Source organism: Giraffa tippelskirchi, chromosome 1 (assembly GCF_054371585.1).
Source record: "Giraffa tippelskirchi isolate mGirTip1 chromosome 1, T2T-mGirTip1v1.2.pri, whole genome shotgun sequence".
In the NCBI taxonomy this organism is placed as follows: Eukaryota; Metazoa; Chordata; class Mammalia; order Artiodactyla; family Giraffidae; genus Giraffa; species Giraffa tippelskirchi.
The window spans coordinates 117,369,876-117,512,439 of NC_137275.1; the positions used below are offsets into that span (position 1 = coordinate 117,369,876).

Here is a 142,564-nt window from a genome sequence, read left to right on the forward strand (position 1 = left end):
TGGATCATATGGTAGTTCTATTTTTAATTTTTCAGGGAATCTCCATGCTGTTTTCTATGGTAGCTGTACCAATCTGCATTCCCAGCAACAGTGTCTAAGGGTTCCCTTTCCTCCACATCCACACCAGCATTTCTTATCTCTTATCTTTTTGATAATGGCATTCTAATAGGTAATATCTCACTGCGATTTTAATTTGCATTTCTCTAATGATTAGTGCTATTGAGCATCTTTCTAGGTTCTGTTGGCCTTTCATATATATTCTTTGAAGAAATGTCTATTCGGTCCTTTGCCCATTTTTTAATTGCATTATTTGCTTTTTTGCTATTGAGTTCTTTATAGATTTTGAATAGTAACCCCTCATCAGATACATAGTTTGCAAATATTTCTTCCCATTCGTAATGTTGTCTTTTCACTTTGTTGATGGTTTCTTTTTCTCTGCAGAAGCTTTTTAGTTTGATATAATCCCACTTGTTTATTTTTTTTACATTTTATTACCTGTGCTTTAGGTGTTATATCCAGAAAACCATTACCAAGAGCCATGTTAAGAAGTTTTTTTTTTGTTTTTTTTTCTTTTTATAAATTTATTTATTTTAGTTGGGGGCTAATTACTTTACAATATTGTAATAGTTTTTGCCATACATTGACATGAATCAGCCATGGGTTTACATGTGTTCCCCCTCCTGGACCCCCCACCCACCTCCCTCCCCATCCCATCCTTCTGGATCATCCCATTGCCCCGGCCCTGAGCCCTTGTCTCATGCATCGAACATGGAATGGTGTTCTGTTTCACATATGATAATATACATGTTTCAATGCTATTCTCCCAGAACGTCCCACCCTCACCTTCTCCCTCAGAGTCCATAAAATTGTTCCATGCATCTGTGTCTCTTATTCTGTCTCGCAGAAGCTTTATGTCTTTATCTTCCAAGAGTTTTATGGTCTCAAGTCTTAGATTTAAGTCAACACATTTTGAGTTAATTTTTTTGAGTATAAGATATGGGTCCAGCTTCATTCTTTTTCATGTGAATATACAACTATCCCAGCACTACTTATTATATTCTTGGCTCCCTTGTCAACTATTTCCCATGTATGCTTGGATTTCTTTCTGGGCTTTTAATTTTGTTCCATTAAAATATTTGTCTGTTTTTACTCCAATAATTGTTTTCATGACTATAGCTTTACAGTATAGCTTGATATCATGAATGGCGTTGAATTTTGTCAAAAAGCTTTTTCTCTGTCTATTGAGATGATTGTATGATTTTTATCTTTCATTCTATTAATGTGCTATATTGATTTGTATATATCAAACCATCTTTATAGGCCAGGGATATCATACATTAAGTTTTGATTTAATCTTATATGTACAAATACAAAAGCAGTTCACTCACTATGTATTTCACTTATAAAATAGAAACTCATTTTCCAGTTCTAAAACTAGACTAAAATTAATTAATCTAAATTAAATTAAACTAAATTAATGTACTGTGAGATGGTGGGCCAGTGTGTTATATATTGGTAAGCGACGACACTGTTGATGTTTGGCATAAATGGCAGAAGTCAAACCGAAGTCAGCCCCTACACATAACTTCACTGGAAAATTCAAGACAGTGTGAGCCCTTGACTCCAATGTCAGAATGGTTACATAGTCTTTATTTGTTCAGCCATCCAATTACCCCTCCACTTGTTGATCAATATTTATCAAATTCCCTAATATACCTTTTTTAGTACCTGATGCTTCCCAAGTCTTTATTTTTAGTACACTGTCATGCCTTTCTAATTTGATTCCCAAATGTTCTACTTTTTAAACAGAAAAAAATTCTATAATTTCCCGCTGCCTACAGACAACAAATTGAACTCCAACCCCATTGGTCTGATGCGGTAGCTTTCCTCAGTGCAGCTCCACCTTTTGAGGTTTATCACCTATTATTCCACCTATTTGACATTTCACTCAGATCTTATTTGGTCTCCATTCCCTAAATATCACCTTCACTTCCTTTTGCTTAAACTACTCTCCTGTAATGTAATGGCCTATGCCTCTGAGTTCCCACATACTTCCAGGTTTATCTCAGATTTTACCTCCTTTATGAGATTCTACTCCATCCCAAGTCAGAAACAACCTTTCCATTCAGTAAGCTACCATTTTTGGCCTTTTATTTCTAACTCTCTCATGTCATCTATCACTTTCTACTTAATAACAGAATTATTAGCATATGTTTTATCTCCCTCTTTCAAACCGAGGCAGGGCTGGGGTCCTGACACATTCATCTTGGCATCTTGAAAGCTCCTATCACACTACCTCTCATTACCCATCCTGAGACTGGCTGGACTAGCATCCCTGCATCCCCCCAATCTTCAGAGGGCCTGCTTCTTCCTTTGAAAAGCTAATGCTTCCACCAGTATCTCACACCCTCCTTCCCACCTCCTTAAGAATCTCCTGCCACTCCTTCTTTACTGAATTCCCCCCATCTGCATATAAACATGCTTAAGTCTCTTCTAAAACCTTTTCAGGCTTTTTCCGACTGGATGCTCAGAACCTGAGGCCAACGCCACCAAGACTGTGGAGGGGTGGGGGGGGCAGTGGGGGCTCTCCTTTCACTTTTCAATAAAGCTGTTGATTTAAAAAAATAAATAAAAATAAAACCTTTTCAACCCAATTCAGTTTCAACTAGCACACTATTGCTCTTCTCCCTTAACAGTCACACTTCTCGAAAACATTTTCTCCACGTGCTGTCACCATGTCCACAGTTCCTACTCATTTCTGAGCCCTATGTGATCTGACTTTCATCCCCTTCCCTCAGATGAAACTGTTATCACGAGGCACACTGATGACCTTCTGGTTGCTAATCCAATGGGTACGTCTCAAAACTCCTGGGAGGGCAGTGTTCTCTACATCACCTAACACTATGGACCATTCAGTACTCTTTGGAGTGCCTCTTCCCTTGAGTTTCTGTGACCTGGTTTCTTCCTGAGTTTCAGCCATCTCCTAACATGTGGACTTTGACCGTGCTCTGGCCTTGGCCCTCCTCTCAGATTCTAAGTCTACACACTTCCCTGAATGTCCATCTAATCCAGTTTCAGATGCCTTTAGGCTAATGACTTTTGTATTTCTCTTTTACCTCCAGCCTAGACTTCTCTTCTAAACTACCTACATAAAGCCTTCTAGACTTTTCTATTTGGCAGCAGGAGTTCTGGATTCTGCCATTCTCCTTGGACTTGGAGAGAGAGTTGGTTATATGGCAAAGCATTATTTTAGCATTATGTGTGTTTCAGTAGTGTTTATTTTTTTAACCACAATCAAGCATTGAATAATTACTACAATAAGATAATACTGTAATTCAGATCTCATCCAAAATGAGAGAAAATTGAGAGTAAGAGGTTCTCATGCTTTCTTGCCTTGCCATCGTACATGCATTCATTCAACACTTTAAAAAATTGTTTATTTATCTATTTTTGGTACTATTTTCCCTGGATGGGCTTTGGTCACCAGCAGCTCAGTTAGTGATCCTACAACTTAGAGACCTGTCCTAGGGGAGCCAACAGACAGATTTTCTATTAATATAATTTATGTTACAAATACCAGCTAATCCTTTCAACATTCGCACATTCCATCTGCCTTGTTTTGCTTGCTTCCCATTCATAACTCCTAGCCTACTTCATATTTCAGCTCCTAGTAATTGCTCAATGTTTATTTCACCCTTGCTCTCTCAGGAATGAAGACATGTCTAACTCACCTGAAGATTAAGTTTGCTTGTTCCTTTAAACCCTTATGGCATTGGCTCAGGCCTCTTTTATAATACTTAGATTCATCAGTTTTGGACTTTTCACAGTACTGGTCTCCTCTCTGCCCAGTCATCTGCTCCTCTCCACACCCCACAATGCACACTTCTGATTCTGAGATACCAGCTTTCTTACTTACCTATGTGTCCATCGGACAAACTAGCCCAATGCCTTTAAAAATTGAATGGGCTTTGGGAAAGATAAACTGAAGACAAATCCTTGCCTTATAATTTTTTAAATTAATGTGTCGGTTAGGTAACTTTTATGCATCTCAATTTCCCCATCTGCAAAATGGGGAGAATACCTATTTATAATCTTTTGGTTAAGATTGCATATAATACTGAAGAAGGAAATGGCAACCCACTCCAGTATTTTTGCCTAGAGAATCCCGTGGACAGAGCAGCCTGGTGGGCTGCTGTCCATGGGGTCGCACAGAGTCAGACATGACTAAAGCGACTTAGCATACATGCATACCTTGGAGAAGGAAATGGCAACTCACTCCAGTATTCTTTCCTGGAGAATCCCGTGGACAGAGGAGCCTGGTGGGTTGCTGTCCATGGGGTCGCACAGAGTCAGACATGACTAAAGCGACTTAGCATACATGCATACCTTGGAGAAGGAAATGGCAACCCACTCCAGTAATCTAAGCTTTAATTGTTTGTATTATACTGAGGAAGTCAGACATTTATACCCTCAGGTTTTCATGCATAAAATGAGAAGAACCCTGCCATTTTGCCTCACAGGCTTTCAGTGAGAAGTATAGAGAATTTCAGAAGTGAGAGCTATTTGGAAACTGTAAAGGGAAATACAAATATGAATTAAACATTTAATTGGCTTCTTAAAACTTTTGAATAGTTATTATATAAACTTTTTACACAGTTTTAAAAATATAAATGGGTAGACAGTGAAAGGCAAGTCTTTCTCCCCTTCCTGTCCCCCAGCCACGTAGCTCTCCACAGTGGAAGCACAGATGTTATCATTTTTGTTTATCTTTTCAATATAGTCATATGCAATGTATTATGCAACTTTCTATTAAACTCTCTAACAGCCCCCGTACTTTCTTCCAGCTTAAGGTTCCACTTCACACTTTTAAAGCCAGCAGCACCCAGAGCTGACACTTATAGTTGATCAACTTGCACTGCTGACTGTATTTACTATTAAGAGGTGCTCAGTCATTGAGAAAGATTCTAAGCCTGAAAAAGCCATCATTCTCAGCACACAATCCCTCTGCAGGGAGCAGAGGGCGCAGTGAAGTCCAAAGTTGCTAAGTCTTCTGCTCAGAACCACAATAACTAAAGGGTCACTCTTTTCACACATCCCATCTGAAGCCCCAGGCCATGGAGAATCAATTGTTTTTCTTTTTTCTCCTACATGCCTTTGCTCAACTTGGATACAAATGAAATGACTTATTTGGATTTTCCCCTATATTTGCTTGAAATAGTTGTTTGTATACTTGAAACAATCTTAATTTTTGACTGACTTTTATGCAATATTTACATCCTATCCCATCCACAAGATTACTATGCAGATTAACTAAAAGTGTCATCAAACTCTTCCAAATTTTTAGGTGAAAAGTCTGCTTATCTTATGTGTGTGGCTTTAATACCAGACAACTTCTTTAATATAAACTACTTCAAATGAGGGTTGTAAACCCTGAAACTTAAACACTGTATTGTTTAAAGTCTTCTGGTAGGTATATCCTAAATTTTGAAGATCACACTGAAAATGATCAAGATTAATGTTTTAACTGATTATTTGTGTTACTTTTTGGTCACTTATTCAGTCAGGGTCCAATCAGAAGACAGAAACTCTGTTCTTTAAATCGAGAGGACTTAATATAACCATGAATTAGAAAACTAAAAAGGACAAGCTAGGAGCAAAAAGGGAACTTGGAGGTCTCCCAGAGGTAGCAACTGAGAAAACAGAGGTTTCTGCTGAGCACAGAGAGGTGGAACTGTTAAAACTTACAAGCCTGGAGTCAGAAGCATAAAGGAGCCCAATGCAGTTGGAACTCAGATCCCTGAGGATGAGAGGCAAACTCACGCTGCTGTGTTAGACCCATGACCTGTGACCCGGACCTCTGAGGACAGGACGCCAGTATCCCTGATAGGATGTGATGAGGCTGACTCTGCAGGCTGGGAAAACCGCGAAGGAGCATCAATTGCTGCTACTGCAAAATACCACCACAGGCAAGTGGGGAAGACTGGCCCACGAAGCCGAAGCCGCAGCGGGAGTGAAACAGGAAGCACTCAGGAAGGAAGTGCTCCTTCTCCCTCCTCCAGCCTTGCACTCTCTCCATCATCCATGCAGAGCCAAGCCCGAAGCTGATAGCAAACCCAACCACGACACTACAAAGTGGGGAAGAGGAAGAAGGTGGGGAATGGGGTGGAGTGAAAAGAGCTTAGTATCAGGCATGCTGTGCTGTGCTTAGTTGCTCTGTCGTGTCCGACTCTTCGCGACCCCATGGACTGCAGCCCCACCAGGTTCCTCTGTCCATGAGATTCTCCAGGCAAGAATACCAGAGTGGGTTTCCATGTTCTCCTCCAGAGGATCTCCCCGACCCAGGGGTCGAACCTACGTCTCTTAGGTCTCATGCATTGGCAGGCGGGTTCCTTACCACTAGCGCCACCTGGGAAGCCCAGTATCAGGCACAAGATGTTATCTGTTCAAAGGGGAACCTCATACAAGGTAAGACTTCGAAAAGAAAATCATTCCTAAACCCTAGTAATGAGGTGAAAAATGAAAAGTCCATCATCATTTTAGGAAGACCTGTGAACTTTCTACAGCTTCTCAAACATTGGTTAGTAGAATTTATAAATTATTCTCTTCTATGTTTTTGAGATAACAAAAATCTATTTAAAGGGTCTGATAAAACACCATAATATTACTCCTAGTTAAGTATTAATTAGGTGGAATATAAATCCTCTCTCCACCTCCACTCTGAAGCAGACTATTCCTCTACCCTAAATGAATATCTGTCTCTGAGGTACCCAAATTAGGTGTTCCACCCACTGAGGGATACCATAGAAAAATAAGTCATTTTGTGTTTACTTTTGCTTAAATAAATTAAGTTGGCCTTTAATTTCGTTCTTCCCATTCATATTATAAAACTGATTTTCCAGTTCACTTGAGCAAAGATAGTGCAAGAAACCAATAATAGACCTGGAGGTGTGTGTGTATTTCTGTGTGTGTGTACGATCTACAAGAATTGGCATCCCAAAATAAAAGTGAGAGTTGAATAAAACTGTGGCTATATTCTTCTCCTATCTGACCTAATTTGGTAAAACTTAACCCCAAATATTTAATAGCTTCAAAAGAACACAAAAATAACATTCCAAATTAATATCACTCTTTTGAATTATGTTGATGATTCTCTGTTGAGTTTTTGAGCCTGTGATTATATGAGTTGAGGTAGATTAAAAATGGCCACAAACTCTTTACAGATTCTTACATTAAGAAGTGGAGTCTACTTACTTGCCTCTTGACTCTGGGCTAGCTTATGAGTGGCTTTGATCAAAAGAATGAGGCAGAAGTAACACTGTGTGACCTCCATGACATCTCAAGGGGCTATTTCCTCCTCTCTGCCCCCTTTCTTTCAGGCCTTGGGGGCTCACTGCCCATTGCTCTCCTATATTTCCTGCCTTGTTAGGGTCTTTCAAGGAGATCCAACCTGTCAATCCTAAAGGAAATCAGTCCTGAATATTCATTGGAAGGACTGATGCTGAAGCTTAAGCTCCATTATTTTGGCCACCTGATACGAAGAACTGACTCATTGGAAAAGACCCTGATGCTGGAAAAGACTGAAGGCTCTTGCCTTCAATAGAAGATTGAAGGGGACGACAGAGGATGAGATGGTTGGATGGCATCACCAACTTGATAGACTTGAGTTTGAGTAAGCTCTGAGAGTTGGTGATGGACAGGGAAGCCTGGCATGCTGCAGTCCATAGGGTCACAAAGAGTCGGACATGACTGAGCGACTGAACTGAACTGAATTAGGGTCTTTCAGGAGCTTCCCACTGCTGTAGATAGGACAAGAGTCCCTCCTGCCTTCCCCGCAGACTAGGACTATCTCACTTTCCAAGAATGCAAAGCAGCAATGGCATGAGATATTATTTTAAGTGGTTCCATAGCAATTATTTTGTTTATTTTAATGTGTGTGAGAAAAAACTATAACTAGCATGTGAAACAGATATTACTGTTCAGGTTGTTAATGTTCTTTTGAAATAAGCTATTTTTTAAAAAAAAACAAAAAAATCAAATAAACAAAAACGAAGGACTACAGTTTAAACAAATCCAGTAAGTAATAGTAAAGACTGTGTTGAAATATGGCAAACTTTTTGGAAATTCTGGTTTAAGGCATATTGGCTCAAATTCTACTTGGTGTAAATACACAAAGCAATTTACTTTCTCTCCTTTTACCAAGACAACCCCTTTAATTTCAAAGTCATCCTCACTTCAGGTTTCTATCGTCCTTCCTTTCACTCAAATTGTCCATGAACTTCAAGCAACTCTTGGAAGCTTTTCTCACTGGTAGTGAGATGGAAATTCTTGAAATGTGTTACTCTGCCTCCCAGTAAATGTTGTTTTATCTTGTTATTTTCTCATTACATGAATACTGACTTTGTGATGTTACCTCTAGACTTGGGGCTAATCACACATCATCCCTTATCTTTTGGGCTTCTCAGCTTCTCTGACACACTTGCTCCTCTGTATTTCCTGCCTCATTCTTGTTTCAAATCCTCTGCATGCCCACTCCTCACTATCCTTAACCCTAATTATCTTACTACCTGTCTTTATTTTCCATCGACCTTTAATTTCTTAACTACTATCTTTTCTTCTCTTCATTCTTTTCTCTCCTGTTTATCCCTATCTCCCATTGCCTTTACTCATTTTTTTTTCTTCCCTGACATGTGTTTCTCCAGACTTGCCTTGAAACACAGAGGAAGAAAAAGTGGGGAGTTTGGAAATATGTAAAGATGAACAGAATCAGACTTTTTAACACTTCTAAAATTTTTTTTTTTTTGCACTTAAATCTGCTTGATTTGTATCACCTATTCCCTCAAGAACATTCTCACTCAAAATAAATTACAAAAATTCTGGTCTAGAATTGATCAGATGTAAGATTATCTTTAGTTCTTGAATGAGACTTTGTGTTCAACGCCAATTACATATTCCTCATAGGTGGGTGTGAAATTCCCCACATAGATAAGGTCTTCAAAAACTTCTTTCAAAATCAGAATGATTTTTCTATGTTTTGACAGATGTACAAATGAATTCTTTGGAGTTTAGTGTTTCAGATGACCACTGAGTTTCCAAGCAGTTTGAATTTTCATGATGTTTGTCTCTTCAAATTGCAGGAAAATGTCCAAACCCTAAGTTTTCACTCCCTTCCTCTGAGAATTCCCTTAGATTTTGACTGAGAAGTTTAGGGTTTGGGGATTGGAAGTGATATGATACCAGTATGATTATCACATTAATAGAAATTTATGGGCTTGGAAATATAGATAGTTATTGATAAAATGCTTGGAAAGCAAAAGAGAAAAATTCAAAGTTGTAAAGTGGTAATATTTTATGGTGAGAATATGTCATATAAGTATTAATCTGAAGAAATGAAGTTGATTTAGACTAGATAATCTAAATTTACATTAGTGAAAATAAAATTTTTCTTTTATAACACCTAGAATTTTCAAAGTTACATCAGACTCTATCAGAATAAAAGTTGCTTTCCAAAAATAATTTCAGTGGTTCATTTACAATTTATTATCTAGAAAAATGGCTTTACTTCTTTTAAATGACTTGAAATACCACAATTTTTCCCTTCAGTTGAACATATGAGAGCTGAGCAGTTATGCTCAGGACACGAGCACCAAAGCTGTTTATCATTACCCTGCACATATAGATTTTGAATTTTTTGGGTAATGATTCATATTTGATTTAGCTTTATAATAGAATCTGATTTGGCACAATGCAGTAAATATTAATACATGTGTTTCCTAGATGTGGTATTTAAAAGTAGAAATGTGACAAAATTTTCATTTGTTAAGTGGTCTAATCCAATAAAGAATTTAATATGTTTGAGTCTGTTAATGCACACCAAGAAACCTAACAGAATTTTGACATAGTGCTATTCTATTCAAGAAAAGTTTTATTTTTTCAAAGGAAAGTTTTTTAGTAAGCCACACTACTTTGTTTTTAGTTGCCAAGTCATGTCAAGAAATAGTTAAAATGGGTGTTGATGGGGCTGGACTTGGTTTACTCTTAAATTCTTCAGTTCATTCTCCACATTTTTGAGGGAACTACCTTGAATCCATCCCCAAAGGGATGCCATAACCAAAAGCACTGCCTGGGTTCACATTTCTTGTTGGCAAGAAATAGGACAAGCTCTGACAGTCTCAGTAGCCTCCTCTCTGAAGCGGGCATCATGTTGAAACCTACTAAGGATGGCTCTTGGGGGGACTAGAAAGCAGTAACAATAGCAGGCACATGGAAACCACCCAATTAACAACAGGAATTTGACTGTCAAAAGGTTAATGCAGGATGTCCTTTAAGTAATAGCATTCTAGGGTTAACAAGTTCCTTGTAATGGAAACTGGTTGAATCGAAGGTATATATTGTCATATGTGTGCTTTCTATGAGTTGCACATGTGAAGGTTTTGAAAAATTATGTTAGCCTTCCTAGCCATGCTGTTTTTCATGGGCAAGCCATTGTCAAGGACCATTAGGGAGGACCCATACTGTGTCAACTGCATGGAGCTTAAATGGTTTTCAAGTAAAAGACTCAGGCAGCTAAATCAGGTTGGACCATGCTACTTCTCTCTGGTTTAATCTTCCAGACTTGTGACTGCAGAAGTCTGTGGCTAGAACTGATGAATTGGTACACTTTGTGAAAACAGAACTTGTGGTTAAATTTGCTCTTATAGAATACCAAGGAGCCACCAATTCAAATTCTGTGGTAAAATCTTTTTTTATGTAATTGTTATTACCTATTAACATGACAGAACCAAAAAGAGAAATGAATATGTGAAAATAGTTGATAGAAAGGTTCCAAGTAATGTACCTGGACAGCCGGGGGAGCTGGTTAAAGAGCAGAGGGCTTCAGAGTCAGACAGAGTGAGGTTCAGGTCACTTGTGTCTCTAAACTTCAGTGTCCTCATTTGTGAATTGTGGAAAATCATATTTTTCAGACTTTGTTTTAAGGAATAAACTAGCTAAAATTTGTAAAGGGAAGAGTATCATACATAGCACATGTTCATCCTAATAACCAGGTTCTGAATGATTCCATTCATTTCTTTTTTTTTTCACTTATAAATGGTTTTCTGATTAGGCCAGGGCAAATATTTTGCACATTTTAAGGCAAGATGAATCCAGAGAATAAGAAAGGGCAATTATTTAGTGTCGATTTATGTATCCAGCACTTGACATATTCAAAACAGTGTAATTCTGACAATAAAATTCCTCTCCGGAAAATTTTATTATTCCCGTTTTACAGATGATAAAACAGAGCTTGAGAGAGATTAAATACTTTTTCAAGTCACACAGTCTCCAAGTTGTTAAGGGGCAATGTAAGAAACTGTGCACAAGATCTCTGATTCAGAAGCCTGTCTTCTTTCCGTTCTGTCTGATGCCACTCAGCTTCACAACATTTAAAAAATAACTGGACTTTGTGTCTGAGTGGCCTCAAGGCAGTATGCTATCACTGGCATATAGCTATCAGGTGTTTGGGTCAAATGTCTTGCATGAAAGAATTTCCTTTTTAGCTGTTTCTAAACAAGTCATGAGAAGTAGAAAATAAAGCAATTTTTAAATGATCCCAAATTATAGGAATGTATTAATCACATAATACTGGACTCCTTGTTATATCTAAGAACACCATCCCACTCCTGTTTCTTTCAGTCCTTTTTCTACTCAAGACTGGCCCTGTGTTTTTTGCATTTTTGGTATGTGTGTGTGTGTGTATGCACACAACAGCTTGAGAACCCTCACAACAGTGCTGCTAGCTTGGCTTGCATGGTCTGCCATCAATATGTAATTGCCACAGTGCAGGCAACTGAAAACAGATTCACGCTGATCTGGTCAGCAAGCCTGGACCAAATAATAGTGGTGGAATATCACTGGCTGAGACTCAGTGTCACCAGTGGATACTCTTTTGTAGGACATAGGATGCACTCAGGAAATGTTTTTCTAGATCAACATTAAAAAATAATTTAGCTTTTAGTAGATCAACTATATTTCAATAAAAAATGTTTAATAAATAGTTTTTCTATCGCATAACTGATAAAGTATAATATATCAATTATTAAAAGCATTCAGAAGCATATACATACAGTTGACCTCTGAACAACATGAGTTTGAAGTATGCAGGCCCACTTATATGCAGATTTTGGATCTTTTTTTCAATAAATTCTATGGTACTATATGAACCTGGATTGATTGAATCAACTGGTGAGGAACCACGGATACAAAAAGCCGACCATGGGGACTGAGCATCGGAGGATTTCAATACTCACAGTGGATCCTGGAAAGGATCCCCCAAGATAGTCAGGAAGACTGTACTTTGAAGTAAAACAAATAAGGGATTTTATGTAAGAGGGACCTATTTACTATAGTCAAAAGAATGCTTCTTTTACAAACCAGGAGTGTCCTTCTTAAGTGTGGCAAACAATGCTTGCTTTAATATTTTGTTTAGGTCCTACTCCTTGCCAAGAGGATTGAAGCCCAAACCTCATCTTATAACTTGGTCACTGCAATCTACCCAACCTACATATGCAATTTCTTTTTCTATATTAATTCCACAACCAAACCTATCCCGGCTAAACTATCCTGTTTTCTACCTCTTAGTGCATCTTGGTATTTCCTTCCTCTGAAGTTTTCCCAAGGATATTTCTGTGACTTTGATTCTCTCACTCTTCTCTCCATCCGTTCAAACCTTTCTCACTAGTGAAAAAGTTATATCCTGCAACTTTAGCTGTTCCCTTGGCAACTACCTCTTGGTGTCTGACGCTGTGACCAGTATTTGAAAGCCAGCTGACCTGTCACTGTTGTGCTTATGCTCTCTGCGGGCAGGAGCAGCATCTGTCTGTTTCATAATACATCCTCAGGATCTGTCAGGTAATAGGCATTCAATAAATACTGATTGAATGTCTGAAGGAAGGAAAGAAAATATGTCTGAACTCATCCTACAGACTTTTCCTAGGCAAACACTATGCTTTAGATTTGTGTGTGTGTGTATCTCTTTAGCATTGAGTTCAGTGCTGTGAACAAAGTAAGAATAAAAAAAAGTTCTTTTTCAAGGTACTAATCTTGGAAAGCCATGCAAAAATGTGTTTGAGGTTTCTAATAAAACCTTTAATCTTTTTATAATCCAGTGATTCTTTTGTACAATAATGGTTTAAATTAAATGTATTTAAATGTACCATAATGGTTTTTAAATATCCAGCTTACTTTTCAAACAAACTAAAACTCTAGAAAAATAGGTTGATTTTATCTACACCTTTACAATTAAGATAATTTCCTATAGTAGTGTGTTTTATGGTAATACTTTCCGAATACGTCAAAGTCTATGCTGTTCCCGCTTTCTTCAAACCCTCATTAACTCCACACCCCCATCCTTTAACCCAAGATGACTGATCCATCTTTTGTGTCTCTCTTTAGATGTTACTTTTTCGAGGAATCTTCCCTTGACAGTCAACTCCCAGCTTTCTCATGGATTTGAAGCATCCCACTACTTCTTTATTATATCACATAGTAATTTAATTTTCCACTGGACTAGATTCCTGAGAGCAGGAGCTCTACTTATTCTTTTCTTCCCAGCAGCTAGCATAGTGCCAGCATAGAGTAGGTGCTCAACATGTATCTATTAAATGAATCAATGCCCTCGGGAAGAATGAAGGGTGCCTTAGTGTTTCCACTCAACATTGGTTCCGTGTGTAAGAGTTATCAAATTAGAGGTAATCATTAATTTTTGAATGGAATTTAGAGAACTACTTCAAGAATTGTGTAACAACCTTTGCCACGGAGAAGGTGGGGTAGGAAAAGGATTGAAACTGAGCCAACTAACAAAAGAATGCCTGGCACTGGTTCAGTAGAATGCCCAGGCATGATACTGTTTTATCCAAACTTCAAGATTTATGTGATTGTTTCCACCAGTGCATTGGTTCCAGTCCCCAGTGTAGAAATGTCTACTACAGCACTCTACAGAGTTTAGTATATAAATTTGTTGTTGTTGTTGTTGTTCAGTGGCTAAGTCATGTCTGACTCTTTTGCAGCCCTATGGGCTGTAGCCTGCCAGGCTCTTCTGTCCATGGGATTTCCCAGGCAAGAATACTGGAGTGGGTAGCCATTTCCTTCTCCAGGAATCTTCTTGACCCAGGGATCAAACTCACGTCTCCTGTCATTGGCAGGCGGATTCTACACCATTTTACATTTGGGTTAAGTAGAAATATGTTGGACAAATAAATGCACTTGAGGTGGTGGCCAATCATTAGGCAAAATACTATGATAGGCCTTTGATGATCTTTCAATCTATTTTCATGATTAGGCCTGTTCCATAAGGCAGTGGTTCTCAGGAACCACTTAAAATCACTGAGGATCTTAGAATTATTGAGGATCCCAAGCAGTTTTTATGTGGGTTATTTCTGTCAGTATTCAATATATGAGGAATCAAAATGGAAATTTTAAAAAGTTTATTAATTTGTTTTAAAACAACTATAAATAACTTCTACATTAACATAAATAACATCATTTTTATGAAAATAGCTATACTTTCCAAAGAAAATAATTCAGTGAGAAAAATGGCATTGTTTTACATTTTTGCAAGTCTCTTTACTGTTTGACTTGGTAGAAGAGAGCTGGATTCTCCTATCACTTCTATATTTAACCTGTTTCAATATAATGTTCGGAGAAGGCAATGGCACCCCACTCCAGTACTCTTGCCTGGAAAATCCCATGGAGGGAGGAGCCTGGTAGGCTACCGTCCATGGGGTCGCTAAGAGTCGGACACGACTGAGCGACTTCACTTTCACTTTTCCCTTTCATGCACTGGAGAAGGAAATGGCAACCCACTCCAGTATTCTTGCCTGGAGAATCCCAGGGATGGCGGAGCCTGGTAGGCTGCTGTCTATGGGGTCGCACAGAGTCGGACACGACTGAAGCGACTTAGCAGCAGCAGCAGCAGCAGCAGAAATATAATGTTTGAAGTAAAGCTGGTTTCACACAGATATGTAGTTGGAAAATGAGGTAACAGCTTAATAACTTTTTCAAATAATTCTGTATATTTTTTCTTTGGTAATACACCAAAACTCAACAAGGGGTAGTCTCTTAAACTTTATAATTGCAATATGAAATATGAAATCATACAAGCATACTGTTCATATTATCATATTCAAATTCACCAGTCTATCTTGTGTTTTGAATAGATCTTTAACTCATGCCTGATTTTAGAACACCATGAATTATTGATCGTTGGAAAATACTGTTTCACTGCATTATGCAGATCTTCCAAATGACAACACATTTCATGGTATAATATCAAAAAATCACATTAACTAAAAAGACCACAATCCTATTATCAAAATAGTTTATGTATTGGAAAGCTGTCAAGTTCATGGTGGCAGATACAAGTTTTCTAAATTCTATACTAATTGAAACCTCAAATTTTTCACTGAAAATACGTACTGCCAGTTGTTTACCTTGAAGTGATGAGCTCACATAATTTAAAAAAAAAGTCTGCCAAATATCCAAGTGTGAATAACTATAGTTTGTCTGTGAGTTGTTCTCTCAAGAAAAAACATGTTTCGTGGGGAAAAATTAAAAAATAAAAATAAAAATAAACCAGCTAGTTTAGCTCACAACTCAATTACACAGGAGTTTTAATTGAGAACAAATACTGTACTTTGGTAAGTGGCAGAAAAGGTTTATGTGTGCCTCCCACTTCACTATTGTTTGGTCACTAAGTCATGTCAAACTCTTTGAGACTCTATGGACTGTAACTTCTCTGTCCTCCACTGTCTCCTAGAGTTTGCTCAAAGTCATGTCCATTGAGTCCTTGATGATATCTAACCATCTCATCCTCTGTCACCCCCTTCTCCTTTCGCCTTTAATCTTTCCTACCATTAGGGTCTTTCCCAGTGAGTCGGCTATTTGTATTAGGTGGCCAAAGTATTGGAACTTCAGCATCAGTCCTTCCAATGAATATTCAGGGTTGATTTCCTTTAGGATTGATTGGTTTGATCTCCTTGCAATCCAAGGAACTCTCAAGAATCTTCTCCAGCACCGCAATTCAAAAGCATCAATTCTTCGGCACTCAGCCTTCTTTATGGTCCAACTCTCAAGTCCATACATGACTATTGGAAAAACCCTAATTTTGACTATACAGACCTTTGTCAGCAAAGCGATGCCTCTGCTTTTTGGTATGCTGTCTAGATGTGTCATAGCTTTCCTTCCAGGGAGTAAGAATCTTTTAATTTCATGGCTGCAGTCACAATCTGCATTGATTTTGGAGACCAAGAAAAGAAAATCTGCCACTACTTCCACTTTTTCCCCTTCTGTTTGCCATGAAGTGGATGCCATGATCTTAGTTTTTTGAATGCTGAGTTTTAACCCAGCTTTTACACTCCTTTCACCCTCAAGAACCTCTTTAGTTCCTCTTCACTTTCTGCCATTAGAGTGGTTGGTATCATCTGAATATCTGAGGTTATTGATATTTCTTCTCCCTGACAATCTTGATTCCAGCTTGTGAGTCATCTAGCCTGGCATTTCGCATGATGTATTCTGCACACAAGTTAAAGAAGCAGGGTGACAATATACAGCCTTGACACACTCCTTGCCCAATTTGGAACCAGTCTGTTGTTCCATGTCTGGTTCTAACTGTTGCTTCTTGACCTGCATACAGATTTCTCAGGAGGCAGGTCAGGTGGTCTGGTATTCCCATCTCTTCAAGAGTTTTCCAGAGTCTGTTGTGATGCACACAGTCAAAGGCTTTAGCATAGTCAATGAAGCAGAAGTAGATGTTTTTCTGGAATTGCCTTGCTTTTTCTATGATCCAAGGGATGTTGGCAATTTGATCTCCAGGTCCTCTGCCTTTACTAAATCCAGCTTGCACATCAGGAAGCTCTCAATTCAAGTACTATTGAAGCTTAGCTTGAAAGATTTTGAGCATTACCTTGCTAGTCTGTGAAATGAGTGCAACTGTACAGTAGTTTGAACATTCTCTGGCATTTCCCTTCTTTGGAATTGGAATGAAAACTAACCTTTTCCAGTCCTGTGGCCACTGCTGAGTTTTCCAAATTTGCTCACATATTGAGTGCAGCACCTTAACAGCATTATCTTTTAGGATTTTAAATAGCTCAGCTGGAATTCAGTCACCTGCACTAGCTTTGCTATATAGAATGTTAAAAAGACAGGGTCAAGGGTTAAATTTAATAAAATGAATAATTTTCACTGCTTCATTGAAGACACTCTTAAGTGATACTGACATTTGTGATGATGGGTTTGACAGTAACTCCTAGGACATCTTGGTGTCACTGCCTTGATTCATGCTAAGGTGCTAGCAGCTTTACTCACCATTGCTTTGGTACTATTAATGGAAACGTCAACACAGCAAAAAAAAGAAAAAGGCAAATTACCATCTTAGAGTTAATATGATAATAGCTTTGGCCTTACAGACCTCCCTGAGAGGCTCTCATGCCCCTACCAGGGGTCTGCGGACCACACTTTGAGAACTGCTGCCTTAAGACATGGGCTTGGACTAGGATGTCTCTTAAATAAGTCTTTAATTACACGTTTAAGTTTATAGAGTTTTGGACTTTCAATTTTTTCCCAATGACTGAATATTTATGAATTTCATATTTAAAAGTAAGTTGAAATATAATCAAATATCTTTGAAATACTTGAATACAGTCTACCACCTAATCCTCACAAAACATTTGTAAGTCAGCTATAATTTGTTCCATTTTTATATTTGAATAAAATAAACACTGAAGCTCAGTGAGATTAACCTTGTCCCACAGCAAATAATTACTAGGGTTTAGAATTAAATACAAGTCTGTCTGACTAAATAATGCATGTTCTAACTACCATACCCAAATGTCTCAAAACACACTGAGGAAATGTACATATATAAACATAAACATATACAATGCCATTGGATTTGCCAATAGCATATATTTAAGACAGCTATATTGTTATGCAAATCCTGATGTTCAAAATCAGAGATATTTGGGGGAACTTTCATAAAAAATATCTTGCACCAAGTTCTTATAGAACTTTCCCTAGAGACTCGGTCATTAATTGGCTGATTCAATGACAAGTCACTTTAATGTCTTTTGGACTCAGTTCCTTCCCAATGGCAATGTAAAAGCACTATCTCAAGGCCCGGTTTATCTGACCTTCACCAACACTGTGAGATTCACAGGACATGTACTGTTGCCACCACCATACTGATGCAGGGACTGAACCTCAGAGAAACTCACAGACTTTCCCTCTCCACCTGCTTCTCCCTCAGCATTGTGAAATTAAGAACAGGTGTCTCACAAGGAAAACAAACAAAAGTACAACTAGAAAAATACTGTTTTCATCATCCATTTCTCTCCTTCCCTCCAGGGCCAAAGTACTACAGAAGTGAGCTTCACCCTCTGTCCTCATAATTGCAGCTTCTCTCCCTGTTATTATCTGGATCCACTGCACAGATACAACAGAAACAATTCCTTGGGTCCAGATCTCAGACTTGCTGACGAGAGCACCAGTCTCTTCTCAGCCTGGTTGCACCGTCCCCCTGCCGCCTCTCCCCCTCGAATGCCCTTCCCTTTCTCTGCTTCATTGGCGCTGCCCCCTCCTGGGTCTCCTCTTCCCTCTCGGGTCTCCCATCTGTTTCTTCTGAAGGCTGCTCCTACGCCATCCAGCCCTAGGCCAGCAGTGTTCTGCTCTGCTCCTTCCCCAGTCTCCCTCCCTGGCCGCGTCCGCTTCTCCCTGGCTTCAAAAGGCACCTGAAGCTGCCGACTCCTCATGGATGCATCCAGCATGGACCGTCTGTGCTAGGAGCGTTGTTTCTGGCTGCTTATGCAGTGCTGCATCCAGACGTCCCCGAGGCCTCCCGAGCTCAACAAGTTTAAGACAACACATCCCATCCCTCCTCGGACTGCTCCTCTCTACACACTGTGTCTCTTGGGAAAGGGTGTCACCACCTGCCCATGTGCCCCCACCGGAAATCTGGGAGGCAGTCTAGCCTCCTCCTCCTTTCCACGACACTCCATGTCCAATCAATCACTACAATTTCCTACACATCTCCTGATCTGTCCTAATATTCCAACTGGTGCTTTCACTGCCTTAGTTAGGGCCTAATTTTTTCTCTGGAAATAAACCTCTTCACTGCTATCTACTTGTCTTCCACAGTGATTCCAGCAGTAACTTTTCAAAACTCAGATTTGATGACATTTGAAAACCTTAAAATCTGTCCTTGCTTAAAACCCTTAGTGGTTTCCCCAACCATGTGCCACCTACAGAAAGTTTTGGCTCTTTGGGCCTAAAGAGCGTGGTCTGGCCTGGCCTTGCTTGCTTCAGCCATGCCTAACTTCTCCCACTTTCCAGGACAAGCCATGTACTTGGACACTTTTCTGACTTTTTCACTTGCTCCTCTCAGTTTGTGGGAACTCTCTCCTTCTGCATCCTTGTTGGCCTGGCATTCTCTTCCTCGTCCTTCAGAACTCTACACTAAAATCTCTACTAAGAGAAACTTTTAAAAGGGAGTCAGCTGCTTCTTTTTCCACGTTCCTACAGAAACAGGCACAAACATACCTTATAGAACTAATCACATTTTCACTGATGCTTCTGCCCCCCCACCAGGCTGTGAACTTCTTAAAGGCCAGCATTATGTCCGACCTTGATATCAGCACCAAGACATATATGGTACACAGTAGGCACTTAGTGGTGGCTTTCCTGGTGACTCAGTGGTCAAGAATCTACCTGTCAGTGCAGGAGATGAAAGAGTTTGATCCCTGTGTTAGGAAGATCCCCTGGAGAAGGAAATGGCAACACACTCCTGTATTCTTGCCTGGAGAATTCCATGGACGGAGCAGCCTGGCAGGCCCCGGTCTATGGGGTCGCAATAGTCGGACTTGACTTAGCAGCTAAACCATCACCAACAGGCACTTAATAAAGGTTTGTTACTGAGTTCTCCAGTAACCTGTTTGGGACCATATCTCATAAGTGCAGAAGTCATTCTTGCAGATCTTCTGAGCAGAGATCCACTTTCTCCATTGTCTCATCTGCTAAAAATATATGTACAATGATCTCAGCATCCCTTCGCTTAAAAATTCTAAGGCTTTTATAAAGTGATTTTGTGAAGTAAATCAGTTTAATAAACCCACCTACTGCACTGTTCTTATCCGGGAGACACAAAACTTAAGGAGTTGGATTGGACTGCTCTCTCTGGTGACCAGGTATTTAAGAACAATATGATCTGGGTAAGGCTGATTTTCATCTTATCTTTGTTTTTCCGTGGCAATGAGAAGCGGGCAGGTATTTTTCATGGTTTCATTACTGACACTATATCTTAACAAACTGTATGTGCTGAGAACTTAAAATCCAAGGGGCTAAAAACTAGGTTTGCTGAAAACTAGGCTCGCAGTTGCGAAAGTGAGATCACTAAATCACCCAGGTTTTTTGCACACCACCCCGCTCGCTTCCCCTATGTTTTCCTATGCCCAGGCCAGGTTGCTAATTAGGTAACTTCTTATCATAATTGCCTAGTCAGCCTTAATGGCTTCACACACTGCTCCGTCTCTCACTGGTCCCGTAGGGCCGCTTTTCAATTGTTAAAACAGCTGCTGAGTTTCCAACCGGAGGAGGCTCGGAGCGCGCCGAGGGGGAAGCGCTGCCCGGCTGAAGACTGTGGTAGGCAGGCGGCCGGGGGAAAAGTGGGACATGAATGCACAGTTTGCACGCTCTGCTCTCCGCCTCCAACCTCGATTTTAGCTGGTCTCCCCCGCCCCGCCCCCAAATCAACACTAGTTCCCCGTCATTGTGCACCCGGGTCTCCCTGACAGTGCGCTGCCCTTGGACGCGTCTCTCTGGGTTTCGTAGCTCTGACCGGGTCTCTGCGGGCCTCCTTCTGCTGCTCTGCTGCTGGCTGGGAGGTCAGGAGGGAAGTACGTCTCCCGCGATGCCGCCCGCGAGGGTCTCCGTTTGAGGAGCGCTGGGTCGCCGGGTGTGTGTGTGCGTGTGTGTTGTGTGTGTGTGTGTGCGAGCGCGCGCGCGCGATGGCGCGCAGCGGGAGGGAGGGGAGGAACTGAGCGGGAGACGGTGGGCAGCGGCGGGAGGGGCGGGCGGGCAGCGGCTCCGGGCTTCAGCAGTGACGCTCGGGAGAGATCAGCACTCCTGGCTCAGCGGCGCGAGAGAGCGGAGCCAGCACAGCCGCGCCCCCGCCGCCGCCGCCGGTTGCGCCCGACCCTCCCCGCGCCGCGCTCCAGCCTGGCGCCGGCGTCCCGAGCGGCCGTCCGCCGAGCCCGCAGCCGCTCCCAGCTCCGCGGCAGCCTCCTCCGGCCGCCCGGCGCCCCGCACGCCCCCGGCCTTTTAAAAGAACCTCCCGCCGCTCGCGCGCTCTGCCCCGGGGTTTGCCCCGGCCCCGTGCTTCGCCGCGCTCTACTTCTCAGCAACTTCGGCGACCGCGCGCCGCCGGTTGTCGCCCGCCTTTGAAGTTTGCAGCGCTGGCCGCAAAGTTGGGACACTTAGGGTGATTTCTCCCCCCCCCCCCCTTTTATCTGCCTCCTCCTCCAAGTCCTTGTGATTCCTGAGTACCGGTGTTCAGCATCTTGGCCGGAGCAGCTGGGGACGTGGACTTGTTCGCACACCACACCTCAGGGAGGGATCTTTCCTCTTCCCCTCAGAAAAACATGCATTTTGTAAGGTAAGTAGCGAGGAGGAAAAAAAAAAAAAAACCGCCGAAGTCCCGCCGCTTCGCCCCGCCGCCGAGACCTGGGGCGAGGAGCGCTCACCCCGCGGGCTGGTCGGGGAGAGGGCGAGGCGAGTCTGCCGGCCCCGCCGGGCGCTCGGGCCCCGCGGGCGAGGGCGCCGGCTCCCGAGGAGCTGAGGGCAGCAGGCGCGTGGAGCAGGTCCCCGCGGGTCCCCCAGGCTGGCTTCGCAGCTGGGCGGCCGCGGAGATGCAGGGAGCGGGTGCGCAGGCCCGGGACGCGCTGCCGGGTGCCCGGGTTGCGGCGGCGTCCTGGGAGCCGCGGAGCCTTTACCCACTACTTGGCCTGGACGCGCTCTGTGCCCCCCCCCCCCCCGCCGGGAGCGAAGCTGCCGCCCGCCCCGGCTTCGTGCCCTCCGCCCGCCGCTGCAGGAAGCCTGCGGGACCCGGGGTCTCGCAGGGCGCGTCGAAAAGCGAGGCTAGTGTGAGGGGCGGGCTCCTGGCGGACCGTCCCTGGGTCTCTGCCCGGCCTTGTCCTGGAGGACCTCCCACCGCTCCGGCTCCTCAGGCGTCCTTGGCTGGTTAAGGCGAGCATCGTTAGAGAAACTTCCTCAAGCCGAGCGGGGTGGCCCGGTGACCCGACCCTACTTTTGCCGGGAAAGCAAAACTGCCACCGAGGGCACGCTTCTTCCCGCCGCAGAAGGAGCGCCCCAATCCCGTCGATGCGGGAGTCGGGGTTCGCTCTAGTCCGCCCTCCCTTCGGGGCTGCAGGCGGGGCGGCCCCGACCCTTTGGAATCCGAACGGGCGGCTCCAGGTCCCAGCTGTTCTCTTGGAGGGGGGGAACTTCGCAAACTGCTGATCTGAGGGTACGGTTTCGGTACACTCTGCTCCCTCGGTGCCCCCTTCCTCACCACACACCTCCCCCCGCGGAGGTCGAGGCGGGAGGATTCCCCGCAGCCCCCGCGCCCGCTGCCCGCGGGTCCCCGAGGCTCGTGGAGCTCAGCGCGGGCACCTCTGCGGTCGGCTAAGCTGGCCCTCGGGCGGGTCGCGGGTCCTCTCCCGGTCCCCTTCGGGGCGCTGCCCACCTCCCGCTCCTGGGTACAAATCGGTCCCAGAAACCGAGACCTTTAGCGGGAAATGAACCTGAGAAAATGTTGCTGGGTGTGTTTATTAATTGGTCTAACAGAATTCTTTTTAGCAACTTAGTTGGGTTGGAAGGTTTTTTTACTTCTCATCTTTCGATCCTGCTAAATCCCACAAAATACACGTGTATGTATTTTCGTTTCTGACCTCTCCGAACACACGAAGCTCTCTTTCCCCGCTCCTCCCCTCCTCCTCCCGCCTTGCTTCCTGAACCTTTTTTTCTTTTCTGAAGGAGGGAATCTCCGCACCTCCTCCTCCTCTCCTCCCACCCGATCCCTGAGCGCCTGTGAGAACCAGGGGAGTCGTCTATGGAAATAAATAGGACCCCGCTCCATTCTCCGCCCCCTTCAAACAAGTAAAATCCTCCCCGGGCTCGCAGAAGTAGAGATAAAACATCCCTCCCTAGGGAGCGCTTGTCGGGATTTGATGGGATTGAATTGTTTTATTATCCTGAAAGATGTGACGGATGGATGCAGGAGCAAAGATGCGTACAGACCAGAGTGTACTAAGGGCGATCGGGATTTATTACTCATTATTGTTTATTAAAAGTGATAATAAGGCTCGTAACCTTAGCTGAAAACTGTGTTTATAGTTAGTTTTGATTCGATGTCAGTCTCTTATTACAGTGGTTTCAGAAAGTGAAAACACCAAAAGGGTATTAATTCCTCACACTCATTCTGCATATGGAATTAATCAAATGTCAAAAAGGTTCTGTCAATTTACCAAAGTTTTAACCCATGAACTTTTGTAAGGTTGCAGTCATGTAAATGTTCTCATTTGCCTCAATTTGTCTTCTTAAAGTTCAAAAAACTTGGCAACATAATTAATTATGGTCCCAATTCCCATTTTCAATCTAAACCTATATTCAGGATTATATTAAAATATCCCATCATTTATCCTTTAAAAGTGACTCTGAAGAGTTTAAATTCTTGAAGGGGTGGAGGTGGCTGTGGGGAGCTGGGAATGAGGGACCCAGAAATTTTGAGAAATACTATTTCATATTTCTCTCAAAAGCCCTTCACTTCTTCCTTAAAAAAAGAAATAAGTTTTTTCCTTTGCACAGTTCTTAACTTCAGTGAATCGACTTAATCTTTACCACACACTTGAAACACAACAGCTAGCAGCTTTGTCCATACTATTGTTTTCCTTTTTTATGCCAGGACATTTTATTCATTAAACCTGTATGTTGAAGTTGAAGTCACAGGCTCAATGTGGCAATAGCACTTTTTTCATTAGTAACTATCATAAAAAAGAAGCTAGAACTCTGTAATGGGCCTAAATTGCTATGAATTATGTGTGGTTTAAATTACACATTTACTTCAGCAGAGATGAAACCATGAATACAAAACATCTTTTAATCACTTGCAGATACAGCTTTTATCTCTTTAAAATGTAACAAATTATATAATTGAAAAATACCTTTCTCTGAATGAGAGAAGCCCCCTTCCTCAGTTTATTTGTCCTGAGTTTATTGAACATTCAGGTAGTAAAGTAGGAATGTTAAAGAGTTAGGAAGAAGGGCATGCTAAGGGAACGCTACATTTGAGATAGCCACAGTGGGTCAGATAACTTAATGTTGCAACTTTTTCAATTGGCTTCATGAGCCTGGTGATTCAGATTTTCATTTTCTCACTTGGATTTACTGACCAGCCTGTGGATAGTGGGGGAGATGTGTTGTAAACCTCCATGATCTGAAACAAAGGTGGGGAAAGATAGAAATAATGTATCTGTGTTATCTTCCAATGTTCCTTTTTCTATTCAGTCAGTCTACACATTAGAATTTTTATTTTAAAGCCATTGTGTTTTTGTTGTCATTTTTACGACAGAACTTATTTTTCATTTTGCTATGACAGATGAGGAGATAGTAGAAATGGAACAGTTATGTCTGAATTAACAGATAGTATGAGTAGTATGATTTCACATAATTTGCCTTGATTTAAATTATTTTAATCCCTCTTCCTTAGCCTTCCCTATGATTAGGTGGTTGACTATAGTAACCAGGTTGTGCTCTCTGAAACTTATTTGCTCCCTGTCTTCTTGTCAGGTGTTGCTTTGGGGACCAGTGCATTCATAGTACCAGCCTGGTAATACATGAAACTTGCCAATGTCAGTAGCCATTAGGTAGACACCAGAAAGAGAGCATGCTCTATGATCTTCTGTACTGGATTAAAGGCAAGCATAACCTGCAAAGATCATTCAGATTATTCATTTGACCTTGAAACAGTATCTGATACCTCTAAATATTTGTTTTGGAATGATTATTCTGAAAAATGTAATTTATTCTTCCTCATTGGTTCACAATTATTTAATAGAAGCAACAGCTTAAAAAGTTTTAGTTGGATAGTCAGTCACACCAAATCTGTGTTGAAACAGATTTTAAAATTCAAGTCCTCCAACATTTAAATACTCCATTTAAAAATACTTTGCAATTTAAATCCTGAATTAGGCTAAATTCTGCTTTATTTTTCCTCTGTATTGCTCCATTTAGAAATACTTTGCAATTTAAATCCTGAATTTAGGCTAAGTTCTGCTTTATTTTTCCTCTGTATTGCAATGCAAATCGATACCTAAGATGCATGCAGTTGTGCTTCCACACGTTAATTTTTACCTAGGGAGAAAAGTAAATACTGCTGTTGTTGTCATTGTGGTTAAAGGAAAAAAAAAAGAATCATATAGTATGACATGGAAAAACAGAATTGCTAATATTTTATTGAGTCACACAATAGTATACTGACCATAAATTCAGTTTATATTGCTTGGGAAACCAGCACCATTTTAGTGTGAAATCTGTGTTTATTTGGATGTGTGTGTATGTATCTGTTGCCACTTCTGAGTTGACAACTGAAAATTTGTTGTTCTGTATCCCACTGATGCCTAAGCCAGTATCAGAAGCAGGTGGTTTCTTGGCTGCTTACTTCCTAAACACACTTTTTAAACTCAAAGATGCTATATCTGTATCTGCCCCCTCCATTTTGATTTTTTTTACCAAAAACTGCAAACCAACACATCCACACATTTTAGTCTTTTGAAATATTTGGAGCACATGAAATATATAATATTAATTCACCCAAAATAAAAAAGGCATTGCTTGTTTTACATTTTAAAAAGTAAGAGTAAGGCATTTCATCAGTATGGAATAAAAGCAAACTAGCAGTATGTTTCTGCAGACTTTTCCCTTTGGGATGAAGTAACAGATTTGACCACAGAACAGCTGGATATTGGGTCCCATTACAATGCCAATTTTTTTAAAGAACTCACCAAGCTAAATTTGATTTAAACTTTGCTTTAAAGTCTGCAGACTTCAAGTTTGTAAGTATAGAAACTTCCAAGATTACATGTTATTTCTTCAGTAAGTTCCGGATCCTTTGGAAACTGATTTATTTTAGTAAGTTGGTGAATAGATTTTGGCTTTCATTTGTTAATTTTTCTTTGTAGCAAATTTGGAAATGACACATATTTAATGTTTCATATATTTCTCTGGAGTATTTATTTTCAGTTTCACTTATAAAAATTCTGAAATGACTCTTGAGAAAGAAAAATGTGGCAGAATGTATATAGTTAAATTATCAAATGTCTCTTTAAATTATTCTTTTGAAAGAATTTGCTGCCTTTTGCATAGTTATGAGAAAGAAAAAATATTTTTAGGAATAATGGGGTTATAGAAGGTTTGGAAGGATCATTACAAAAATATGATTATAGAGGATTGAAAATCAACTCATTTGAGTGGAACTCATATGACATGCTCACTCGTGTCTGACTCTTTGTGACCCCATGGACCGTATCCTGCCAGGCTCCTTTGTCCATGGGATTCTCCAGGCAAGAATGCTGAAGTGGGTAACCATTTCCTTCTCCAGGGATCTTCCCAATCCAGGGATTGAACCTGGATCTCCTGCACTGCATGCAGATTCTTTCCCTTCTGAGCCACTAGGGAAGTCCAACGTTTTCTCTTAGACACTGCCTCTGCAGTGTGGAGATCTCATATATAATAACCAAATAACAAAAATCAAGTTAGCAGTATGCACTCATAGCTGTTTTCTAGCTGAAATGATTTCAACCAATAGTCTGAATGGTTTCAGCCAGTACTAAAGGAACTAGTGACTGTTTAAGTTTTTGTCTGTCAGTCTTTCGTCTCCCTAACATGAAATCGAGGTCAAAGCCCTCTTATTCCAGCTGTACACTCAAACAGCAATATATTCCACAATCAAAAGATATAGCCAAAATACATGGGTTATATTCAAATGGGTGTTTTACCAACAACAAAATATTTCATAGCTACCTCTTGCTCTCTGTGGCAACATCCATATATGTATATAGATCTAGATAAAATATGAAAGTTTATCATTTTCTAAAATAAGTAGTAAAAACTGAATCCATAATTAGAAAGATTTGTGAGGCATAATACCTTCTTTTGGAAATCACCATGATTATTTTTAAAGTTATAGAAACTATGAACAAGTGTTTGTATGCAAAGATAGGTAATACCGTATCTCGACAGTTGACAAAATGACAAATGCTGTGGTTCTTACATGGAAATATTATGTTTAAAAGGGGAAAATCTAATGTAAAAGAGCTTGATTTATTTAGGGTTAATTTCTCCAAGGTAGGTGCCTCTTTGAGTAGATAGATGGTTACAATTCATAGCACCTCACAGTGAGAAATAAACCCTAGCAATGCATGTGAACCTAGGAGATGGCTTTCATTATTTTCTTTTGCTCAAGTCATATGTACTCTAAGCCCATGGGCATTGCCGAGTGTAACATTATGCATTTTATTCCAGTAATAAGATGTGTTTCTGATTAAATTATCAGTCATACCAAACACATACCCATGAGCATCAATGTACTTGATCCTTCTTAGTTATCATGTTTAAAATACATTTAAAGGTAAATAGTAAATACTAGTATATATATCATGGTTTAAATCTAAATGTTGTTCATATGTTGATAGTACTCAGTAAATGTTATAATGTCACATTAAATTATAACATTCACTAAAATTCCCTGATATTATCAAAAGCTTCAAATCGGGTTCATTCAGAAGTAACTAGATCCTGTAATTGAAGAGATATTTGTCGCCCACAGTGGTGACAGATATCAGAAACAGCAGTGCTGGCTAAAACACCTGGCAAATGGAGAAGACGCAGCGGTCACTTGACTCTTGGCCGCTCCGAGTCTCGGTTGGAGAGCGTCTCAGTTCTAGCGCTGATCCTTCAAAGTTTGCTAAAATTGCTATGAAAATATATTACTTTCTGTGGAAAAGTAAAATTGCCTCTTTAATAAGAGATACAAATTTAACACTCTAACAATTGCTGTAGCAGAATTAACTGTACTCGTAGATAAACTAACAGACGGGTCCGCCAAGATGTGGCCTGAGAGGTATTGGGACCCTGCCTCAACGAGGTCTCTCATGGTACTAAAGCACCACCTGAAAAAATTTGATTTTTCCTTTTTAAAGAAATTTTGTTTTTCACTGTCCCCTATAAATATGAAAATATCCCTGGGATAGGAAACAGGGTAAGCAGCAATTGGCTAATATCTTCCAAAGACGTTAATAGCTAGATAAAGCCAGATTGGAATGAGGGTAGTTTAAGACAGAATTTTGGAGAGGGTATGTCTTGGGCTCTCTCAGCCTCTCCTTCTTTAGACAGCCTACCTTTATTATATGCCTCTTCTATGTTCTCTTCCTCTGGTGATCGATGCTCAAGTTCTCATACTCAACAGGGCCAGCTTCTTGGGCTGCATTTAGGAGAACCCCAGTGCTCAGTTGAATGCTCTGCCATTGTCGAAATTCTGTTGTTGAAATCTTGAAATTCTTTATTTATGAATAAGAGATCTTATATTGGGTCCCACAAACTGTGTAACTCACTTTCGTCCTACCTTGGTGGGAATTTAAGACAGAATCTTGATGTTAAGGAATTGGAAAGGACATTTGATACTGTGTTTACAAGGTTAGATCCAGTGAATATTTAATTTAAAAACACATCAATATTTGATTTTAAAATATTTTAACTAAAAGATACAGGATACTCTTTTAAACAATTGAGGCAGAGGTTTCCCATTGCCTCTAAAATTATACTGATTAGTTATCCAGTTTCTAACAGTGTCAGTCTTGTAGAGCAGCATTCCCTAAAAGTGTTCTTTTCTCCTTTTTACAGAAACACAATGTCTCATTATGATGAAAGAAGAAAATAGCAGATGCTTTTTTGTATTTACTTTTATGTATAAAGAAGGAAAATAAGTTTTGTTAATATTGTTTAATATATCTATTGAAAAAGACAGTGTAACTCACCATATCATATGGTTGTTGAACAATTTAAAAAATGGCCAAGGTGATAGCTTCTATGAAGTAAAAATAATATGAAGTGAAAATGACATTCTTATCATCCTTTACAAGAAGTAAGCTCTGCCCACAAATTAACTGGAAAAAAAATTAAAATATACAATTGCATCCACTATAATTAATTAGGATATTTATCTCAGTATGGAATGGCTTAAGTTATTTTATATACATGAAATATAAATATATTTTAATCACAACTCTAGGAGATTTGGAGACAACACATTATGAAGCCACAGATACTGAAAGGAGGTGAACAGGTAGTTGAAAAAGCCTCAGTTAAATTAGTCATCATAATCTTCAAAAGTATCCTTAATTATTTATGCAAACATCTCATAATTCCTGTTATCAATAATTAGATATTGTACTCCATTATGTTCTGAATATTTCAGTATTTTAAGAGTTAAAAAAGTCTCATCTTTGTGCTCATAAAAACATATATTGTGTTACATTCTGAAATTTTTTAAAATTTTATTGTTTTACAGTGTAGTCAGTTATAAATGTGTTAAAGCTGTTTCTGTGCTTTGGATTTCACAATGTGAATGGAAAAGATTCTATTTATTAATATTATCATAGCCCTTGACTGTTTGTAAGGTATTCCCACATCTATCATTTTCCTTAATCTTCACAGGAACCCAGTGAGGAAGTTATTATATCCTCCTACTGAGAAATCTGAGACTCAAGTTTCAGACAAACTGAGATAAACTTATCCGAACTTACAAACTTTTAAAATGAAGTGAAAGCTTGCCAGTCCAGGTTCAATGCATGGTATAGGGTGCTCCGGGCTGGTGCACCGGGATGACCCAGAGGGATGGGATGGGGAGGGAGGTAGGAGGGGGGTTCTGGAAGTGGAATACATGTACAGCCATGGCAGATTCATGTCAATGTACGGCAAAACCAATACAATATTGTAAAGTAAAAAATAGATAATATTGTAAAGTAAAAAATAGATAAATAAATTTAAATTAAAAATAAAAAAATAAAGTGAAAGCTCTTTGCTTTCAGAAGTAAAATTGATAGAAATATCTTAATTTTTAAAATTTAGATTAATTGGCAAATTAATTTGCAAGGGCACAATCTGCTTAGTTTTTTAAAATAATTTAATGATAAAAAAATACCATTATTATTGGATAAGTCCAAAATACTTTAATCATAGGCTGCCTATGTGCTACATGTTTCTTAGTTTTGATAGTAGTTTAATTTATTAGGAAATTTTTTAGGGGAAAATGATTACATTTTCCACTTTAAAATCTGTGTTTAAGGTCATGCTAAACAACTTTTCTTTGAGAGTAAACACATTCAATTTAAAATAACACAAAACTTAAGCAAGAAGTAGAAAAATAACGCCCCACACCTGTCTTTGAGAAGGCTAAAGGCTTTTTTTCAATAAGGAGAATTTTTGAAAGTGAAATGGGGTAAAGATTTCTGACTGTATGTAAGGTCTGATGTAAACCTCTCCTGTCTCCCCACATCCCCAAACACTACACAGATTCTACCCCAATCACAAAAGGCAAACTAGTTAATCACTTTTCTTTATTAAGTCTACACATAGCTATGGAATCAATTCTTGTAGGCGAATCTCTTTTCCTTTCTTGAGCCCTCCTCTTAATTAGTTACACTGACCAGCCATCCAAACTTAGGTGTTAAAATGCCCTAAGGTACACTATTTGTTGTGTCTGATGTATATATGTGTATGTAACAGACAAAGCTTTTAACATATTTGAGAAACAAGTTGTCTGGAAAAAGAAACAATAAAAGATTTTCCTCACAAAGTGGAGTCTAATGAGAAAATTAAAGATTAAAAAATGAGTTATAAGTGTATTAGAGACATATACCCTCTAATTTTGAAACATATTCCAAGTATATATGGTAGGTTTAGTACTGAAAAATCAGAAAGTTACCGAGTCTGTTGTAACATCAGTAGTCAGTCAGTTCAGTGGCTCAGTTGTGTCCAACTCTTTGTGACCCCATGGACTGCAGCACACCAGGCCTCCCTGTCCATCACCAACTCCCGGAGCCTACTCAAACTCATGTCCATCACGTCGGTGCTGCCATCCAACCATCTCATCCTCTGTCATCCCCTTCTCCTCCCACCTTCAATTTTTCCCAGCATCAGGGTCTTTTCAAATGAGTCAGTTCTTCGCATCAGATGGCCAGAGTATTGGAGTTTCAGCTTCAACATCAGTCCTTCCAATGAATATTCGGGACTGATTTCCTGTAGGATGGACTGGTTGGATCTCCTTGCTGTCCAAGGGACTCTTGAGAGTCTTCTCCAACACCACAGTTCAAAAGCATCAATTCTTTGGCACTCAGCTTTCTTTATAGTCCAACTCTCACATCCATACATGACTACTGGAAAAACCATAGCTTTGACTAGATGGACCTTTGTTGGTAAAGTAATGTCTCTGCTTTTGAATATGCTGTCTACATTGGTCATAGCTTTTCTTCCAAGGAGCAAGCATCTTTTAATTTCATGGCTGCAGTCACCATCTGCAGTGATTTTGGAGCCCCCCAAAAATAAAGGCTCTCACTGTTTCCATTGTTTCCCCATCTATTTGCCATGAAGTGATGGAACCAGGTGCCATGATCTTAGTTTTCTGAATGGTGAGTTTTAAGACAACTTTTTCACTCTCTTTCAGTTTCATCAAGAGGCTCTTTAGTTCTTCTTCACTTTCTGCCATCTGCATATCTGAGGTTATTGATATTTCTCCCAGCAATCTTGATTTGGGGCTCAGTGGTAAAGAATTTGCCTGTGAATGCAGGAGATGCAGGAGACCCTGGTTTGATCCCTGGGTCGGGAAGATCCCATGGAGAAGGGAATGGCAGCCCATTCCAGTATTCCTGCCTAGAAAATTCCATGGACAGAGTAGCTTGTTGGGCTACAGTCCATGGGGTCACAAAGACTCAGACACAACTGAGCGACTCAGCATGGAAAAACAAATAGTAATTCTGTACTACAGTTATTTTATTATTTCACTAATAATGTGACATTTTTGAGAGGTAAGACTTGAAGTTAGTTCAATTTTAAGATTTTTTTAAAACAGTGATTTCTAAAAAAGTTGGATGGAATTGGACATTTCAGTGGAGTAATGAAAGCTATTATAGACATGTATACCACATATTCCAAATATCCTAAAAGTTTAAAGCCCTTTAAAACACAGTGAGGAGTAAGTAAATTCAAATAATGAAAATATTTATATACACACACCCATATTAATACTTCAGCCACCAAATTCAGTCTTATAATTGAAAAAACTCTACGTTTAAAGTTTATTCACACTTACAGAAGCAAGGACCACAAAGAGCCAGTTTGGAAGCATCTTTGGCAGGGTGTATCTTGTAATGAGCGCTGAACACCCTTGACCCCCAAGGCTCACCAGCTGCAGCTTTTCCTCAGTGTCTCCCTTAAAAAGATTTTAATAAGAATAAAAACCACACCTAACTACATCTCTTACTTTTGAGGTGGGGAGGAAGGAATGAAATAGTTGTGGGTGTGAATTCCCACGCTGGGTCAATATTTTGTAGTTTGTCATCTTTCTAATGGTTCTAGGTGTATATGTTTGTATTATTTCATCATAATTTGCTATGAACTCTTCATTAAAAGTGACCGTGAGGCCTCTCTGCATCGTCTGCCTTTTGAGTGTCCTGTTCTTCAGTCATCTCTTAATCCAGAAATAATAATGCAGAACATCCCGGGAACTGAGCCTAATCCTCAACTCCCTAATCTCAACACGTGCCTCCTAAAGCCTTTGCTGGATCTGGTGCCTAAAAAGCCTGCATACACTCACCTTTGAATCAGTTATAATCCACATTTTTTTATTAAACATTATTGATGTCTTCAGATAAGGCATATCAAGCAAGGGTAACAAAGGGAATAGTAACAGTTTCCTACTGTCTGCGTGATTATTGTTAAAAACTTAACATCTCACCCTTTCCTCTGTGTTTCTAGTCAGTCTCTTATTAAATAGGAACCTAACCTTTTACCTGTTCGATTAGGTAAATAAAGATAGAATAATCTGATGCTGAAACTCTTCTCGTAACTCTGTTTTAAGAGCAAGTCAAAACATGTGTCTTTTGCTGTTGAATAAAATTTTGCAACTAGCTAGGAAGCTGGCTTATATTATTTGTTAATGAACAGAACCTTCTTTACTTTTAAAAGGGCACTCATGTCTACTATTTTTAATCTTATTATAATCCTGGGAATGATTGTCTTCATTTTGTAGACGAGGGAACTGAAACTCAAAGAGATTAATTAAGAGGTTTGCACTTTTGCTCAAAGTACAAAAGCCAATAATTGTTCAGTCTGAACTTCTGCAACTCTGATCCTTTTCCTCTAAGTCCGGTGATTATTTTCTGTTTTAAGCAGCTTTGTTAACAGTCCCCAAATGTGAATGAATAAATGAATACATACATAAAAATTGCATGACAGGGGAGAATGGAAGAGAGTAGAAAAACAAACCAAACTTAAATTCAAGTTTTTGTAGAAATGTATAATCCTGAATTGATAGAAGCAAGAGACAGGAGAATGAGACAGCGAAAGATGAGCGTCTCTAAACTACTAGACTGTCAGGAACCAGACGCTGATTCGATCTCTGGGTCAGGAAGATCTCCTGGAGCAGGAAATGGCAACCCCCTCCAGTATTCTTGCCTGGAGAATTCCAGGCACAGAGGAGCCTGGTGGGCTACCATCCACGGGGTCGCAAAGAGTTGGACATGACCGAGCACGCACACATACAGTGTCCTTGAAGAATGTTACCTCGTCTCTCCGCAGGCTTGGCTCTAAGCGTATAGTTTGTTTTGGGCCTTGGATTTGAAGGCCAAAGGGTTTAAATACTTTAACTTCCTTCTTTTTACCAGAACAACATACTCGTGAGGCCCCTTTTTTCTGGAAATAAGGCTAATCTAGCATTTAACCATGCTCATGTCCCTGGTATATCTGTCTCACCTACCTATCATTGCATTATAGTATCATGAGTACAGTTTTTTTACATTACTGTTTTGATTTTGTCCTGGGCTTTGGCATGGAAGCCAAATCCTCTTTGGTAGCAAGCAGGCTTTAATGCTGTCGTATCAAAACAGCTGCTGGCAGGGAGGAAGGAGTAAAGCTTCAGGATCATCAGATACTGGGGAAAATAAAATTGTCAAAGCATTCATAACTTGTGTCCTATTTAGCGTTTATTATCACTCGTGAAACAGATTCCATAAAGCAGCAACAACTGTCCGTGTTGTTACTGTCATTTTTCCGTGACACACCCGTGAAACATCACCACCTCTGCTTGAAGCTAGGTTCTGTGTCACCACTGCAGAGGGGGCGCGTGGCCATGCCACCCTGGGGGGGGGTGTCTCAAGAATACGCACAAACGGAATGCAAAATAGTTTGCAGTAGAAGTATGAGCACAGAGAAGTGCACAACTTTATTTCTCTGTGGTTGCAGACGCTGGAGTCATGAAGAGTGCGTGGTAGTTTGCCGCCAGAGAGGGGGTGGCGGCGGCCCAGCCGCAGAGGTGGCAGGTCCTCCTGGCTCTATGAATGTGAGCCGCGTGCTAGGAGGGTGCAGGAAGCGTGTCTGCATGAACACAGGGGCTGTGACCCGAAGGGTCTCGCGGGCATGGCCTTCAGACTCTGCTTCATGGGAAGCATCTGACTTTTGTTTTAAGCAGAAAAATGAAATAGATTTCGTTTGTCACGGGGACAAAGAAGTGCTGTGTAGAAGGACTGAGGAGAGATCCAGGGGACACGGGTGTGAGAGCAGGCAGGGGAGGGTCAGTAAGTGGACAGTGAGGTGCTGGCCATCTGGGTAGAGAAGAGAGAGCGACTTTGAGAGAAGATGTAGCAGGGAGAGGGGCAGGATTTGATGGGTCATGCAACGTGGGGATCAAAAAGTCAGATGATGTTGAGGTTCCTGATTTAGCAGCTGGCAGGATGAGTGTTGCTGAAGTAATACCAGTGTGTACCGATTTCAAGGTAGCCCTTCAGCAGTCTCACTGGGTTTGTTGTCTGAAATGGCACAGTGTCTCCAATACTGTGCCATTTCAGAGAGCAAACTTGGAAACCAAGGTTCAGAGTGGTTCCACATATTTAATCTGCCCACAGTGGAATGGTGTGGAAGGGTTCCCAGGAACAGAGCCCAGATTCAGGTTGGCCACTTCACACCTTGAGGGTTAGATGCCTGGGAAAGGAAGGAAAATGGGTCTGGGGCTAGCAATCAGCCTGGAGCAAGTGGCCAACAACCATCCCCAGTGGCCTTGCACGGCCCAGAACTTTTAGGGATCTTTCTAATGGGAGACATTTCAAATTACCTTCAGTTCAGTTCAGTCGCTCAGTCGTGTCTGATTCTTAGCCACCCCATGGACCGCAGCACGCAAGACCTCCCTGTCCATCACCAACTCCTGGAGTTTACTCAAACTCAAGTCCATCACGTTGGTGCTGCCATCCAACCATCTCATCCTCTGTCATCCCCTTCTCCTCCCACCTTCAATCTTTCCCAGCATCTGGGACTTTTCAAACGAGTAAGCTCTTCGCATCAGGTGGCCAAAGTACTGGAGTTTCAGCTTCAACATCAGTCCTTCCAACGAATACTCAGGACTGATCTCCTTTAGGATGGACTGGTTGGATCTCCTTGCAGTCCAAGGGACTCTTGAGAGTCTTCTCCAACACCACAGTTCAAAAGCGTCAATTCTTCTGTGCTCAGCTTTCTTTATAGTCCAACTCTCACATCCATACATGACTACTGGAAAAACCGTGGCCTTGACTAGATGGACCTTTGTTGGCAAAGTAATGTCTCTGCTTTTTAATATACTGTCTAGGTTGGTCATAACTTTCCTTCGAAGGAGTAGGCGTCTTTTAATTTCATGGCTGCAGTCACCATCTGCAGTGTTCTTGGAGCCCAGAAAAATAAAGTCAGCCACTGTTTCCACTGTTTCCCCATCTATCTGCCATGAAGTGATGGGACCGGATGCCATGATCTTAGTTTTCTGAATGTTGAGCTTTAAGCCAACGTTTTCACTTTCCTCTTTCACTTTCATCAAGAGGCTCTTTAGTTCTTCTTCACTTTCTGCCATAAGGGTGGTGTCATCTGCATATCTGAGGTTATTTACCTTACTTCCAGCTACAAGCTTCTCGAAAGCAGTAAAATTAAGCAAATATTTATTTAGTGCCTACTTTGTGCAAGAACTAAAAAAGTCTACATAGAGGATATAAAGAGTAAAAAAGTAATTTCTGTCTAAGGGGTACGTTCTTGGGTAAACTCATGTTATATAAGCCTCATGAAGAGCTTTTTTTAGGGACAAGATAAAAAACAAAAATAGCTATAATTCAAGTGAGATAAGAAAGTACAGAAGAACCAAAGTCTCTGGTTTTTACAGGAGAACTGTGGTTCTGCCTTATCTGCCTTCAAAGTCCCCAGGGAACTCACAATAGGCACTTAATAAACACTAGCTCACTTACTGACAGTGTTCAGAAAGAGCTCAGATAACAAGCCATCTAAGTAAACACCACACTGGTGCAATCCTATTAGGAATCTCCCTAGGGAAAGTCAGGCAGCATCCTTTCTCTGTCGGAACACCTCCTACTTTTTAAACTGCTCTGTTCAGTTTCACGGCTTTATCAGAGAAGTATTTCACCACGTTCCAGCCTCCTTCCCTGTCATGCCCTGCCAGCCCCTGGACTAGCTGGGCTAGCCACAGGGCTTCTAATCCTTCTTTCATGTGATAATGGACCTTAAAAAAATGTGGTGTCACCCCTCCTAGCACCCCCCCACCTCGGGGTTAACACTGGTCAGTTGTTCCCCACCTGATGTGATTGTCACTGTGGTCCCCAAGGCTTGCCAGTGTGGGCGCAAGCCTTTGGGAGGCTGAGTGTTTTACTCTGTGCCACCCCATGGACTGTGGCCCACCGGGCTCCTCTGTCCATGGAATTTTCTGTGGCAAGAATACTGGAGTGAGTTGCCATGCCCTTCTCCAGGGGATCTTCCCAATCCAGGGATCAAACCCCAGTGTCCTGAACTGCAGCCAGATTCTTTACCACTGAGCCACCAAGGTAGCCCAGTGCATGCAGGCAAATTCCTGAATGTGAAGCCCGGGAGATGAAGCAAGTCCTTCCTCTCTGCCTTCCTCAGTTTCCTCATCTGTGAAAGGTCCCTTCTAGGCTTGACCGATATTCGGTGGTTCTCTGGGGCTTAGTCTCTCCATGCACGTCCCTGCTGAAATAACACTTTCTCAGAGAGGTCTTCCCTGACAACTCATGTAGCTTTGTTCCCTCTAGCCTTCCCCTCTCCGTGGCTTCCCCTCCAGCCTCATCACCAGTCTCATTTGCGTCACAGTGCTCCTGCTCTCTGGAATCATTATGTGGAGCCTCTCTTAAACCCAACAAAGTGTAAGTTTTGCAAGCCTGAGAACCTCAGGGGAGCATCTTGTTCACTGCTACATTTCCAGACATCAAGGAGTGCCTAGCACAAAGTGCCCAATAACTGTGGAATCAGCCAGTGAGCTCTGCAATTCCACCATGCTTGCTCTCCTAAAAAGGTTTCTGTTGTCACTGCCTTGTGGATGAATATCACTATTTATTACATCACTAGAAGCTCGGGTATAAAACATTTCTTTGATCACAGCCTATGGAAAATGCAGCCCATGTGTTCAGCAGACAGAGCTGGCAGAATTATCAAAGCAAGTTTTAAAACCAGGTTTGTCCTGAGAACAGGAATATCTCTGAACTCGGATAATTGAAGTACCTGGTTTTGTTAGTATGATGAGTAGAACTAAAAAAACCTTTTAGATTTTGAAGTTGAGAAGGTAGTATGTCTGCTCTGAGATAGATGGAAAGGACAGAAAGTGTCAAGGTTGCTGCTGATGCAAGAGTGAAGAGATGGATGGAATTTTAGAATCCTGCTACAGTATTTTACTTTCATCTTTTGGTTTTTATGCTTGCTGTCACTAACACACAAAACCAGTAACAAAGGCCTTCCCTTGTGGTCCAGTGGTTAAAAATCTGCTTGTCAATGCAGGGGATATGGGTTCGATTCCTGGTTGGGGAAGATCCCACAAATGGTAGAGCAATTCAGCCTGCAGACCGCAACTACTGAGCCTGCTCACCCTAGAGCCTGTGTTCCACAGCAAGGGAAGCAACCCCAAAGAGAAGCCCGTGCTCCACAACCCAGAGTAGCCCCGCTCGCCACAACTAAAGGAAGCCCGGGGGAAGCAACGGAGACCCAGCACAGACCAAACAAATGGTGAAATTTGGTCCATTGGTCAGTCAGTACTTGGTGAATGCTTAATATATGAATTACAGGGTATCTGAAAAGATGGCTAATTTTTCTCCCTCGGACTGTTATACCTCAGAGCTTGGCATCTGTCCCAGTGACCTGCTGGAGTCACACCATTGCTTTCTCCACTGCCTCTTCCTGCCTGTCAGTGAGCTCACAGCCTGCCTCTCTCTTGCCCACACCTGTGGAGTCCACCTCATCTTATCCCTCTGTCTTGGAATTCCTCTACTGTTCCTGTACTGTTCGCCAGAAAAGTGCCTGGTAGCATCCATTAGGTGACATTTGGCAGATGTGGGTTCATTAGAGAGTTCAAAGTTTTGTTTGTTTATGCATTTGGACATAGCTTGTGAAGAGGTCTGGTCATATATGCCAAATTGCAGTGTTTTCTTGTCAAATATTCTTCATAACTTCTATACCTGTCTTTCTTAGTTTCCTGCTCACTTACTGAAAACAACCCCTTACCAGAACTTTTGACAAAGTAGTCAGCCTCAAGTATCATTCATCCTTTCATTTGAAATATAAGTTCAAAGAAACAACTACTGATGTGTGGGTGTGTGTGTGGGGTGTGTGTGTGGGTGTGGGTGTGTGTTGCCTCTCCCCAGAATGTCTTACCACCGTTTCCCAACCTGACAACTGAAATCAACCCACACATCTTGCTACTTCTGACCACAGTCTGTGTATCTTTATGTTTCTCCTTTTTCTAATACTTTATGCACTATAAAAATTAGCTCTTAAAAACTGTATCTAAGGCAGCCAACACCTCAAAAATTATTTGATGCCACCTTGAAATTCTGCTTGACTAATCTCCTTTCTCTCTGATTTCTTTCATCTCTCCATTACTTATGTTTTGTCCGCTTCTTGTGTCTGGGTTCCTATAATCAAGGTGTTGTCTTTGATTCCTCACTCCCTACCTCCAGCTCACCTGCACATTCTGTTGACCCCACCTATTAAACATATCCTGAGTCTCCCCACTCCTTTCCACCTCTGCCATGAGGTTTAAGCCATCAACATGTCTACCGTGAACAACTGTAATAGCTTTCCCTTCATCGATTCTTTTTGCTTTTACAGAGATGAGTTTGGTTTTTGCTTTAACAATGATCCCTTCCCCCAAATCCATTTTCTATGCAATAGACAGAGTTTTTCCTAAAACCATGAACCAGATCATGGTTCCTGGCCTGCTTAAAGGGCTTTCCATCACACTTGGGATAGAATCCTAACTTCCTTATATGGTTTGCAAGGCTCTGCGTGGTGTTCCCTTTGCCTTCAGCTTTCCCCGTCACCCACTCTGTTCTGCATGGACATCTTTTCCTCTCAGCGGTACCCCATGGCTGTGCCACCTTAGGGCCTTTGCACCTGCTGTTTCTGAGCCAGGAATGCTGTTTCCCCGGACATTTGTTTTACTGGCTTCCTTTCCTTTATATCTCACATTAAATGCCATTTCCTCCAAGAAACCTTCTCTAAATATAGTATCTAGAGGACTTCCCTGGTGGTCCAGTGGTTAAGACTCTGTGCTTCCAGTGCAGGGGACACGGGTTTGATCACTGGTCAGAGAAGATTTCACATACCACATGGCACAGCCAGAAAAATCGTATGTAAATAAATGTACATTTAGAGTAGGCATCACCACACTATCTTTCCCACAGGCCTCTCTTAACTCTCTGCATGGCAATGAAAACCAGTCAATAGTGTTTTCTTATTTATGCATCTGTATATTGCTATCACCCACACTGGAACATAGATTCACAAGGTCACCCGTGTCCTCAGAAAAGTGCCAGGCATGCAGCAAGGGCTCATTGCATATATGTTGAGGAACAAGACAGTGAATGAGTGATACGGACATAACTGGACTCTGGTGTCTGGGTATGTAACTTTTGTCTTCATAAGTAGATTATATATTCCTAGGATATTTCTTTTGAATCCTCATATTATTAACCTGGTGACTCAGACAGTAAAGAATCTGCCTGCAGTGCAGAAGACTTGGGTTCGATCCCCGGATCGGGAAGATCCCCTGGAGAAGGGAGTGGCTACCCACTCCGGTATTCTTGCCTGGGAAATCCCATGGACAGAGGAGCCTGGCGGGCTACAGGCCATGGTGTCCCAAAGAGTTGGATATGGCTGGGCCACTAACAGTTTGACTTTCACATTACCCACTTTAGTTTGGAATATGGAGTCAGAATTTAGAAAATTCTTATTCTTTTGAGTTTCAGCTCTTTTGACCATATTTTGGTTTTGGTATCCTAAGAAATCTATGGAGTATCTTACTGAAAAGTTTCTTTCCTGGAACTTTTACAGGAATTTATTTTACAGGCTAAAATATTTTACAGGCTAAAATAACTGTAAAAATATCAAATTTGTAGCTGATATACTATAGTCCCAACCTCCAGTGAGTCTACAGCAACCCACCTCTAGTGTGTTAATGATCATTTCCAAGAAAGGAGAATTGGGTTGACTTGCCAGTAGACTTTCACACTGATATTCTTCTATGCTATTACTGTGGTTGTGGAAACTCTTTCTCAAGGGTAACCTACAACAGTAACCATTCAGTTCATGAAATGAATGCCCATGTTTCCATAAAAGCAGGTTGGTTGTCCTTCACTTCTGTCTATAGCCTGTTCTTTCTTGTCTTAGAATTAGATACAGAGGAACCCAGGTTGCAGTGTGTCTTATTTCTGCCCTGTGCTGCCAGCTTTTGTAAGAGATAGGATGGACTAACCCTAGATGGACTCAAAGCTGCAGGGTACCTTGAGAACAAGCCATCATCAAGGATAGTTCTCCTGCCCACAGGGGATGTGTCTTAACTCTCAGTCTGTGGTTTTTCCACAGACTGGAAACCATGCTTCCTGACCTTGAGGATGGCAGGGGACAGAGATTTTGTGTGGAAAAGAGAATAGTGATTTTTGAAAAAGTAGCCTGTCTTGAAGAAATACTTGTCCTTGCCTCTGGGGTCTTTCTCCATGGTCTCAGGCACATGCGGTGACATTTTAAGGACCCTCTTCAGAACTCAGCCCGGGAATTTCAGTAATTGCTAAGAAACATAGGTTGTAAACCACGGGACTTTATAGTCTTTTAGCTAAGTTTTCACATCCTGTAGAAAGGTGCATTTTGCTTTTACAGATCTTTGCTATTAGTTCCCTACTGATCTCTCTTCACCTCTGCAGAAGAAGCTTTCTTCCTCACTTCTTGCTAGACTGTAAATAACTCAAGAAGAGAGGAAGTCTTGCACAAGTGGCATATCATTCAGTGTCCAGCACATGCAGGGGCTCAGCTGACCTTTGTTTAGCTCTCCCTGATGCGGCTCTCCGTCGAATCAGCTCCCTGCCCTCCCTGCCTCCCTCTCCCTTTCCTGAGTCTAGTTCATTCTCCTCTTCCTTCCACTCTGAGTCCTATTCTGTCCTCACCAGTTCTTGGGGATTTTTCACTCCAGCTCTAATAAGTGCTTATATATAGTCTCAACCACCCTTTCTCTCTTGGTAGGTGTTCACTTACTGTTATGCATAATTAACATCAGCTCAACTCAGTGGTCAACAGTGGACCGGTATGGGTGGGTATTCAGGGTCATTATACTTTCAGTGTATTTTTAGCGTGTTTCACACAGCAGGGACTCTGCTGACCATGACAGTTCATATCCCATCTTCAAGGCTGATATGTGATGCTGCTAGGTGCTGTTGGCACATTGCCATGCTCCATTAGCTGAATTTCGGTCGAGGATGGCCTGTGCCGTTTATGAACAACTTTGGGGAACATTGCACAGGAAGTCATTTCCATTTTGTTGCAGATCAACAGGAAATAAGGCTTAGCTGCCAAACTAAAGAAAGAAAAGCAACCGAGCATATTATTCCTCCCTTAGGAGCTTTCATTATTCCAGGAATCATTAGCTTCTAAGATAGTGAAAATGAGCCCAGCTATCACAGTTGTAACTACAGAGGAAATTCTGATTGGAGGAGGATATTTAGAATCTTGTTTCAGTTTTACTTTGCATTATCTTCTAAATTGCTTTTGAATTTATCATACCTTTTAACCACCTATCAGATGTATTTTAGGAGATTTACCCCTTCCTTTGGTAAAATGAATTTGGCTTCTTAAATCTAAGACTGCTCTCTATCTGTAGTACATTTATTTTGGCCATTTCTATTGTTCATTATTCTATTGGCATTAATGGTGCTGGAATACAAGGTTACTTCCTTTAAAACCTGATCCTCTTCCAAGCTATTCTTATTATGTAGGCTTGGCTATCTTTTAAAATTAAAGTGCCCCAGCCTTGGCCCTGCTATGAACTGCATACCATGAAGATCAGAGGGGAGGGGATGACAGAATGGAAACTTTATTCAGATCTTTGGCATGTTTTAATTTTACATTGCTTTTTCATACTAATTTAATTTCCTTCCAGAATGAAAGTTGGCAATCATTTAGAGACGTGGTAGAGGAGGTTGGAATCATTGCCATTGAAATGCCTGTGAAGGTCCCTAATCCATAGATTATTGACATAATGAACTCTAAAACCCTTAATAATCATTCCACTCTGTAATGACAGCCTGCATTTAGAGAGCTTTAGCCTATGAATTCTGTGCCCAAGCCTGACTCTGCTCTTAGGGCCTTAGGAGTTAGAAATGTTGCAGCTGCATTTGAGGTTATCAGGGAACAAGAGCTTACCCAGCCAGGGCAGAGGGCCACTCAGTGCTGACTGGGAGGCCTGGACTTCTACTTGCTTCTTTCACCCTTATCAAATATGGAAACATACCAAACCACAATATGCTCTGTTTCCCTCAAATTTTCAACCATAGCAGAGGCTATCTATATTTATAGGGACAACCAATTAATTTCAGTTAATATTCTCATTGTTTACAAAAGACAGGAGAGCAAAACAGCTTCTGGGAATTCAGGATTTTTTTCCCTTTATTTTTCTGCCTTGAGGGAATCTGTTGGTCCAGGATGGGCATTTTACTTTGTCAAAGTACCCACCGGCACAACCCCACCGACACCACCACCCCCCCGCCCCCACCACAACCCACCCCTCCTTGCTCACAGAGCAGACCCTAGCAGACATGGGGGGCCATTCCCCTGACCAAAGCTACATTTTTTTCTTTACAGCTAGATCAGATGCTTCAGATTTATTATGAGATGTGGCATGGATGATTCAAACAAAAACAAATGCCCTCGAGTTTAAAAATAGAAGTTTAAAGACTAAATGTTTGCACTTAAAAAGGAAAAGAAAATAACAGAAATCTCTGCGGCAGACCTTTCCTTAAAATTATCCTCACTAAATTATAATCATGCACTTCCAGTCTCTGTAATTAAACATTAGATTTTATTTATTCCAGATGCGTTTGTCTCTAGTAAATTCAGAATGCCCATCCTTCTTTTTGGTCATTGTAAATTTATTTCATGTTTGTGGCAGAAACACAATTGGGCTCATTGGATAGTTTTTAAGTGAATCTTAATGACTCGATGAATTTTCTAATTGTGTACTTCGTGTGGCCTATTTATCCTGATGAATCTGATCTTATTAAGTTTTATACCATGTAATGTCTATAAGAGCTTGATGACATTTTTTACAAATATGTTCACATGTCCTACAGGGAATTTGCAGGACCTTGGTTGGTGGGAAGGTGAATTTGCTTTGATCATGTTTCTCCTAGACAAGCAGAGCTGTCGCTGCTGTTCTAAGGAATCCACGAAAATGAGAAAGGTCACGATGCCTTAATTTATATGACATCTTCTATTCAGAAAGCCTTGGACAGTTCCATGAAAACCTGAAAGAACTTTTTATTTACCAGACTTGCAAATTTGTTACATTAGTAAGATAATGTAACTAAACAGCAGTCTATAAATATTAAAAGCAAGCTTTTTAGTGGTTTGAAATTTCTCTTTACTTCTAAGACAAGATTCTCAATTAGGATTTGTGGTTAAGTGCATTTAATACATATTTCAAAGAAGTAAAAATAATTAACCAGATTTATTTACTTATTATCCTGTTTACACCATTTCCAATAATACATTTTTATTTTCACTAAGTGAATCAGTAGATTAACCAAGTTGACTATGTTATTGGAGATAAATTTTGCAAAATGACAGTGGGGGAGCTGCTACTGACTCCCTGGGGAACATTTGATTTGCTTTTAGGCCTATTGTGGTTTTTTTGTGGTGACCGGGGTCATCCTGGCTTTTTAGTCAGTACATTGATAAATTGTTCAAGGTCCCTTTAATTTTTTTTCTTGCTTACCATATGACCATTTTATAGTCCTCAAGGTGTGTGGGAAAAGGATATGCCAGGTCAGTTTGACTATTTCTTTTAACTATACTGAAAGCTCCATAGAATAAAAAATTTATGTTAATGCCAAAAATAAAGTCTTAGGATTATTTCTGTGTCTTCAGTTACCCATCAGCTGCTCCACTCCTTACCTCTTTTGGAATAATACAAATGCTTCCTATCTCTTCACTGGCATTTTCTTTAAAACTAGTCCTCAGTTCATCTGCTATGGTCCACACTCCACTTTCCCTCTCTAGGGCCAGCAAGAGAGAGCCCAGCAGAGAAGGTGGAAGAGCAAGTGGGAGAAGCAGGCCCGATCATCACGTCCTCAGACATTTAAAGCGGTCCCTCTCCATCCTCCCAGAGTAGTGCTCACTCACGTTCCAGAGAGGGGGCAGCAAATATAGAAATAAAATGGTGTATATAAAAGGTGCTTCTTGTAGAACCTCTGCTTGTTTCCTCTAACATCAACTTTGATGGTAAAGAACCCATGTGTCAATGCAGGAGAGGGAGAGGTAAGAGACGCAGCTTGATCCCTGGGTGGGGAAGATCCCCTGGAAGGGGACATGACAACCCACTCCAGTATTCTTGCCTGGAGAGTCCCATGGAAAAAGGAGCCTGGCGGGCTGTGGTCCATAGGATCACAAAGAATTGGACACAACTGAAGTGACTTAGCACGCACACACACGCACACACACACACACAGACACACACAGCATCAACTAATGGGATTCATATAATGTGTCTGAATTGTTTACCTTAAATCTGTGTGTGTGTGTATCCTGTAAACTAATAACATTTAAAGTTATTTACTTACCTTTCTATGTATTTCTAAGTATAGAATACATGATACATCTCTTTGAACAATTATATTTCAAAAATAATTTCTTCTTTGACTCTAGGATGCATTGGCACTCCAAAGGATAAAACTGTTTCTCATCTCCAATAATCTAAATTACAATAATCTAGGTTAGAGATTGAGGTATATAAAATCATTAGGTCATTTTTCTTTTTTCACCTCAGCCTAGGTGAGATAGGAAGGAGTGTGCCAAATATGGAGAAAGCCTCTGACCAAACGAACAATCTCAGAGTTTTGGATTAACATCCACGTACCTGATTCATCAGAACTTTACAACTGAAACAGTTGAAGCCAGTCTTCTCAGTTTAATAGTATAATGCTACTGCTACTGCTAAGTCGCTTCAGTCATGTCCGACTCTGTGCGACCCCACAGACGGCAGCCCACCAGGCTCCGCCGTCCCTGGGATTCTCCAAGCAAGAATACTGGAGTGGGTTGCCATTTCCTTCTCCAGTCCATGAAAGTGAAAAGTGAAAGCAAAGTCGCTCAGTCGTGTCCGACTCTTAGCGACCCCATGGACTGTAGCCTACCAGGCTCCTCCGTCCATGGGATTTTCCAGGCAAGAGTACTGGAGTGGGGTGCCATTGCCTTCTCCGTAATAGTATAATACCACTTAGTTTTTCTGGGCTGAGAATCATTGTGCAACAAAGTTGATCAATCTGTCTAGCAAAATAAAAACATTTGCAACTATCTTAGCAACGTTCTACTTCTGTTGGAACTAGACCTTTGATCGTAGAAACACAGCAAGATTTCTTGATGTGCAGACACATTTCCTAGATTACCCACCAGATACCCATTACAGAAGTAATAATTCTGAAAGAGAAATTCTGAGAAATATTATTTACATTAAACTTTAAACCTAGATGAGCTCTAGGTACCTAGAAGGAACAAAAAGAAATGAAAAGTTATGCCATTAGAGGGCACTTTTGTAATCTTATAAGAAAAGTCTGTTATAGACTGGCTTACCCACAGCTTATTCCTAAGAAGGTATTTTCCCTTGCTTATTTAAAGTGACTAATTCTTAAGTCGATTGTTTAAGAACTTTTGGTAGAGAAAAAAATTCTATAAAATTTCATCCTTTAAACAATACTTACGTAAAGCTTTAAACTTGAATCAATGAATATAAATTGTAAAACTATGCGTAATATGTCTGCATAATAGTTTTTTGGTTAACTATATTCAATGCTTCTTTTAAATACATTTTGTTAGAAAAATTCTGCCCATAACCTGATCAAATTGAACCAATTATTAGGTTTCCCTAATAACTGAGTATGTTTTTTTCCCCAGCAGTAGACAAATGTTGTTAGATAACATTCTGAAAGCAATAATCCTATAGATATAAATTCCTGTTTGGAGGATCATTCTAACTTTTTTCCAGTTTTGTTGAAAAATGATTGACATACATCACTGTATAAGTTTAAGGCATACAGCACAATGGTTTGATTTACATACATTGTGAAATGATAACCACAATAGTTAACACCCATCTTCTCCTGTAAATACAATAAAAATAAAAGGAAGCATACTAATTTTAAACACTTTTCTGAAAAGTGTTTGTTTTGCCCATAACTGGTGTACCAATTAAAATGGTTAAAACTGTTTCAGAAACAAAAAGTGTGGCCTGACAAAATTTAAGCTGTGGAAATATATTTGTATAAAAGAAAGCAAAAGATAAAGTTGAGTCTACTCTCTGCTGGTGGTTATCTAAATAAAAATGTCTGTCTGAGCTAGTGAAGTCAGCAAGCCAGTAAAGTAATGTAACAAGAACAAGCTTGGTGTCAGGAACTGTAGAGTGTTTGAGATTCTACCCTCCTCGCAAGCTATCAAGTTAGCCTGTCATAGTTTCATGGATGCTAGGTGGCATGAGACTCCTGGGTCAGTGAAAAAGGACTTTATTACTCAGAACAATAGCAGGATCCACAGATCCACAGCAGTATCATTTTCTGCCACTCGCTCCCTGACCCCCAGATCACACAGGATGATGCAAAGGGGACCTGTTGGCACCAGTACATATAGTGGGGATTATTACAAGAGAGCAGCCCTGAGCTTAGGGAACTCAGGTTTTCATAATGGGTAATAATCACGCCTGCTGTTTGCTCCAGAAGCATTATCTTCAAGGCTATGAACAAACAAACATCCTTGAAAAGCTGATAATCTGGAACAAAGACAGTCAATTCTTCTGCTTCCCACCTATGCACAGACAAGTACAGAGTCCCATGGAGAACTGTCTTTTAACACTTGAATAAGCCTGTCACCTGAGGTTGTTCGCTTTACCTAACATTGCATTGCTAAGTAGCTGATGCTGAGGAATATATAATAATCATATTTACCACACTTTTAAAGTCACTCCTGAGACTCTATATTCCTCATATCGTGTTGTAATCACTATGTGATCTTACTCGTCCAAGCCTCAATTTGATTATTTTTGAGGAGAGATAAAATAATATTGCCTTCACCATATGGCTGTTGCAAACAGTATATGAGATAATAGATATAAAGCACTTAGAAGAGTGCCTGGCACGCATCACATACACAGCAAAATTTATTAATATTGTTCTTATTAATTTAAAATTTATCTCTTAAAATTAGCTGATTTAGTAAGAGAAAGTTCCTCCCATGGGCAGCTGAGGTTGCTGGAAAAAGTCCCACCAGTCATAACTAGCTAGCCCTCTAACCCTGGGGCTGACCCAAATATCCCAAATATCCTGGGGCATTGGGCACCTTGTCCTGTTCAGTTGTGTGCAGTTGACAGCTTTCAGGGCAAATACAGGGCTAATGAGGGAAGGCTGCCCTTGAGTGGTTCTAGGGCAAATGTACCTGAGTATCTCACACACAAGTGCTTCCCTGGCATGTTGGCTCTAAGTTCCTAATAAATATGGAAAGTCAAACTCTAACCATTTCTAAAGAGATGTGTTTTGTTATCTGGACTCCTCTGCTAAAGATTCAGAGATGCCACTACAAAGTAAACTGAATGTTACTTTGTTTTTAATATGTTGAAATACTGAGTATTTCTTTACACCGTGTGTGCTAAGTCACTTCAGTCGTGTCCAACTCTTTGTGACCCTGTGGACTGTAGGCCACCAGGCTCCTCTGATAATGGGATTCTCCAGGCAAGAATATTGGAGTGGGTTGCCAGACCCTCCTCCAGGGTATCTTGCTGACCCAGGGATCGAACCCGCGTCCCTTATGTCTTCTTCATTGGCAGGGGGATTCTTTATCTTTGCCACCTCTTTTATAGGAGCAGTGTATCAAATCCCATTTGAATTTTACATTTCTGTTATCTACAGGTCAAAGGGCATCGGAAGGGGAGGGATTAGGTGTCACGACTGGAGGTTCCATTCAGTTTTCTCCACCATGTCCCTACTTATTTGAAATAGGTTCACTGAGTTTTGATTTTGATCCGCCAAGCCATCTTTCATAGATATAATGTGTGTCTAGGAAAGTCACGCAAGCTCCCATTAACACCCCCAGCCCTCCTTGGGCTCCCCTCCTTGACAATCAGCTGGGTATCTGAGGGACAGATTATTTAATGAAACTTAAAGAGGGCTGGTTTTATTCCTAAAGTGAAAGGGAAAAGGGAAAGTGAAATCTCTCAGTTGTGTCCGATTCTTTGTGACCCATGGACTGTAGTTGGCCAGGCTACCTCCGTCCATGGGATTTTTCCAGGCAAGAATACTGGAATGGGTTGCCATTTCCTTCTCCAGGGGATCTTCCTGACCCAGGGATCGAACCCAGGTCTCCCACATTACAGGCAGACTCTTTACCATCTGAGCCACCAGGGAATCAGCTAGCTGTTTGGGAAGAGGATTTTAGTGCTCAGTCATGGTTCATTTTCAGATTTTAGAAAAACCTTCCATCCAAACCATTCATAAAATTGAGGTCCAGAATGTGAAGTGAATTGCCTAAGATTACACTTCTAATTAGGAGCCAAAACTAAAAAGCCAACTTTCTTAACATTCGGTCATTCAATGGCATTGAATATTCATTCGATCTCAATACAATTGAGAAATAAGATGGGAAATAAGAACCTCTATTGCTTTCTTGAGAGAGATTATAGAGGATAAATGTTTGGGCTTTGCAGTCAGATTCTCCTGGGTTTATATCCTTTCTCTGCTTATGTTAAAGGAGGTTTATTCTTGTTATAAGAACAGGAGATACTTCATAAGGTTACTGTGAAGATTAAATGCAATACCGCAGCTAATGAACTTAGCACTGGGTTTTGCGCATGCATGCGGGTGTGCTCAGTCACTGTCATATCTGACCAACTCTTTGTGACCCTGTGAACTGCAGCCTGCAAGGCTCATCTGTCCATAGGATTTTCCAGGCAAGAATATTGGAGTGGTTTGCCATTTCCTTCTCCAGGGAATCTCCCCGACCCAGGAATCAAACCCACATCTTCTGCATTGCAGGCGAATTCTTTACCTCTGAGCCACCAGGGATGCCTGCGTATTTTGCACACAATAACTCTTAAATACTGCAGATATTTTATATGGAAAATTGCAGAGCAATGATAGATAACGACTTTTGAAAAAGCAAGTTACATGAACCTTCTGAGCAAGCAAGCTCACTGGGAAAAATTACTTCTCAAACTCTCATTAAAAAAAAGAAAGAAAAGCATATTCCCTTCAATAATATGTTCAATTTTATGAATATATTTTTGGTAGCACTCAAAGAAGGATAAAGTTAAAGTCAAGTGATGGTTTAAGTAGAAGTGACCTCATAGCTACAGCAATGAAAGATAAAATTAAAGTCAAGTGATGGTTTAAGTAGAAGTGACCTCATAGCTATAGCAATGGCCTTTTAGAAACAAAACGCATTCAAATCATCTCAAATTATTGCAAATATTTGCATTTGACTCTGCACTATTTAAAGTACTTCACTTTAAAAGCAATATATTTCCCTAATGCTTGAATTCCCTGATGTATGTCGTCAAAGAGATAAGGGAAAACAACTCCTTTCAGAAATTTTTTCCGAGGAAAACCGGCACCAAATCCTTAAAGCAAGCAAAGCCTTTCACAAGCGCTTGATGTGGAAAGAAACTCACCTACCTGACGCTTCCTATAGGGAGAAGGACGCGTGCAGAAGGAGGTGTCCTTGAAAACATCCCTCCAGCAAGGTGCCCTAGAGGATGGTCCATGACTGTTTATGTTTTTTAATGAAAAGTCAGTGATTAATGCCAAAATGTAACTTAATGAAAACACTAGACTGGGGTGGTAAATACATAACTGCTGGAGACTAAGGCAAATGGCCTAACTATAGAACTTTCCAATGGTCTTTCTTGATTTGAAGTGGGAATCCAAGCCTGCTTTTTAATATGGTGAAGGTTTATATATAAATGTTGTGTTTAAGAGTCTGGTAAATCTGTAATACTAGACACTGGCAAATAGCTCCCCTTGTGATTTTGGACAAATTGTTTCACCTGTAAGAAAATTAAACTTAAAATGTCTTAAAATCTCTGATTTATGAAAAATCGATTTGCAGACTAAGAATATTTCTATATATGTAGGATCCTTAGTCAAATTTTAAGGAAGAATATAAATAACCGTGCAGTGGTCATTTTCTGGCTCTCAATGGGTCTCTGTGATTTATGTCAAGTTTCAAGCTTTGAGACAGCTGTATGGAGATATCTATAATGACCTCTTCTGCCATACTGAAGGGGAGATTTTCTGTCTCAATACCCAATGAAGTTAATGCACCAAGGGTTCTTTTGCTTCAAAATCTATTTAGTGTCTGAAATTCTGGTGAATTCATCATCAACTCGATGAAATACTTTGAAAAACAAACCAGCAAAGTTGCCCTCAAGCTCATGTGTATGTATCCAAAATACATAATGTGGTTCTTGCTGTCGAAACCAAAATAGTGTTAACCATTAGAAAGTTTGCAAATTGCCCAAGTGTTTTGCCTGTAGAATTAACATAAGCAATTATTTTTGTTGTCCCAGGATGGTGCCTCTCCACTGGTGTATGCTGTGGCTGCTGTTACCACTCAGCTCGAGGACCCAGAAGTTGCCCACTCGAGATGAGGAACTCTTTCAGATGCAAATTCGAGACAAGGCATTTTTTCATGATTCGTCAGTAATTCCAGATGGAGCTGAAATTAGCAGTTATCTCTTTAGAGACACACCTAAAAGGTATTCTCCCTGCAGTACTTCCTTTATCAATAAACTCAGAAAGGTTGTCTCTAAAATAGAAAGTAAACTTTTAGACTTACTTAGTTTATATGATTTGCAATCAATCTCTGAATGAAAGTGAATGTGTTAGTCGCTCAGTCATGTCCGACTCTTTGAGACCCCATGGACTGTAGCCTGCCAGGCTCCTCTGTCCATGGAATTTTTCCAGGCAAGAATCCTGGAGTGGGTTGCCATTTCCCTCTCCAGGGAATCTTCCTGACCCAGAGATCAAACCTGGGTCTCCTGTATTGCAGGCAGATTCTTTACCATCTGAGCCACCAGGGAAGCCCAGTCTCTGAATAGCATTGTGTATTTTTCTCTAAGTAAGAAAAAAAAAATGGTAGTGCCACTTCTAGTCACCAGATAGCTCTTTGATTCTCACTGATTGTGATCTTTCGGGGAGAGAGCAGATTTTCTTTTCTTCTGGGTGGTAGGAAATTTCTAAGTATGACTCTGGAGGATAAATGAAATTATTTAATACATGTGATTCTTCAAGGGTTTACATTGTCTTGTAAGGATATTTCTTTGATCTATATGATTGGGTTTTGAACGCATCAAACCAAACAGTGATGAGAAGTGATTGCTCATTTATCTTCATGCCAACATCAACAAATTGAGTTCATATAATGCTTCTAAATATTTTGACCTTTAAAAATTACATATACATCATACAAATAGATATATATATATCATATAAACTACATATATTTAAAGTTACTTATTTTGCAGTGCCCAAACTCCTCTTTATCATATTTCAAGAACAATTTCTCCTTTTAACTTGGGGCATCTTGGTATTCCAAAGGATAATACTATGTGTCATCATCAACAATTCCTTTTCCAAAGATGGAGGTATAGCAAATCATTAGGTCATTTTTCTCTTGTCACTTCAGTTTTGATTGACGCTAAGAATGGAAGGTGGTTCTCCCCTTCCACTGAGTGGCAAAGTCATGTTGCCATCTGGACAGTCTGAATGAGAGTAAATAATAAGTTTTCATATTGTGACTCTTGTGACCTGTTGGTTGGGCATCATTTCAGCACCACCTGAATGAAATTATTCATTTTAATGAAGGTAATAGATTAGGAACTGATTTGTCAGGAATACATAAAATAATTATGGCTCTTTCAAGGACATTCATAAGAATAAATAAAGGCACAAAATGCAAGGATAAGTGCACTGAAGGAACTTGGTGTCTTAGTATTTACAGGGATTTAGTCTGTGAAAAGAGGGGAGGGCAGGGAAGGCAGTTTTAATGATTCAAATTAGTCTTAAATATCAGCTGAATTCATGCCAAACCATTTTGCTTTTTATATCCTTTTGTCTCTTGAAATTTTTGAGTGAATCCAAATTTTTCTTTAACGATTTCTTTGATTTCCCATATGGACTTGTACACTGCTTTGCAGCATTCTTGAAAAGACAGCATTCTTTATTGTGCAATGATATCACTTAATCAAATAAATAGTTTATCCTTGATCTTCCAGTCTCTTAAAAATTAAATAAGTTTTGGTTTTAAGACCCATCTTAAAATTACATTTTTTTCCTTTCAAGTAACATGTTTTTATTATAAGACGTTTCAGAACAACACATGCTCCTTTCCTCCCTGTGTTTTCAGTCTTTTTATTTGTTCATTCTTTTGGTCTTTTCTTCCCCACAAATAATGATTGGAGACTTTGATATCTACATTTGGATGTAATGTTAACTTATACTAGTTAAAGAGTTGAAGCCACAGTCATTTCTAGAGCTAAAATATGTGACAGGAGATACGTATAGGCATTGTTGATATTACAGCTAAAGATGAAATTCCAGATAAAGTTTGACAGCAGAGAACAGCAAAAGAAAACAAATTCATTAATTATTCTTATGTTTATACATAAATTCCAGAGTCTAAATGGTTCATGGAGTGTTTATCCCTCAGCTCCAGCATTATAATTTGGAGCATATTTATCACATTTCTGTCTCTCTCACTAGCCAGTGAATACCTGAAGCTCGTAAATCATATCCTATTATCTCTGATTGCAGCTCCCTTCCACAAGTGTGCTGTGCATGGTAGACCATACATGTTTGTCAAATTGCTAAAGTTTATTCAGATTATCTTTTATCCCTAAATCATAAGTGTTTCCATATGAAAATGTTGACTTAGAGGGACTCCCTGATGTTTTATATGTATAATGATTACCTTGTGGAATGCAAGCATTGTTTTCTTTGTTATTGGTTGCTTATGGCCTGTATTCAAGTTACTAAGACACAGTTGCTTACTTTGGGAAATAAACTACTTTCTTGACTGAAATGAGAAGAGAAGATAATAAATGAAGTTACACATGGATTTCAGCATGGGTTAGCTCTGCTACCCACGTAAAAACCAAAAACAAAAGCAGAAAATTTTGAATACCTTTTATATTACATGATGCTAAAGAAATTATTTTGTCTTACCTCATTCTTTGTAATGTAGATAGGTTCAGTCGTGTTTATGTGGTTAGTATCACCTATGCAACCTGGCCAAGGGAACAAAACTCTACTGTCCAAATCTGACTGAATTGAAAATTAAACCATTTGACACCCATCTTTATGGATGCTTAAGGTACATAAAATTTCCATACTATGAACAATTCAGTCATCTAGTTATTTTGTCTGGATGATTGTCTATCTTTATTCTGAATAAGTCGTTTTTACTTTTATACGGGCTTCACTTGATTTGTCCTTCTACAGCCCTAACTGCACCCTCCCATTCCTAATTCATCTTTGAATAGGGGTGGGGGGGCAACATAGTTTTCCATTCAGATTTTGTATCTTCAGGTAGATTCTAAGCATAGGTATCCTCAGGCTAGAATAAGGTGGGTGTTATGATTCTTCTGTTCTATTTATTCATTTAGTAATTCATTCATTAAAAATGTTTATCAAGACCTTCTGCATGCAGAAGTCTCTGCTAAATGCTAGGAATAAACTGACGTGGAAAATGAACCCTAAATGGGCCTTTGTGGGGGAAATGACATAAATCAAATAATAATATAAATGTATACTTATTCATTACCCAAATTCAATAGGTGCCCCAAGTGAAAAGTGTAGGACACTCAGAGTATGTGCGAGAACCTGAACCACACGCATAAGAGAAAGTGAAGTGAAGAAGTGACATATAGTAAGGGCATGTACCTTAACTATATTTCAATTAAAATTATTTATTTTTTCATATATATATTAATAAGGACTAAAGGGTGTGTTTCAGGCAGAGAAAACATCCTAATGACTCAAAGATGGGGTTGAGTCTGGAAAACAAAAGAAGCCCTGTGTGGTTCAAGCAAAAGGGATAATGACATGACAGTGACATTGGCAGAGGTCCCACCACTGAGGAATTTTCGGGCTCTCTGACCAATTAAGCACTTTTTTCTGAAAGCAAAAAGCTAAACCTATTCATTAGTTAATTCAACAAATATTTATGAAGAATTATTTTGTTCCCTAAGTGTTGAACCAAATGTTCTGCCCTGTTGTAGTTTGCATTCTAGTCAGAAGAGGTGGAAAATAAAAAAAATAAACACAGGCATATGTAATACATCAGGTAGTGATATAAGTGCTTTGAAGAAAAATGAAGCGTAGAAGAACTTCATGAGTAGGAAGGTAATATCTTCTATAAAGAGTCAGAGTAGGTCTGTGGCAAGATGGTGCGATGCAGTGACTGAGCAAGTAAGGTCAACAGCTTGAGGATGAGCATCTCAGGTGGTTGTTATTCAGTTGCTGAGTGCAGTCCTACTTTTTGTGACCCCATGGACTGCAGCACACCAGGCTTCCCTGTCCCTCACTACCTCCCAGAGTTTGCTCAAACTCATGTCCATCAAGTTGGTGATGCCATCCAACCATCTCAAGCTCTGTTGTCCCCATTGCCTCCTGCCCTCAATCTTTCCCAGCATCAGGGTCTTTTCCAATGAGTCGGTTCTTCACATCAGGTGGCCAAAGTATTGGAGTTTCATCTTCAGCATTGGTCCGTCCAGTGAATATTCAGAGTTAGTTTCCTTTAGAATTGACTGCTTTGATCTCTTTTAGTCCAAAGGACTCTCAAGAGTCTTCTCCAACACCACAGTTCAAAAGCAGCAATTCTTCAGTGCTCAGCTTTCTTTATGGATCAACTCACACATCTCAAGTGGAGGAATAGCAAGTAAGAGGCCCTGAGGCAACAGTGTGCCATAAATACTCCAAAGAGAGCAAGGAGCTGAGTAAAGAAGGGAATGGATGGAGGAGACAAGTTTAGAGGCTTGGTTGGGGACCCAGATCATGGCAAGTTCTGCGGCTTTTACTCGGAGTGAAACAGGAAGCTCTTGAGGGTTTGTGGCAAGCATGTTCAGATTTAGGCTTACAAGGATATCGCCTTCTGGAAGGAGGTAAATAAACTAAGGAGGTCAAAGTGGAAATAAGACCATTCAGAAGGCTACTACAATGCTCAAGAAAGAAAAAATGATGACTTGGATCTGATGTTAACAGAGAAAGTGGAACAAAGTGATGGAGTCGGTATGCTTTCAAGACGAAGCCAAGAAACGTCTGCTGATCCAGTGTATGTGGAGTGGAAGAGAAAGAAAATATCAAGAATGACTGTAAAATGTTTGTCCTGAGCAACTGGAAGGTTAGGGTTGTCATTTACTGAGAAGATACAGAGAGGCTGATTGGGGGAGAGAATAAGTTTAGATTAGACACCCTGAGTTTGAAACTTTCAGTAATATCTAAGGGAAAATAGCAAGAAGATTTGGTTTGGTCACTAGGTTGTGTCCTATTCTTTGCAACCTCATGGACTGTAGCACACCAGGCTCCTCTGTCCATGGAATTCTCCAGGCAAGGATACTGGAGCAGGTTGCTGTTTCCTTCTCCAGGGGACCTTCCTGACCCAGGGATAGAACTTGGGTCTCCTGCATTGCAGGTGGATTCTTTACCAGCTGAGCCACCAGTCAACCCAGCAAGAAAACAGTTATTTCTAAAACTTAGTTAAGAATTCAGGCTGCGGCTTCCCTGGTGGCTCAGCGGCAAAGAACCTGCCTGCCAATGCAGGAGACAGGTGTTTGATCTCTTATCCAGGAAGATCCCACGTGCCATGAAGCAACTAAGGTCGTATGCCACAAGCACTGAGCCATCACTTTAGAGCCTGGGAGCTGCAACTGCTAAAGCCCGAGTGAGCTAAAGCTCAAGGCCATGCTCTGCAACAGGAGACTCGACCTCAGTGAGAAGCCTGTGCTCCGCAACAGAGTGTGCTGCAACTAGAGAAAGACCACACACAGCAGCAAAGACCCAGAGCAGCCATAAACACATTAATTCACTTATATGAAAAAAAAAAAAGAATTCAGGCAGATGATTTAAACTTGGGAACCATTAACATACAAGAGGTTAAAGCTGTGAGCCTGGGTGAGCTCACACAGGGCATGAGCATGGGTAGAAAAGAGCGTTCTGGCACAGGGCCTTGGTTCACCTGGTGGGTTAGAGATCAGGGAGGGGAGAGGAACAACAAAGGAGACCGACAGAGCAGATGGACATGGTGGTCAGGTTGGAGAGGGTGTCAGGGTGGATGTGGAGAGAATCAAAGGCAAGAGATACTGAGGAGGTACAATCTCTAGGAGGTGAAGCTTATCTTTTGCCATGAAAACAGTGAGGAAACCACTGTTTCCTCCCTTGCAAGATTATGGGCTTTGAAAGATAAACGTAATCATCTAAATTATTCAGAGTAAGAAGATATAGCATTATTATACATAGGCAATATTTTTTATTCTCCCTAAAAAGTTCTTTTGAGACCATCATTTTAAAAATCTAATGAGAATGTGTAGAGCAGAATGCTTTAATCTTTTAAAATGTTGTTTTAAAATCACTCAACTCTTACGACACACTCAGTCATGTCTAACTCTTTGTGACCCCATGGACTGGAGTCCCCAGGCTTCTCTTGTCCATGGGACTCTCCAGGCAAGAATAATGGAGTGGATAGCCATTCCTCTATCTAGAGAATCTTCCCAACCCAGAGATTATAACCCGGGTCTCCTGCACTGCAGGCAGATTCTTTACCATCTGAGTTACCAGGGAAGTCCAACTTTTAAAATCACTAGGTTATTTACATTAACAGAAAATCTTAGTGATAGAGAAATGTGTCTTTCCACTGACTAACAGTAATCTTTACCTTTTAAAAATATTTCTCAAATGGTGATTAGATACCTCTCTCCAAAAAGATATGGAATAGTAAAGCTGTGAATAAAAGTCACTAATGTAAAAACCTGATAAGCTGGCTTATTGGAAAAGACCTTGATGCTGGGAAAGATTGAGGGCAAAAGATGGGGGCAGCAGTGAATGAGATGGTTAGCTAGCATCACTGACTCAATGGACATGAATTTGAGCAAACTCCGGGAGACGGTAAAGGACGGGAGTCTGGCATGCTGCAGTCCATGGGGTCACAAAGAGTCTCACACGACTGATCAACTAAGCAACTGAACAACATCAACAATGTAAAAACATGAAGACTGTTATTTTGCTAGAGATCAACATGCATTCTAGAAGAACATTGCCGTAAAAATGATCTTTTGGAATAGTTAGTGCCTTAGAATGCCCTCAGTATCTTATAAATTTATCACTAAATTTATGGAAAATACAGTACCTGTAGGGTAATGTACCTGGAAATTCCTTTGTTGCACAGGCGGGGCCTGGGCTAAATAACACCCCCAAACTGGGTTAAGTGTTTATTCTTAACCCCAGTAATACCCAATCAACACATTTTGGTTCAACATCTAATTATTTCATACCATGTTGATGGTAAATCTGGTTGCAGAACTTTGGACTATCGACTTCCACAAATTAATGCTGAAAGTATCCTGATTTGTGTCAAACAGCCAGTTTGATTTTCTGTTAAATGAACACAAATTAAACCAAGTGATTTTCCCAGTAATCTTGGTGGTTCGGTGTTAGGATAAGTTGTCTCCGTCTGAAGTGGTCCACTTTCACACAGGTATTTCTTTGTGGTTGAAGAAGACAACACTCCACTGTCAGTCACAGTGACTCCCTGTGATGCGCCCTTAGAGTGGAAGCTGAGCCTCCAGGAACTGCCAGAGGAGGCAAGCGGGGAAGGCTCGGGTGAGTACCACGACAGATCTGGTCCCAGACCTCTGGATGGATGGATGGCTGAAAGACTTATGAGACATATAGCCTTTTCTTCCTAAGACAGAACAGCATGGATGCATAGGAGAAGTTGGACATTGAGGAAAGAGATATGGGAAATGGGGATGACATCAGATGACCATGATTTGGTAAAAAAAAAAAAAAAAAGTTAAGAGAGACAGGTGTGGGGACTGAAGGAGCAGGGAAGGGCAAGAGGTTCAGATTAGCTTCCCTGGCTGTGGTTTGCAGTCCTGCCTGAACCTTGGAATCACCAGTGGGGCTTTAGATGCTGGATCCTGCCTCAGAGCTTGTGATTTAAATGCCTTGGTGTGTGATCTGGACATTGGTGTGTTAAAAGCCCCTATAGGTGATTCTAATATGCAACCAGGATGAGAGTATCTGATCTCTAGGGAGTAAAGCGTAGATAGGAATAGAGAACAGAAGGGCATTTAGCACTGCCTGAAAGTCCAGGATGAAAAGAAAGTCAGAAGGAGGAGTAGGTTAGGCATTTAAAGAAGATTCAGAAGATGGAAAGCAAATAATGAGATACAAAGAAATGAGTAGAGTCTGTCTGAGGCCCTGGGTTGATGCTGCCCACTGCCCCCTGCCCCCCGCACTTAAGGGGCAAAGGCATCCTAGCTTTAAGTAAGGCTTGAGATTGATGATGTGACAAGATGTTAGCAAGCTGGATATTTACAGTGATGGGGGAACTGTAATTAGGAACATATTGAAAGAGCATATGAGGAGTGATGAGACAGATAGAGGAAAGGAATAGTCATGTGATGATTGTGTTCATCACATGGTTTAGGACTATGAAATTCTACATACCTCACACTCAACCTGCGGTGCTCAGTTGGAAAAGATCTACTTTGCTCTGGCTATGCAGTCATTTTCTGGGTCCTCTGACTTATGTGCACACTGATATCTGTGTGATATCTGATATTAACAGTGGCAAAAATAAAGGAAAACATTTTAGTTTCAACGCTTTCCCTTCATTCCTCCTGGGCAAGTGTTCTACACACTGAAAATTATATCCTCTTACGGGTGCTTTATAACCTATATTCTAATGAGACTGTCCGGTCCTACAAACAAAAGTGAAATTAGTGAAATGGCTAGCCATCCAAGCGCGAACTGGTAGAATCTTTTTGGTAAGCAGATTGACAGTAGGGATTAGTCTCTAAGAGGTTTGCAGCCTCTGACCTAAAAATTCCACTAATTGGAGTCTAGTCTGAAGAAACCATTTAAAATCAGAAAGCCTTACATATATAAGAGCATTATTATAATGCTCAAAATTAACCAACTATTATTTCTATGATATAATAGTAAATGAGAAAAAGGAAGATTTCTCTAGGTATGTATATACATGATAATAAATGTTATAAAGTTACACAGAAAAATACAATAGTATCAATTGCATGAAACATGTAGAAGAAAACCTGATAGAAATCAAACAATTAATAAAGGACTGTCTCTGGATCATATACTAATGGATAGTCTTTTTATCTTTTTGTATCTCCCAATTTTCTACAGGAACATGTATTCTTTTTATAATGGATAAAAACCAAATTAAATTGTTTTAAAAGCACCATTTAAGTTTGTACACATGTCCTAACGTGTAGCCTGTGCCTCTTCTGTGTCTTTCAGGTGATCTAGAGCCTCTCGAGCAGCAGAAGCAGCAGATCATTAATGAGGAAGGCACAGAGCTTTTCTCCTACAGAGGCAACGACGTGGAGTACTTCGTATCTTCTAGTTCTCCATCTGGTTTATATCAGTTGGAGCTTCTTTCAACAGAGAAAGACACGCATTTCAAAGTCTATGCCACCACAACTCCAGAGTCTGACCAGCCCTACCCTGAACTGCCTTATGACCCGCGAGTTGATGTCACCTCCCTGGGACGCACCACTGTCACGTTGGCTTGGAAGCCGAGCCCCACCGCCTCTCTGCTGAAACAGCCCATTCAGTACTGCGTGGTCATCAACAGGGAGCACAACTTTAAAAGCCTCTGCGCCGTGGAGGCCAAGCTGAGTGCAGACGATGCTTTCATGATGGCCCCCAAACCCGGTCTGGACTTCAGCCCTTTTGACTTTGCCCACTTCGGGTTTGCTTCTGAGAACTCAGCTAAAGAGCGCAGCTTCCTGACAAAGCCTTCCCCCAAATTAGGCCGGCACGCTTCCTCGAGGCCCAAGGCGGACATTCAGAAGGTCTGCATAGGGAACAAGAACATCTTCACAGTCTCGGATCTGAAACCCGACACGCAGTACTACTTCGACGTCTTCGTGGCCAACAGCAACAGCAACACGAGCACAGCTTACCTGGGCACCTTTGCCAGGACCAAGGAGGAAGCCAAGCAGAAGACAGTGGAGCTGAAGGACGGGAAAGTCACGGATGTGTTCATTAAGAGGAAGGGTGCCAAGCTTCTACGGTTTGCCCCAGTCTCTTCTCACCAAAAGGTCACCTTCTTCATTCACTCTTGCCTGGACGCCGTCCAAATCCAAGTGAGAAGAGATGGGAAGCTCCTTTTGTCTCAGAATGTGGAAGGCATTCGGCAGTTTCAGCTGAGAGGAAAACCAAAAGCCAAATATCTCATCCGACTGAAAGGAAACAAGAAGGGAGCGTCTGTGTTGAAAATACTAGCCGCCACCCGGCCGAGTAAGCAGTCATTTCCCTCTCTTCCCGAAGACAGACGCATCAAAGCTTTCGACAAGCTCCGCACCTGTGCTTCAGTCACAGTGGCTTGGCTGGGCACCCAGGAAAGGAACAAGTTCTGCATCTACAGAAAGGAAGTGGATGATAATTACAATGAAGACCAGAAGAAAAGAGAGCAAAACCAATGCCTGGGCCCAGATACGAGGAAGAAATCAGAGAAGGTCCTCTGCAAATATTTCCACAGTCAGAACCTGCAAAAAGCAGTGACCACAGAAACAATTAGAGGTCTTCAGCCTGGAAAATCTTACCTGCTGGATGTTTATGTCACGGGACATGGAGGGCACTCGGTGAAGTATCAGAGTAAAGTCGTGAAAACCAGGAAGTTCTGTTAGTCACCTCGTATGGAGAGGTATCACGTAGAACTTCAGGAGAGACAGAATCACATTAAGTAGAAAGTGACTACTGCTCCCCCAGCTAAGAGAAGTTGTGACCTATACTTGTACTATGGAAGGAAGGGTATCAGCTGGTGTATATTGGTGTTTATGTAACTAGTCGCTGGAGGAAACGTGTTCTAGTGTGCCCCAGTGGTACCGCGTGTGTGTCTGATGTCCACTGACGTCAGAGAGAGAGGATGTCTTGAAGGAACTGCCATCCCTTGCTTTGACCACTGCATGAACTGCTTCTAAATTATTTTATTACCTAAAAATTTAAAATATGCCATTCATTGCACACAGCCACAAATGAAAATCATTCCTCTCAATAGATGCTAGGAGATATATATATATATATATATATAAATTATTTTATAAAGTCTTGTTTTAAATGTCAGTGTTTTTATGATTGTAAACTATTAAATTCTTTTCCTGTTAAAGTACAGATCTAAGTTTATTAAGTGGACAGCTCTTTAGTCAGTTATATTGTTATTGTAAATTCTTATCTGTTGAGTAAAATGTTTAAATACTATATCTCATGTACAAAGTTGACATACATTATATTCATGTATATAAAATTAAAGATATTAGATTATATACTGATCATTTTCTCAAGTAGCAACCTTGGTGTATTCAATTTCTGTTCTGTCCCCAAAACTGCGCCTTTATGTAATTTGGCACCAGATTTGACCCTTTTCTAACAGAAGGCATGCTGCATCTCTCTAAAGTTACCGTAGCGTTAGAGAGTTACTGCAACTTGTATTTTGATTTTGAATAGGAGCTAGCTGTTGAGACCTGAAAGCACGCCAATGGACTTAAAAGAAAAGGACAAGCCCCGAATACTGTAGCCAGATAAGTATTCCTTAATGACCTAAAATGCATTGCCTCTATTTTAAAAACAAGCATCTCTTTTAAGTACAAAAACTGGGATATGATGAAATTTTCCAACTGCTTGAATGTTAGCAAAGTAACTTTTGATTTCTAGTGGAAGCAGCAGAGCAAACATCAATTAGGACTATTATGAGAAAATTGGAAGCTACTGTTTTGTAACATCAATAGTCTCATACTTTTAGCTTTGATCATTCACGAATCTTTAAGAAGTAATTTAGATATAAGGTAAAATGTAGGCAAATCATAATAGAAAACATTTATCAAAAATTCTGCACAAGGGGCAGTTTTAGATAGTTTCACTCTCCACAGGTTCTACACATGAGGTGTCGTGAGAACTTTGAAGGATTCACAAGAGTCTGGGATTTAAGTCAACTAGGCTATGTGGCTTCAGGTAAACCTGTTACCTCCCATTGTCCCTCTGTCCTATTTATAAAATTAGGTGTGGTAAATTTGGATAAGATGATGTTATAGGATACCTTCTATCATATGTCGTTGTCTTTTGTAGAATTCTGTGATTCTGAATTACAAAATGTTTCTGTAACTACAAGTGGGGCAGGTGTAATTCCTTAACCACAACCTTTCACCTACGTGCTGACACTACCTTTCGTATGGTGGGCATGCATGAACAGCATTCCTCTGGAGTACAGAATCACTATGGCTTGGGGAGTAGAAGTGGTGGTTTTTATGAAAAGACCACCTTAGTGGAAAATATCCCCCCTAAAAATGTGTCATCTAGTTCATGAGTGTTAAGGTATCAAAACGACATGTACCATATTTGTATGAAACAGTTTGACACCTGAAATAACTTTTGAAAAGGAAGAAAGAACATGTGCCCAATGGCTATGTAACTAACCAGCTTGAGAGAACTTTAAAACTGACACTGTCTCAGAGGTGTTCTATCCTAAGTTATAAATTCAGTGCCTTTGGAAGGAGAATCAACTTTCTCATATTATTCACAAATATGTTATTATAGAGCAATGTGCTAAATGGGACTACAGTGAATCAAAGAGTTATTGCAGCTTCTGAAGGTGATGGACTTGACTCTCAGATATTGCTAAAGGCCTGGAAACCAAGCCAAGTCAATTTAACCAAGCCTTTACTTTTCAGCCAGCTGGAATGGTGGTTTCTATATAGTCTGGATATATCAGAAAATTCTTTCATGGTCCCAGTGAAATTTGCCTTTTAAAAATTATAGGAAAATTAAATACACATTGTGAAAATTCTATCACTCATAAAGGAAGAGAGAAACCTATTAAAAATAAAGCTCTCTTATTCCTGCTGTGTTTAGATTTTAGGAGCATTCAGGTAAACTGAGGACAAGAAAGGAAAATTTGTTCTTAATTAATAAAAGAACTAGAACATAGCTAATATGAAAGCATCATCTTTTCTCCATTAAGCTCCAGAATAGCTATATTGAAAACAGGGCATTTAGAATCCCAAGGACAGCCATAGTATCATGGAGGAGAAGGGATCTTTGAGGACATTTCATTCAAGTTCAGTATCTTTATTTTTTAGGTTCAAAAATAAATTGAAGACCAGAGAAATGAAAATAAATTTCTCATAGTCAAAACAAGTAAGTAGTGGAATTGCTTCAATTCCAAAATGCTTACTAGAATATAAATCACCAATTCTTGGGGGGAAAAGTAATTTAAAGATCATTTTCCAAAAGGAAATAAAAATTTTTTCGTATTTATGATTTCAAAGCAACTCGTTCTTACAGACCATTTCAAATTTCCGTAAGAATGTGTGTGTAACCTTAACTGACAACTTCAAACTTGTAAGAAAAAAAATACTGTTATTTTTAGAGACAGAAAGTATTCTAATCTAGGTTTGCATGTGCACACAAACGGAGGCTGTAACATCATTAGTCAACTGTTTTAACCTAAAACTATTTAGAATCTATTTTTAAAAAGTGTATAGCGGGTGATTTTCCTAGTTAAAATAATTTATAATCAATGTTTAGATTAATTTTTAAAACATGCATCAAAGGATTACTGCTGGAAAGGACATATGCATTGCTCATTTTAGTGACTAAGAATAAACTTGATAAAGTTATGATTTTTATATCCTGAAAAGCCAAATGAAGAGTGACTTCAAATAAAAAATTACTTAGAGGAACTTTAGAGTTTGAAACCAGTTTTAATTGTTCTGAATAGTTCATCTTCAATGAAAACACATACACACAAGTTTTGAATACAATTCAAGGGCTTTGTTTGACCTGAAACAAATTGGGATCTCTTCCAAACCTTTACCAACACCTCTTAGAGATCATCTGGTTCAACTCTCATTTTACAGATGAGGGCGATGAGGCCCAACCAAGACTAGACCCCAGATTCCTGTACTCTCTGTTTAATAATCACCCAGCTCATTGTAAGCACATCTTCACTTCACAAGGCATGCAACAGCTTACCCAGACTACGCGCCTTTGCCTCTCTTCACTGACTGACTTCAGAATAAAACTAGCATCTAATTTGAGGAGCAAGGCCCTTTGGAGCATCTCCATACACTTCCGTCCCCACTTAGATGTAGTGCAGTAGAGGTAAAGTCAGCTGGGAAGTCGCTTTGGGTCCTCCCCCCAGGACCAAGCAAGTGACCGTGGCCAGATTTCAGCTGTCCTTTGTTTGAAGTTGTCTGTGGGACCTGGGAGACATCAGGGCACACTCATCATTGTGTTTCTCCCAGAGAGTTCTGGCCAGAAAAATATGCAATGGCTTGGGATTTGGGTATCTGTTATTGTTTTGAAGGTGGGAAATGGGAGAGATGAGAGCAGAGAGAGGAAATGGAGTGTGAAGGGAAGTATGTTGTTGTTTAGTTGCTAAGTCATGTTTGACTTTTTTGTGACTCATGGACTGAAGCCTGCCAGGCTCCTCTGTCCATGGAATTTTCCAGGCAACAATACTGGAGTGGGTTGCCATGCCCTCCTCCAAGGGATCCTCCCAACCCAGGGATCAAACCCACATCTGCATCTCCTGCATTAGCTGGTGGGTTCTTTACCAGTGAGCCACCAGGGAAGCCTTCCAGAAGAAAGTATAATTTTTCTGTACTTTTCTTTCTCTAACTGGCCTGAGATATCAAGGAAAGTGAGAGAGCTAACATAGCTTAATTTTATTAAGAATTTGGATTCTGTCCAACACAGAACCTGACACTATAAAATTTGACTTAGATCACCATCCACTCTATTAAATCTCATCACACTATTTGCTATGAATGATTGATCATGTATCTGGGTAAGATGTCCTTCATTTCTATTTATTTGACTTCCTCTTCCTCCATCTTTGAGAACTGAGTTTAGTAATCAAAGTTTAGAGATGAAGTTCCTTAGAATGACTTTTCATATCCACCCTGATACCTCTTTCAGATATTTTCTAATATTCTGTTAAAGTATAAAAGAAATTGAAGGCTATCAGTCACCATCACGGGAAAATGGTTTGTTCCAAGATTGAACAGTGCAAGGCCTGAGTTACGTTTCTTTATTGTCTTTATTCAAATACTAATGAAGATCATGTGGCATCAAGTGTTAGAGGGGAGGAGAGTTGTACAAGGTGAGACACTTGAGTCCTTGGAAAGAATTCCTTCGAAAGCAGAAACAAGAATGAATGTAACTCCTCATCCCATTGCCCTACAGGAGAGAATTTTCAGAAAGTGTATGGTTTTCTGGAAACTTTTAGAAACTTACAGGCTAGAAATTTCGAAGCAGAAACACATTGAGCGGCCTCCCATGATGTGGACATGTCCCAAGACTTCAGAATTTGAAATAATTTTATAAATTGAGACTAGTGTGACAGAGAAGTCACAGCTTATGGGTTCTTGTTATGGGTGATGAGATCCAGCTAGAACAGTAAAAAAAAAAAAAAGCCATCTTACAACTATTAATAAGAGAATCAATGAATGCACTGTTTTGTTTTGGAGTCCAGTATTACTGTCAGAAACTGGTGAGCTTTAGGAAGCGAAATGTTTCCAGTCTCTCTCTTCTTGTGTGAATAATGCCAAGATTCATAGCCAATCAAATGACCATAATTTGGAAAGGAACAAATGTTCATTTCTTGTCTATAGTTAGCCCTTGGGGTAATCTTCCTACACGGCGTAAATACGGCAGCGCAGAATAACAAAAGCAGTTATTTTAAGATACACTTGACAAGACCCCCAAATGTGCATGTTTAGTTATAACTCGGACAGGATTTTGCTTCTGAGAAAAATTATTTGTGATAAACAGCACCAAGTGTATTAATACATAGCAGGGTTAGAGGTTTCACTGTTCAGTCTTGTCTCTTCCTATAAAATGAACTTAGACCTATTAAAGAAAGTTAACATATGGCTACTTTTACCATGCAGGCTGGAATAGTTCCCCAATGCCAAAAACAAGCAGTTTTTGGAAGCTGTTTGTTACCCTCAAAAGCCACAGCGATGTCTCATAGCTCTCTGCATTTATTTGACCAATTTTGTGCCCTTCTGTAGATCCATATGACTAAAATAATGGATTGTGGCTGAACCATTTAATAAGAGTCATAAGAACCGACATAGTTTTCTGTGTTAGCAATCTGCTGAGAGCAACTGGCGTAGTCAAAAATACAGCCTATTTCCAGTGGTTGTGTTTCCATGTATCACAGCAGCCACAAGGGGCCTTAGTGACGTTGAAGGTTTCCTGGTGCTTCTGAACAGAGTAAGAACTTGACTTGAGACTGGTAAAGAGGTGACTGAAACAACTGAGAGAGACAAATTAATATACATTTTTTTTTAATAAAATTCAACCAATTTTACTATGGTAATATGTTATTTTAAAAACATGTTTTTAAAGAAATAACAGACTCTTGTAGCTATTTCTAATGGTAGTATTGAATATCTCCTTCCTGCTGAATAAAGCTTGCCATTCTTCCTTAAATGAAGAGGCCAAGAGCTAAATTACAGGTTGCCCAATTTTGCCTTTTTTCCAATCATACACATGATCATGGGTTCTCTTGGTTTGTCCATGGGTGATCTTCAGGTTTGGAAAAAGATGACAAAGATATGAAAGCAGGGTAAGATCCCAACACTTAAATTACTTGCATTTTGACTAATGGAAGAGAGCTGGACTTCAAATACAGCTGTGTGCTGTGCAAACTTGACTGCTCTGAATACTGAACTCTGGTTCCTTTGCCAATTCCATGGGCAAGAATTCCAGAGGCCTGAGTTGAAATGTGCAGATAAATACTCAGTGCTGGGGTTCTTGGTGCCAAAGCACACAGAATACTTATGCCTGCTATGGAAATCTTGGAAGAACAGAACTTCTGTTTTTAATATCTCTGAGGATTTAGAACAGTTCTTAGACGACTTATTACCTTTCATAAAACTGACTCCTACTTTAAAAGTCTCTTGGTGGCTTACCTATATTAAAAAGAGGAAAAGAATACTTTTTGATTCCACTGAGTTTTCTCTTCTCTATTGAATTTAAACAAGCTAATAAGAGAAAGGACAGCAATGGAAAGAGTGTAGAAATGGGACTTAGGATGTGTGGGTTTTTTAAACTTCTGTGGTCTTAAGGTTTCTCATTTGTCAAATGAGAAGGGTGATGATCTCTAAAATTCCTTTTGGAAAAAGCAGGGAAACTAACAACCTTTAAGCTCATACTGAGTGCCAGGCATGTGAAATACAATTACTTAATTCCCATAACAACCCTGAGATGAAGACATTGTATTCTCCTTGAACAAAGAACAAAGAAATTACATAATGTGCTCAAGGTCACGAAGAATAAAAACTGGATACACCTCTAGCTCCAAATGTATGCATCTTTCTCTTTCCCTCTGTGCGGTGTGAGCTCTAGCACACAGTGAACTTATATTATTAGTGAACTTATAGAATAGAATACAAGGAGGAGAAAATTCATAAAAATGGGGAAAGCTAAAACATATTCAAAGGCTGACCTGGACATTTATCAACAAATTATCTTTGACATGGATACATATGAAGAGCTAGAGACAGAAGAGAAATAACATACAAGGATCACTAAGTTCCTCTTACTGTGTAGAATTTCTCCATTTAATGATGTTTTACATTATATCACAGCCTTTCTTGTTTGTTTCTGTATCTCATTATACAGAACTTGCTGTAATGCTTACATATGATAAAATGTGTCTGTAATGTGAGGACAATAAACCCTTATTTAATACTTTTGTGTTTTAGCATATAGATTTGTCTGTGGTTGTTTGGGGTTTTGTTTTGTACATATTCTCTTTCTTTTGTTACGGGTTTTCTTTAAAAAAAATTTTAATTGGAGGATAATTACTTTACAATGCTGTATTGGTTTCTTTGGTACAACAACGTGAATTAGCTATAAGTATACACTCATTCCATCCCTCTTGAGCCTCTCTCCCACCCCCACCCCCATCTCACCCTTCTAGGTCATTTTAGAGCTCCAGGCTGAGCTCCTTGTGTTATACAGCAACTTCCCACTAGCTATCTATTCTACAATTGTAATGTATATATTTCAGTGCTCTGCTCGTAGGAGATATTTCAGTTCAGTCGCTCAGTCATGTCCGACTCTTTGCAACTCCATGAACTGCAGCACGCCAGGCCTCCCTGTGCATCACCAACTCGCGGAGCCCACCCAAACCCATGTCCATTGAGTGAGTGATGCCATCCAACCGTCTCATCCTCTGTCGTCCCCTTCTTCTCCTGCCCTCAATCTTTCCCAGCATCAGGGTCTTTTCAAATGAGTCAGCTCTTCACATCAGGTGGCCAGAGTATTGGAGTTTCAGCTTCAACATCAGTCCTACCAGTGAACACCCAGGCCTGATCTCCTTTAGGATGGACTGCTTGGATCTCGTTGCTGTCCAGGGGACTCTCAAGAGTCTTCTCCAACACCACAGTTCAAAAGCAGCAATTCTTCAGCGCTCAGCTTGCTTTATAGTCTAACTCTCACATCCATACATGACCACTGGAAAAACCATAGCCTTGACTAGACGGACCTTTGTTGACAAAGGAATGTCTCTGCTTTTTAATATTCTGTCTAGACTGGTCATAACTTTCTTTCCAAGGAGTAAGCGTCTTTTAATTTCATGGCTGCAGTCACCATCAGCAGTGATTCTGGAGCCCAGAAAAATAAAGTCAGCCACTGTTTCCCCATCTATTTGCCGTGAAGTGATGGGACCAGATGCCATGATCTTAGTTTTCTGAATGTTGAGCTTTAAGCCAACTTTTTCACTCTCCTCTTTCACTTTCATCAAGAGGCTCTTTAGTTCTTCTTCACTTTCTGCCATAAGGGTGGTGTCATCTCCATATCTGAGGTTATTGATATTTCTCCTGGCAATCTTGATTCCAGCTTGTGCTTCCTCCAGCCCAGCGTTTCTCATGATGTACCTGCATATAAGTTAAATAAGCAGGGTGACAATATACAGCCTCGACGTACTCCTTTTCCTATTTGGAACCAGTCTGTTGTTCCATGTCCAGTTCTAACTGTTGCCAAATAAGACGGTAGGCACTGAGAGAGGGCATCAGAGGGCAGACAGACAGAAGCCACAGTCACAGGCAACTAGCCAATCTGATCACACAGACCACAGCCTTGTCTAACTCTATGAAACTAAGCCATGCCTTATGGGGCCACCCAAGACAGACAGGTCATGGTGCGGAGGTCTGCCAGAATGTGGTCCACTGGAGAAGGGAATGGCAAACCACTTCAATATTCTTGCCTTGAGAACTCCATGAACAGCATGAAAAGGCAAAAAATAGAACACTGAAAGATGAACTCCCCAGGTCGGTAGGTGCCCAATAGGCTACTGGTGATCAGTGGAGAAATAACTCCAGAAAGAATGAAGGGATGCAGCCAAAGCAAAAATAACACCCAGTTGTGGATGGGACTGGTGATAGAAGCAAGGTTCGATGCCGTGAAGAGAAATATTGCATAGGAACCTGGAATGTTAGGTCCATGAATCAAGGCAAATTGGAAGTGGTCAAACAGGAGATAGCAAGAGTGAACATCGACATTCTAGGAATCAGTGAACTAAGATGGACTGGAATGGGGGAATTTAATTCAGATGACCATTATATCCACTATTGTGGGCAGGAATCCCTTAGAAGAAATGGAGTAGCCATCATAGTCAACAAAAGAGTCCAAAATGCAGTACATGGATGCAATCTCAAGAACGACAGAATGATCTCTGTTTGTTTCCTAGGCAAACCATTCAATATCACAGTAATCCAAGTCTATGCCCTGACCAGTAACGCTAAAGAGGCTGAAGTTGAACAGTTCTATGAAGATCTACACGACCTTTTAGAATTAACACCCCAAAAAAGATGTCCTTTTCATTATAGGGGACTGGAATGCAAAAGTAGGAAGTCAAGAAACACCTGGTGTAACAGGCAAATTTGGCCTTGGAATACAGAATGAAGCAGGGCAAAGGCTAATAGAGTTCTGCCAAGAGAACTCACTGGTCATAGCAAACACCCTCTTCCAACAACACAAGAAGATATTTACTGGGCCTTTATTATGTGCCAGGCCCTGAGCTGAGTCATAATGTGATAATCCACACAACAATCTTTTGAGGTAGATATTTTCCATGTTTAACTGATGAAGAAACCAAGTGTCAGAGAGGTTAAGTAACTTCCCTGATATTACATGGCTAATAAGGAGCACAACCCACTATCAAATCCAGGGCTCTAAATAAAGCCAATACTAGAAGGGGAGATTCTCACTTCCTGCCTTTGGGAAAGCACTTCTTTCTGATTGTGTTTTGCAAGGAATCCACTGGCACAAATTACTTTTAAAGTTTGCTGGACTTGTGCCCATTCTACTAAGGACTTGCTTTATTGGCACATGTCGTATTTGCTACTGATTCTCCTGATTCACTTCTTTATGCCTTCGTTCCCATATAAATTTTTCCTATGTACTTGGCATTTAAGAAGCTCACACAGCCACCACTTCAGTCTCAGTTTGGAAGCTGGTGAACTCTGTGTCCTGCCTGGGGAAACAGCAGCTGATGAGAAGATTCCAGCATCCCCTGTGGGGTCAGTGAGTTAGCCGATATGGCTTCTTTGGTTGAACTCTTTCCTAGACAGTGCCAGGAAGACATGAGGGCTCTGTTGCCCCTTTAGCCCCTCCCTCATTTAAAAATATTTTTTTTTCTAATTGTTAAGGTAGGGTTTGTTATAAAAAATAAAACATAACCTAAAAAATTTCTAAAACATAAAACTTGAAACTTCACTCTAATTCTATTCCCCAAAGAAAACTATTTTTAACAATTCTTAGTTTACATTGATTTACATTCCAATACTTTTTCCTTGCCTGTATATAAACTAATATTATTACCATTAATTTTTATCAAATATGGAATTGTACGAAACTGACAGTTTTGCACCTGGCTTTTTTCATTGAACTTGGTGTTTGGGCCACATTCTGTGTCAGCTTGAGCTCATGCTTGGTTGTTGTTTTTTTTTAAGTTTTAGTCATATTTTTATTCATTTCAACATACCAAAAATATTATCATTTCTAGTATAATTAATTTTTACAATTGAAATGCTGTACACTCTTTATGTCATACCCAGCTGGGAAATTCAGCGTGTCTGTTACTCTTACAGCACACCTCAATAGCCATCTGCACCAATCTCCATCATATTTGCACAGAACCACACCTCTCCTGCAACACGCATGTAGCGCATCTGCAACTACATCTACAGTTTCTCTGCCAAACCTTCCATATCATCTGCAAACACACCCACAGGTCAGGGACCCACCCTTATTGATTTCATTCTTTTCTTGAATTGGAGTATAGTTGCTTTACAATGCTGTGTTGGTTTCTGTTGTACAACAAAGTGGATCAGCTCAATGCCTACATATATCCCCTTTCTCTTGGACCCCCCTCCCTCCCCCACCAGTCTCACTCACCCCTCTAAGTCATCACAGAGCACCAGGCTGAGCTCCCTGTGCTCTACAGCAGCTTCCCACTAGCTCTCTATTTTACATGTAGTAGTATACATAGGGGAGATTCCCTGTTGGCTCAGATGGTAAAGCATCTGCCTGCAATGCTAGACCTGGTTTCTATCCCTGGGTCAGAAAGATCCCCTGGAGAAGGAAATGGCAACCCACTCCAGTACTCTTGCTGGAAAATTCCAGGGATGGAGGAGCCTGCTAGGCTACAGTCCACGGGAATGCAAAGAGTCAGACACAACTGAGCAACTTCACTTCACTCACATGTGGGGCTTCCCTGGTGGCTCAGCGGTAAAGAATCTGTCTGCATTGAAGGAGATTCAGGTTCGATCCCTGGGCCAGGAAGATCCCCTGGAGAAGTAAATGGCAGCCCACTCCAATAGTCTTGCCTGGGAAATCCCACGGACAGAGGAGCCTGCAGGGCTATAGTTCATGGGGTCTCAAAGGGTTGGACACAACTTAGTGATTAAACCAACACTACCACGTATGCCAATGCTACTCTCCCAGCTCATCCCACCCTCCCCTTCCGTCCCTGTGTCCATATATCTGTTCTCTACACCTGCGTCTCTATTCCTCCCTGTGGTTGGACCTAGAGTTTGTCATACAGAGTGAAGCAAGTCAGAAAGAGAAACAGAAATATCATATATTAATGCTGTATGTAGAATCTAGAAAAATGATATTGATCTCATTCTTTTTTAAACATTGGTTCTTCCCATTCTCCTCAGATGTGTAAAATGTGTATCAATATGAACACACAATGATGGTCTCTGTCAGTTACATATTAAACCATCCTCAAATTCAGGCCTGAACCATCACTGACCTCTCCTGTGTTCTTTATCGCATATAGGCATCCTCTCCCAAGTGACAAGCTCTCTCTTTGACCTCTCATTAGGCTTATCTGAGCTGCCTAGGCCTGGATATTCTGTTTCCATCCCATGAGGGCCTGCATAGCCCAGTTTTAGTGAGAATCCTGGTAAGTCAATTTAGCAGGAATCCCTCATGTTAGAATCAGAAGACTCGGGTCAAACTTCTCATCCTTTTAGTTAGTTAGTCACTCAGTCATGTCCAACTCTTTGCGATCCCAAGGCCTGTAGCTTCTGCAATCCGGCTCCTCTGTCCATAGAATTCCCCAGACAAGAATACTAGAGTGGGTTGCCATTTCCTTCTCCAGGGGATCTTCCCGACCCAGGGATCAAACTCTGGTCTCCTACAGTGCCGGCAGATTCTTTACCGACTGAGCTACTAGGGCAGCCTCTCATCCCTTACCACCCCCCAGATAATAACTTACCACCCCAGCCTGCTTTCAACAAGAATCTCAGTAGGTCAGTTTAGCAAGAATCACCATGCATGTATGCTAAATTGCTTCAGTTGTGTCTGACTCTGTAGCCCGCCAGGTTCCTGCGTCCATGGGTTCTCCAGGCATGAATACTCAAGTGGGTTGCCATGCCCTTCTCCATGCCCTTCCTGACCCAGGGATGGAACCCGCATCCTGTATTCTTTACCACTATTGCCACCTGGGAAGCCTAAGAATCACCATCCTCTCATCATACTTTTTCCTCCCCTGACCCTTCCACCCACCCTGCTCTTCAACTGTCCATCCCCACTTGTCCTTGTTGTATCTGCAGTTAAGCCCAATCTCTCTGTGCTGCACCCCCCACCCCTTGCAGAAGTCCCTACATCTACTGCAATAGTCCTGAAAACAATCTACCTACTATTTGAACAAGTATCAGAATAAATTTTTTTAACACTTATAACTACTTTCAGACCTTGCCTATTCTGTAGCCTCATCAGTATCTCTGTGGGCGTGCTCACCACAGTGTGGAATACTGCTGAGGGCTTCACGCACACATGATGCTGACAATTGGGCAACTATATTCAATTCTAATTTCAAAGGAAATGTTTCTAAAGCCCAGTTTAAGTGATTTTTATATTCACATTTATATTTAACACTCTTTGGGAGGATCTCTGTTCCTGCTCCATACCAATCAAATTGACATTAGCAAGGAAAGCTGAGATTCCATGTAGAAATTGTCCCTGAGTCCACGTGACATGGAGGTTGGGTTAAAAGCAGATCATCGCCTGCCTTCTCTTTTGTGATCACCCTCATAAACCGCCACCCTCCACCCACTTAAAACAATGAGAGCAAGGAACCAAGTCATTTCAAAGCAGTGCTTCAGTCTACATGTGTCTTGAATTGTAATCAGTTTTGTGTGAGGGGTAAGAATAGTGAAGAAAATGTCTCTTATGTATTCACCCAGCGCTCACAAACAATTCTGTCAGGGGGGAAAACAACAAACATCTTTAAGCCACCTTGAGACTTTCTCCTCCACAGGCAGCTCTTTGGAGTGTTCAGGTAGGGGAATGAACTGCGGGCATCAGTGAGGGCAGAGACTGGTCTAGCGAGGGCAGGATATGGATCCTCTCAGGATTAAATGTCATGACTCTCTTCTCTGTTGGGAGCTTGAGCAAATACCTTTAGAAATCCCATTTCATGCTCATTATAAATTCTGGTTAAATGAAGTAACCATAAAAATTAAATTGAAACTACTCTCAAGGGATCCATAGAAGACTGAACTAAGAATTGGAGAGTATTTTTAAAGACTATATAATAAAAATGATTATTGAATCTGCATTTTGGGTAAGATAAAATATAAACTTATGCCAACATCTGGTTTCTTTTACAAGTCCTGATTTTATATATATATTTGCAAAAAAACTCTGTTTATCTATATAAATACACAGAGGATGTAAAGTTATTTACAAAACCATATATGGAATATAAACAAAAAAATATTTGTCTTGGATTTATGCTTTCATGTTCCAGAATGAGAATGTTTTTGCCTTTGTTTGATTTTCTTATAATGATTTTCTTTGCTTCACAAAATTAATCAGAGAGCTTTCCTTCTCTCTATATCCTCAGAAACAATTTGTATACTATAAGGAGTTATTGGTTCCTTGGAAAAACACACTGGTGAACCATCTGGTTCTATTATCCTTTGGAGCAATGTGATTATTTATTCTATTTACTGATAGTATTCACTTAGGTTTTCTATTTTATCTTGAAGCAAAATTTAATTTGTAATTTCTTTAAAATTTGTCATTTTACTTAAATTTCCAAATGCATTGTTTCAAATTTGTTCATAGTATTATGTTCTTTAAATATTTTATATCTTTATTGTTTTGTGTCTTTTCTTCCCAAGAGCTTGTCAAGTGTTTTATTCTCCCCACAAAAGCAGTTTTTAATTTTGTTACTCTTTTAAATTGTTTCTTTATGTTTTGTTAATTTCTAATGTTATCTCTATTGCTTTCTTCCTTCTGCTTTCTTTGCATTTAATTGCAGAGTTGATCACTTAGCTTATTTATTTTTACTTTTTTCATTTTGTAACACTACAGTTTAATGTATGCAAATTTTAAGAAATCATTTATCATGGGATCCCAGAAGGGAATACAGATTTTGGCCAAAGGATCTAACTGTATTACAAATGTATGTGAAACAACACCATGGAAGGGGCAGGTTGCTAATCTAAGTAACTTTGCAAATGAATGGAGTTTGTAAAACTAACAGCAGAAGAAATATACATGAGCACTATAGTCCAGCTGGTAGAGTTGCTTCCCATGGGGATAAGTATTAACAATTCGGATACTGCTGTAAATAAATACTAGAATCGGACAATAGGATAAATGTATTGCAGATGGGGGAAGCAGAATTCTCACTGTTGGAATGGGAGTTTACGGATAAACAAGGAGAGGAGGCTGGAATGATCCATATGATGGTGCTGAAATAGAGCTGGAGCATAAACTCATGTTTAGAAAAATATAGATATGGTTGGTCATATACAGAAAAATGTATCAATATGTGTAAATATGTGGATCAGTACTGTTGTTCAGTCGTTCATTTGTGTCTGACAGTTTGACACTTGGACTGCAGCACTCCAGGCTTCCCTGTCCTTCACTATCTCCCAGGGGTTACTCAAACTCGTGTCCATTGAGTTGGTGATGCCATCCAATCATCTCATCCTCTGTCGTCCCCTTCTCATGCCTTCAGTCTTTCCCAGCATCTGGGTCTTTTCCAGTGAGTCAGCTCTTCGCATCAGGTGGCCAAAGTATTGGAGCTTCAGCTTCAGCTTCAGTCCAGTATACACACATATATTTCTATACTCTGTCAGTGAGCAAGCATAGAAGAAATGTCACCTCTGTAGCAATAAGCATGACTCTCACCCAGATCTTGGTTTCTGTCTTAGTTAAATGGAATGGGACTCTGTGACCCTTACTCCCCATGTTCTCAGCCTGCCTTTTGTCTGTGGAAAAACATAAACCAAAGCATAAGTTTAATCAGAGAAGTGAGAAGATGCAGGAACAAAGGAGAAAAATCCAACAAGATTAATAATAATAGTTTGGTCATTAAGCATAGTCAGGGGGCTTTAGTTCCTGTTTAAGGGCCATAGACAATATTCTGAGCCTTATCCTTAGAACTATATCATAAATCAGTGGCCCCCAACCTTTTGGGCACCAGGGACTGATTTCGTGGAGGACAGTTTTTCCACAGACCAGAGGTGAGGGGGATGGTTTCAGGATGATTCAAGCGCATTGCATGTATTGTACACTTCATTTCTAGTCTAAGGCTACCACTGATTGTACCGGAGGTACTGGTCTGCAGTCCAGAGGTTAGGGACCCCTGTTACAGATACCGAAACCCCACTAGGTGGACAAAGTTAACCACATAATGACCAGACTGTAGCCATGACTTGAGCTGCCATAATTCCCCTGACTGTCAGAGCTGACTGTGCTGTTTTCTGCATGTAGCCCACTCCCGCTGTCTATAAAAGCTCTTGCAGGCATTTAAAGTAAAGCAAACTTTCCTTCAAAGCAACCTTGCCTCTTTATTGGATCCCACTTTTGGGAACAGCTTGGAGCCCACAGGGGCGACTGTGCTCTCGCGACATTTGGCTGCCCTGGTTTCCCCGGGTGAGCCACAGCCACAACACCATGTCAGGAGGGCTGTGAAGAGCCGGCTGCCTCATGGCTAGCTGGCCCTGAGAGGGAATTCGGGGGGTAGTTCCTAGCAGCTGCCGAAATCATTCGTTTCCGGGATCCTCCCTATTTCTCATCTGCTCTGCTTGGCACTGGTTACCAACTCATGATTTTCCCTGGTGGAAGAGAAACATGACCTGGACAAGCTGATGAGCATCGACACCAAGTTAAGCTCGCCAGTGTGCACCCAGGCAAGCTTCTCGTTTGAGCCCTGAGTGTCATGTGGGCATTTTGCCAATTAGTTCTGACGTGTGTCTGATACTGAGGGTCATTTGAGTTAGGAAAGTGTATATCCGCCATCCTCTTAGGGGATTTGTGACATCTGTCTTCTGGTGTGTGAATGTGCATTCCATTTTTGTGACTGGTATTCTTTTTTTTTAATTTATTTTTAATTGGAGGATAATTGCTTTACAATGTTAATGTTAGTTTGTGTTGTATAGTAATGAGAATCAGCTTTATGTATTCACATATCCCTTCCCTCTGGAGCCTTGCTCCCTGCCCTTCCACCCTCCCCTCTAGGTCATCACAGAGCACCGAACTGAACTCCTTGTGCAATACAGCAGCTTTCCACTAGCCATCTGTTTTACATACAGTAGCCGTGTATACGTCAAAGCTACTATGTCAAATTGTCCCACCCTCTCCTTCCCACAATATGTCCATAAGTTCAATTGTTCTCTATGTCTGTATCTCTATTCCTGCCCCACAAATAGGTTCATCAATACCATTTCCCTAGGTTCGACATGTGTGCTTTGCATACTAAGTCGCTTCAGTTGTGTCTCTTTGCAACCCTATGGACCGATGCCTATCAGGATCCACTGTCCATGGGATTCTCCAGGCGAGAATACTGGAGTTGGTTGCCATGCCTTGCTCCAGGGGATATTCCCGACCCAGGGATCCAACTGTGTCGTCTCCTGCATTGGCAGGCAGGTTCTTTACCACTAGCGCCATCTGGGAAGCCCTTGTATAAGCCTTAATATACGATATTTGTTTTTTCTCTTTCTAAATTACTCTATATGACAGAGCCTAGGTCTGACAAACTCTAGATTCATCTTCGCTTCTATAAACTGATGCAGCCAGTATGGAGAACATTATAGAGATCCCTTAAAAAATTAGGAATAAAACTACCATGTTGCTGTTGTTCAGTCGCTAAGTCCTGTCTGACTTTTTGAGACGTGGTATAATGAAGCACACCAGGCTTCCCTGTCCTTCACTATTTCCCAGATAAAGATTACACCTGCCAATTCAGGAGATGTGGGTTTAATCCCTGAGTGGGAAAGATCCCCTGAAGAAGGAAATGGCTTATGCACTCCAGTATTCTTGCCTGGGAAATCCCATGAACAGAGAGCCTAGTTGGTTACAGTCCATGGGGTCACAAAAGAGTCAAACATGACTTAGTGACTAAACAGCAACAATTGGTTTATTCATTAAAACAAATGTGCCATACTGATATATATGCTAATAATGAGAGAATTTGTGTGAGGAACCTTCTGTACCATCTTCACACCTTTTCTGTCAATCTGAAGCTATTCTAGAAATAAAGCACATTAAATAATGTTGTTTCATGACCTTAGAAAAATCTCCAAAATGCTGCCAGCACATGTCGAGTATTGAAAAATTGTTTTCTGACAAATCCAAGTCTTCTAGTTCTAAATATACTGCTAAGTATCTAAATTAATGTATCCACTCTATGAAGTTGCTAGATGTTTGCTGAATGAGTGAATGAGTATATAAACCACTCTGACACTAAAGGCAGTATTTTTTATTAATTCATTCACTCAATGAATATTTTGTAAGTGCCCTTCATGCACTAGGCACCATGCTGGGTATTGGGTATATAAAAGGGAAAACGAACAAAAATGTTCACTGCCTTCCCAGAAAATCTAGTCTAGGAAACACTAAACTATTCTTCCTGACAACCAAGTGGAGGCAGATGCCTCTTGAGGTTACTTTTAGCTCCAGCAGTAGCAATGTACAGCCAGCAGAGAGAAGCCCCCAAATTGTCTGAATCCCAAGTATTTTAGCTTGGCAAGGAAAGGGAGAAAAAGACGTTTGATTCTTGAGAAGCAGTTCCAATCATTAAGATATAAATTTATATAAAATAAGAAAAGGAGAAAGAACCGATACAACATAGCCTTGTTTTTCAAGGTTTAGGAGACTATGAACCTGCTTGTGTTTGCATATCGGTTAAAAGGTAGAATTTTTCCCCTCTGTGTTTCTCACCTGGGCTCAACATGCATATTGCAGAACCTCAGTCATGGGAGCAGATGGAGCAGCAGAGAGCGTAGACATAGAACACTTGGTCAGAGCCAAGAGCTATGGCACTGCGGGGCTAGCTTGTTATGAAGTGAGCAGCAGCTAGACTGTTGCAAAGGATTCAGGAAGGAAATAGAGCCTTCTAATGAAACTTATACACATTTAAACCCATCTATATTGACTCCATTCAAAGACATACTTCTTTGAAAAGAAAATAAAACAAATTAGCATGAGCTTAAAGTAATGCTAATTTGGCGTTAAATACCAGTGCCAGCTCCTCCAACCTACTAAGAAGGTCACCTGGAACAAATTGCTTAGTTAAGCAAACTGGTTGGTTATGGTTCAGCCGATCCTTGAACTCAAGTCTGACTCCAACATAGAGGTCCTTTTTTGCTTTCCAAAGCTGCCTCCCTGAGCAGAAAGCCCTGAGAACCTGGGCAATGCCACCACGTGTGGTCAGTTCTCTGTCCCTGAGAAAGGAAGGCCTAGCGTGAGTGTAAAGAGCCACATCTTGCCATGAACTTTTTGGTAAATTAAATTGCGTGGTTTCTTCAGGCCTCAACCGGAGTGATTCTCTTTCATTTTGCAATATATGATGGAATATTCAAGAAATGGATCAACTGTAAATATGCCTGTGAAAAATAAGCTCAGGTTTTCTGTTTAGTCCCCAAACCTGACTTTTCTCTTTTCTTCTGGATTTTACATTATTTTACTACATTGAAACCATTTGAGAAAATCTGTGACACTCTTGGTTGACACAACAGTGTTTTGGGTACTCATCCACAAATCTGGACTGCTCATTAGAGGGCTGATTAATAAGAGCGTGTTTTAGGTAATTTATCCAAGTTCAACTATAATCTTCATAGAAAAGAGTCAGGAAGAGAAAAGCTTATAAGCTCTCTTCAAATGAGGGGGGAAACGTTTTATTTAAAATATTCTGTATAAGTTGAGCAATACAAAAACAATGACAATAAAGAATAATATTACATTCCCATGGTAAGTCAGAGACTCAAGATAACATATCCTTCATAAGTGGGAAACGTATACAGGGCTTATGTGAGCCTGGGCTAAATGCCATCTTGCTTTCCCAGATTTGTGACGGGCAGTTTATGTGAAAGATTATTTCCTATTTAATCAGGGATCACACACACTCACCAGAATCAGGTGCTGAAGAGAAGTCTGGATCAGCACACTCAACCAAATTAAAGGCTCTGTTTTCCCTCATGTGTTGTTGTTGATTGCTTGGAAAGCCAATATTTCCAGCCCATTTACTTTAAATTCATTCCACTCCAAGGTGTTATTTTGCATGGGCAGCACTCCTGTGTTACCCCTGGCACAGCTGTTGATTTTCTGTGATGAAAATCCTTGTGGGGAGAGCAGAAAGCTGGCCTTTTACATCATTACTCATTAGTTTGGCTTTTCATTCCTATTGGATCATTGTTTAGGCTTGTCACGGGGAAACTTTCATTAGGGTCTTTTGGCTGTGATGGTGCTTTAACAGAGCAAATGGGATTCAGAAACCCAAGCAAATATCTTTTCATCATTTTCAACTGATAAAAGAAAGATGCTACCAAACAAAAAACCTTTTAAGCATGTTATTTCAGCTGTATTTAATATTTAATCTTCAAGTTTAGGTACAAGACTATTGTTTAAGACAATTTTGCAAATATTAAGTCAAAATTTTAAGAGAGTCAGATGAGTTTTCTACTAGGTATTGAATTTAAGTGCCAGAAACTCAAGAATGTGGAAACTCAACCCACTCCAGTGTTCTTGCCTGGAGAATCCCAGGGATGGGGGAGCGTGGTGGGCTACTGTCAATGGGGTCGCACAGAGTCGGACACGACTGACGCGACTTAGCAGCAGCAGCAGCAATGAGGTGGATGAAACTGGAATTATTATACAGAGTGAAGTCAGAAAGAAAAACACCAATACAGTATATTAACGCATATGTATGGAATTTAGAAAGATGGTAACGATGACCCTATATGCGAGACAGCAAAAGAGACACATATGTAAAGAACAGATTTTGGACTCTGTGGGAGAAGGCGAGGGTGGGATGATTTGAGAGAATAACACTGAAGCATGTATATTACCATATGTAAAATAGATGACCAGTGCAAGTTCAATGCATGAAGCAGGGCACTCAAAGCTGGTGCTCTGGGACAACCCAGAGGGATGGAGTGGGGAGGGAGGTGGCAGGGGGGTTCAGGATGGGAGGACACATCTGTACCCATGGCTGATTCATGTCGATATATGGCAAAAACCACCACAATATTGTAAAGTTATTAGCCTCCAATTAAAATAAATAAATTAATTAAAAAAAAAAAAAGAATGTGGAAACTACTTCTGTGCTGTTGACTTCCTTTCCTTGGTTATGACATTAGCTTTGATTGCAGATCCAAAGACACAATCCTAAATTGCTGATTGGGGGCCATTGAAATCCTTTTATTTTTACTAATTTTTACCTCAGCCATCTCTTCCCAGATTCAAATACCATATTTAAATGTCTATTTAGGTTATGTGTGTCTATCTATAGGGCTTCCCTTATGGCTCAGATAGTAAAGAATCCGCCTGTAATGCAGGAGACCCGGGTTCGGTCTCTGGGTGGAGAAGATCCCCTAGAGAAGGGAATGGCTACCCCTTCCAGTATTGTTGTCTGGAGAATCCCATAGGGAGAGGAGCCTGGCAGGCTACAGTCCATGGAGTCACAGAGTTGGATACAACTGAGCAACTAAGCCCACATATGTCTATCTATAATAAGGTCCTTCCCAGATAGCGCAGTGGTAAAGAATCCGCTGCCAATGTAGGAGATGCAGGAGACCCAAGACACATAGGTTCAATCCCTGGGTGGGGAAGATCCCCTGGAGAAGGGAACTGCAACCCACTCCAGTATTCTTGCTGGAGAATTCCATGGACAGAGGAGCCTGGCGGGCTATACTCCATGGGGCTTCAAAGCGACATGTCCTATATATCCACCTCTAAGGTTTTATCTTTTGTAGAAGCCCACTTCTAACTCTAGTTAGATGTGTTATTGCTCAAACAGAACAAAGATAGCTCCTTCTCCTTGTGATTCTGCTCTGGACTGACCTTTATCCCCAAGACATTAGGAAAGCCTGGTACCAGGCTTTCACACGCATAGTTAGATTATACCTAGGAGCTATAAATAAACTCAAGGTTGCTGACACCACTGTAAACATCAGGATCAAAAGAGGAAATCGCATTGAAACTAAACCTCATTTCAGATAAGAAAACTTTAGCCTTCAATTTTTTTTTGTTGACATTAGTTTTACTAAAGTTTCCTCTTACACTGCCTTTGCCTACTTTTAAACCAGAATGAAGTCCCCCCTCCCCCTGCTGCAAACATAGCTATAACAGTCTTAAAAAGTGCATGCATTTTGAAGCTATGCAAATTCAATGACTTCCCAATGCCTATATCACAAAATAACCATAGAAAATGTATTACTTTGATAAAAGAAGAAAAAGTATATATTAGTAATAACCTATGCATCAGGATCTGGCAAACTTTACCATTTAAATGTATTATCCAAACATTATACTCTACCAAGAGCCAACTAAAAATGACTATTTGCCAATAGAAGGTAAATGCCCTTCTTCTCGGTCTGCTTAATGTCATGACGAGCTTCTGTGATTAATTTCTTTAACACATGCCTGTTCTAAGAAGCTTATGCAATGGTCCTGCTATTTCAGTCATCACTTATTAAAAACATTCTGTGATCTTCCACATTTATAATATAGATAATGTGGGTGCCTTGAAACAAGAGCTGTAAATCTGCAATGTTATGAAGCAGATGGGCTGAAATGATGAGAAATGAACAATATATCCTGTCAACAACACAGAAACATCATGGAAACACTCTCATCCCTCCACACCAAGTAATTTCTAGCAAGTCATAAAACCACAGCAAGAGATCACTGCAGATAATTAGAAGAGCTCTCTCAGCTAATCCAACCACCCTAAGTTTAAAGCTAATGAGACAGTCTTAGAACGATGAAGCAGGTTGCCCAGGATCAGACAGCAAGTTACAGAGGCTATTCTACAGTATTCTACAATTCTATAGTATTCCTTTGTTTGCTCCTCCATTCAATAGCACAATTTCAAAATTAGCAAACTTTGACCTGATAGTCATAATTATTTCTCAAAATTATTTTCAGTAATCAAAACTTCGTGCAAATATAAATTTCAGATTTCAATGGTAAATTTGATGGTCAGGAGGACAGACTTCTAGTACCCTACTGCTGCTGCTGCTGCTGCTAAGTCGCTTCAGTCGTGTCCGACTCTGTGCGACCCCATAGACGGTAGCCCACCAGGCTCCCCCCATCCCCGGGATTCTCCAGACAAGAACACTGGAGTGGGTTGCCATGTCCTTCTCCAATGCAAGAAAGTGAAAGTGAAAGTAAAGTCGCTCAGCCATGTCCAACTCTTAGCGACCCCATGGACTGCAGCCTACCAGGCTCCTCCGTCCATGGGATTTTCCAGACAAGAGTACTGGAGTGGGGTGCCATTGCCTTTTCTGGTTTCTACTCCCCTACATGTTTCTAATTCACAATAACATTGATCATTAAAAATATGTGGAGCATGAATTCAGAAATAGCATATACTGATTCACTAAAACAACATTAAAATGAGATATTGGCCTATAAGTCAATTTCTATTTTAGCTGTACTTTAAGACTTTCCATGTCTAACCAATATCTCTTTTGGTAAACAATTCTGACCTGCTCTTACTTATTGAGGGTCTGAGGAGTAATTATCATTAATAACAACTGTGTGAAACTTACAAGATACTGGTTGGTTTGCAGGCCTCTGGATGAAACTAAAAGCATTGCTTGCCAAAACTAAAGGCAGTGCTGCCTGATGAGTGCCAGCACTGGTGCAGAAAGGGAAACTCTACATTTCCCGTCCTTCAAAGTAAGAACAAGCCACAAGCGACACAACAGGAGAAGGATGGACTCCTCAGAGAGCATGCTGCTGACGATTTTGAAGTAATGCAGGAGACTTGTAGAGCAAGAGCAAGATGAAGCCAGCCCAGGGCTCTGAGCATCCCACGTTACAGGGGTTTGAGTGAGAGCCTGAAACAGGCCAGGGGTAGTTTCTTATACCACTGTAAACAGTCAGGAGTGAAACTGGAAGGTTTTGTTGTTTGCTTTGTTTGTTTTTCCTGTCTCCAAGATATAGATTTGAGGGACTTCAAATAACAGTAGTGGGTCAAACCAGAATCTTAGTGATAAGCTAATGGCATGGGCTGCTTTAGAAGTAAGTATAAAAGTTTATAGTACAAAAGATATCCTTTAATTTCCTTCTAAATGAAGATATAAATCTAACCTAAAAGGAGAGTGGAGAGTGAGATGTTTTATTGCTCTGCTCTTGAATGCCAGAGCAGGATTGCTAGAAGGGAAGCATTGGAGTGACAATTAATGCAACTTGGACCAAGAAAAAGAGAAAGAACAAGTTCTACTAGGAAAATTCTTAAAAACTTCAACTCCAGAAGTATTAACATTTCAGTGAAAAGGGGGAAACACTAATGTTACCTAACAGTAACTGTGAAGTTTTCATTTCCTATACCACTGGGTGCTCTGCTCCAAGGATCATGTGAAACTTATAAAAAGACATAAACTGTTCAGAGGCCAGGCTATACTGGATCAACATCTAAGGTGCCAGTGCTGAACTGGGAATCAAAAGCCGAGGGGCTCTGCCCAGGTGGAAACCTCAGTGACTGAATGAAAGTCACCTCCTTTTTCAGGAGCTTCATTTCCTTGGTGTAAAAGGAGGGGTTCCTTTGAATAATAAAATTCTATGATTCATAATGTAAGTCCATGAACTCTTTACTTGCCTGAGATCACTAAAAGAAATATTTGGTGTAAATGAAAAAGCAGAACGAGAAAGCAACATTCTATGTATTCAACAATGTTTAAGTCAAGAGAATCTTATTACCATTTAACTTGAATAGAATTTTTAGCAAATTAGGCAAAATTTAGGACATGCTTTTCAGGATTGGAGTCAAATGTCTTTCCTGGATAATAAAAACTTCCACTATGAGCATTATCCAAATGTTCTTTCATATTTCCAATTCGAAGCAATAAAAGAGGTCTTGGATGTTTCAATGTCCAGTTTCTTCATCGCATAAAACTTGAGACACAATTTTTCATTCATACAGCACTTCACCCTATTAAGCAAATATTGTCTCATTCAATACTTCCTATAGACACAATTTGTCATAAAAACAACTTGATTATATTATTCTTAACCTAGAAAAGTCCACAATAATAACACCTTATATATTTGTATGATGAGTCACACTTCAAAGCAGTCACATACTCATTATTTTACTTAGTTGTCACAGTCCCTTTGTCACATAGGACTCCGATCCCTACACTTAGGTCAGCATAGTAAGGCTCAGAGACATTCAGTGACTCCCAGGAGGGCACACAGCTGAAAGGAAAAGTGTTAAGATTGTTCTGAGAGATCTATTATCAAATCCAGTTCTACTTCTCTTAATTTTCAGTGGAGTGCTCTTGTCCTTAGAATATGAGCCCCAGAGGGCAGAGAGTTTTTTTGTGTCTTGCTTACTTTTCTTTCCCTAATGCCCAGATGAGTGCCTAGCTAGCAGGCAGCCAACAAGCTTTTATTGAATGTACTATTAGTGATTTTATTAATATAAAGGTAATACACAGATGACAGTTTTTAAAACAGAAGAATTGAGAAAAGGTACCAATATTCAACCATTCAAAGACAATCTCTAGTACATTTCTTATCAATCACTTCTTTCTCATTGCATCTTTATTCATATTTTAATTTTATGTTGTACTCTGTGATTATGACAGGATGTATTAGACATATGCGTGTATGCATGCCTATGTTTTTTGTTGTTATTTTAGTTGCTAAGTTGTGTCCGACTCTTTTGCAACCCCATGGACTGTAATCTGCCAGACTCCTCTGTCCTATTGGGATTTCCCAGGCAAGAATACTGGAATGAGTTGCCATTTCCTTCTCCAAGAGATCTTTCCCACCCAGAGATCGAACCCATATCTCCTGTGTTTCCTGTATTGGCAGGTGGATGCTTTACCATGAGCCACCAGGGCACCAGGGAAGCCTGTATGTTTCTGTATATGCGCATATACACATATATATATATGTAAAATGTTTATTCTTTCAAGCATATTTTTTGAGAAACTACCATTCTCAATCCATATAGTTGAGATGGGCTTATTTTTCTCTTTCAAGAGCAATTAACCCTAGTCATGGTAATTGGTTCAGCAATTATTTAGAAAAACAAAAATAACAATAATAATCAAGCTAGTATTTATTCTGTGCTTACTATGTTCCAGGAATTCTAGTAAATATGTATTAGTAAATTGCATGTATAATCTCATTTAATTCACCCAAATAAACCTATAAAATAATAATTATGTTTACTCTCATTTTCAAAATGAGGCAACTGAAATATAAAACATATAGGAACATCCACAAATCACACAACCAGTAAGTGGTAGATCTAAGATTTAAGCTTGTGGAGTCTGACTACAGAGCCCACACCAGGCAATGTTGGAAAAGCCAGTTCAAGACTAAAGCCAAAGAAGGAGAGCTGGGCCCAGGCCAGGAATCGGGCTCTGCCAGCAAATTTTTTGCCCCTGCTCCAGCAATTTCTGAAGCCATATCCACTTTAAGTTCAACTGGGACACATGTGGAACATTCAAGGGAATTCAGACTTTACTACTTAATAACAAAAGACCAGAAATAGCCCAGTGTCTACAATAGGAAACTAGTTGTGATATTGTGATTTATAAGAATTTATACTTGATCATTTAGATGACCAAGGTGTACCTCTCGTATATATTTGGTCTTCATCCATAGATCTTAGCTCACAGCTCCCAATACCTCTGGACTTTCCTAAGTGTTGAGAGTGATTAAAGGGTCTTGTTTTGTGAATGATGTGACTTTTGGAAAGCACCTAAGGACAGGGACTGGTTGCCAAGAGAACCAACAATGTGATTAGAGGTTGGACTTTCAATTCCACCACCTGACCTCTGGGGAGGGGAGAGAGGCTAAAGGTATAACCAATTATGCCTATGTAAAGAAGCCTCCGTAAAAACCCAAAAGGTCAGGGTGTGAAGCACTTTTCAGTTTATAAACACACGGAAGTGCTGGGAGAGTGGCTCAGAGAGGGCATGGGGGCTCCACACCCTTCCTCACACCTGTCTTAAGCATCTCTTCCATCTAGCTGTTCCTGAGTTACATACTGGTTTATAAGAAACCAGTAATCTAGTAAATAAAATGTTTCCCTGAGTTCTGTGAGCCTCTGCAGCAAATTATTCAAACCCAAGGATGGAGTCTTAAGGACTCTGATTTACAGTCATTTGGTCAGAAGTATGGGTAACAACCTGGGCTTGTGACTGGCGGCTGAAATCTTATAAGGGGATGGAGCAGAGCAGTCTTGTAGGACTGAGCCCTCAACCTGTGGAATCTGATGCTATCTCCAAGTAGACAGTGTCAGAATTGAGTTGAATTCTTGGACTCCCTGCTGGTGCCTGAGAATTTCTTGTTGGAGGTATGGAGAACCTCCCCCCACCTTCTCATACTGGAAATTGGATACTCAGAACATCAAAAGAACAATAAAAAGAAGTATGGATTTCTTTTACAGTGGACACATGTGGCCATTATAAATACCTCTATCCATTGATATAATACCTCAAACTCAGCAACTCTTTGACTAAGAAAGCATACTATTTTAATTTTTTGATCTTTATGGGAGAATATTTTTAAATTCCCTTGGGTAATCCTGATTTCATTTGTTTGTACCTAAAATTGAGGGAAGAAAACATGTTAAGCAGGCTAGATTTCATCAATCAAAATTCACTATTAGAATATGAATTTCTGTTGAGTTGAATCTGCCAAGTGGCTGAATTAATCACTCTCCCCTGAGACAATCAAGTCACAAGAGTTTAAAGAGCAAATATTAATATTTACTCCAATGGCAGCTAAGCTTGCAGGATGGGCCATGATGAGGTAATGCTCCCCAGTCTAAGAGTTGATCTCTTCAGAAACTCACATAGAAGTGTAAACAAGTTAAACATTTAGCCATAGTGAAAGTTTATTTAGCCTACTCATTCAAAGCATAATGTCCAGAATCTCATGATAATGATCTAACTGATCACTATGTTAAAAAGCAGCACGAACTAAAATTATTGCACCTATACTGCTCAAAGAGACTCAGAAAGCCCATCGTTAATTGCTGAAGATAAGCCCCTGATTCAGAGAAAAAACTGGGGAAGATCAGAGTGCCCAATACTTAAAAATAATTGTGTTCACAAAACTGTTTTCTGGTCATACAAAATGATCTTCTGAGTTTAGAAGCAACTCAGAAGCTTCATTATTTTGCCCATAGCAGCATATCTAAATTGACCTGGATATTGAATCATCATTAGCTAGGTAATTTTAAGAGTATTGCCAAGGAAGTTTCCAGTGTATGTCTTCCTTGCCACTAACATAATCCTGACAAGACTGTAAAGAAGGGACGTGGACAAGAATCAGAGCCTTGGAGCTCCTTTGAATACTTTCAATGCTCTTTACCCCTACAAACTGGGAGTAAGTATGTTTTGGTCATTGTTCCCTTATTCTCAGGATACTTTCAGGTTTTTTGTTGCTGGAAATTAAGGCTTTGATGATAGGGAAAAATTAGTTTGATTTTTTTGTTTGTTTGTTTCTGATGTGTGGAAATATTCATATCACCCATCAATCAGTGACAGGACACACATTTCACTGGGGCTCTTATTAAAAGTGAAGAAGAACTAAAGAGCCTCTTGATGAAGGTGAAGGAGGAGAGTGAAAAAGTTGGCTTAAAGCTCAACGTTCAGAAAACTAAGATCATGGCATCTGGTCCCATCACTCCATGGGAAATAGATGGGGAAACAGTGGAAACAGTGTCAGACTTTACTTTTTTGGGCTCCAGGATCACTGCTGATGGTGACTGCAGCCATGAAATTAAAAGACGCTTACTCCTTGGAAGGAAGGTTATGGCCAACCTAGATAGCATGTTTAAAAGCAGAGACATTAGTTTGCCAACAAAAGTCCGTCTAGTCAAGGCTATGGTTTTTCCAGTGGTCATGTATGGATGTGAGAGTTGGACGGTGAAGAAAGCTGAGCACCGAAGAATTGATGCTTTTGAACTGTGGTGTTGGAGAAGACTCTTGAGAGTCCCTTGGACTGCAAGGAGATCCAATCAATCCATCCTAAAAGAGATCAATCCTGGGTGTTCATTGGAAGGTCTGATGTTGAAGCTGAAGCTCCAATACTTTGGCCACCTCACGCGAAGGGTTGACTCATTGGAAAAGACCCTAATGCTGGGTAGGATTGGGGGCGGGAGGAGAAGGGGATGACAGAGGATGAGATGGTTGGATGGCATCACCGACTCGATGAACATGGGTTTGGGTAGACTCCGGGAGTTGGTGATGGACAGAGAGGCCTGGCGTGCTGCAATTCATGGGGTCGCAGAGAGTCGGACACAACTGAGCGACTGAACTGAACTGAACTTATTAAAAAGCTCTGCAAAGCCTTGGCTTTTATTAACAAAAAATTTATCCTCAATCTTCAAGAAAAGTAGAGCAAATAAATGAATTTCTCAGACTAAGGTTAGCAATGCTTTCAGAGATAATTCAACTTCCCTTGGCCTAAGACATTTCATTAGCTTTAATGACAATGAAATCAATTACTTTCTGGATACATCAGCTTTATCTTTTTACATTAACAAGTGGCTGTTGCATGTAGGAATGTCACTTCCAATCCTTGTTACAAGCCGATGTGGCCAAACACTGCAATGGCTCCTGCACATATCCAGTCTTTTTTTATTTTTAATTTTTATTGGAGTCTAGTTAATTTACAAATCTGTGTTAGTTTCTGCTGTACAGCAAAGTGAATCAGTTGTACATATACTTGTATTCATGCTTTTTTAGATTCCTATCCCACATAGGTCATTACAGAGTATTTGAGAAGAATTCCCCGTGCTATTCAGTAGGTCCTTATTAGTGATCTGTTTTATATATGTGTGTGTGCCAAGTCGCTTCAGTCGTGTCTGACTCTTTGTGACCCTATGGACTATAGCCCACAAGCCTCCTCTATCCATGGGATTCTCCAGGCAACAATACTGGAGTGGGTTGTCATGTCCTCCTCCAGGGAATCTATCTTCCTGACCTAGGAGTCAAACCCCTGTCTCTTATGTCTTCTGCAATGGCAAGTGGACTCTTTACCACTAGCACCACTTGGGAAGCCCATTTCATATATAATAGTGCTTATATATCAATCCCAATCTCCAAATTTTTCCCTCCTTCTCTTCCTCCCCCTCCAGTTTCTCCTCTGGTAACCATAAGTTTGTTTTCTACATCTGTGATTCTGTTTCTATCTTGTAAATACATCCATCTGTTCCACTCTTTGTTTTTTTTTTTAGATTCCACATTAAGCGATATCGTGATATTTGTCTTTGTCTGACTTACTTTATTTAGTATGATAATTTCTCTAGGTCCATCCATGTTGTTGCAAATGGCATTATTGCATTATTTTTATGTCTGGGTAATATTGCATTGTTTATAAGTACCACGTCTTCTCTATCCATCCCTTTATTGGTGAACGGTCAGGTTGCTTTCATGACCTGGCTATTGTAAATAGTGCTGTAAAGAACATTGGGGTGCACATATCATTTCAAATTATGGTTTTCTCTGGATATATGCTCAGGAGTGAGATTGCAGGATCATATGGTAACTCTATTTATAGTTTTTTTAGTAACCTTCATACTGTTCTTCATAGTGAGTCTAGCAGTTTACATTCCCACCAACACTGAAGGAGGAGTCCCTCTTCTCCACCCTCTTTCCAGCGTTTACTGTTTGTATATTTTTTTGTTGATGACCATTCTAACCGGTATGAGGTGATATATCATTGCAGTTTGAATTTCTCTAATAATTAGTGATGTTGAGTATCTTTTCATGTGCTTTTTGGCCAGCTGTATGTCTTCTTTGGAGAAATGTCTATTTAGACCTTCCACTCGTTTTGTGATTGCATTGTTTTTTTAGCTGTTTTGAGCCGTTAGTATATTTTGGAGGTTAATCCCTTGTCGGTGACTTCACATACCCAGTCCTAATATCAGCAAGTGTAAGCAGCTTCCATATATTATTCCCCATCCTACTAACAAGCCTCTGAATGATTTAAAATCCAGAGATTTAGTCTTCTAGAAGGAGATGGCCCTCAAATTTTGATTAAAATTATTTTATCAGATATTGTTAACAATAGTACCATGGTAAGCTCCTAGAAACCCTTGGATTTCTGATTTCTAATTTAAAAAACACAAATCATCTTCCCTGGACTACTGGACATCCATTCCATCAGGACACTTTAAACCAAGGATTCTTCAGAATCCAGAAGATTGAAGGTAATCATAACAAGGTTGTTAGCCCAAGATCTTTAGATCAAGCTGATGATAAGACAAAGTAGACTGTTCCCATCTTAGAGTATGCAGCAAGGTTATCTTTCTGATAGGATTGCTGTCCTATTTATCCTTTCTTTATTGTTAATCTTATTTGCTTTTGTACTCTGGTAATCCCTAGAATTGCCCCAAAATAGTTTATCAATATGTTTTTACATACACACATTATTTTCAGAAGTTTGGCCTCCCATAACTTTTCTCTGTCAGCAAAGTAGAGAGACTCTAAAGGATTACTGGATCTGTTATTCTCCCATATGATCATACTGACAAAAATGTAATAACTATTAGTTTGCAATATCAGAAAGCATATTTCCTCTCAATGGTTTTTTCAGGTACTTGCGAACTTTCCTCACATTATTAAGCCAATCTTCAGCCTTAAGGAAATTAGACATGGACCACAACACAACAAAATAATTCTACTGAAATCTGTACAGCCATTTCCATGGCACTGACTTCACCAAATTGAGAATAAGTATTGGATTGACCATTTTGGCTGTCATAGTCTATTATTATTATTATTATTATTTTTAATATTCTCCAGCCAGCTTTGTAGGACCTATTTAATTCCACTCATGAAATTTACCAACCAATGCAGGGGGTCGATAATTGACCCTCTCCTTTTCTGGTAATCCATGCCATATTAAGATACCGTTTCTTACATGGACGTGTGTCCTGCGTGTGCTATGTTGCTTCAGTCTATGTCCGACTCTGTGCGACTCTATGGCCTGTAGCCCACCATGCTTCTCTGTCCATGGGATTCTCCAAGTGAGAATACTGGAATGGGTTGCCATGCCCTCCTCCAGGAGATCATCCCAACCCAGGGATCAAACCCGCATCTCTTAAGTCTCCTGCATTGGCAGGTGGGTTCTTTACCACTAGTGCCACCTGGAAAGTCCCTCTCATGTGGACACCAGACTTTAATTACTTAACATGCTCAAAACTCTATTGGGTATACAGCATGATAGCTAGAGACTTTCAGGGGACACCTAGATACCTCCATGATGAGTGAAATAGGGATCGCTTAGGAGAGCTACGTGAAAGGTACATAAGGGTGTCAGGCTCCCGCTCCATGTGTAGTGCATGGACTGTTACTTCAACAGTAGGCATAAATTAGAAAAAGTGGATGAAATTTGTTTCTAACCAGGAAGAAGTTATTTGTAGTATTGCAAAGTACTCTTGAGGTGCTCCCAAAATGAATTTAAATTTACTTGCAAGGATTATCATGGATAATCACGTAGCCTTTGATTTGTCTTGGCAGGACTAGGGGTAATATGTGTTATAACTAACACTCCTGTTGCACCTGTATAAATACCACTAGTTAGGTGGGAAAGTCTGTGACTGGAATTGGGGAAAATTCAACTTGTTTCTCTAGAAGAGACCCAGCTGTATTAGGGGTCTTGTTTTTGTGGTTTGGATGCCATAATCTAGTTTCCTGACATCTCAGTAACTTATAATAAATACTAATCACCCTGGTTCTGGAAAATGTCTGTATTTAAGTTAGTCTATGTGACCTGCCCTGAATCTTAGAGGCTATTGGACAAACATTGTAGCACCAGATGTTTCAATAGCCCCTTCTACATTAAAAGGAGTATTAGGAATGGCCCTATTCTATGAAAGAAATACATACAAAGAATCCTTCCATACCCATTTTTGATTAATAACTGTTTCTACTTCCTTTATGAGGAGTAAATAAAGTTATTCTTTGAAATCAATTATCTACCTTTCAATATAAGAGTTTTTACACCTTTTAAACTGTGTCTATGTTAAGAAATATATTTACATTGTGACCCAGTATATGTATGTATATGTATAAAACTGAAAAGGAATTTTTAAAAATAATGTTCACCTTTACTATGCATGAGGCATTGTATTTTCTATTTCATTTTAAATTATATTTTATTAATTTTAAAGATGCTGGATGCAACACATAAAGTACTCTCTAATGAGTTGCATCGCAACATTTGAACTACAATGTTACCACATGGGATATTTTACCCATGCATGTTCAGTTGTGCAAAAAATTTTACTTTTTAAAGATTTTTCTACAGATTCTCTCCCTCTTACTGCTGCTCATCATGATAGCAGAGCATATGATCAAGGAATCCCAATTCTTCTCATATATTTAAGATTTAAATGAGTTACATCCTTCTCACTAGGAAAACGCCTAGGTTGTAGGTATTCTTACAGAGCATCATGGCAGATGTTTGGAGGCAGGGCATTTATAGGATAAGAATAGGGAAATAATAAAGAGATAACCAGAAAAGGGGTGGTTCACAGTGACCAAAGCTGCAGAGAAGATGAATATAGGGAGGGTAAATTTTTTTAATGTTTATTGTATATGATTATTGGCTATTGCCAACCTTTAACAATCCAACTTCAGATTAGAAATGGAGTGAGAGATGGATTATAGTAGGACAGATAGAGAGGGGAAAGTATATGAAAGTAGTAATGTTAAAGGTTAGTAAAGTTAAAGGCACAGGCTGAGGAAGTTTAAGCATTAGACATTTTTCTTAGTAAAAAAAAAGGGGGGGGTTCTTGTGTGTTTGCTTCTTTTTCTTTTTTTTTTTCGGATGCTGTACTCCAAAGAAAGGCAGCCAGTAGAGAGCATATCACTGAAGATACAAGCCAGATAGGAGATAATTTATGGGCAAATGATTCAGAAAACTCAGAAAGGAAGGTGTTAGGATTAACTGTTTCCATGAAGTAGGATATTTTCCCCCAATGACTAAAGTGAAGAAATTTGTGAAATTTTCACTTCACTAGAGTGAAGAAATTTCTTTTGAAAGAATAGAGTTGAAAAGATAAGTAAACTATTAATTTCTTTCATTTACAAATTATTTTCACATTTATTAGCTCATGTAAAACTATTACTTACTGGGCATACAGTTGCAATTTTGCAAGATGAAAACTTTCTAGAGATCCATTGCACAACAATGTGAATGTACAGAAAAATAAAGATGGTGAACTTAATGTCATGAGTTTTTTATCTTGATAAAATAATTTGAAATAAAATAAGCAAAAAGTAAAACAGATAAAAGTCTTTGCTACACATTAAAATAATAGCCACATTTTAGTGGAATCACCAACCTCACAGGACATCCTGCTGATCAGTCATACTGATGATATCATTCAATAGGCCATTAGGAGCAGGATGTAGACTAACTTCCTAAACATCTTAGTAAAATAGTTATGTGTCAGAAAGAGATATAACCTGGGACAGTGCAGAGTCTTTCAATGTTGAGGATCTTTTTGGAGCCTGGGAAATATCAGAATATGATCTCCAAAGTAAAAGTATGAAACGTAAATTGCTGCCCCACTCCCCACTACCACGAATATGAAGAAGTTAAGACTTGAAAGGCTTTTATTAAGGATTTGGATTTTGAAAGCAGTGTATGTCACAATTGTGATGTGTGTGTGTGAATGTGTCGGTGGGGTGGGAGGTGGGCAAAAAGTTTGCTCAAGTTTTCCCATAACATCATATGGAAAAACCCAATCAAACATTTTGGCCAACCCAATATATTTTATATATATATATATATATATAATATTAAACATATTTTATATGTTACATACATAAATATGTGTGTGTATTTCTCTCTCCCAGATAAGTCATAAAGCTGCCAGCTTTGATTGGCTCTGGGCATGAGAAGTCTTTGCAGCTGGTTCAATGTAAGCGTTTTCTGAATCGATGGCTGCATACCAGATGCTAACAGCAGTGCCGTCAACAGAGCACATCTGGAACAGCAATTATGTTTTGAGTCAGTGCCTTATTAATTTCAGAAAAATTCCTTTTTATTCTCCAAGACCAAAAACCAAGTTGAAAGGGAACATGCTAGGAAACACCATTTCTGCTTATTTCAAGTGTTTAAAGATGACATTAACGTCTGTAATCACCCAGAAAGTCTATATTACACTTAGTTAACTCTTTTGATAGGGCAGGGTGGTTACTAATGCTTCCTCTTGGCAGTTTCAGCAAAATAACCTTTACTTCAGAAGTTAGCGAGCCAATGTACATATTCTACTACTTGCCAAGTGTTCCTATTTTAAAATCTACATTCATAAATGGGGAAAATAACCAGGGTATGTTTGTGGAGCCACTGTGTCCACTAAGACAGCCTCAAGCCAAAACTCCATTTGTTGCCGGAGCACCATAAGCCCCAACTGTACTTGGTAGAATGCAGTGCTATTTAGATAGTAAGCCTCAGCATCCAAATAGAGCCAGTAGTTCTTGAAAAGTCTAGGTACACAACAATTTTAATAAACAGTCACAAGTTCTTTTAGTGAAGTACAGCCTAATTGGAGAAGGAAATGGCAACCCACTCCAGTGTTCTTGCCTGGAGAATTCCATGAACGGAGGGGCCTAGTGGGCTACAGTCTATAGGGTTGCAGAGAGTCAGACGTGACTAAGCAACTAACACACACACACACAGCCTAAATATCTACAAAACAAACTTTATGTTTCATCACAGTGCTTTTCCTTTAATGCACTCTTTATTAATGAATTTCTGCTAATTGCATGAGAAACCATCCATCTCTGCTGAGATCATTCAAGTCAGGCTGCTTTTTTGGTAAGATCTAGAGTACTATAGAAGATTTGGGACAGTTGCTTTTCTATTTCAGTTTGATGATGCCTATTGACCCAGTAGCTGTTGCCAAAGTTTTCTGCAGGTAAAACCTTTCTGATTACCACTTCTACCCTGCTGCCTACTGTGATAACCATGCCTATCTTAGCCTGGTGATTAAGAGTTTCTGTTCAGTCTTTGCCACCATCATCTGCATTGAAATCAATAAGCTCATTTCAGTAGCAACATTTTCTAAGTTCATCCCTAGGAAAAGGGAGGGTAGAGCTTCCTCTACTTTTGACAAGTAAAAGTGCAGTGAAGCTTGGGCTCAGGGTGCTATATATAATCTGTGTGCATGCTAAGTTGCTTCAGTTGTGTGCGACTCTTTCAGACCCTATGAACTATAGCCCACCAGGCTTCTCTGGCCATGGGGATTCTCCAGGCAAGAACACTGGAGTGGGTTGCCATGCCCTCCTCCAGGGGATCTTCTTGACCCAGGGATTGAACCCTCAACTCTTATGTCTCCTGGATTGGCAGGCAGGTTCTTTACTACTAGTGCCATCTCCAGGGAGATGGAAATGAGGACTTGCTATTTAATGGGTATAGTGTATCAGATTGGCAAGATGAAAAAGTCCTGGAGATTGGTTGCACACAACGTGAATACATTTAACGTTACTGAAATACATACTTAGAAATGATTAAGACGGTAAATTTTTATGTTACATGTATTTTACCACAGTTAAAAAAGAAAAAGCACACTGCCTTAGCTGAGATCCAGGTATGAGGTCATGACACTGTTACGGCCATAACTGCATCTTGTCAACAAAGTGCATGACTGGATACCGGATTTCTATTAAGGAAAAATCACATGCCTCAAGGATTGTGCTTCTGGCAGAAAAGCAGAACAGTAGGCAGATTGCCTCTGCCTCTTCGACCTTAAATGGTTATTTCTGATAGCCACATCCTCAAACCAGCCTCTAGACATCTTTGCAGGCAGTATAGGAAGATTCACCAGAAGTGGTTTAAATGGATGGCAAGTGCCAGTCCACACTATTCACCATAGAAAAATACTTTTCGACAAAGAAAAAAATATTTGAAGTACATTTTCATGACTTCTGTTTCTAGTAAGAACAAAGCCATTGTGTTTCTGAATTGTCCTGCTTCCCCTCAAATATATATAGACAAATAAGGGAGGAGGGGCAGAAAATGGAAACAAAAAATTCCCACACACTGCATTTTCTATAAAACAAGAAAATATAGAGAATCCCCAAACTACAGATTACAGATAGGAGGTGTTGGCATAGCCAGAGGCAAGAAAACTGCAAGATGGAAGAACAGAGTGCTGGATGCTAGTGGGAGCAAATTCCAGAGATCTCTAGAAAATATCACTCCCAGAAGCAGACAGTATCATCATGAGAGAGAGCTGCAGAGATCTGGGCTGAGTGTAAACAGAGATCAAGGCTGAATGAGACTCACACTCAGCCAAACACTGAGAAGAGAGGCTGAGAAAGAAAAAAGTGAGGACTATAGCCAAGGGAGCACATAGGTGGCAGACCCTTAAAAGAACTAGCAAAGCACAAATCAGATAGATGTGCATTCATCACCTTGGGAGGCAAACTGATAACTTTTGATGATGCTCAAGAGGAGGCCTCTCGGGTAGGGAGAGGGGATATAGGGGAAAAGCCTTGGCTGGTGGCAAAAGCCCTCCTGAATCGAATATGACTCTGGCTGTCAGAAGAAGTGGCACAGATTATAAAGAAACAGTCTATCACTCTAGCACAGTGATTTTCAACCCAGCCCAATTTTGTCCTCCAGAGGATATCAGTCAATGTCAGGAGACATTGTGGTTGTCATACTGGAGAGAGCATCATACAATGTACAGGACAGCCTTCATGATAAAGAGCCATCCCGTGCTAAATGTCAGCGCTACCAAGGGTGAGAAACTCTGGTCTAATAGCAGAAAACAGAGCCTCTAAGCTGTGAGTTTTAGAATGCTACCTTGGCTCATTTCCTCCTCCACTGGAAGCTCCTGCCAATGGTCCAAGAAAACCAAATAATTTCAAATAATTTGAAAAAATAAGAAGCACAGAATCATATGAAGAGGATATAAAGGAAACTGAAAAAGTGAGGCTCAGTGTTTCCATTTTCAGGTCAGTTCAGTCGCTCAGTCGTGTCCGACTCTTTGCGACCCCATGGACTGCAGCACATCAGGCCTCCCTGTCCATCACCAACTCCTGGAGCTTGCTCAAACTCATGTCCATTGAGTCGATGATGCCATCCAACCATCTCATCTTCTGTCATCCCCTTCTCCTCCTGCCTTCAATCTTTCCCAGCATCAGGGTCTTTTCTAATGAGTCAGTTCTTTGCATCAGGGGGCCAAAGTATTGGCGTTTCAGCTTCAGCATCAGTTTCCATTTCAGATAATGACATGAAAGATAATAACATTGTACTCCAACGGTCTTACAGAAATTTTGAAAACTCATGGAAGACTACAGAACATAAGTACAATAAGTAAAGTGAGAAATGGACACAAAAAAGGGGAAGAAAATTACAATCTGAAAATTTGAAGTAAATCTGGAGACTGTAGGTGATTTTGAACATGCAGGAACTGAAAAAACCACTAGAATAAAAATAAAAACTTCCTAAGATTTAGAAATATATTTTTTTAAAAAGCAAACAGATCACACAGTGAAAAAGCTTTATAGATAGAAGAAATATTATAAAAGCTAAAACCAAATATATAAGTGTAACTAGACAATTCTCCCCTCCTTTTAAGATTTAAAGACTGATCTACAAAACTGATTCAGAAATGTTAAACAGAATAAAATTCAGAAAGGTAAAACAGGCAAATAAAAGCAAATTAGGAGTTAAGATATGCTGTTATATGAGGAAAGTTTTACAAGACTCTAGAGGACATAAGGTAGATCCAAGTAAAAACATAATATGTCAGAATGGCTGCTATCCAAAAGTCTACAAGCAATAAATGCTGGAGAGGGTGTGGAGAAAAGGGAACCCTCTTACACTGTTGGTGGGAATGCAAACTAGTACAGCCACTATGGAGAACAGTGTGGAGATTCCTTAAAAAACTGGGAATGGAACTGCCATATGACCCAGCAATCCCACTGCTGGGCATATACACCGAGGAAACCAGAATTGAAAGAGACGCGTGTACCCCAATGTTCATGGCAGCACTGTTTACAATAGCCAGGACATGGAAGCAACCTAGATGTCCATCAGCAGACGAATGGATAAGGAAGCTGTGGTACATATACACAATGGAATATTACTCAGCCATTAAAAAAAATACATTTGAATCGGTTCTACTGAGATGGATGAAACTGGAGCCCATTATACAGAGTGAAGTAAGCCAGAAAGAAAAACAACAATACAGTATACTAATGCATATATATGGAATTTGAAAGATGGTAACGATAACCCTACATGCGAGACAGAATAAGAGTCACAGATGCATGGAACAATTTTATGGACTCTGAGGGAGAAGGTGAGGGTGGGACGTTCTGGGAGAATGGCATTGAGACATGTGTATTGTCATATGTGAAACAGAGCACCATTCCATGTTCGATGCATGTGACAAGGGCTCAGGGCCGGGGCAATGGGATGATCCAGAAGGATGGGATGGGGAGGGAGGTGGGTGGGGGGTCCGGGAAGGGGAACACATGTAAACCCATGGCTGATTCATGTCAATGTATGGCAAAAACTATTACAATATTGTAAAGTAATTAGCCCCCAACTAAAATAAATAAATTTATAAAAAAAAAAAAAAAAAAAAACCAAAAAACAAAAAACATAATATGGAACACATGTTCTTTAGTAGAAAATTTTAATATTTTCAATATGTAATTTTCTCTAATTTATGAATTCAGTGCAACTTCAGTTAAATTGCAAATGTTTAGAATCCAATAAGTTAATCCTGAGGTTATTGTGTAAGAATAAACTAAGTAAATATATTTAGGAAAATTGAAAAATAAGTGCAATGAGAACTGATTAGACCTGTTAATCATTAAAAAAAAAATGTAATGTTCAAATAAATAAAATAGAAACATGTTAGGGCAGGAACAGATAGACAGATCAATCACACAAAATAGAAAAACCCAGAAATAGACCCAAATACATACAACTGTTTAGGATATGTCAAAGGTGGTATTTTTAATTAAAAGAAAGTGAAAGCGAAATTCTCTCAGTCATGTCCAACTCTTCGTGATCCCATGGACTATACAGTCCATGGAATTCTCCAGGCCCAGAATACTGGATTGGGCAGCCTATCCAGGTGATCGCCCCAACTCAAGGATCAAACCCAGGTCTCCCACATTGCACGCAGATTCTTTACCAGTTGAGCCACAAGGAAAGCCCAAGAATACTGGAGTGGGTAGCCTATCCCTTCTCCAGGGGATCTTCCCAACTCAGAAATCGGACCAGGGTCTCCTGCATTGCAAGCAGATTCTTTACCAACTGAGCTGTCAGGGAAGCCCTTTCAATTAAAGGGGTAGACTTTAAAATGAGATCTTAAAGTTATCATCTCAAGAAAAAAATCATAACTATGCAAGTGATGAATATTACTTAGACTTACTGTGATTATCATCTTGCAATGTACACAAATACTGAATCATTATGTTGTACACCTGAAGCTACTATAAAGTTCTATGTCAATTATATTTCAGTTTGACAAATTAATGAAATAAAGATAGACATAGTATTGGAACAATTAGATAGCCATCTGACAAATAAAAGATAAAGTTGAATCCTTTACTCATAGGGTTCTATGGAATTAATTATGAATGGATTTAAAGGTTAAATATGAAACTGTAGAGTTTCTTATTTAGGAGAGGAAGAGACGGGAAGGGATGGGAGGAGAGGAATATGGTAACTTTCTCTTCAATGATACAGGAAGATTTTTAAATGTGATTTCACCCCTCCTACTGTCTTGCTGGGGCTTCTCCTTTGCCCTTGGAGGTGGGTATCTTTTTTGGTGGGATCCAACATTCTCTTGTCAATGGTTGTTCACCAGCGAGTGGTAATTTTGGAGTTCTCACAGAAGAAGATGAGTACATCTCCTTCTACTCCGTCATCTTGCCAATTTGCCTATAAATCCCTCATTCCTGACCTGAAGCCTATCATCAAAGTTTCTCACTAGTCACACTGCCTTCTGCCAGCCTGCATGCTCTCCCCAGCCCACAAAAGAGTCTGAAATGCAGTACTTTGGAGCAATCTCAAAAATGACAGAATTATCTTTCTTCATTTCCAAGGCAAACCATTCAATATCATAGTAATCCAAATCTATGCCCCAACCAGTAATGCTGAAGAAGCTGAAATTGAACAGCTCTATGATGACCTACAAAACCTTCTGGAACTAACACTGAAAAAAGATGTTCTTTTCATTATAGGGGACTGGAATGCAAAAGTAGGAAGTCAAGTGATACCTACTTGGAATAACAGGCAAATTTGACCTTGGAGTACAAAATGAAGCAGGACAAAGGCTAGTAGAGTTTTGCCTGGAGAACACACTGGTCATAGCAAACACCCTCTTCCAACAACACAAGAGAAAACTCTACACATGGACATCACCAGATGGTCAATACGGAAATCAGATTGATTATATTCTTTGCAGCCAAAGATGGAGAAGCTTTATTCAGTCAGCAAAAACAGGACCAGGAGCTGACTGTGGCTCAGATTGTGTACTCCTTATTGCCAAATTCAGACTTAAATTGAAGAAAGTAGGGAAAACGACTAGACCATACAGGTATGACCTAAATCAAATCCATTATGATTATACAATGGAAGTGACAAATAGATTTAAGGGACTAGATATGATAGACAGAGTGTCTGATGAACTATGGACAGAGGTTCATGACATTGTACAGGAGGCAGTGACCAAGACCATCCCCAAGGAAAAGAAAAGCAAAAAGGCAAAATGGTTGTCTGAGGAGGCCTTACAAATAGCTGTGAAAAGAAGAGAAGCAAAAAGCAAAGGAGAAAAGGAAAGATATACTCATTTGAATGCAGAGTTCCAAAGAATAGCGTGGAGCAATAAGAAAGCCTTCCTCAGTGATCAATGCAAAGAAATAGAGGAAAACAATAGAATAGAAAAGACCAGAGATCTCTTCAAGAAAATTAGAGAAACCAAGGGAACATTTCATGCAAAGATGGGCACAATAAAGGACAGAAATGGTAGGGACCTAACAGAAGCAGAAGATATTAAGAAGAGGTGGCAAGAATACACAGAAGAACTGTACAAAAAAGATCTTCATGACCCAGATAACTACGATGGTGTGATCACTCACCTAGAATCAGACATCCTGAAATGCGAAGTCAAGTGGGCCTTAGGAAGCATCACTACGAACAAAGCTAATGGAGGTGATGGAATTCCAGTTGAGCTACTTCAAATCCTAAAAGAGGATGCTGTGAAAGTGCTGTATTCAATATGCCAGCAAATTTGGACAACTCAGCAGTGGCCACAGGACTGAAAAAGATCAGTTTTCATTCCAATCCCAAGAAGGGCAATGCCAAAGAATGTTCAAACTATGGCACGATTTCATTCATCTCACACACTAGCAAAGTAATGCTCAAAATTCTCCAATCCAGGCTTCAACAATATGTGAACTGAGAACTTCTAGATGTTCAAGCTGGATTTAGAAAAGAGGAACCAGAGATCAAATTGCCAACATCCCTTGGATCAGAGAAAAAGCAAGGGAATTCCAGAAAAACATCTCCTTCTGATTTATTCACTATGCCAAAGGTCTTGATTGTGTGAATCACAACAAACTGTGGAAAATTCTTCAAGCAATGGGAATACCAGACCACCTGACCTGCTTCCTGAAAAACCCATATGCAGGTCAAGAAGCAACAGTTAGAACTGGACATAGAACAATGAACTGGTTCCAAATCAGGAAAGAAGTATGTCAAGGCTGTATATCGTCACTGTGCTTATTTAACTTGTATGCAGAGTGTATCATGTGAAATGCCAGGCTGGATGAAACACAAGCTGGAGTCAAGATTCCTGGAGAAATATCAGTAACCTCAGATATGTAGATGACACCATCCTTATGGCAGAAATTGAAGAGGAACTAAAGAGCCTCTTGATGAAAGTGAAAGAGGAGAGTGAAAAAGCTGGCTGAAAACTCAGCATTCAAAAAACAAAGATAATGGCATCTGGTTCCATCAATTCATGGCAAATAGATGGGGAAACAATGGAAACAGTGACAGACTTTTTTTTCTTGGGCTCCCAAATTACTGCAGATGGTGACTGCAACCATGAAATTAAAAGACACTTGATTTTTTTTAATTGGAAAAAAAGCTATGACCAATCTAGACAGCATATTAAAAAGCAAAGACATTACTTTGCCAACAAAGGTCCATCTAGTCAAAGCTATGGTTTTTCCAGTAGTCACGTATGTGAGAGTTGGACCATAAAGAAATCTGCGTGCTGAAGAACTAATGCTTTTGAACTGTGGTGTTGGAGAAGACTCCTGAGAGTCCCTTGGACTACAAGGAGATCAAACCAGTCAATCCTAAAGGAAATTGGTCCTGAATATTCATTGGAAGGATTGATGTTCAAGCTGAAGGTCCAATGCTTTAGCCTCCTTATGCGAAGAACTGACGCTTTGGAAAAGACTCTGATGCTGGGAAAGATTGAAGGCAGGAGGAGAAGGGGATGACAGAAGATAAGGTGGCTGGGTGGTACCACCATCTCGATGGACATGAGGTTGAGCAAGCTACAGAAGTTGATGATGGACAGGGAAGTCTGGCATGCTGCAGTCCATGGGGATGCAAAGAGTTAGACACAAACTGACTGACTGATCCCTGAAGAACATAGGATGGAAAATTCCTCAACAGGGTGTCCTTGGTGGTCCAGTTGTTAAAAGTCTGCCTGCCAATGCAGAGGACATGAATTCAATCCCTAGTTCATGAAGATCCCACAGCCATGGAGTAACTAAGCCCGTGGACCACAACTAGTAAAGCCTGCATGCCTTGAGCCCATACTCTGCAACAGGAGAAGCCACCACAATGATAAGCCCATGCATTGCAATGAAGAGTAGCCCCCACTCATTGAACCTAGAGAAAGCCCATGTGCAGCAATGAAGACCCAGTGCAGAGAAAAATAAATAATTAAAATAAATAAATCCTTTTTAAAAACTTCAATAAAATATTATCAAACCAAATTCAAAAATATTTTGGATGGAGTATACACCATGATTGAGATATTCAGGGATGCAAGGATGGTTTAATATCCACAAATCAATCAACGTGATTACCACACTAACAAAACAAAGGATATAAACCATAAGATTATCTCAATAGATTTGGAAAAAAGCATGTGACAAAACAGCATCAATTACAAAAACTCTCAGTGAAGTGGGTATAGATAGAACCAACCTAAACATAATAAAGGACATATATGACAAACCCTTACCTAACATCATAGCTAAACTATTTTGACTTTATATTATGTACCATGGAAAGCCGCTAACGTGTTTTAAACAGGAAGTGTCATCATCAGACATCAGGAAATGTCATCATTATCATGTTTTTAAAAGAGCACTCTGACTCCTCTGTACAAGATAGATAGGAGATATAAATGGAAATGGGGAGACTAGATAGGAGGTTATTTTGGTAATGCAGAGTGATGATGGTAGCTTGCCTAGCTTCAGTGAAGTATTTAAGAAGTAAATAGTTTAAGAAGTATTAGGGAGTAGTATGGACTTCCATGGTGGCTCAGCAGTAAAGAATACAACTGCAACGCATAAGACTCAGGAGACTTGAGTTCAGTCCTTGGGTGGGGAAGATCTCCTGCAGAAGGGCATGCCAACCCAGTCCAGTATTCTTGCCTGGTGAATCCCATGGACTGAGAAGCTTGGCGGGCTACAGTCCATAGAGTTGCAAAGAGTTGGACACAACTGAAGTGACTGAGCACACAGCTCACAAGGTGTAGGATCCCCAGAATTTATAGATTCATTTGACATGAGGATGAGAGGAGAAGGAGATATTAAGAACTTGATTTTTCTTTCCGCTTATCTTGCCTCAGGAATATCAACTGAAATTAGAAGATATGATTTAGAGATCCTTGAGAGCTCTTAGTTGTAAAATTCTATAATTTTGTAATCTTAAGCTTGTACATTAATAGCTTTGTTATTTATGGTTATTATTATTTTAAACTTACAATTTAGGGCCTGTTAAATATAATTATCAAACAGTTTAAAATTATGACCGTCGGGACAACGTAACTGAATATGCATCAAAGATGTTATTTAACTCTTTAATAAATGAAAGATATTTTAATTGACTCAAAGAACATTTAAGAAACATCTATCTGAAAATTTAAAAAGAAATATTAGGATAAAATTGCTAGATTAGATACTAAACTGGTTAATATCTTCCAGCATGATTAACTTTTGTGATTATCTGTTCCACCAGACAGAAAGTATTCATAAAACTTTTGCTCCTACAGAATTGTAATATATCCCAGTCATTCAAACATCAAAATTAGTGCTACACTGAAAGGACATCAAATCATCTCTTTCGCCTATTTTCAAATTTCACATAATTGTTTTGTTAGGCACATTATGGTGTCCATAGTGGAAGATAGTGCAGTGGTAAAAGAATCTGCCTGCCAGTGCAGGAGACGCAAGAGATGTGAATTCCAGCCCTGGGTCCAAAAGTTCCCCGGGAAAAGGAAATGGCATCCCATAGGAAATGGCAACCCACTCCAGTATTCTTGCCTGGAAAATCCCATGGACAGAGGAGCCTGGCAGGCTAGAGTCCATGTGGTTGCAAAGAGTCAGACATGACTGAGCACACACTCACAACAACAAGTGGAATAAATGAAATTGCTCATTTCAGCATAGTATAAATTTATAGTAATTCTAATATATTCTAGTGGTCATGTATGGATGTGAGAGTTGCACTATAAAGAAAGCTGAGCACCGAAGAATTGATGCTTTTGAACTGTGGTGTTGGAGAAGACTCTTGAGAGCCCCTTGGACTTCAAGGAGATCCAACCAGTCCATCCTAAAGGAAATCAGTCCTGGGTGTTCATTGGAAGGACTGATGTTGAAGCTGAAACTCCAATACTTTGGCCACTTGATGCGAAGAGCTGACTCATTGGAAAAGACCCTGACTCTGGGAAAGATTGAAGGCAGGAGGAGAAGGGAATGACAGAGGATGAGATGGTTGGATGGCATCACCGACTCAATGGACATGGATTTGGATGGACTCGGAGTTGGTGATGGACAGGGAGGCCTGGCGTGCTGCAGTTCACGGGGTCACAAAGAGTCGGACATGGCTGAATGACTGAAATGAACTAACATATTCTAATTTCTGTCATATTTGGATCCTAGTGAAAGTGAAAGTCACTCAGTTGTGTCTGACTCTTTGCAACCCCATGGACTGTATAGTCCACAGAATACTCTAGGCCGGAATACTGGAGTGGGTAGCCTTTTGCTTCTCCAGAGGATCTTCCCAATTCAGGGATCAAACCCAGGTCTCCCACATTGCAGGCAGATTCTTTACCAGCTGAGCCACAAGGGAAGCCAAAGAATACTGGAGTGGGACCCTACTGAGGAATAAGCAAATCATTGACATAAAAATAATACCAGATGGAAAGCAAGGTTTATATAGAACAATGTTAAAATACTTTCTTCAGATTTAAGTACAAGTTTTCCATTCCTGGTTAGTCAGTAAAATTTTATTTTAAATTCAGAAGTCTAACTGTAAATATATAAAATCGAATTTGTAGTAGGAAAAAAAAACACTCTTCTTAAAACTGAGAGCAAAACTAATAATGACCTACTGCAGCCAAAAATAAGATCTAAGGATATTTTCCTTAGTTGATTCACATGACCTGGGTTTGCCTAGTTGGCAGCTTCATAATTTGAACATGTCCTGCTGTGAACTGAAAAGCTAATCAGAATTTTCTGAAGACCAGATTATCAGGATAGCAGTTTATAGCACCATCTATAGTTACATGTAAACCTCTCATTCCTCCCATCTATTCAGTTAGCTCAGTTCAGTTCAGTCGCTCAGTCGTGTCTGACTCTTGGCAACCCCATGAATCGCAGCACACCAGGCCTCCCTGTCCATCACCAACTCCCAGAGTCTACCCAAACCCATGTCCATCGAGTCGGTGATGTCATCCAACCATCTCATCCTCTGTCGCACTCTTCTCCTCCTGCTCCTAATCCTTCTCAGCATTAGGGTCTTTTCCAGTGAATCAACTCTTCCCATCAGGTGGCCAAAGTATTGGAGTTTCAGCTTCAACATCAGTCCTTCAAATGAACACCCAGGACCAATCTCCTTTAGGATGGACTGGTTGGATCTCCTTGCAGTTAAAGGGACTCTCAAGAGTCTTCTCCAACACCACAGTTCAAAAGCATCAATTCTGCAGCGCTCAGCTTTCTTCACCATCCAACTCTCACATCCATACATGACCACTGGAAAAACCACAGTCTTGACTAGATGGACCTTTGTTGGCAAAGTAATGTCTCTGCTTTTAAATATGCTATCTAGGTTGGTCATAACCTTCCTTCCAAGGAGTAAGCATCTTTTAATTTCATGGCTGCAGTCACCATCAGCAGTGATTTTGGAGCCCAAAAAAATAAAGTCTGATACTGTTTCCACTGTTTCCCCATCTATTTCCCATGAAGTGATGGGACCAGATGCCATGATCTTAGTTTTCTGAACATTGAGCTTTAAGCCAACTTTTTCACTCTCCTCTTTCACTTTCATCAAGAGGCTCTTTAGTTCTTCTTTGCTTTCTGCCATAAGGGTGGTGTCATCTGCATATCTGAGGTTATTGATATTTCTCCCGGCAATCTTGATTCCAGCTTGTGTTTCTTCCAGCCCAGTGTTTCTCATGATGTACTCTGCATACAAGATAAATAAGCAGGGTGACAATATACAGCCTTGACGTACTCCTTTTCCTATTTGGAACCAGTCTGTTGTTCCATGTCCAGTTCTAACTGTTGCTTCCTGACCTGCATACAGGTTTCTCAGGAGACAGGTCAGATGGTCTGGTATTCCCATCTCTTTCAGAATTTTCCACAGTTTATTGTGATCCACACAGTCAAAGGCTTTGGCATAGTCAATAAAGCAGAAATAGATGTTTTTCTGGAACTCTTTTGCTTTTTTGATGATCCAGCGGATGTTGGCAATTTGATCTCTGGTTCCTCTGCCTTTTCTAAAACCAGCTTGAACATCTGGAAGTTCACGGTTCACGTATTGCTGAAGCCTGGCTTGGAGAATTTTGAGCATTACTTTACTAGTGTGTGAGATGAGTGCAATTGTGCATTAGTTTGAGCATTCTTTGGCATTGCCTTTCTTTGGACTTAGAATGAAAACTGACCTTTTCCAGTCCTGTGGCCACTGCTGAGTTTTCCAGATTTGCTGTCATATTGAGTGCAGCACTTTCACAGCATCATCTTTCAGGATTTGAAATAGTTCAACTAGAATTCCATCACCTCCACTAGCTTTGTTCACAATGATACTTCCTAAGGCCCACTTGACTTCACATTCCAGGATGTCTAGCTCTAGGTGAGTGATCACACCATCGTGATTATCTGGGTCGTGAAGATCTTTTTTGTACAGTTCTTCTGTGTATTCTTGCCACCTCTTCTTAATATCTCTGCTTCTGTTAGGTCCATACCGTTTCTGTCCTTTATCGAGCCCATCTTTGCATGAAATATTCCCTTGGTATCTCTAATTTTCTTGAAGAGATCTCTAGTCTTTCCCATTCTGTTTTTTTCCTCTATTTCTTTGCATTGATCGCTGAGGAAGGCTTTCTTATCTCTCCTTGCTATTCTTTGGAACTCTGCATTCAGATGGGAATATCTTTCCTTTTCTCCTTTGCTTTTTGCTTCTCTTCTCTTCCCAGCTCTCTGTAAGGCCTCCTCAGACAGCCGTTTTGCTTTTTTGCATTTCTTTTCCATGGGGATGGTCTTGATCCCTGTCTCCTGTGCAATGTCACAAACCTCTGTCCATAGTTCATCATGCACTCTGCCTATGAGATCTAGTCCCTTAAATCTATTTGTCACTTCTACTGTATAATCATAAGGGATTTGATTTAGGTCATACCTGAATGGTCTAGTGGTTTTCCCTGCTTTCTTTAATTTAAGTCTGAATTTGGCAATAAGCAGTTCATGATCTGAGCCACAGTCTGCTTCCGGTCTTGTTTCTGCTGACTTTATAGAGCTTCTCCATCTTTGGCTCCAAAGAATATAATCAATCTGATTTTGGTGCTGACCATCTGGTGATGTCCATGTGTAGAGTCTTCTCTGGTGTTGTTGGAAGAGGGTGTTTACTATGACCAGTGGGTTCTCTTGGCAAAACTCTATTAGCCTTTGCCCTGCTTCATTCTGTACTCCAAGGCGAAATTTGCCTGTTATGCCAGGTGTCTCCTGACTTCCTACTTTTGCATTTCAGTCCCCTATAATGAAAAGGACATCTTTTTTGGGTGTTAATTCTAAAAGGTATTGTAGGTCTTCATAGAACTGTTCAAGTTCAGCTTCTTCAGCATTTACTGGTCGGGGCATAGCCTTGGATTACCATGATATTGAATGGTTTGCCTTGGAAACAAACAGAGATCATTCTGTCGTTTTTGAGATTGCAGCCAAGTACTGCATTTCGGACTGTTTTGTTGACCGTGATGGCTATTCCATTTCTTCTAAGGGATTCCTGTCCACAGTAGTAGATATAATGGTCATCTGAGTTAAATTCACCCATTCCAGTCCGTCTTAGTTCACTGATTCCTAAAATGTCGACGTTCACGCTTGCCCTCTCCTGTTTGACCACTTCCAATTTGCCTTGCGGAGAAGGCAATGGCACCCCACTCCAGTACTCTTGCCTGGAAAATCCCATGGACGGAGGAGCCTGGTAGGCTATAGTCCATGGGGTCGCTAAGATTCGGACACGACTGAGCGACTTCACTCTAACTTTTCCCTTTCATGCACTGGAGATGGAAATGGCAACCCACTCCAGTATTCTTGCCTGGAGAATCCTAGGGATGGCAGAGCCTGGCGGGCTGCCATCTATAGGGTCGCACAGAGTCGACTGAAGCGACTTAGCAGCAGCAGCAGCAGCAGCAGCAGCAGCAATTTGCCTTGATTCATGGACCTAATATTCCAGGTTCCTATTCTCTTCTATTAGTCACACGTAAGGACTGATTTTCTCTTCAATGACTAGTTATGAAGCATATATAATTAAATGCTTTAATACTCCATATTTATTTTAAATTTTTGTATTTTCTCAAAGCATACCTTTGTGGGTAATAACTTGTGTCATTATTCATCTGACTTGCTGGTGGGAAGTCTGAGCCTTGAGAAGCAAGCATCATGCCAGGGTTTCCTCACTAAACAATTTAAAGAAGCTCAGAATGTATATTCCCGGGGAGTTAAAGGAAGCAAGTCATGAGTCAAATTCTAGTGGTGGCCTAGAATTTGAGTTCCTAAAGATATATTTGGAGGTCAAAAATTAAAAATTCTGAGAAGGATAATTTTATAGAGGTATTCTAAGAATCTGGCTTTTTAATAGGTGTTGCTCATGACTAATGAGGTGTTCTATGGTGAACTTGGATAAAGTAACTCCCAAAGGTGCTTTCATACAATAGGGTGGGAAGGAGGCCATATCACTCTAGTATCAGACTTGGGAATTGGAAGTGGAATTACTCCCAGGGCTAGGATTTGTCTGTCATTTACTGCAAAGTAAGCTCAATTGCCCAATTCTCTTTCTCTTCCTGGTAAAACGAATTCAAAAGGCAGAAGAAAATTAACTATTTCTTGCTGAATTCCGACAGTTCCAGATGTAATCCAAATGTTCAAATAATTTCTTTGGCTTGTGGCATGCATATTGGTTGTCCTCAAAAGTTAATTAGTTAGATAATATTCAAAAGACTCTCTCATTTTCTACCAGCCATGCAGGAAAAACAAAATGGTACCTTCTCATAAGTACTCAGAAGATGTAGGAACCTGGAGCAGTTCTCTACTGGTGAGAAGGCATTCATGTTGGTTTATACCTATCTCAAAGCTAAAAAGTAGAGTTTTCAATAAAAAGCATATGCCATTATCTAAGGCATTCAAAGTTTCATTAAAATACCAAAAGCATTAATAATAAATAAAATTATTCAAAGCATTGTTTCAATGTCTTCGATTTTTTTTTTTAAGAGTAAAGTTAGAATTCGATGTTGTATCTAAGGGGAAAAGCTCCAAAGGTAACTTCACTTTCTTTAGCAATATTCATACCTAGAAAGAATCTAGTGCATATATCTAAATATTTCAATACTAAGGTATGCACATTGTTAGTCAACAGTCATACATGTTTACTTTATTTTAAAATTCTAGACATAATTACTAGGGGAGATTCTTCCCTGAAGTCTTAAGAGAATACAAACTTGTATTCTTCCAAATTTAGAGTGAAGCTACATCACCTATTGTGATATAGGAGAATCCAATACTTCAATTTTCTTCATTTTAGACAATTAAGAGCTATTACAGCAGGCTTCTTCGGTGGCACAGTGGTAAAGAATTTGCCTACAACGCAGGAGATGTAAGAGACGGGGTTTCAGTCCCTAGATTGGAAAGATCCTGTGAAGAAAGAAATGTATTCTTGTATTCTTGTATTGTATTCCAGTATTCTTGAAATGTATTCCAGTATTCTTGCAAGGAAAACTCCAGGGACAGAGGAGCCTGGCAGGTTACAGTCCATGGGGTCACAAAGAATCGGACAGGACTGAGCATGCATTCATGCATGCGGGAGCATGCATAGACGAATAAGTAGGCTCAGAAAGAAAATTTTCCTTCGATGGAGACTGAGGGAGTGACCAAACCTAAGATGCCAAAATCTGTAAAGGAAATAATCTTTTCTACTTTGATAACAATAATGATGATGGTGATAATGTTGATAATAGTAGTAGTAGCAGTAGCAGTGGCTGCAGCAATAACTAAGCTTGCCCAGTTTTTTGGTATGCACCAGACAGAGTGCTGGACTTTAGCATCAACTCACTTACTCTTATCCATCATCTCTCTGTGAAGTCTACCCACATAAAAAACAAACAAACAAAAAAACAACACTCTCGTTAAGCACAAATAATCTAAGAACCTACTTCAAAAGGATCTGTAGACATACCCCAAAGCAGCTTACTACATTAACAGAAAATCTTTAAAATATGGCTCATTATAAACATCTAGGTGAATTTTACATTCCATTTCATAATATATGCCTATATTTTATAATTAAATATTTTAAATGGCTGAAAAAATAGAAATTTTATATTCCCTATAATCAATATTCTTTACCTGATATTTGAACCTCACTTTCATTGAAACAGTTTTGCTTCATGAAGTAATATACCACCAGAAATTTTGTAACATTAGATCAACTTAAAGAGCTAAAAATTATCATTAAATGAACAATGAATTAATTTACCTTATTAAGATTTTTGTCCTCTTTTCTTCTACCCTTTGAAAGTTTCCCCATGAGTTCAAGCACTTTTGATCAGCACCTTTCACAGCTTAATCATACAGAGTAACCCAAAGCTAACAAAGTAGTAAAGGACTTCAAGACTTCACTTCACCAACTTCTCCAAAGTACAGTTCACTGGCTGCCTACTGTGTGAGTCTACCTGGTTAATTTCTTTCTCAGTCCCTGTAAATAGTCATCCTGGACATGAAACAATTTTAGTCATTCCCACATTCCCCTTTAATCATCCTCAATTTAGATCAGTGGAAGAAAAGTGAGACTTTGGAAACAAAGGCTGTGCATGTTCAGTTTTAAGGTTCATCATCTTTATTTACATTCTCTAAAACAGTTTTTACTTTTAACCTTTGACTAAACCTTTGAATTAAATCCTTCCAAAAGGACTTGTTCCACTGCCTTCTTGTATCCCTGCAGTCCACTGCAATGTCTTGGAGGCTCTAATATGCAAATGAAGATGTCTTGGACCATATTTGTTTCAGCAAATTGCCCAAGACAGCTGCCAAGCTTTGGTCAATTAGTAGCTAAGAGGATATAGGATAGAGAAGCGCAGTCACTTTAGGAGAATTCAGTGGAATAAGAGCACTTATATTGCAGAGTTATTTCTTCCTAGGACTTGAGACCAGTATTTAATATATAACGAAATGAGGCTCATAGAAATGCCCTTGAAGCCTGCCATCCTCTCCTACATGAGTGCTAAGTCACTTCACTTGTGTCTGATTGCCGACCGCCAGGCTTCACTATCCACTGGCTTCTCCAGGCAAGAAGACTGGCGTGGGTTGCCATGCCCTCCTCCAGGGGTCGTCTCTTACCAGGACACTAATAGTGACAATAAGACTATTTTTTTTTTTGCCACATTGTGTTATTGTCATATGCGAATGTACTGCTTTCAGGAATAAAATGGGCAATAATTAAGGTGATTGTTGTGTCATAACCTGGGGAGCTTCCTGAGAGTAATCTGAAACCAGCTGGAGGGCAGGGAGAGACCAAAGAAAGAGGCAGGCCTTCCAGATTGCTAGACAGCAGTCTTAATGAGCAAGGGAATTTCCATAAGAGGCTTGTCTTTGGTGGCTAACAAGATGAGTAGTGCATCCAGTGGCCAAATTTTAAGAGATTTTAAAGAGGCCTTAGATGGATTTGGTCACATGTAGTATACAGATGATCTCAGCAACAGCTTCCTCTCCCAAGGCCGCATCCTGGGAACAGCTCCCACTGAGGGAACAGCAGGCAGAGCATGCATTCCAAGGACTGGGGCAGGAGAGAACGACTTCCAATTGTGTGGGTCAACTGGCGGTCACGTTCTCTTGATTACTCTTCAAATAGTGAAGCTACAGTCCCTAAAGTGCTTTTGAAAAGGATGCTTCCAGTAAAGAAGAGTGGAAGGAAAAATGAACTGGGTAACTTATATGACGCCTCTACATGTTTAGGGTCAATGACCTCCAGGTTACAGAAGGAACCTCCAAAATTAAGAACTATTGCCATTCCACTAAAATGACTTTACCCTGTTCTGGACATCCACAGCGTTCTTGGTGAGTTAAAACTTTCCCCCATTACCAAAGAAAGAAGGGGGAAGTGACACCAAGGAAAATAGAGGGAATGTTATCTTAAGTTCTCACTGGCCACTGATCAGCTTTGTAAACAAAGCTAAAACAGGAAACAGTACCTATTTGCACAGTCTCTTCTTGCTCCTCACACCTCCTTCCACTGACTAACAATTCTGAAGTCCACCCTGCAAGCTCACTGACTGGTCATTCTTGACAAAAGACCTGTTAGAATTCGATCTGCTGCTATAATGTGATATTTCCTATCAGTGCGTGGTTGTTCCCTCACCTCTATCATTTGAACTTTATAAGTAAGGGATAAGACCTACATGAGACAATTTAGAGGAGTATAGCAGAATAGAATTGTGTAGGCAAAGATTTTGAAGGATACCATCCCAACTACAGACAGGTACACTTTCTTCAGATATTCCCTACAGACCCAGAGCAATGGAAAGCTGTCCTTCACATGAGTACAACTGATAAGCTTGCTTTTCAATTTCAATTATTTTTAGACTTATCAAGCACTCTAAGGTTGTTACGGAGTTACATACAGTATTTTCAAAGAATTTCTTTCTGTCAGTATGCAGTGACTCGACACTTCATCTCTCATCTAGAGAAATCTGTCTTGGGGACAATTTTGCATGGTACTTTTCATAATGTATAGAAGAATCTGTAAAGGTTTGAGGTCATTTTTTAACATGAAGTACATCCTTCAAATGTCTTTTCCAGTGTACTGTTATGAAAACACTCATAATGTGTCCATTTTCATGCCAATATGAATATTACCTCTCTGGCAGCTATTGAGTAAAGTCTCTTACAAATTGTATCTATCCTGTGCAGATATTTATCAACTTCCAAATATAATTTCATAAATGATGGAGTGATCAGTTTACTTAGCATTTCACACTGAATATAGCTCAATTGGCATTTACCAATTAGGAACCTTTCAGCTCTACAATAGACTTATTTCTTACGGAAATTTCCAACATGGAATTTAAACTCCCATGTCCTACTCATTACAAAAGCATTACTTTAGGCTGTTAAAGCTCTTTCAAGAGTTCCTAATGAATTTATTGTACAGTTGTACTGCCAAATGCAGAGAGCTAACTGATAGACCCAAATAGTGCCTTGATCAGTACCTAATTTATAGAGTTTTCCAAAAGGACAATCCGTGCATAGGGGGAAATAAGCCAAGACTTCTGAAACACACTGGAGCCACTCAATCACTTGGTTACCTCTTCTACAAGGGAACACACTCTGTGACTTTCCAGATTACACGTGCTCTTTGTCGTCATTTCTCTTCCTGGGCCTGCACCTGCACTCCTGTCGTGCTTGGATGCCAGAGCAGACTGCTCTGACTCACATCATCAGGTACTCTGTGCGGTTTGGAGTTCTCTTGTTTTCTTTCCTACTCAGTTTTGTCTGGCCTTAGTGACCTGGTGAACCGTGAACTTCCAGATGTTCAAGCTGGTTTTAGAAAAGGCAGGGGAACCAGAGATCAAATTGCCAACATCTGCTGGATCATCGAAGAACCAAGAGAGTTTCAGAAAAACATCTATTTCTGCTTTATTGACTATGCCAAAGCCTTTGACTGTGTGGATCACAATAAACTGTGGAAATTCTGAAAGAGATGGGAATACTAGACCATCTCACCTGTCTCTGAGAAACCTGTATGCAGGTCAGGAAGCAACAGTTAGAACTGGACATGGAACAACAGACTGGTTCTAAATAGGAAAAGGAGTACGTCAAGGCTGTATATTGTCACCCTGCTTATTTAACTTATCTGCAGAGTACATCATGAGAAATGCTGGGCTGGAGGAAGCACAAGCTGGAATCAAGATTGCCAGGAGAAATATCAATAACCTCAGATATGCAGATGAAACCACCCTTATGGCAGAAAGTGAAGAACTAAAGAGCCTCTTGATGAAAGTGAAAGAGGAGAGTGAAAAAGTTGGCTTAAAGCTCAACATTCAGAAAACTAAGATCATGGCATCTGGTCCCATCACTTCATGGGAAATAGATGGGGAAACAGTGGAAACGGTGACAGACTTTACTTTTTTGGGCTCCAAAATCACTGCTGATGGTGATTGCAGCCATGAAGTTAAAAGACGCTTACTCCTTGGAAGGAGGGTTATGACCAACCTAGATAGCATATTTAAAAGCAGAGACATTAGTTTGCCAACAAATGTCCATCTAGTCAAGGCTATGGTTTTTCTAGTGGTCATGAATGGATGTGAGAGTTGGATGGTGAAGAAAGCTGAGTGCCGAAGAATTGATGCTTTTGAAGTGTGGTGTTGGAGAAGACTCTTGAGAGTCCCTTGGACTGAAGGGAGATCCAACCAGTCCATCCTAAAGGAGATCAGTCCTAGGTGTTCATTGGAAGGACTGATGTTGAAGCTGAAACTCCAATACTTTGGCCACTTCATGCGAAGAGTTGACCCATTGGAAAAGACCCTGATGCTAGGAAGGATTGTAGGCAGGAGGAGAAGGGGACGACAGAGGATGAGATGGTTGGATGGCATCACCGACTCGATGGACATGGGTTTGGGTAAACTCCGGGAGTTGGTGATGGGCAGGGAGGCCTGGCACGCTGTGATTCATGGGGTCACAAAGAGTCGGACATGACTGAGCGACTGTACTGAACTGAACTGAGTGACCTAGTTATAGGGTAGCACCACATTTATGGACTTTCATCATATTCGGTGTGATTGAAAGGATAACCCACCAAGGACTCTATTCTTTGTTGTTGTTCATTCACTAAGTCATGTCCAACTCTTTCTGAATCCCATGGACTGCAACACACCAGGCTTCCCTGTTGTTCGTTGTCTCTCGGATTTTGCTCAAACTCATATCCATTGAGTCAGTGATGCTATCTAACCATCTCATCCTCTGTCTCCCGCTTCTCCTCCTGCCCTCAATCTAGGCTTGACTCTTACAGACTTTTTTAAGGACTTGGAGAATCTCTGATCATTGTTCATTATTCTCAAAGTTATCCAGTGGGGAGTATGACACTGTCTGTAAGAACACTAACTTTCAAATCTAGTTGGAAAATGACATTCATCTATCACACATTTGGCGGACACTTCTTATATTTAAACAACTGTGTGTTAGGTGTTAGGGGTCTTACCATACTGTTGCTGCTGCTGCTGCTAAGTCGCTTTAGTCGTGTCCGACTCTGTGCGACCCCATAGACGGCAGCCCACCAGGCTCCGCCGTCCCTGGGATTCTCCAGGCAAGAATACTGGAGTGGGTTGCCATTTCCTTCTCCAGTGCATGAAAGGGAAAAGTGAAAGTGAAGTCGCTCAGTCATGTCCGACTCTTAGCGACCCCATGGACTGCAGCCTACCAGGCTCCTCCATCCATGGGATTTTCCAGGTAAGAGTACTGGCGTGGGGTGCCATTGCCTTCTCCGGTTACCATACTGTAGAAGATAGTTAAAAAGAGTATAATTCTTAGTTTACAAACTCAAGTGAGCAAAATTTTTTAAAGTTGTATTTCTTTATTTCTTATAAAGCTGGAAGAGAATTCAGCTTCAGTCATTACCACGTCCCCCTGGGCAAAGGTGTGGAAAGGTTCTAGAGTTTTATGTAAACATCTGTATGTGTTTTATTTCATAGCACATCATAAGGTCCTACGGCTCACTGTTGCTCATTTTTCTATACTGGTCCCTGAAAAGACACCAAGGGTTATAACCTAAATTGACCAACAGGACTGGCCATTCTGATCCTGTGATGTCACCCTTGGCAGGGATATTTTAGGAAAGTTTAAGTCCCTCAAAACTGGCCTCTCAGTGTCCTGTGGGGTTATTCCTTCCAAGGGCTTGGTCAGGGAGCAAAGTGCAGTTCCCTCGGACCTCCATTCCTTCTCCGGTCAAAACGATCACTTTCTTTACTGTCCACTCCTCCAGGGTAGTGGTCATTGGCTCAGGCTTTGGGAAAATGAGCCATAAAAGGAAGCATCAAGCAGACAGTTTGTGCTTTTTGCCTTATAACATCAACCTCAATCCCAAAAGGGGGAAGAGAGATGCCAGAGTCCCCAGAAAATGTCCTGACTTTTGTGCTGATATTCATCTTTTATTGCCCCAATTTAAATCAATGGGAAAAATGTAAGAATTTCTATGACAGAGGTTGTGCATGACCCCTTAGCCCTTGAAATAATCTCTATGTCCAGGCAAATGTCTTACACTCACCTGGTCTAAGCACGAGTCACTTTTGTGGCAAAGAAGATAGAACTAACCCGATTGATTATCAATCAAAGATCACTTCTGGAATTTAGCGGTCAGCCCTCCAAACTGAATAGCCACTACATAGAGGAGAGTTTAGGTAGAGAGTTTTAATGTGTCCATTACGTGGTATAACAAACTATTATTTTCATCCCCAAATCTCACATTATTTTCTGGTACTCTATATATGGTTGTTGCTGTTTAGTCACTAAGCCATATCCAACTCTTTTGCAATGCCATGGACTGCAGCCCACCAGGCTCCTCTGGCCATGGGATTTCCCAGGCAAGAATACCGAAGTAAGTTACCATTTCCTTCTCCAGGGGGTCTTTCAAACCCAGGAATCAAATCTGCATCTCCTGCTTGGCAGGTGGATTCTTTACCACTAAGCCATCCAGCTTCCCTGGTAGCTCAGTCGGTAAAGAATCCGCCTGCCATGCAGGAGACCTGGGTTCGATCCCTGGTTTGGGAAGATCCCCTGGGGAAGGAAATGGCAACCCCCTCCAGTATTCTTACCTGGAGAATCCCATGGACAGAGGAGCCTGGAGGGTGCAGTCCACGGGGTCACAAAGAGTCAGACACGACTGGCAACTAAGCACAGCACAAGCCACCTGGGAAGCTCACTCTGTGTATAGAATAAATACCAATTTCAACTTTGGTGGCCATCCTCAGGAGCTAAATGAAGTGCAGGAGTCAGTAAACTAAGAAACCAAAGATTCGATCACTAACCACTCTGTTGCTGACCAGGCCTGTTTCATTTATTTGCCATTCTCTGGGAACCCAGTATGTAACAAGTTCTGTGCTGGGCACAAAAAAATACAAAGATAAAATAAACAGTCCCTGCCCTCAATGAACCCAAGCTTGCATTCTTCCCACTGACAGTCTTATATTTGGCATATGTATTGAAATTGAAAATATTTCCTACACACTTCTGTGTGTATCTTGCAATTGAAGCAAAGAAAAATCTTTGAAGAATGGTAAACTTAAGAGTGCAGCTTCCCTGATGGCTCAGTGGTAAAGAATCCTCCTGCCAATGCAGGAGACACGGATTTGATCCCTGGGTAGGGAAAATCCCCTGGAAAAAGAACTGCCCATCCACTCTAGTATTGCTAGTCCTTCAATTGTGTCTCACTCTCACTCTTTGTGACCTTGTGGATTGTAGCCCACCAGGCTCCTCTGTCCATGGAATTCTCCAGGCAAGAATACTGGAGTGGGTTACCATTCCCTTCTCCAGGGATCTTCCCGACCCAGGAATTGAATTGCATTGCAGACAGGTTCTTTCTTGACTGGCAAATTCCATGGATAGAGAAGTTTGGCAAGCTACCGTCCATAGGGTGTCAAAGAGTTGGACATGACTTAGTGACTAAACAGCAACAAAACTTAAAAGGTAGGAAGGTATGTAAAATCTTACATGAACATCCATCAAATAACTTCTGACAAATGGAATCCCTTTATTCTCAACTCTTAAAACCCTAATATAATTACAAAAGCTCTGACCACGTCTTGAAAAATTGAAGTAGTCCTTCCTTAGTCCCCATCTTTGATTCTTCCTAGGTATTTGCTTCTTTGTGCCACACAGACTTTCTTCAATTCTTTTTATTCCATTGCCTTGCCTTCCTGCTCTGTCCAGTGTTTCAATTTGCCCTTTGTTCCAATTCTTGCTCTTCCATCCTCTTTACTGACACCTTCTCCCTTCATTCCCAACTTCCCTGGTTGGATCTCTTATGCTGGCTTTGCACCCAGTTTTACCCGAGTACATCCGAGCATCCTTCTATAAGTGACCAACCTTAAGCTCATCTGATTGCAGGTCTTCAGCCATCACCTTTCCAGATAACTCCTAAATGAGTATCATATCCTCTGTCTTTTGCCTGCATTCCAGTTCCCTATTTTTTTGAGTGCTGATTGAACATCTCCTGTGACAAGTCTCAGCATTAGCAGGACGACACCATAGCTGAAAAGCTGGTGCTGCCTCTTACCACTTGATAACTTTGAATAAGCCGAGCCACCTTCTAGGTCTCTGTATCCCTCCATTATAGAATGAGGAGGTTGGACCAGAAGATCTCAAAAGTCTTGTGGAATTCCGAAGATTTCATGCTAATTTATTTCCGTATCTAAATTGATCTCCTTCTGCCTCATCACAGCACTATTCTTATCCCACTCTCTAGTTTCCATTTCACTTTACCTCTGACTCTTTTCTATCTTTGATAGCATTTCTCACCAACTTCTCTCTTCAAACCTTGTCTATCTTTTTTATTCTGGGGGCTACTTTCCTCTGCCACTTCAGCTATGCCCTCCTTTAGTCTCCTTTCTCCTCCTAATCCAAACTTTATCCTTTTCTAAAACAGTGTTTTTACCATGCTATTCCCTGGGTAAAAATTCACAATGCTTTTATTGTCAATGTCAGCTTTCATCAAATCAGACCTAATAGATAAAGAGAGTGTGTGCTTACAAGAGATATGGGAGCCTAGATCAAGGAGCTCTCTGCAAGTGCAAAATTTCTCTTTCAATGTTTTGTTTTGAAGTGGAATTTTCAGTTTGCTTCATAATATATCCATATAAAAGCCATGATGTTTGGGAATTGAGTGGAGGGTGGGGAGTGGGGGTTGGTGCTGAAGTGGTTAACTGTTTGGACTCCAAAACCTGCATTTGAATCCCACTGCACTCCTTACCAGTTGAGTGACCTTGGGAAGATAAGAATCTCTGCTCCTTGATTATCTCCATCTACCAAATAGGAATAATAACAGTACATATAATATGATATTTTTATGAGAATTAACTAGTGAATGTAAACGGCTCAGCATAACTCCTGGCCCAAGGTAAGGGGACTTAGTTACAATTTGTGCTCCATACTCAACCATTTGGGGTTAAATCTTGGTTCCAGCTGTTGCTAGCTATGAGACCTTGGGCAAGTTGCTTAACCTTCCCGAATTCCCTTGTGTAGAGGTAATGATAATTACTTACTTCATAAGCTTTCCAAGAAGGATAGATAAACTAATCTAGGGTGGATTTATCATGAAACCAAGCCTCTCATTTCCAAAGGTTCCTTGTAAGACTCCAGTAGCTTGGCAGGGGAGTGAGGGAGGTGACTAGAAATCTACTCATATGGGTATATGTTTTTACAAAATTTACAAAATAAGATGTTTTCTATTTGATTAAGATGGATGATCTGTTTCACTCCAACTTCCTCCATCACAATTTCTTTCTGGTTGGGTGAGGTTGCAGTGGCCCATGGCATTTTGGGGGACATGCATAGCTATCGCTAGTTGTCCCCAGTGTGGAAATTGTATGTATATATATATATATATATTATATATATATACATATATATATATAATTATATATCAAATTACATATACTTCAGGAATACAGCTATCCCCACTTGTGCCATGACAGAACCCTGCAGGGTCAGAGGTCATAGTATGAGCATGTTCTATAGTGCCTGGTTCTGAAGTATGTGGATAATGGTGGATAAACCAAGTTTGAATGCATAGCACCAGAAGCCAATCTATGGAAATTTCTCTCCTGTCTGGAATATACTCCATAATGCATAGGATATAATTATAGAGATATTAAACTTTTATTTTTATTTTTGGTGCCTTATTCAATAAAGCTCTAATATACCATTTTAATTGGAAGTTGTGAAGACATTTTGGAGTATTTCAATAAAGTAAGTGAAAAAATTATAAACTTCTGATTTGGTAATATCTTTTATTATCTTTAAATTTACCTATTAAAGAACTAAATGAATATTCAGATAAAAATTAATGAGATATGACAAAACAAAATATGATTCAACAACAGTGTTGAGTGTCGTAGTCTGTGTGCAGGGTTGGAAAATAATTTTCAGACTTGAGGCAGAATGAGAGGAGAATAGAATTTATTAGAGCAGAAGACAGGACAGTGGGCCGGCTCAAGGGAGAGCTGTCGCCTTTCATGGGCTAGTAGCTAATTTTTATGCCTCAAGACAGAAAATTCCTTCTGTAAGAGTGGCATAAGATGATCAGTTAGGATGCTAAGGGGGTGGGTAATAAGATGGGTATGTAACCTAACATGCTGGGAGATAGTGAAGGACAGGGAAGACTGGCATGTTGCAATTCATGGAGTCACAAAAAATCCTACACAACTTAGCAACTTAACAATACCATAACAACATTTTATCTAATATGGGGTCAGAGAACTGACCAGTTTAGATCCGGAGGCTGACGGTAACTGTTGCTATGGGGCTCTGTCAGTTCTGGAGATTTTTGTCCTATAACCTTGGTATAGGGCTCTACACCTGTGACCTTGCTATAGAGTTCCACATTAAGGTGAGTGATGAAATCTGAATTATTTTGATGTTGAGAAGCAAATTGTAATAAAAAGTACTTTGAAAAGTTGCAATTAATTAAAAAGAAAATAAAAGTTTGAATATAATAATAAATAGATCCTTGGATTGTTTAAGAATCAAATTCATGTAGAGAAGTGAATTATATACAATATACACACTGGATGTGATGTGTGGGTCCAGTTGTGGATGTGACTGATGATGGAAGTAAAGTCAGATACTGTAAAGAACAATATTGCATAGGAACCTGGGATGTTAGATCCATGAATCAAGTAAATTGGAAGTGGTCAAACAGGAGATACGAGAGTGAACATCAACATTTTAGGAATCAGTGAACTAAAACGGACCAGAATGGGTGAATTTAATTCAGGCACCACTATATCTACTGCGGTGGGCAAGAATCTCTTTGAAGAAATGGAGTAGCCCTCATAGTCAACAAGAGTCCAAAATGCAGTACTTGGGTGCAACCTCAAAAGTGGCAGAATGATCTTTGTTCATTTCCAAGGCAAAACCATTCAATACAAGAGTAATCCAAGGCTATGCCTTAACCACTAACGCCGAAGAAACTCAAGTTGAATGGTTCTATGAGAAACTATAAGACCTTCTAGAACTAACACCAAAAAAAGATCCTCTTTTCCTCATAGGGGACTGGAATGCAAAAGTAGGAAGTCAAGAGATACTTGGAGTAACAGGCAAATTTGGCCTTGGAGTACAAAATGAAGCAGGGCAAAGACTAACAGAGTTTTACAAGGAGAACACACCAGTCATAGCAAACACTCTTTTCCAACAGCACAAGAGAAGACTCTACACATAGACATCACCAGATAGTCAATATAGAAATCAGATTAATTATATTCTTTGCAGCTGAACATGGAGAAACTCTATACAGTCAGCAAAAACAAGACTGGGAGCTGACTGTGGCTCAGATCATGAACTCCTTCTTGCCAAATTTAGACTTAAATTGAAGAAAGTAGGGAAAACCACTAGACTATTCAGGTATGACCTAAATCAAATCCCTTATGATTATACAGTGGAAGTGACAACTAGATTCAAGAGATTAGATGTGATAGAGAGAGTGCCTGAAGAATTGTGAATGGTGGTTCTTAACATTGACAGGAGCTGGTGCCATCCCCAAGAAAAAAATGCAAAAACATTGTCTGAGGAGGCCTTACAAATAGCTGAGGAAAGAAGATAAGCAAAAGGCAAAGGAGAAAAGGAAAGTTATATCCTTTTGAATGCAGAGCTCTAGAGAATAGCAAGGAAAGATAAAGCCTTCCTACCTGATCAATGCAAAGAAATAGAGGAAAACAATAGAATGGGAAAGACTAGAGATCACTTCGAGAAAATTAGATACCAAAGGAACATTTCATGCAAATATGGGTACAATAAAAGACAGAAACAGTATGGACCTAACAGAAGCAGAAGATATTAAGAAGAGGTGGCAAGAATACACAGAAGAACTATACAAAAAAGATCTTCATGACTCAGATAACCATGATGATGTGATCACTCACCTAGAGCCAGACATCCAGGAATGTGATGTCAAATGGACCTTAGGAAGCATCACTACGAACAAAGCTAGCGGAGGTGATGGAATTCCAGTTGAACTATTTCAAATCCTTAAAAATGATGCTGTGAAAGTGCTGCACTCAATATGCCAGCAAATTTGGACAACTCATTGGTGGCCACAGGACTGGAAAAGATCAGTTTTCATTACAATCCCAAGGAAAGGGGATGCCAAAGAATGTTCAAACTACCACACATTTGCACTCATTCCACATGCTAGCAAAGTAATGCTCAATATTTTCCAAGCCAGGTTTTAATACTACGTGAATGGAGCACTTCCAGATGTTCAAGCTGGATTTAGAAAAGGCAGAGGAACCAGAGATCAAATTGCCAACATCTGTTGGATCAGAGAAAAAGCAAGGGAATTCCAGAAAAACATCTACTTCTGCTTCATTGACGAAGCTAAAGTCTTTGACTGTGGGGATCACAACAAACTGTGGAAAATTCTTCAAGTGATAGGAATACCTGCCTCCTGAAAACCTATATGCAGGTCAAGAAGCAACAGTTAAAACCAGACATGGTACAACGGATTGGTTCCAAATTGGTAAAAGAGTACGTCAAGGCTGTATATTGACACCCTGCTTATTTAACTTATATGCAGAGTGCAACATGCAAAATGCCTGGCTGAATGATATTATAAGCTGGAATCAAGACTGCTGGGAGAAATATCAATAACCTCAGATATGCAGATGACACCACACTTACGGCAGAAAGCGAAGAGGAACAAAAGAGCCTTTTGATGAAAGGGAAAGAGGAGAGTGAAAAAGCTGGCTTAAAACTCAACATTCAGAAAACTAAGATCATAGCATCCGGTCCCATCACTTCACAGCAAACAGATGGGGAAACAATGGAAACAGTGAGAGACTTTATTTTCTTGGGCTTCAAAATCACTGCAGATGGTGACTGCAGCCATGAAATAAAAGATGTTTGCTCCTTGGAAGAAAAGCTATGACCAACCTAAACAGCATATTCAAAAGCAGAGACATCACTTTGCCAGCAAAAGTCCATCTAGTCAAGGCTATGCTTTTTCCAGTGGTCATGTATGGATGTGAGAGTTGGACTATAAAAAAAGCTGAGCACCGAAGAATTGATTATTGTGAACTGTGGTGTTGGAGAAGACTCTTGAGAGTCCCTTGGACTGCAAGGAGATCAAACCAGTCAATCGTAAAGGAAATCAACCCTGAATATTCACTAGAAGGATTAATGCTGAAGCTGAAGCTCCAATACTTTGGTCATCTGATGCAAAGAACTGACTCAGAAAAGACCCTGATGCTGGGAAAGACTGATGGCAGGAGGAGAAGGGGACGACAGAGGATGAGATGGTTGGATGGCCTCACTGACACAATTTTGAGCAAGCTCCGGGAGTTGGTGAAGGACAGGGGAGCCAGGTGTGCTGCAGTCCATGGGGTCTCAAGGAGTTGCACATGACTGAGCAAATGAACTGAACTGATACACACTGGAAAAAGAGTTAAGTTACATGTCTTGATTAAATATTAGATACTGACAGTAATATATATATACACACACACATATCTATATCTATCTATCTATCTATCTATCTATATATGAAACACTCATAGTCACCATTACAACCAAAGACACCAATTAAATGCTTGCTAATCATCAATTTAATTAATGAGATCTCTCTGTGCACACACATCCACACAAATAGGACACGCTCACACACACACAAACAACTTTAAGTGCCCCAACATCCTACAGTTTATAGTTTTTAAAAGTAGGAATCTTTAACAAACAACAATCCCAGAATATTTATATGATTTTAGTAATAATAATTTGTGAAGCTGAAAAATAGCTTTTCCAAACTGTTGGTACTTGAAGCCAACTTCAAGTAATCATGCTAGAGAAAAGTTTAAATTATCTTTCTCTTCTCTCTGTGGAAAACATCACTAATTCTTTGCTATAATAAACAGCAATCAAATAGAGGGCATGAAAACTGAGGCAACGAAATCACAGAAGTGTGTCTGGCATATTGTGTTTTTCACCTAGATTTTAGATTGTTTGTGGTTTCATTGAAAAATTTTGTTTTAAAATGTAATTTCTATGACTGTACAATGCACTTATCTGTACTTTCAGCACTTTAAAGTTTATAATTTATTATTTCTTTTTCATCTGAATAAATGTTCACTTCATAACTGATGATGTCTTTTTAAAAATTCATTTATTTTTAATTGGAGGATAATTGCTTTATAATATGTGTTGGTTTCTGCCATACATCAACATGAATCAGCAATAGGTGTGCGTATGTCCAAGGGCTTCCCTGGTAGCTCAGTCAGTAAAGAATTAGCCTGCAATGCCGGAGAATCTGCCTGCAATCAGGAGATGTGGTTTCGATCTCTGTATTGGGAAGATCCCCTGGGAACAAATGGCAACTCACTCCAGTATTTTTGCCTGGGAAATCCCATGGACAGAGGAGCCTGGTTGGCTACAGTCCATGGGCTGGCAACAATCGGACACTACTTAGCAACTTAAACCACCACCATACATATGTCTGCTCTCTCTAATTTTGTGTCTTAATTTTTTTTCCCCTGGAGGTACCCCCTCCTCCAATTGCATATGAGTGAGACCCCACAAAACCTGGCTCCTCCCCTGGCACTTTGGGAGACATACATGGCAGGAGCATAGGAAGCCCTCAGTCAATGGTCACTGTATTTTCTCTCCTTCATGTTTTAGGTTTCTTAGCCTTGGTGACATCATTCACTAAAAGATAGGGACATTCAGGTTTCTGAGTGATTGTTTCATTTATCAAACTGAAATTCCCTTGCTTAATAGTCAAAGTCTTCATTTTTCTGATTCTAGGCTACCTTTATGTCCTCAAGTTGTATCCTTGGTTCTATTCTGCCTATGTTCTTTTCATGACTGACATGTTGCCTTTGTTATCATTTAGGAAAAAAATAAACTAACATGAAAATGTGTTAAGTATGTAATGTATATTTCAGTGGAAAAATATTTACAAATCTCAAACATACTCACAAGTATGTAAATAAAAGTAAATTTTTGTACAGAAAATGTGCATTTATGTACAATTTGACTAATGGCTATCTCTGAATGGTGAGTGATTATTATGTTACTCTTTATATATTCCTGTTTATTCCAAGTGTTCTACAATAAACATTTATTCAGAAAAAATACTTAAAATTAAATAGGTCAGATGTATTTTATCTGGTTATTTTTAAAGAAGAGAACGTGCCTTGAATAAAATGTGCCCTTATTAAGACTTTTCAATGGTCCATTATTATGAAAGTTGTATTCTAATTGGAACTTGAAGACAGGAACCTAGCATTCCCGTGATCAGCTCCCAGAAATGGTATTAACTTATTCAGTAGCTTTAAGCTCTTCACTTAACCTTTTAGCTCACCCTTTGTAAAGAGAGGATAATAGCCTTTCTGGGGGAATTACGATGGCAAATTAGCTTAGGTTTGTAATGTGTTTTAAAGATAGGTACCTGAATTAAATTGCCTTATAGTTTTTGCCATTATTTGATGAGGATAATAATTAACTATCTTAAGTGTCTGTGTTCCTATGGTAAAAGAAAACAGAACTTTTTAATAATGTATAGAGTAAAAGCTTGGAACGGAGATAAAATGACTTGGTGAATGAAAGCACGCATGTCTGAAAATAAAAGTCAGCTGAAAACATCAGAAGACCCACACAGTTGGTTCTTCTTAAAATTTTGTTTATGTATGTACTTCTGAGGCTGACTGGGAGTCAGGGACTCTTGGATGAGAGGAAAGACAATATTCTTTGCAACATTAATTAAAATATGAATAGACTGGGGGAAAACACAAGAAAATTGAGCAAGTATTTTAATGAAAGCCTCTTCCTTGTGAAGTAGCAAATTGACAGCATCATATCACTGTAGTAAGCATGTTTATGCTGATCAAAAATAAAATTCTCCAAGCCTGAATTAACCCAAACTTTTAGTTTGGGGTGATGGTACTTGGGTAAAGAAGAAATTAATGGCCTAGATGGAAGCAAAATGGTTTTGAAATCACTTCTGGATATAAATGCTACCAATTATTATCTTTATAAATCATTTGCTCATAGCAAATCAAAATAGAGGGGAAAACATGTTTTTTACATCACCAAAATCATAGGCAAAGAAAAAACAACATTATGAAATTGAGGGGGGAAGGAGTAGTATTTTCCCTAAGGATGGAAGGGCCCTCTTAAATACTGACAAAAGGCCTGTTTAATTGTTTAAGAAAGTAGATTATGTCTTTGATTTCTTTTGAGGAACACAAGTTTGAAATTGGTAGTGAACATGTGGTTTGTATTGAGTTCATGTCAATGTGATTCATTCCAGGCCTCATATATCCAACTGTCCCCTTCCTATCAACACCAGTCTGTGAAGAAAAAAGAGTCATGAAGCTCGATCTATCAGAAGCAGAATGTAGTACATAGGATGTTATGTGCTATGTATACTATGTAGTACATAGTACATCCTATGCAGCACATAGGATATAGTACATGGGATGTTATGTACCACATCCTTGCCTTAATCCTCATCCCTCTTGGTGTCACAAGGGGATGCCCCTCGTGGTGAGCTATTGCCAGGGAAGTCCAGGAGCTGTCAAAAGCAATTTGATAAAGCAGGGTGTCACCTTCCAGACCCAAGCCCTAAGACTCAGCCAAAAACTGACCCAGCAATTTCATCCACTCTCACCTGCACCCAAGGAAACTTTCTGCCCATTATAAAGGCTTAGCGAGAGTTTGTCTCGCAACTTCTGGCTCCAATTTTGTCCTTTTGAACATTACCTTAAGCCTTCCAGAAGTTCCTTCCCAATTTACTAAAACTTTCTTGACCTTAATTTGCTTTGCCATTTTAATGGACAATGAGTGGAAACAACTGAGTGTCAGAAAGCATTATTCACATATTTGTTGAAGAAATTGTTTACATTGCTCTTTTAGATATGTAAGAAAAGAACCAGTTTTTCAAAACTTGTGGACCTGTAGCTTTCCTTATATTGTGAAATATAAGGATATGCACGTTTCTAAGGATCTCTGACTCTGTTTCAAGAACATGTATTAGATGCTCCTTGTCAGATTTTCTCTGTCAGAAATGTCCCAATCACTAAAATAAAAGGAGAGTGTAAGTATGGGAGAAAAGTTTGACACCATTATTTCTTACCATTCTTACTACTAAATGCCTTGTCTCTTGGATATAGATTTTTGGCCAGTTAGTCAATAGAGAGAGAGTCATTATTATATAATAAATACCAATAGTAGTAAAAAATTAAGTGATATGAGATATTTGGATTCAGTATGATGTGTATTTTAATAACCTAACATTTTTCGCAGTTTAGGATTTATACTAAAGAGCTTGACCTTCTGAGATAACTGTCTTATCTTTCTCAGAGTGTTTTTCATGTGTTTTTCATATGCAAATGAATTTGAATAGAAAGTTAAAGTTGAATTAAACTCTGGAAATTCTTCACACACTTTAAAAAAAAATCACTAACTATTCTTACTAATAAATTCCCTAAATAAATTGATTCGGAAGTTAAGGAGTACAACAGTTCAGCTACCAAAGAGAGGGCATTAATATTAGCTGTTTCAGTTTAAGAGGAAGAAGCTTATTTTCACTGGTTCAAAGATGCAATCTTTCCCTCTACCATATTAATCCACTAAATGTTATTATCATATATTCATATGCATAAGCCATTGGTCATAGATAATAAAAGGGCAAGGGAGTTGAAATTCTGAGGGTTTTCATTTAAATCAGCTTCAAGAAACATCTTTTAAACCCAAATGTTAAATATGGTGCCTTGTCTATCCTGAGCATACTTGTCAAAGTGTTCACTAAGAGTTTGGAGGCCATATGTTTTCTTCTACTTGTTTTCTGCAAAAGGAGGATTAGCAAATGCTAAGTTTATCCACATCTAAGTAAAGCTGATCTTTCCAAGGGAAAATTGAACATTGTTTTACATTTTTCATTTTAGTTGCACACTTACTTTTGTGGGTTATTGATACTTGCCAATATCACCATGAGTTCCAACCAATCACACTTCTCTCTCCTTCTTTGAATAACTTGTAGTGAACCAACCATGAGTAAAGTTGCCTATGGCTGCCCATGGTTAAAGTCAAGTAAACAATGTGAATCACTTTTGAAGAGGATAAGTACTATCATAGTCATATATTCTTAACTGAAAGAAAAATCTTGACCATAGGCTACCGTTTATTTGCCTCATAGTTATAAGTGCCACTGGGGTAAAACCTCCACCTCTTTTTAAAGTCTGGCCAAAGATATTGTTGGATTTTAAATATATAGAGACATCTGAGAAATTGTATATATACTCCAGTAAATTACAAAGTGAAACATGGCTATGAACTTCTTTTTGGAAGCTATGTGACAAATATGTGACTGTTAATCAGAACAGAAATATATAGGCATTCTTCAGAGATACTGTAAGTTTGGCTCCAGACCACCACAATAAAGCAAGTCACACAAGTATTTTTGTTTCCCAATGCATATTAAAGTTATGTTTTGGGGTTGGGAGGGAGACTCAAGAGGGAGGAGATATATGTATACTTAGAGCTGTTTCATATTGTTGTACAGTAGGAACCAACACAAAATTTTAAAGCAATTATCCTCCAATTAAAAATATAAATATAAAGATACTTATAATCAGAATTTTATTTGTTCATGGAAATAGATTATCTGCAGTAGAACTTAAGTGTGTACATGAGTTAGTCATTCAGTCGTACCTGACTCTTTGCAACCCCATGGACTGTAGCCTGCCAGCCTCCTCTGTCCATGGAATTCTCCAGGCAAGAATACTGGAGTTGGGTAGCCATTTCCTTCCCCAGAGGATCTTTCCAACCCAGGGATTGAAGCCAGGTCTCCTGCATTGCAAGCAGATTCTTTACCATCTGAGCTACCAGGGAAGCCCCAGAACTAAAGGGTGATACCATATTCACATTTCAGCAGTTGTTTAGATATTAACCTACTTGTACAGAAAGAAGGCTCTGTGGTCTGATGAACCAAGGAAGACTTAGAGTTCAGATTGGTAAAGAGAAATGGAAAGAGTGTTCCAGACTGAGGGATTTAGATAAGCAAAGACAAGAAGAAAATATTGAAGACTCACTGACTATGAGAAGAGGTATCTAAGGAAAACAGGACAAAGTGGTTGTTTAGAACCAATTAAGGTGGGCTTTGCCTCCAACCATATTAATTCATGAATCACTTAGAGGTTATTCATATTTGGTATTTATAATTACTCTTTGCGATAGTTTGAGTGAAGAAGTATGGATAGGTATTTACCGTTTATTTTATTTTTTAATCATTAATTTGTTTTTATCTTTGGTTGCACTGGTCTTCTTGCTGCGCTCAGGCTGTCTCTAGGTGCGGAGAGCGGGGGCTGCTCTAGGTTGGTCGCGCCAGCTTCTAATCGCAGCGGCATCTCTTGCTGCTGAGCGCAGGCCCCAGGCTCACAGGCTTCAGGAGCTGCAGCACTTGGGCTCAGCAGCTGTGGCACATGGCCTTAGTTTTTCCGTGGTGTGTAGAATCTCCCGAGACCCATGTCCCCTGTGTAGGCAGGCTAATACTCATTCACTTTAAATGGAGAAGTTCTATTATTTATTGAAAAAAGAGATTGATATAACAGATGAGCTCACCATTGCAGTTAATTTCCCCCTAGCATTTGTAAACTCCGGTGCGTGGAAGCTGTGTTTTCTGGGAAGTTTGTTGAACATCATTGAATGTGAAAGCAATGAACAGTTCCAGAAGACTTGTGCTTTTTAGGGAAAATAATCAAGATTGCTACACTGTATTTGAGTCATAAGAGGAACATTTGGGTGATGTTTAGATGCAAAGCCATTAAGTTAAATACTGTATTTACTGGAATTGCTTTCTATTGCTTGGAGGGAAAATGAGGGAGAATTTTATATTAAGATGATAACTTCTTGTGTGAATCTGATTTAAATTGTCTAATGAATGACTTACCTCCCAAAGAAGATCATTCATACTTGCTCACTGCAGAATCAAGGATAACAAAAACTTAACTACTGCTTTTTTACATTATCAAGCAATATTTATTTTATTGAAATAAATATAGAACAGCATGTATCTATAAAAATTAACCTCCACAGTGGATTACTTCATCTAGGGATGAGCAATTTCTATAGTCAAATGGTAAGCAATAGTTGACTTTTGTGATTTTGTTTTAGGAGCGGAGGTTGCAATTTTGTGTTGGAACACTTTTAGTAACAAAATCTGTTTGAAAAAGAGTAGAAAGGAAAGGAAAAAATTTTTAGTAGCTTTACATGTAATTATTAGAATTGGCAATCAGTTAAGGTCCTCTCTTTACCAATGCAAAATGGGGGTGACTTATAAATTAGTACACACTATACATATTGCAATATTTTAATTAGCAGAGAAAATCAGCCTCAAAATTGTCTTCAGCAAGTTAAGTATGGCATTAACTATGATCTAGAAAATAGATGACAGCAATTTTTAAAAATCTAGTTGATACCTTTCATGGGTGCTATACTTTATAAGATCTAATTTTGTAGTAAAATATTTTTATTGGAAGTTAAACTATTTGAATAAAAGTTTATGCATTTTTGCACATTTAGTTCTTCAAATTATGGGTAACACCATTCCAGAAAATCAATATATACTTACCTGGTTAGTAAAACTGAAATGCTGAGTTGTATATTTGTTCATGTGAGAGTGTATATTTTATTTTTTTATGAATTTCTTTGAATCCAAGGTGAATGATTTAATAAAGATAGCCTGAGGAATATTGGCACCTTGGCCAACCAGTTGAGAGGACACACTCCACGTTTATGGAGTTTGGCAAGGGTGCGTCTCCCAGTTTTCTTTGTGAAAGTAAAGAATAGGAATGCGGAGATGTGGTAAGATGTGTGTGGGGCCGGGGAAGGCAGAACTCAAGGAAAGAGCAACCCTGAGGCCCAGGTGAGATCACAAGGCTCTGGACTCACATTGCATGCTTGTGGAACCCATCAAATTCTTTTACCAATTTCATCTAGTTTCTTTGGCACCTTAGAATCCTTTGGAAAATTTATTTTTAGAATCTGATTGATTCAGAATACATATTTTCTTCTTAAGAAAACACTGACAAACTGTTCAGGCTTCAGTAAGAGCTTCACACCACTTCCTGAAATTTGACATCAAAATTTGCATGCATCGCTACAGAGGTTGAGGGCTGTAGGAACACTGGCAGGCCCCAGTATGAGTCTTGGCCAGGTTTCTCTTGGTTCAGAAATTAATGTGGCTTTATTAAATCCACAAGCTTTGAGATGGGCTTGAATGATCCAGAAAAGAATGGAAAGACAGAAACCACAGTACTCTGACAATAGGTTTATTAAAAATCCATCAATGTTACATTTATTACATGAGAAATATACTTCATATTTGGTACAAATCCATTCTCAAATCTTCATCACCGGGTTAGCTGCACAAAGATATTGCATTTTACAAATTCCAAGCTATTAAAAGGGAGCAATCAGACTGGAGAAAGAAATGTAATACAACTTGACACTTGTTTTTCATTGAGGATCAGATTTTCAAAGGGATCTTTCAAATAAGTATCATTAGAGTTAGGCTTAACATCAGGATCCATATTACTACTCCCATTATTATGGCTTGAAAAAGTTAACGTGTCTTTGAAACGAGAATAATTTAGCTCTTATTTATTGGTAGGGTCTGATAAATGGTCCCCCAATGTGCTTTAAAATCCTTCTTCTTACATTGTTCTCATTATATTCTTTTGAGACAGGTGATTATGGCCAACTGTCAATTACATCTAAGTAACAGAAGGCAAGGATACCAGAAAATTGGGAAATTTTGTTATGGCACCTCAAGGAAACTAATACATTGAATGAAAAATAAGAAATCAAGAAAATTTTATGAATTCCAGTAACGTGCTACAATCAGTAATTTTTAGACCTCAAAATTATCTTTTCTTTCTTTGGACACACATGTGGGATCTTAGTTCCCCAATTCAGTTCAGTTCAGTCACTCAGTCATGTCCGACTCTTTGCGACCCCATGGACTGCATCACACCAGGCCTCCTTGTCCATCACCAACTCCTGGAGTTTACCCAAACTCATGTCCATTGAGTCGGTGATGCCATCCAACCACCTCATCCTCTGTCGCCCCCTTTTCCTCCTGCCCTCAGTCTTTCCCAGCATCAGGGTCTTTTCCAATGAGTCAGTTCTTCAAATCAGGTGGCAAAAGTATTGGAGTTTCAGCTTCAGCATCAGTCCTTCCAATGTATATTCAGGACTGACTGTCTTTAGGATAGACTGGTTGGATCTCCGTGCAATTCAAGGAACTCTCAAGAGTCTTCTCCAACATCACAGTTCACAAGCATCAATTATTTGGCACTCAGCTTTCTTTATAGTCCAACTCTCACATCCATGCATAACTACTGGAAAAATCATAGCCTTGACGAGACGGACCTTTGTTGGCAAAGGAATGTCCCTGCTTTTGAATAGTCAGTCTAGGTTGGTCATAACTGTTCTTCCAAGGAGTAAGCGTCTTTTAATTTCATGGCTGCAGTCACCATCTGTAGTGTTTTTGGAGCCCAAAAAAATAAAGTGTGTCACTATTTCCATTGTTTCCCCATCTATTTGCCATGAAGTGATGGGACCAGATGCCATGATTTCAGTTTTGTGAATGTTGAGCTTTAAGCCAACTTTTTCACTTTCCTCTTTCACTTTCATCAAGAGGCTCTTTAGTTCTTCTTCACTTTCTGCCATAAGGGTGGTGTTATCTGCATATATGAGGTTATTGATATTTCTCCCGGCAATCCTGATTCCAGCCTGTGCTTCCTCCAGCCTGGCGTTTCTCATGATGTATTCTGCATATAAGCTAAATAAGCAGGGTGACAATATACAGCCTTGACATACTCCTTTCCTGATTTGGAACCTGTCTGTTGTTCCATGTCCAGTTCTAACTGTTGCTTCCTGACCTGCATACAGATTTCTCAGGAGGCCGATCAGGTGGTCTGGTATTTCCATCGCTTGAAGAATTTTCCATAGTTTATTGTGATCCACACAGTCAAAGGCTTTGGCATAGTCAATAAAGCGGAAATAGATGTTTTTCTGGAACTCTCTTGGCTTTTCAATGATCCAGCGGATGTTGGCAATTTGATCTCTGGTTCCTCTGCCTTTTCTAAAACCATTTAGAACATCTGGAAGTTCATGGTTCACATATTGTTGAAGCCTGGCTTGGAGAATTTTGACCATTACTTTACTAGTGTGTGAAATGAGTGCAATTGTGTGGTAGTTTGAGCATTCTTTGGCATTGCCTTTCTTTGGGATTGGAATGAAAACTGACATTTTCCAGTCCTGTGGCTACTGCTGAGTTTTCCAAATTTGCTGGCATATTGAGTGCAGCACTTTCACAGCATCATCTTTGAGAATTTGAAATAGCTCAACTGGAATTCCATCATCTCCACTAGCTTTGTTCACAGTGATGCTTCCTAAGGCCCACTTGACTTTACATTCCAGGATGTCTGGCTCTAGGTGAGTGATCACACCATCGTGATTATCTGGGTCGTGAAGATCTTTTTTGTATAGTTCTTTTGTGTATTCTTGCCACCTCTTCTCAATATCTTCTGCTTCTGTTAAATCCATACCATTTCTGTACTTATTGTGCCCATCTTCACATGAAATGTTCCCTTGATATCTCAAATTTTCCTGAAGAGATCTCTAGTCTTTCCCATTCTATTATTTTCCTCTTTTTCTTTGCATTGATCGCTGAGGAAGGCTTTCTTATCTCTCCTTGCTATTCTCTGGAATTCTGCATTCAAATGGGAATATCTTTCTTTTTCTCCTTTGCTTTTCGCTTCTCTTCTTTTCACAGCTATTTGTCAGGCCTCCTCAGACAACCATTTTGCTTTTTTGCATTCCTTTTTCTAGGGATAGTCTTGATCCTTGCCTCCTGTACAATGTCACGAACCTCTGTCCATAGTTCATCAGGCACTCTGTCTATCAGATCTAGTCCCTTAAATCTATTTGTCACTTCCACTATATAACCATGAGGGATTTGATTCAGGTCATACCTGAATGGTCTAGTAGTCTTCCCTACTTTCTTCAATTTAAGTCTGAATTTGGCAATAAGGAGTACACAATCTAAGCCACAGTCAGCTCTTGGGTTTGTTTTTGTTGACTGTATAGCGCTTCTCCATCTTTGGCTGCAAAGAATATAATCAATCTGATTTCCGTATTGACCATCTGGTGATGTCCATGTGTGGAGTCTTCTCTTGTGTTGTTTAAAGAGGGTGTTTGGAATGACCAGTGCGTTCTCTTGGCAAAACTCCTTTAGCCTTTGCCCTGCTTCATTCTGTACTCCAAGGCCAAATTTGCCTGTTACTCCAGGTGTTTCTTGACTTTCTACTTTTGCAATCCAGTCCCTATACATCTTTTTTGGGTGTTAGTTCTAGAAGGTCTTGTAGATCTTCACAGAACTGTTTAACTTGAGTTTCTTCAGCTTTACTGGTTAGGACATAGACTTGCATTACTGTGACATTGAGTGGTTTGACTTGGAAATGAACAGAGATCATTCTGTCATTTTTGAGACTGCATCCAAGTACTGCATTTTGGACTCTTTTGTTTACTATGATGGATACTCCATTTCTTCTAAGGGATTCTTGCCCACAGTAGTAGATATAATCATCATCTGAGTTAAATTCACCCATTCTGTCCATTTTGTGTCACTGATTCCTAAAATGTCGACGTTCACTCTTGCCATCTCCTGTTTGATCACTTTCTATTTGCCTTGATTCATGGACCTAACATTCCAGGCTCCTATGTAATATTGCTCTTTACAGCATCAGACCTTGCTTCCGTCACCTGTCACGTCCACAACTGGGTGTTGTTTTTGCTTTGGCTCCATCTCTTCACTGTTTCTGGAGTTATTTCTCCACTGATCTTCAGTAGCATATTGGGTACTTACTGACCTGGGGAGTTCATCTTTCAGTGTCCTGACTTTACACCTTTTCATACTGTTCATGGGTTCTCAAGGCAAGAATACTGAGGTGGTTTGCTATTCCCTTCTCCAGTGGACCACATTTGTCAGAACTCTTCTCCATGACCCATCCCCAACCGGGGATCAAACCCATGTCCTTTGTGTTAGGAGAACAGAATCTTAGCCACAGGACCACCAGGGAAGTCCCGAAGGTATCTTAAAGATGAATTGGCCCAATCCTCTCATTCTACAGCTGAGGACACCGACTTACAGAGAGAACTCTGCAGTGCATTTAAGTTAGAGATTGAATAAGGCAGGCCCATTCATATAAGTCCTATTCCTGGTCCTCTTTTCCCCATTCCTTACTATGTTCAGAGAGAAAGAACCTGTAACCAAAGTCTAGAAAGATTATAAGTAAAATACACAATATAGATGAGTATATCTGATAGATCAGATGAAGATCATTTTTCTGGGAAGATCATGGAGGGCACCAAAGAGGAAGTCAAATGTGTATTTGTGTGTGTGTGTGTGTGTGTGTGTGTGTGTGTGTTTGTGTGGTTTTGTCTGTGTTTCATTTTAATTTTTAAGTTTGAAGGATAACCCAGTTGGTAGGCAGAGTGGTAAAAGGACAACGTTACAACATTTTCAGGTGGAATTGGCAGGAACATCATAGGTGGAGGCAGGGATGTACTGGACATGTTTGGAAAAGGTGAGGGGATCATTTGATTGCTGGATAAGGCACCTACGGAGGTTTGCTACTGCTGCTGCTGCTAAGTCACTTCAGTCGTGTCCGACTCTGTACAACCCCATAGACGGCAGCCCACCAGGCTCCTCCATCCCTGGGATTCTCCAGGCAAGAACACTGGAGTGGGTTGCCATTTCCTTCTTCCTATGGAGGTTTAGTAGCAAATAAAACTGGAAAGGTGGCAGAGGCCATGATGCTAAGAGTTGGAGTCTGGGGGAGGAGGGCCATGTTGTATGGATAGCGCCATCAGGCCTTTCTGGGTAAGGATTTTGCTTTGATTTTGGGCCCAGGTGTCCCATCTGTCAGGAATCATTCCTCTTCTCCCTGACAGGAGGTACTTGCCAGTGGGTAATTCAGATTTGTATAACAGCATCTTGGAACTACTATGATGTTCTGTCTGCTTTTGATTCCTCAAACCTGGTTATTTGAGTGAATGCATGTGTGCTTATATATGTATGTGCACAAGAGAGCGGCCCCCAAGCAAAGCCCCAAATTAGCACACATTGGTTCAAAAAGTGTCAGGATATTCTAGCTCATGCCATGTCTTTCTAGGCATTAAAATGCCATGAAAACCACCACGAGAAAGTGAATCATAATTCTTTAAGCCATATGTTTTTTGACACAGAAAGTTTGTAATTTCCAGTATTTCCAAGAGGCAGAAGCATTTTTTGAAGGGGGTTATATCTACTTATCCTTGTATATCTCTAAAGGGAGAAGTAGTAAAAGGAAGTTTGACATTGTGCAACTACTCATTAATAGCCATTTTAATTGCATGTACATTGAGTTCTTGCAAGGTCATTGTACAAATTTTGTATTTAATAGCAGTGGTAAAGAATCCACCTGCCAAGGCAGGAGACTCAGGAGATGCAGTTTTGATCCCTAGGTGGGGCGCAATACCCAGGAGGAGGAAATGGCAGCCCATTCCAATTCCCAAGTATTCTTGCCTGGGAAATCCCATGGACAGAGCCTGGCAGGCTATAGTCCATAGGGGTGGCAAAGAGCTGGACACAACTGAGCAACTGAGCATACACATCCTTGCAAGCACTTCTCACAAGCCATTTTGACCATGTAGCAGTTACTATAGAGTGACGGTGGCTTAGTTTTTCATACATATACAGGTTATCACAAGATGAAATGTTAATGACTTTAGGATATCTAAAGTTGTTGTGTGAGGGAAAAAACTAATTTTTAAACCATGAACTAATCAAACTCAAGGTAAAACAATAATACTTCATCTTTCAAAGGAACACCTCTGTCCTCAAAATCCCAAATTTTCAAAGATTTTACAAATATTAGTTTATTCTCATTCTTTTCAGACTATATTCATTTTTAAAGAAAAATATATGGGTCAACTTAAACCAAACATATTCATCTTCCATCAATAATTATATTTGGGCATACACTTCTCAAGGCCAAATACTTTTCTGGACAAATTATCTTCATGGCTACTTGTACACTGGTACATTATGTTTTTAAAGTATATTTTATTGCTCTGTATATTTATTTATTTTTATTGCTCTGTAGTATTTATTCAAGTACTTTGCATCTAACTCAAATTAAAATAGTACGCAAATAACTGAGAATCAGTTTAGTCCCAAATGTTTATCTCTAGGTTACAGATGTTTTCTTTCTACATTTTTCTGCTTTAGCTGCATTTGATTCCTTTTTAACTTTATAATTGAAGTTAAATAAATAAACGTTTCCATTGGGGAAATTGGGAAAAAGGACGTTCACCAGTTGCAAGCTCCACTGCATTGGTAAATCTATGTTTATTCTGTACTAAAACAATAATGCATGGCCCTGGCCGGAATTCACAGCTAAATTTTAATCTGTTTAATTGGGGAAGTTCAGTCTGAGGTCCTCCTGTCCTTCATAAAACTGTACTTTGGCAGTTTACGATTCTAACAAACCTCCAAGAATGAGTCACGGGTTGGTGCTCAAACTGGGACTATCCACAGGATTATTCAGAAAGTAATATCCCAACTGGGGGCACTTCATCTTTTTACAATGGGATATTTTATTTCACCATGCCTAGAAATATTTGTCAAAGAGACAAAGAAAATGTTTTTTCAAAGACTCTTTTGGCTCTTTCCTCCAGTTTTCTAAGATAATTAGTATAATAATGTTTCAGTTCCTTTGACTGAAGAATGTGTTTTAAAACTTTCAAATGAGTTTTAAAGAGAAGTCAAGGCTATATACAGGTTAATGAATCACGTCTGAATTTAGGATTTAGGATCTTTCCCTTTCTCTTGGTCAAGTATTTCTCAGACACACTGAAGAAAGACAGTGAACCCACAAATTAGGTGCACCCTCATAAAAGGCCTAAGCACCGTTATGCATGCTCTGTTTTCATTGAATGGAGGGGAAGGAAATTGGCATTTTTTGAGCACCTACTACAAGCAGACATGGTGCTCTGTGTGTTACACACATTAACTCATTCCGTAGGCTCTATTTTTTACATATGCATCTATATAGCCGTATCTATATATAGTTTTTCTTTATTTTCAGACATTAAATATTTTTTTCAGTGTTGAGTCAGAAGCTAAGAGCTAAACCAAATCTTTCTGGCTCCAGAGTCTATTCTCTTTACCTTCACTTTTACTTTAAGATTTTAAATAAGTAATACAAAAATCTGTTCCTTTTGTAAAAAATTCGATTGTTGTCATTAAGTTTTAAATGCCTTTGAAACCATCTCTAACCCCAGTTTCTTTCTTCTCTCTGCTGACATAATTTTATGCATTTAATGTGTGTTTTTCAGAACTTTAAAATATTTGGTTCACATATATATATGCATAAAAATGTATAGTATGGTTTTGTATGTTTCATTATGTTTTATGTAATAGTGTACAAACAATTGTGTAAGTCATTTTTTATCACTCAACATTATGAATTTGAGATCTACTTATCTTGAGACACACATATCTAGCTTACTCATTTTAACAGCTCTATGACTATATCATATTTGAATTTATAATTGCAGCTAGAACGACTATTGTGACAACAGTCTGTTACAATTCTCCTTGAGCACATGTGCTAGTGTTTCTGTCCGAGGGGGAACCCATAAACAGAACTGCTGGGGCCTAATAGCTCCTGCTCAGTTTCTCTTCAAAGAGGATCTCCTGGTTTATGCACAAACACTATGTTTATGGACAAACACTATGAGCACCTGTTTCCCTGTTCCTCACCAAGTTTGGGGGCCCTGCTCAGCTTTTAGATTTTTGCCTAATAGATGAGACTAGAAGTGTTATCTCACTGTTGCTTCAATTTGTCTTTCCCTGATTACTAAAGAAGGTAGATAATCTGTCAATGGCCATTTCTATTTTTATTCCTAATAATTATTTTTTCATTTTTGTGCATTTTTCTTTCAGGTATTTGTCTTTTTCCTTACTGACACACTGTCTGTTACATATATGGCAAATATTTTTCCTATCCCATAGTTTATCTTTTAATATTGTAATGATTTCTTGAATTGTTCAGAAATTTTAAACAAATGTGCTCCACTGTATTAATTTTTTGTGTTAAAAATTATTCTTTAAGAAGAATTTCTCTACTCCAGGGTCATAGAGATATTCCCTATTTTCTCCTGGTGATTTTAAACTCTTCATTTTTATACATAGTGATGTTAGAGGATGCTGTGAAGTATTAATTGAAACTTTTCCTGGCTTTTGACATTACCAAATAATGTAAGGCTAAAAGTACAGACGTATCTGTGTCAAGAACAAAGTTACTAATTTCTCCAAAG

General features: G+C 39.9%; 1 protein-coding gene across 1 annotated transcript; it reads left to right on the plus strand.

Moving 5' to 3' along the window:
* The first annotated feature begins 21,147 nt into the window (after window positions 1-21,147).
* Window positions 21,148-61,921, plus strand: NDNF (neuron derived neurotrophic factor). The gene is made up of 4 exons (XM_081529974.1): window positions 21,148-21,676; window positions 51,464-51,652; window positions 58,645-58,769; window positions 60,438-61,921. Exons 1-4 carry the CDS (start codon window positions 21,663-21,665, stop codon window positions 61,829-61,831), a joined length of 1,722 nt encoding a protein of 573 aa, XP_081386100.1. The 5' UTR covers window positions 21,148-21,662; the 3' UTR covers window positions 61,832-61,921.
* The last annotated feature ends 80,643 nt before the right edge of the window (window positions 61,922-142,564 follow it).

Bases quoted from the DNA above. Each gene is read 5' to 3' on its own strand.
- NDNF (XM_081529974.1), top strand. The intron at 51,653-58,644 runs GTATTCTCCCTG...ACTTTCACACAG, and splicing joins TTTAGAGACACACCTAAAAG to GTATTTCTTTGTGGTTGAAG. The intron at 58,770-60,437 runs GTGAGTACCACG...TGTGTCTTTCAG, and splicing joins GGCAAGCGGGGAAGGCTCGG to GTGATCTAGAGCCTCTCGAG.